Here is a 103,016-nt window from a genome sequence, read left to right as displayed (position 1 = left end):
GTATAAGGGTTGCGAAGTGATGATCCAGACTTGCCTCAATTCGCAAGCTACTATAGCAAAAAAAAGACTCTCAAAATCCCTAGAAAGACAGGCTCATAAGCCTGAATGCCCAAACACACCAGGAAGGTCTCTATTTATCCTATTACTCCCCCCCACTAGGTAGAGGACTGAATATACCCCCTATTCGCCTTTCTCCCCCCCCATCAAGCTTGAAAATTTCACTTCCCCTGGCACCAAAATCTGATTCCCCCCATCTTCCTGGGGGGGATGATCCCATGATAGGTCAGGGCCTTAGATTATCATCACTATCCTCTTTGTATATCTTCATTCTTTTTTTTCAATCTTTGTCAATCTATTTCTTATTTTCAGATTATTTGAACCTTTGTCAATTCTAATTACATTTCAGTTTTGAACATGTTAAAAGACTCTATCAACTGTTGCAAAGCATTGGCTTTGTGTAATTTCTGAGCTGTGTATGTGACAGTATAGAGTAGATCGTCAACAACCATTTTTAGCATGATGTCAAAAAATTCAAAGTGTAGTATTTTTTGTGAAAATTTAATCTATTGTCAGACATTTTGCGCAATTTTTAAACTCCTAGGTAAAGAATCCACCATTCCCCAGGGGGTCTTTGATTCACACTAAAGCGAAAAAGGAATAAAAATGGCATACAGATTACGGCTATTAATAAATAGATTAGATATTTAAAGATCTATAGGTTTGCAGAAAATCATACAATCAGGGAACATGATAAATTATTCAAGGAGTAGATATGAAAATAGAAGTAAATTTGTTTTAAATCATTCATGCATTGACAGTGGATGGAAAACAATATCATTTATCCAATGAAATTATTTTATTATTTTGACTGAAGGTTGTCATGGAGTTATTCGATTATGAATATAATTTTCATTCATATTCAAACCCACACATTTTTATCTTCTACTAGATATTAACATAGTAAAAATGATTTTTGGAAGAAATTAAAGAAATCTTTGGAAAGTTTGTGAACATTGTTGGTCAGGGCGAAGATAAAGATGTCAGACAATTTGCAAGATGCTCAACAACAACAACTGTTTACTTACCGTGAAGGATACCTTCACAAAAAAGAAGACGAGAAAACAGTATGTATTTAACGCTTAGTGTTTATTATAAGACACTTATTTCTTGATTCCAAAGTCAACTCCATGAAAAAGAAATTTTGCAACTCCGTAAAAATTTGTACCTGTTTTACATTATTTTTTACCATGGCTTTTACCCATTTAAGGACTGTTTTAACGTCTGTCCAGGCAAAAGCTAGAAATTGAGAGCTACCATATAGAACTACCTGGCCACTTATCGCGCTATTCAGTTCAAAAGGCCTAATTAACTGGACTCCAGGCTAACCCACTATATGCATTGGTTAATATTTAAAAATATTCAAAAATGATCTTGTTGCTTCAATTTCAATTGCATTTGTTTTACATTTGTTTTTTTCTTAATGATTGTATACTTTTACTTCCCATTTAGTGGCAAGAATATTGGGTTGCATTGCGTGGAAATTACTTATCATTCTTCATACACAAAGCTTCTACTGGTGAAATTATTGACCAGGTATTTACAAAATACAGCTATTTGAGACCATTTTGAATAAGCCTCCTCTTCTGCAATATCTCTGTCTCTGTTTATTTTCATTGATTAGATGTCAAAGGCTCTTTTTTTCCCATAGCAATTCCTCAGAGAATTTTCTTGAAGAGCTTTAGGCCAAAGGATCTATTATAATATCAGTTTTTCAACTTTTTCATCATTTCAGTATTGTGGATGTATCAAATTGAATCCAAAAGCCAAATGTATCACAGCTAAACGAAAGAATTATAGTTTCCCATTCTATTTGGTGACAGATAAAGCAAGATATTTATTCAAGGTAGAAGCTTTTTTTTCGAACGTAATTTTTCATGAATGGAATGATTTTTCGAACTGATTAACCTGCTTACAGTTACACTACCCATGCACTATAGCACCAGTATGTATCAACAAATGGCCGAGCTGGTCAATTGAATAGTAAATTGTAAAAAGAACAAAATTAATGTTGGGCCATTCCAAGAAATTGTCACCCACGATTAGACTATGCCCTATTGAAGCGTCTCTATTGGTGCTATCAAATGGTGCTTGGTCGTGGCGCTGCTAGGTCCCTACTGGACAGGGGGTATCCAGTCAAAAAAAGGCGTAACGTCACGTACACTTTCCTCAGGAATGACCGTTCTACATTTTAATTTCTTGACTGTATAATTGACAATAGGCTTTTTGCGATAACGATATTAGGTTACATGAATAAATCAAATATTAACATATAGACCTGATCTTCTCCACCTTTCAGACGAGCTCCAATTTGAATCGTCACCAATGGTTTAATGCAATAGAACAAGCTGCACAGGTTTGCATTTTCATCTTTTTTATTTCTCAAAACCACCTTTAAAGAGTTATTTTAAGTATAAACCCGTGTACAAGAAAAAAGAAAGGGTTCTGGAATAACGAGCGTCAAATGAAAATTCTAAAATGTTAGTAGTTGATGAATGATGGATTTTTACTCTCTTAAAAACTTAACTCTGATTCAATATCTTAAGATAAAAACAAGAAATCGACATACTGTACTTTTGCCCTATGTTGGGCTGAAATCATTGTTCTTTTTTAATAAAAGATATGTTAGAATCAAGTTTTTAAGATAGAACCGTGATTGAGGATAATCGAGAATTTTTGCCAGCACGAAATTCTAATGAAACGTCTTTTAAAAAGATATTTTACTATGCAGGCTTTGATAAAAATTTCTTAATCATTCTACAGGGTAAAGAGCCAATTGAACACACCTTCTTGCCTCCACAGCAGGACAAAGCACTACCACCCAAAATAGCACTGAACAAAGATGAAGTGGACAACAAACTTGTTGAAGATAAAGAATCATTGATACCTGATGAAAGTGAAGAAGAAAATGAAGAAGAGAAAGACGAAGGTTTTGAGGAGGAGCGAATCGCATCACCTTGCGTTCTTATCAACATACAACAGGTTCGAAAAGTATTCCAAAAATTGTATGGGTAATGTTTTATTTCGATTTTACTTGGGTCAAAAGCTAGTTCATTAGTTAGGGAATCGTGGTGTATATAGGTAGAGTATTCGGCTACTTTGCGCAAGTCGAGGCTCTTGTCAATCCCTGGTCAGGTTATAGATACCAGAAACGCCAAAGTTGTACTTGATGCCTCTCTCCCTAATGCTCAGCGATTTAAAAAAGAAGAAAGAAGGGTAAGTGGGGGCAACGTAGGGAGAAAAAGGCTTCCTTGCTATTATTTTGTCTTTTTTGAGCGTCATTATAATCAAGATAACTATTTTTGTTTGTTATTACAACTAGTTGGCTGTATGAATTCACTTCCAATTTCAAAGTAGCTTTTCATCCTTTGGTTGGAATCCTGCTACGTAAATACCAGGTCAAAATCCGTAATTTTTTTTCTCAAATATTTTAGGCGAATACCGATAAAATGCAAAGTTGTTTTTTGAATGGTTCACTCACTGCGCAAGAGAATCTTTCTTTCGAGGACGAAATTTCGGATGGTAAATATGTCATTTTTTTATTTTTCTCGAATGATTGCTGTTGAGTAGGTCATTTATTGTTAACTAGAAAACATCAATACAATAGCTCGAAGAATGGCAATAAAACAGATTTAACTTTCAGAGAATCAAAATACCCAGGTTTTACTTCTAAAGATGATTGACAAGAGGGACATTTTTAATAAACTAGTTTGCTGTTCAAGTACGGAAAAATTTCCGGGTTTTTTTCTCGATATTGTAATGAACAACCTCTCTGCTTTTCGCATTCTCAAAAAATTTATATCAATTGACGGATTTGTTCCATAAATATGGATTCAGAACGTTTCTCTTGTATAATCCGGTTAATCATGTAACCATGTGTATTCTTGAGAACGGCTGATTCAAGCAATGTCATTATTTTTCTTATGAAAGGTTTCGTGTGAACTTTTCAGTCTTTAAAGGGTACTGTATTACCTAGCGAAAATAACAAAAAAGTTGAAATTCTATGCTATCATGTTTTCTTATGTTGAAGTATTCAAGTCTGGCTGTTTTGTTATTCAGGGTTTATGCTTCTAAGGTCTCGCCTCCAGACGGCTGATTTACATTGAATTTTATACGCGAGCGTTTTTTTTTCATAGTGCTTGTTAATTTTCTTTCTTGATTTTTGACGAAGACGTTCTTACTCTTTTTTTACTTTCAAACGATAAATGCGCGTTTTGATCAGAATTTAATCTCCTTGTAAATTGACTCCACGCGCGCTCTCTTGTTATAAAGTCTCTCTTGTCGAGAAAGAAGCCGTAATATCTGTGAATATGAAGATTGAAATTAATATGTTTTTTATTCTTTTTGACTGTGTATAAAATAAGAAGATATATCTTGTTCGAAAACAGTGTGGTTCTGAAGGGTTTTTTTTCTTTTTACCGCGTCTGTTAGAAAGTGGTCAACCAGCGCTTTGAAGTTCTTTTTATTAAGCTGTGTTTTTTCCTTTCTTTCTTGATCATGCTTTGCTATTGAAAAAATGTAATTTTGAAATTTTGGTCTTGTCCCTTTTTCATTTCAATGTCAACATTTTTTAAAGCTGGTTTATATCATTTGTCACTGCTTCTAACCGTATCTCATTTTTATGTACTTTCTTACTCTCGTATGTAGGAAAGGCATATTTGGGAACAGCCCTTCTATTTAGCTTTCCTTTAAATATTATAGTTTAATGATTGTATATACATTGATCAAGTTCGTGGATTTTGTTGACAGTCCACTGGCTATTCCTGAGTCTCGCCTTCTCGCTTTTGCCAAGGTTTTTCATAGAAATAATAATTTACTAATTTACATGGTAGATGACCGAGATTGGATAAATGTGTTATTACCTGTGTCTAAGGGAATATTCAATGTGGTTTGACATCAGGACTGCATGTTTCGTATGTTTTATAAATTAGAAGGTTCGAAAATCTTTGGAATAAGAGAAATACTGTTTTGGTCACCATACTTTTTTACGATATTGAATTGTCGGGCTTTATTTCGTCACAAAGGTTTTAATTTTTTTAATTTTCCAATTTCGCGAACTCGAAAACAACCAATTTCCGTATGATAGGGTATTCTTTCAACCATTCTTTTTGGATATGGAGCATCCAGTTTGAAATAAAATTTTCTTGTGATCTCTTCTTTGTCCTTTACATTACTGAAACTTTTTTAATTACATCTCTCTTATAATACAAGGGGAGAGGTGTTATGTTGGGTTTTACATATTGTGAACAAAATGATTATTATGAATTAAACGAAAGAATATATTGGTAAAGAAGAAAAATGTGCGAAACACTATAACAATAAGTTTTTAATATTTTGATTGATATAAATATCGTTTTGATTCCTTTTCAATTTAAATATTATTTTTTACTGTAGACAGACTGATTGAAAGATATCGAGAGATTTACTGCAACGAAGAAACTTCTACCAAAATGATCTCACAGAAGAAAGGTATTGCTTGAATTACAGAAATTTTCAATGGCTTGTCTTTGTCTTAAGCCCATAGGTTCGGGTTACTCAGTTGGAAGAGCATTCGCCTTTCAAACTGGGGTTGGAAGTCGATCCTCGGTTGTCGCAAACTTAGCAAATAAATACACATTTTTTAAAGCAAGGTCTTTTAGACTCCGCGAAGCCTTGAAATGTTCAAAAATTTTCGGCCATCGAAGCCTTACGTTTTTAGAGAAAAACGTGCAAGTGTTCATTTGCTGCTATTAATACAAAGAAATTTTGAGAATCTGTTTTAACATTTCAGGAGATCATTTGGATGGAACTCCAAAAGCCGTGACGTCATACAACTATCCACAAATATCCAAAAACTTGTTACGCATCCAATCACAAGATCGAATTACAAGGCTGACCAAGTCTGCTGAATCTTTACGAGGTATGTTTGAATATACTTTAAGTCGAACCCACAACTTTATACCACTGGATAACTGCATTGTTACTAGATCTAAAATGCCATTATTTCAAAATCACTTTAAACAAATACTAAAAAAGACTGAAAATTAGATAAGTAAGTCTGCGACCGCGCTCGGAGGCGACCCGAAGGCTCCTCTTTCGATAGCTCTCTACCCGGAGGTAGGGGAGGGCACCACTATTTCTCCCTGTATAGCTCCGCTTACCCTTGATTATTCTCTTAATTGCTGAGCATCAAGTAGAGAGGCATCAAGTACCATTTTGGGAATCTTTGTTATGACCCGGCAGGGGGTTGAACCCATAACCTTGCGCACCGTAGCCGGATGCTCTACAACTGCACTATGGTCGCTAAAATGGCATACTTGGAGATTCTATGGACTAATAACCTCGCTACCTGGTCGCCCTATATACATTTCATCTCGTCTCTGATTATAACTCTTCCTTTTCGTTCCTACAGGATTAACATTGAACCAGTCGTCCATCGAAGCAAAACTCTCCACACAATCAACACAACAAAATCGAAGCTTACAATCTCGTAAAAGTTTATTTTCAAGGCATTTGATTGGTTCAGCACCTGAAGTTAAAAACATTACTAATCGACATTTTAACAACATAGCAGGTGGCCCTGGATCATAAGCTGGGTCAATTTAGAAGTATTATTCACTCGATTTAATCGACAAGCACCGTTTTGAACGTTCCTATCGTTCATTCGACCTGATAGGATTGCATTACAACATGACTACATGAAGAAAGTATTATTGTTCTATAGGTGGATATTGTAGGAAGCATGTGTGAAAATGTCAAAAGTACATCATCCTTTCTACCAAAAACACAAACGGAAAAAAAACGGAATTATACCATTTGTTGTCTATTGCTCGGCTATTAAAGATAGAAGTCCACTTGTTTATGGGTTTTTGTTAAATTATTTCTCACCCCCTTCCCTTGGTAAACGATGTCGAGTTATATTTATTTCCTGTTTTAACTGCCCACGATGGTTACAGAAGATAACCTTTAAGTTTTTTGTTGAGAGCAATTATTCCCATAAAAGTAATAACAAAGATACACTCTCCGCCGTTAATCTTTTTTCCTCTGCTTATATTAGCTGATGTTATTTTGGGATTGTTTCTCCATCACAACCCATAGTTCGTTTGCTCGTATTATTAGATGACGGCAACCTTTTTTTTCATCAAACATCTGAAAGGCGTGTCAAAGAAAATGTATGAATATATTTTAATTAATTTATATTTTAATTAATTTCTTTTTAACTATTTTTGTAAATAATACAAAATTTAATATCGAGAAAAGAAAATTAACCAAATTTGCTTTTTACAATACTTTAAGTTTCATGTTTCCAATCGTCAGTTGTAAACATGAGACTTAAAGTATTGTAAAAAGCAAATTTGGTTAATTTTCTTTTCTCGATATTATGCTCCTTCGGTAGAGCACTCTTTGAAGATACATTTAACTTTCTACATATACAAAATTTAATATATTTTTACTAAGAATTCCAAAAATGACCTCCTTCAGTCCCGGAAAAAAGGACTTGCACAGAATGTTGCCTAAAAAAGCAAAAAAATAACATGCTGTAACTGAGGCAGAGTAAAGCTAAAAGCTTGCTAGGGTTCCTGAAAATTTTAAACTTTCAGGACTGAAAACAACTAACTCAAGGGTTTCTGGAAAATCTACAACCTTCTGTCCGGCATTCTAGTGTACCTGGATTTATAATGTACCTCAGGCATGGGTTATGTTATAAATTTGTTTATATATTTTTAGTTACAGATGATATAGTTTTTTCTTGCATTTTGAATGGTATGATGAAATAGAAAATTTTGAAACAAAATGCCGTTGCAACTGAAGTCAATTCATTTTAAGCAAGATATTCATTGAGTTATCTTGAGTCCCTTGAGTTATCTTGAGTATTTAGTACTTTACAGACCGGTCTGTAAAATACACATCGACCAATATGCCAGAAGAATAGAGATTTTGACTTGAAATTTTCACTAGTGGTAGATACTGACCGTTTCATGTGCAAAATTTCAGTTTGGTCACTTGCGTGGTTAGTATTTTACAGACCGGTCCGTTTTTTACCTAAAATGACCATTTCCAGCATAACCGTTGGTCTGATTTGCCTGTAAGGCTGTATCATCAATATCTAAAACTTGTCAAAATTTCAAGTCAATAGTATTTTCCAATCCCTAGTTAGAGTCCAATGGCTTTGGGCTGGTTTTGTCAAAAAGGACAGTTTCAGGCCATAGTCTGGCAACATCAATGATGTCAGAATTTTCGCTAAGATGCCGATTCACATTTTTGTGCACAATTGCAGAATTTCAAGTCAATCGGATAAACATTTCAAAATTTATCAGAAATTTTCTTTTGTTTTAAGCGTATTGATTTTGTTTAAATTCTCGCCCATCCTTTGAAAATTTATTTCGCAAGATATTCCTTTCATCCCTCCCAATTTTCTTTCTCATTTGACATTTCTAACACCCTCTCCCATTTGGCTTATTCAAATCCAAACTTTAGTACTTGTGAGGAAGGCAAAATTTTGAAAGTTAAAAACACTTTTGTACGATTTATCTGATATTCTGATGGCAGATAGGTGGCCACCCATGCTAAAACTCTAAAAAGGAGCTAATTTTCCATCGAAGAGGAATGATAGCCTTTGATATGTGCCGCATCCCCAGTCGGGTTCAAATACACTTGAGCGTAAAGCTGAACAAATTTCAGTCGGACGCGCTAATCCCCGAAAACGAGGGCTGGGGTCCAGGCCTCCCGCTACAAAATCCTTGACGCGGTCTTACAAAATTCTGTAATCTAAACCTTCCAGATGTTGAAAATTTTCCCGACCTTCAGAGCTTTACCGTAGGGTATCAGCTATTTCTGCATCTGGTGCCAGAAAACTGTGCTGTAGTTCTCTTTCAAAAACTATGAAATATTGATTTACCATATCATACTGAATATAAGAACTTTAAAGGGATAATCAAACGGCTTGAGATATTTGGCATGTGATTTACTTCTATATTTGATATATTCTATAGTGATTTCCTATCCTGAACAAAGGCAACGAATATTCCTGGAGTAATTAACCTTTTGATTTTATGCTTACGTCAGTAAAAGCGTTTTTCCTTTTCTTTCAAAAATAAATGAAACAGAATTATTGGCCCAGCACTTTTTGAGATGACATAAAGAGTGAAAGTCGACAAAAGTTATGGCGGAACATCTGTAAAAATCGTGTCTTTTGATTTATTGTAATGTAATGACCGTGTAAACCAACCCATTTTTAAAAATTTCAATTGTGATATCTAGACTTTGGAAAATAGTTGACCAAAATATTTTGAGGTTTTACTCAGGAGCAAAGAAGGTTTCTGCAAGTCAAATTATTTCAACCTTTTAATTACCCCTTTTAACCTATTCGTACAGGGGGGGGGGGGGGGCTGGCTGTTTCTGTTCGGAAATCAAATTAATGCTAATAGCTCCTGAAATAATAGAGCTTTTGGCATGAAATTTTCTGTAAATTCCTAACTTTTATTTAGCTTCAAAAAAAAAACTTTTTGACACCTAAAATTTTTCACACTTTGAGCATGATGACATTTCTGACAGTAAGGTGTCACAAAAATTGACACATTTCCAATACAAATTTATTTTTTAAGTCAAATATATCGTTTATAAACCGTAATTTATTGAAAGCCTTTGTTAGAATACAATAGCTATTTTTAAGAACAAAGGAAATTTTCGTTTTTTTCTCAATTTGGGCATGATGAGTGACGTCATCATGAATTTTTTTCGTCGAAAGTTACCTTATGTGACAAGAATCTTGTATGGCAAATTTCATCTATAAAGACTCACTAGATCAACAGTTACAGGGTGGTACAGGAACAGCCCCCCCCCTAGTTTTAAACCACCCCTAAAAGAAATAGGGTTATAAGGCCTTATTTCAGACCAAACATTTTGATCTCACCCTTGAAATCGTGGCTATGATACTATCCCAATTATTAAGAAAGAAGAGACATGGTTACCTCAAAAAATGTTTTCAGATATCAACTTTAATTTATCTGTAGATATATATAATACGCTACAAAATTACAAATTATCTAAATATCTATAAACATGAATTTCTTTAGGGACCTCCCATCGCTATTGACCGTTTTGACAAGTAGACCGAGTAAGTCTGAATCGACGTATGTAGGTATGAAGATTTGTCTAAAGATTTTGACAGTGCTGCGATAAGTTCGGAATCTAAAAAAGTTGTGATAAAAAAACACTGTTTTTATGTTTGTAAAAAGTTTCAATGTGCCTAGTTAAAAAACTTAATTGGCAGAATTACACAAATCTTCTCTAGCTTTAGATGCAGTCTAGAAAGAAGGAATGCCGAATAGAAAAGGACTAAAAAGCTTTCTGTCACATGCCTTGATCAGAAAAAAATTCCTCGTTTACATACAGTGGAATTCGAACCTCTATTATTCGAATCTCTCTCTAATTCGAACACTAATTTTCAGTCCCCTTCAAGAAAACGCACCACTAAAATTATTTCTATGATTCGAATTTCTCTATAGTTCGAACAAATTATATTCCCATTCGATTTCGAATTAGCGAGAGTCAACTGGCGGGCAAAAAAACTCCTTTCATAGCCAGATAGGAGTGAAGGTGCATTTACTACTTACGCATCTACACTCTTCCACAATTTCCACTCTCCTCCGTTTACGTTTGTTCAACTTTGGACAGTTCAAAAACACTTTCTTCAATCGCATCTTGGATGGAGCGCAAACATGGCATAAGAATGTCGGGCGGCCGCCATTGATACGGTTTTCTGGAAGGGCACTCGGCAGATAATACGAGTTGCACTGTCCATAACAATAATTGTTTTTAATGTATTCTGTCTCGCACCCAGGGTACGATATCTCAGTCGTCATTTTACGAGTCTGGCACCATTCGTTATAACTCCGAAACTTACTTTGATCACAAAAGACACAATAAAACGTGCTAACCAAAAGTAGAAATACTTTTGTCAAAGTCATGATTCAATAATTGTTAAATCTACAAAGATTGGGTAAGTTTACCAAAACTCAATCCAGCTCAACCTTGGAGTAATGTCAATAACTGTTCAATACAATATTTATGGTTGAATTACAACACTGCAACAGTGACAAAATAATTTTTGTAACATAAACGCACGTGGTCGGATTAAAATCTAATCATTCAACGTCATATTATCCTTTGATCGGTTTGTGATCAAAAATCGTCCTCTTTATTGTTCCAAGTTACAAAAACTAAATTTCATTCCCGGTAGCAGTGCATTTAAGAAGCCTCAGATCCGCCTTCACCAATAATCTATGATAATTGTGATTAAAAGTTCACCATACACGGCTTTTATAAGGTCTTTGAACCCCCGTTTTACGAATTCGGCAATAATACTCTAACCCCCGTTTTGTTGTCGAGCCACTCTTCTGAAGTGTGCGGTGTCGCCTGGTTTGGTGAGGTTTTCAGGAACGCCTTCTTATATCTGGTGTATTTTCCAGTAAGTCATTTTATGTTTGATCGATTATGACAACCTTCAAATAAAGCGCCTATAAGATGAAAGAAAATCAATATTTCAGAAAAATAACCTTTTTTTATAAAAAAGGAAATTTTCAAATATTCTAGATAAGGAGACCTCCAAATTTCAGGGCGTTCTTTGCTTACAAACAGGAGTGTATCGCCGCCGGTGCTTGATAAAAGGAGCTTGCGTAGTATTATTGATGATGTGTATTTTGTCAGTTTTGATGGAAGTCATGGACGTTAAAAAGATTCTTTGTTAAGTAGCACATTCCCGTACCTATTTTGGCCCATAGCACCCTTTCCCCCGGAATTCAAAAGAGAAGTTGACAAATCTACCGGTGATACGTGAGCAAGAGGAGCTTGCACCCTGGACAGCACAAATAAGACGAATTTGACAATTTCAGCTCGTTAATTTTATAAGTCACAATCTAATAATTTATTTTGGAACGATTCCAAAATCGCTTATCCTCAAAAACATAAATAGAAAGATCGTGAAAAAGCGTTAAGCCACAAAGCTCCTCATAAAAATACATCCTTTATCACACGTTTCCCTCTCAAGAAGGTGTGAAGATCTTCCGATACCGCCAAAGTGAATCCATCTTTCCACACAAGATACTCAGAATATTGAAAAGATAAAGTAGTGAAAAATGATAATACAACCGCAAGTTACATCAAAATGTTTGATTGACAATCGAAAAGATATTTCTTTGATACAATTTGAATACCTGAGGTCATCCAAACAGGGTCAACGAACGTGTCAATATGAGACGTCCAAACAACATCGTTTTCACATTTTATGTACATTGAGCGTATTATGATACGTTGATAGATCATCTGATAGAAGCCCCCTGTTTTGGAAAATAATGATAAGCGATATGATCATTTTCGTTGATTGACAGCTATTACGTTGTAACGTATAAAGTTTCAATATCACGTATGATTGATAAAACTATGCTAGTGACACTACAAGAGAATTATACTACTAAGTACTCGAGTTGTCAAGACAAAGGATATCGAATCTAAAATTAAGTCAAATGGAATTTTGAAAATGATTAGGAAATCAAAGTTATTAACAGGAATGAATTTTTCCAGAAAAAAACCCATATTGAGGAGGCCCTTTTCCTTCCAGGGGGGAAGGGAGGTGAGCCTTGATTTGTGGCGAAATTGCATATAGGTAAAATGTGTCAAATATAACTAGAATTCCACGGGGGTATCTTTTTAAATGCTACAAAAATTCGGAATCCAGAGTGGTTTAGACCTTAAATTGCCTGGAATTCCAAGGGGTTATAGAATTTCCAGCCGAAGGGTTAAACCTCCTCAAACAGGGGGTATATGACACAGTGTTTTCTGGAAGACCCTAATTCGTTATTGTCGAAATTCCAAAATGAAAATTTAATTTTGACGAAAAAGTAATAAACTATTTTAACCTTGAAATGTATCTTTCCACCGTAGAACAGAACATCAAAAGCGTTGATTGATATCGGTACATCGCATCGGTACATCGCGGTACACACGGGCCTCCATACCATCTTTTGAGTTTGAAATTTTTGCCTGATACAATCTAAAAAATAAACAATGCAAGCTTTAAATAATGAATGTTATACAACATTAATACGCCGAATTTCTGTTCTCTCATCCGAGTTGTTATCTTCAGAAAATCCTTTGAAACCGTTTCAAGAAACTTCCCCTTTAAAAGCATGCCTCGAACTTTAAGTCGTTTTTTTAAGGTCATTTTTGAAATAATTTCGATGAATAGATCACGAAATATATTATATGTTTTGAATAATGATTTTCAATGAGCCACCAGAAGCACAAATCTGAAACAGAAAAATGGAGATGTGTCTTAAAAGTTCTCTCCAAAGAGATGATTTTCCGTGAAGGTTAGAGGATTATGCTTATCCGAGTAGATGTTTTTTTGGAACTTAAGACGCCAAGCTTTATATACATTGCAACAGTGGCTTTTGTGACTCCACGGAAGTATTAATCATATATTAGCTTATTATATCATCAGGTTCGCCACATCCTTAGAGTAGAGTGTCATAATGTTTTCAGGATTAAAGGTCTGTTGCTAAATTGGCCTGGCTTTCTCATTATCAAAATTATATTAGAAGGAAAAACGAAAGTGAAAGAGACTGACCGTTGTTAAAAATAATCAACAAAATGAATTTTCTGGAAAGTATTTGTCGCAACCACGGTATTCTGAATTCATTTCAGGAACCTCAGAATTTATATGTCCTTTAGAGCGCACCATGTTTGAAACGTAATAAATTACGTAATTTAGCAATAAGGTTTACTCTCACCATGAACAGTTAGGTTTTGATACAAAGAAACCTTCCTCCCTAACTATTCAAGCTGTTGAAAATATTACAATTAATTCTGTATGAAAGTTTCAAATTGAATGGTCAAGTTGTTCTTGATTGAAATAATCATCTAATGGTTCTCCAATATGAAAAAAACGAAATTTTCTACAATATAAGTAAGAAAGACAAAATAAGAAAAACGGGACTTCGAAAAGTATCAGATTCACATCAAAAGATATCAAATCCTAAAGTACAACAAAGATGCTAGCAGCCTTAGAAAATACTGCTGAAGCAATAGGAAGGTCACGCTTACACGGATGATATAGGATTAGCAATCACTGCTGATTTAGAAGACATACAATATCTAGTGAAAATGTTAGCAGCATGCGCAAAGGATTGTTATCAATTCAAAAGAGAAGGAACTTTGGTGACCATTTGGAAGAGATTGAAGATAAACGTCAAATAGAGAGAATATCAGTAATGCGAATACATTGTAGTTTGGTGTTTAGCGTATAAAGAAAGGCGACAAAGCTGGCAGAACTATTATGGCTTACTGGGGAGCAGCCACCATCAAATGAGTTATTCAAGACCTAGGTTTGATTCATTCTAAAAATTGGCAGCTTGGAGGTATGGTGGTGACAGCACTAATGGATACAGCTGTGGTGTGAGAAAAAGAGATCAACTCTTTATACTTCATGTGTGGTCATTCATTAAGTATACAGTAGAATGTGTTTGCTCCAAAACAAAGTTCAAAAGTGCTTCCTTCAACTTCAATGCACCGGGTCCTTGGGCATTGGATGAAGACAATAGTTTCATCTATGGTGATTTGTATAATAAAGTGCCTTTCGACGTGTGTTTAACACCTAAAGATCCTGTATCCAACTTTGGAAGCAAGGGAGAAACAGGAAGCTCGCATATTGGAGGCCCAAAATGGCTTCCTGGTCCAGAGGATGTTAGTCAAGACTTGAAATGACATTTAAATGTAATTTCAAGACTTTGATTTGTTAATGAACTGATGTAAACTTATTGAAGAAAATGGTAATTTTTCAAGTTTAAACGTATATGCCACAAACATACCTCTTGAACTTTTTGTACTTCTTTTTAAAATTGATGGCAAGATAAAAAGAGAATTTTCAAAACTCATCCTTAATCGTGAAACATTAATTGTTTTTATTAATCAATAAAAATACCAACCAAACCATTTTTTTCCCAACAACCCTTTGCTTATTAAGTTTTGGGTATTTTTCCACCCACCCCACTTATTAACCCCCGTTTATTAGGGACCTGAGAGAAAATATCTTATTTTCATTCTTACGTCAACCCTTTTCTAGGCACAAAAAAATTGAGATTCAAAAACAAATCAACTAACAAACAACACTAAGCCAATGGCAAACACCTTAAAAGACCAATAATCACCTACCTCTTTCCAGAGCCACTATCCAGCTTAAAAGACCAATAATCACCTACCTCTTTACAGAGCCACTATCCACCTTAAAAGACCAATAATCACCTACCTCTTTACAGAGCCACTATCCACCTTAAAAGACCAATAATCACCTACCTCTTTACAGAGCCACTATCCAGCTATAAGTCTTTCCTTGCATCATCAAAACCGAAATACTGATTACTCAGATTAAAATATCATCAAAGATAACCAATACTTTAATTTCAATTCAGTGGTAAAATGATCATTTTCCTACAACTTTCTTAAAACAAAACACGTCATAGATTGTAGCCCGTCTTTATATTATCTTGAGAAGTATATTCGACAAAGGCCAAAAAGGATTAGCTGAAAATTACCAACAAAAGAGTTATAGCATTGACTTCACCATATAAGCCCCATTTTCTAAAAGCTCATCACAAAAATTTGTACTCGGGAGAAAAAACAACTTATTTAACACTAAACAAACCATTAAAAATAAGCCATGTCTGATAAAAGTCAGCAACGCAGTCTCCAAGCGCATTAGAAGTTGTCCTCTATTGTCTTGGATGTTTAGCGATCGAACAAAAGTAAAAAAACGAAACTGCTCGAGCCCTACCACTTAAAGATTAAACTTTTAAAATCGAACCGAGATAAAGGTTTGATTGTTGATTGTGTTTCATAGAAGATCATGGTTAAATAAAAGACTCAGCTCTCAAGGGTTAAGTTGCTGACATTTCCTAAAACAAAAGAACTAGACTCCCCCTCACGAGTGACGCCAGGCTCTCCATAGCATGGTGAATTAACATTTTGTGTTTTGGTCTGGGTGCTTGCTACCTTGAACCTCCTTTTTGTTTTTTGTTTCCCTCATAAACAAATGCAAGGCTAGCCAGGATGGGGATGCGACATCCTATTTTTCTAATCTAATAGTGTGAGAAAAGGTTATACACCTTATTACACGTTTTGTTATTCCTGTTAGCTTAAACATAGCAGAAAAACACCCTGGGGGTGTTTTTCCACTGACGGCTTAAGCTAACTGGATTAAAATGTAACTTTTTCATAAAAGGATGAATAGCCCATATCTATCTATCTATATATTTCAGTAATTAACAACATAAATGTTTGTTCTCCCTACATATAAAAGCATTAACAAAAATAAGATAAATGAAATTGGTTTAATAATGAAAAATGTTTGTATGTTTATTCAATAATAAATATGTTAAAAATTCTAAAAAAAAATCTAAGTATGTTTGGTTATAAACAAACTATTCATATAATTTTTGGATGAAAAGAGATGGCTGCACGTTAATTTTTTCTTTTCAGAAGAATATTGTATTTCCCAAAGCAACACAGGAGAAAAATCGTTGAATCGTTTGTATTTTTCACGCATCGATTTTCTAATTTACTAGTACATGGTCGAGGGTATGTATGAGAGAACAAATAAGCGAGGATAGAGGGATCAGAAAATACAAAAGATTTGCTGTGGAAGATGAAATTACTTTTTACAAAAGAAAACATAAACGTGTAACCATCTCTTTTCATCGATAACTTATATGAATAGTTTTAGGCTATTCAGCGTTTTATTACACGTTCCGTTAATCCAGCTAGCTTAAAAAAGCCGCCAGTGGAAAAACACCCCGGGTGTATTCACACTGAAAAGTTCAAGCTAATGGCCTTAATGTGTCCAAATCATAAAAATGTTTTGTTGATAGAATGATGAAAGTCTAGAAAAGAAAATAATTTTTACCACTTCTTGCTGATGCACATGAAGCGTTCAAGCGAAAGTAATAATTTCCTTTGCTTTTTTGAGGTAGGATTGAAGCAGCTTGAAATGTTGAAAATGAACTTAAATTACCAAATGGTTCAAAATACAAAAAATTCATGTTGATATACACTTCAAAAATTGCCTTTTCACTGATCAAAGTATTAATTTACCATCAAACACAAAATCATGTTTTTGGCTAGAAGTTTGCTTGAAATACGATCACACGATCGTGCAAAGTTAGATAATAAGAGACAAAGGAGAAGATCGTGCAATTCTTTGTTCCCATTTTTTCAAACAACTTTCAAGCAACAGTGTGAATACACCCTTCATTTTTTATTCTTTCGACATTGATTCTTTCTACATTGATTCGATTGACACATGCACGAAAAGGTTTCAACACTTGGTTGTTGGAGGCTAATATTTTCTTTGAAAAAATGGCATCTGATACTTAGGATATAATTATACTCCTTCCTAAAATCTTTCTTTGTATTTTCATATTTTGTGGCATTTTATTCTTTTCTAGAATAATCCTTAAGTTACACTGAAAAGTAAGAATTATTACTCATTGCATCACTAACTATAGAGCATTATGTTATATATTTTATTAAACTTTTCTTCACAAGTATATATTTCTTTATAAACGTCACCAGAGGGAAACCCACTATTAATGCAATATATATTTTATACTTAATATTTGAAATTTGGCCAAAAAATTGGGAACCTCACGAAAGTTTCTTGAGCAACAGCTTCTTCCTTTTAAATCATCAGCTTATTCACAAACAAATCTAATTCAAGTTTTCCATAGTTTTCAACTTCACATTCCCAAAATGTGGGAGAGCTTCAAGTCGGAAAGTTCTCCCTGATAATCAAATTTTTTTAAATCAGAAAATTGGGAAATCAGAGAAATTTTACCGCAAAATCCGAGATCAATAATAATGAATTAATATTACATATTAAGACGCCCCCGTCTTTTACTATTGTCTAATTCCTGATCTCGGAACGTGAAAAATGCCCGTCCGCCCAATATCTACCTATCAGCTTAAATTAACTTTAATTGTCCTTTGACTTTCAAAAAATAGTATTTAAAAATTATGAATTTATAATAATTACAAAAACCAAAAAGTTTGATACTTCTTCATAGTGAAATATTCAATAAATTCCTAGTTTCAATTTTCAGTGGGCGTTTTTCTAGGGCTTCGTTTATCGCGCAATTTTTGCGTCACACATACTTTCTCGGCCGCTCGTAATAATTATGCATTGCCAAATTTGGTTCTCCATTGTCAAGACAGGATCGATGGTGACGTCACCTAAGCATAAAAAAGAAAGGATTCCGTCAGGTTTATGCATATATTAATTTGCGAGATATTCTATTCTCCGCGCGAGCGCATTTTTCGTAGACTAGTCGGAATACTTTCTTTTACTCGCGGGATTGATGGTAACTTTTCATCTTCGTTTTTTTTTTAATGAAGCACAACCGAAAAAAATGAAACTTCAAAAAGTTGCGTATTTCCAGTGAGTAAACGATTCTGACATTTAACAAAATTGATGATGATGATTTTTTTTCGGTCAGGCAAATGTCTCGTATTGGGAGTTCTAGTCTTGACCCCTAGGGTTGGTGTAATTTAAGATGCACGATCTAACGATTTACGATGCACGATTTGCGATCCGTGCATAAAATATGTTAATTCATGCGTAATCATGCTAATCATGATAAAATATTTAGGCAATGTACAAACTTTTATTCGCTGAAACTCAATTATTTTTAAAAACATCATTTATGTAAGATTATACAAATTATTCTCTTTTCAATTTAAATTCAGTTATAGATCAAAAGAAAGTGAAGGCCACGTGCATTCACCTTCTGTACTCTCTCTTTTTCATAGCTTGAATCAATATAGGGGAATTGTTTACCGAAAGAAAATTCTTTCTCATAATAGAGCACCCGTTTTTTACTTCGTACATTATGGTCCGCAAAACACATTGTTAGCCAATATATTCTTTTATTTGCTTTAAGAAAGAAATTTATTATAATATTCGATTATGATTGTTAAAACTGAGGAGAGCAAAAATATTTCTTGTGCATTGTTTATTTTCACTCTCTGTCTATTGTAAGATGTTCACAAGGTAGCTTCATTATCAACATTATTATGCAAGTTATTTTTTTTCATAATTTTACGGTCGTAATTATTCGTAGTTCCATTGCTTGCTTATTTCTTTTTTGTTGCATGAATTTACCGTGGAAAACAAAAGCAGGAAAAGATTATGCCATTGTTTTAGAATTATGTTATATAATTTAAGTTTTATGATAATTATTCGGAATAATCAGCATACTTTATGCATGGATCGTGCATCGTGAATCGTAAATCGTTAGATCGTGCATCTTAAATTACACCAACCCTGACCCCTAAGCCTACGCGAGATTGAAGCGATTGGGTAACGAGACAAAACTCCAAAAAAGCTGGTGTTTTGAAGCGTATTCCGTGCGATCGAAATATCGCTGTTTGTGACGGACTGACTGTACACATACAGTCAGACAGTAATATAAAAAACACCAATTTGGTGCCTCACCAGCAGAGGGTTGGTATGTATCATATTCATTGTACCTACCACCACACACTTAATAAAATATGGTTTGGTTACATTATTTCATACACAACAACAACAAAAATAGTGACAACAGTGACAGTGACAGTGACAGAATCTTGCAGAGTCTTGAGAAGGATACCCGACCCACCACACTGTCTATAAAAATGGTTCGCAGCTTTTGCGCCATTTTAATTTTTTTATTTTCCGAAGGAATATTGTAAACCAATCAAAATTGTCGATGTAATCAATTCTCAGAATTTGAAAAGTACGAAACATGAACTGGGCATCAAACTAAAAACAACTTTGGATGCTGGTTTACCAAGAAACTGAAGGAAGTAGTGTCTTAGCTAGCTCGGGGAAAATTGTTCATTGGGGAAAAACCAACACACATTTTTATCATGCATTTATTTTATTTTCGGCTGGAAAAGATAAGGTGTAAATTTTAAAGAGGTTTAGGAGAGAATTCCTTCCATAATTTTCCTACCAACGACAAGAGCAGGAGATTTCAATTTGAAGCTAAACACAGCAAAAATCGAAGGTAATATTCCTTTATCTTTTGCAAAAAAGATTGACAATGTTTATCCCTATTCATTTTTATTTTTATGGTAGGTTAATTGTTTAAAGAAAATTTTTTGTTTTCCTATCATTTACTTCCAGACGATCTCAATCGAACGGAATCGACGATCGAACCAGTCGAACCAAATCGAACGCAATCGACCAATTGAAATTCGATTGTCGAACGCAATCGAATCTCAATCGAATATTACCACAATTTTCAGATTCGATTGATATTCGATTGCGTTCGATTGCGTTTGATCGTCGATTCATTGACCCCCGGATTGTTCATCGCATAATTTCTACGGGAAATCGAAAGTAATTTCATTCTGCTTGGGATGTTTGAAGGCTTGGATGTTGGGAAGCTGCAAGAATAAAGCCAGACGATCTCAATCGAACGGAATCGATGATCGAACCAGTCGAACAACAATCGAACCAATCGAATATTACCCAGAATTTTGATGTTCGATTGAGATTCGATTGCCTTCGACAATCGAATTTGAATTGGTCGATTGCGTTCGATTTGGTTCGATTGGTTCGATTGTCGATTCCGTTCGATTGAGATCGTCTGGTTACTTTGGTGATATTCTTCATTAGTGGATATATTTTGGTCAACAACATCATGTGCAGTTTTGTTGTAATTTCTGTGCAGTTTTGTAAATTTTTTGCACACTTTTGTGATTTTTCGAGCTGCTCATAGTTCAGTAGTTTTGTAAAGGACCCTCCCGGCACTGCAGAAACTTCTGGAGTTTTCAAGAGCAGCTAAAAAACACTATTTTTATCTCCGCTCTTCCAGTGCTTCCGGAGCAAAAGATTTTTAACAATTTTGAAAAAACCGTTTAAACATGGTTACAAACAATATTTGTCCCCAGGTTACGGTCAGGGAAATCCCTCAATTGCGGTAGTAATTACTTACTGCAATTGCGGTATAAACATCACTTTTAAATTTTTCATGTACCGAAATTGCAGTATACTCAAGAAACAGAATTCAAGACTCAATGAGAAAACAGGCAATTTTTGTACATAATTGATCATATCTTTTTAACGCACAGACAAAATATTTTTTCCGTAGATCAGATTCTTTTGATATAGAAAAGCTTTCTTTGCGTACAATTTTTTACAGTCAATGTTTATTTATCTTTGTCGACCAGCACTATATGTAGCTGTTATAAGCCTTTGTAGGCTAATCACGATTGAAAACTACCGCAATTGCAGTATACCGCAATTGAGGGATTTCCCTGACTGGGTGATGGACACTTTGGTCAAATAAAATACTCTTCTTCTTTGAGGATAATGGTTCAGCCATTAAAGGGGAATTAACGTTTCAAAATTGTCAACAAATAAATTACAGATTCAAATAGAGCTCATTGAGACAATTTCAAATATATGGTTTATAGGGCTTTATTACTCTTCTACATCCGGAATAAGAGTTGTTTGAAAATTCCCTTGCGTTGCTATGGATACGAAAAATGTGACGTAGCACACGCCCTGTGTTTCTCTTTTTTATAAGGGAAGAGTGGTGAATGATGATTTAAAATGCAGTTTTTAAGTTTCTTTTTACCGTTAGAAAGTTCACTGCACCTTTGGAATACTAACTAGACTCTCCTAATATTTTTTCTTCAACGTTTTGCTATACCCCAGCCGGCACACAACGTTTTCAAAACGTTTTTTTAAGGTTTAAATTACGTTGTGAAAAAACGCGTTGCCAAAAAACGTTTTAAAAACGTTTTTTCAACGTTGTAGAGAAAACGCGTTATTTCATAACGTTTATAAAACGTTGTTGAAACCGAGGGGTAAATTACTCGAAAAAATCTCGTACACTTCTTAGAAAAATCACAAAAAAAAAAAATATCAAAAAAAATCAAAAAAAACAAAAAAAATCAAAAAATCACAAAAAAATCAAAAAAATAAAAAAAAAAACAATCACAAAAAACAAAAAACAAAAAAATCAAAAAAATCACAAAAAAAATCACAAAAAATCAAAAAAAAATCACAAAAAAATCAAAAAAATCACAAAAAAATCACAAAAAATCACAAAAAATCAAAAAATCATCAAAAAAATCACAGAAAAAAATCAAAAAATTCAAAAAAAAATCACAAAAAAACAAAAAAAAATCAAAAAAATCACAAAAAATCACAAAAAAATCAAAAAATCACAAAAAAACAAAAAAAAAATCAAAAAAATCACAAAAATCAAAAAAATCAAAAAAATCATCAAAAAAAATCACAAAAATCACAAAAAAAAAAATCAAAAATACAAAAACTCACAAAAATAACAAAAAACAAAAAATCAAAAAAAATCACAAAAAAATCAAAAAATCACAAAAAACAAAAAAATCAAAAAATCAAAACAAAAAAAAAAAAAAAAAATAAAAAACAAAAAAATCAAAAAATCACAAAAAAACCAAAAAAAAAAAAAAAAAAAATAAAAAAAAAAAAATCAAAAAACAAAAAAATCACAAAAAAAAAAAAAAAAATCAAAAAATCAAAAAAAATCACAAAAAAATAAAAAATCACAAAAAAATCACAAAAAAAAAAAAAAAAAAAAAAAAAAAAAATCAAAAAAAAAAAAAAAGAAAAATCAAAAAAATCACAAAAAAAAATCACAAAAAAAAAAAATCAAAAAAATCAAAAAATCACAAAAAAATCACAAAAAAATCAAAAAATCACAGAAAAAATCAAAAAATCACAAAAAAATCAAAAATCAAAAATCATTTCGTGCGCTTTTTTCGAAGTGATTTACCCCTCGGTTGAAACGTTATAATCCAAACGTTTTTCAAAGGTTTTGCTAACAACGTTTAATAAACGTTTTTTCTAAACTTGATTTAAACGTGATTTTGATCAACGTTTTTTAAACGTCTATAAAACGTTTTTTTGAGACGAAAGTGTACAGTAGTGCCCAAGATTTATTTTTGAAATATATAAATATAACCTCATTGACTCTCAGCTTTTATCCCGAGAAAATTTCTGAGACTTTTACCTACCTGCTCTGAGATAGGAAAGATATTCTATATATCTTTTTCTCTATTACTTTATTGACTTCTTTTTAAGCGTTAAATATATTTTAATAAAACGCCCACTCCCTGTTTGAATACCTCGTAAGATCGCCCACCCGTAGATTCTCTCTGTCACGCCCTTTCCAAATTACAAAACCACGCACCCGCTCCCCGTCCCATCCACTCGCCGCCCCCATCGTCCGCCGAATTAACAATGGAATGGCTTCTTTTCTGGACAGCTTTCGAACGTTCGAACGTTCAAACGTTCGAATTCGAAATAACTTGTAGTTCAAAACAAAAATTAAACAAAGTAAAGGTTCTGTAAAAGTTGGATGTTTCATGCACGAAGACTGGAAGAAGCTGGGTTCTCTTACAAAAATCAACTAGATAATGTAAGTAGTTTACATTAAACTGACGAAAGCAGCCGGCGAGGCGACCTTTTTTTTCGATGTGTTCTGAGAGCATGTTTCAGCTAGAAATTTTGATCTGTTCTGGTCAGATCTTCGAAAATTAATCAGCTAGAAATATGATCTGTTCTAACGAGACAGGGGTGTAATCAAAGTCATCTAACTGTCATCTAACGTGTTCTTGTTGTCTAGGTAACCCTAGAAATTTTCAGAACACATCTTTCGGGGAGAAAAACAAATATCTTACAAGTTTATCTTGGCAAACAGTTTTTCCTAGATTTTAGAACACATCAAACCATAAAGTAGTGATAAGTTTAGGGAGACAAAAAGTGCGGTAAAGGTTTCCTAGAAATTAGAACACATCGTTTGTATAAAAAATTGAAAGGTCATAACATTTGGTCTCCTAGAAAATAAGAACACATATTTCTAAAAAATCTCTCCGCCGGCTGCTTCTGAACTGAAAATGCTTTTGATATTTAAGTTAATTCTTAGAGGCTTTATCGGTGTAGCTTATTTCAGGTTTCAATTTCTGATGATATTTATTTTTGAGAGCAAACCCTGGAAAAATTACATTATCTTCAGTAAACTTTATGTTAAAACTTTTTATTTTAACTTCTCTTCCCTCAGATTCAAGCTGGAGTGTATTATCGGTTTCCTTATTGCGACTATCGTCAGCTGACTTTGTGTGGTCACCAGCAGAAAGTACCGAAAATATGCTAGTAAAGGTAGGTGAAATGTAACAAGACTTTAATAATATCTTTCCAAAACTATACTAATTTCTTGCGAATACCCCTCTCACTGAGTGAGCTTGGTACTTTAAACTACTGAAATTTGACTTGAAAACACCCCTGTCTCAACGACATAATTTAGCAAGTCCGTGGTAGAATACATTTCGTGGAAACATAAAGTTTGGCCATGAAATTTAAGAAGTTTTTTCTTTATCCTTCTGGAGCATTCTTTTTCCCGTGGAAAGAAAAGATAGTTTTCAACGTCACAACCGCAGCTAAAAAATCTTTTAAACAATCAAATTTACTATTTGTCTGTTATTTTGTCAGGATGCAAATGTGTGAAGGAGACCAAAGAAATCGCAATCAAGATATCGTTTTTAACACTTCGAATAACAATCATACTGGAAACGTTTGGAATGATTATCACAAAGATGCCAGAAAGGAAGGACGGAAGAGAAAGAACATCAAATTTTTGATTTCATTACGTTTAATTTATACTGATTGTAGATTTTCATACCCAGAAAATTGTATAGAAAAGAGCATTCAAAGAAAATTCAAATGTGTGTACGGTCTTTATCATAATAGTGCAATGAATAGGAGTTATTTTGGCAAAGAACGTCTTAGAGACGTGTTCAAACTAATCTAAAATAACTTTTAAAGACGTTTTTAAGTCGTCTCAGAAACGTACCATACCGAAATTAATAAAATTAAGACGTCCCGGAAACGTCCTAGAGACGTCCATAATTCGTTCCAAAAAGACGTCCTTCAAGTAGCTAGAAGAAAACGTTGAAACAACGTTTTTTAAACGTCTTGCAAAAACGTAATCTATAAACGTTTGAAAAACGTTTTTTTGACGTTGTGAAAAAACGTTGTAAAATGCGACAAATACAACCTGAAAAAAACGTTTTCCAAACGTTGTGAAAAACGTTTTTTAAACGTTTTTTAAACGTTTTTTTGCCGGCTGGGACTACTCTTAAAAAGATTAATTTCTTATGTTTTTTATCTCTTTTACAACCAAATAGAGTGTAGCAGTAAGAATAGTTGGAGCGCATGTGATGTCATCTTTGATGTTTCGAAAAAAAATCTCAGGGTTAATTCCAAACGTTAGTTCCCCTTTAATGAAATTGAATTTGTCACATTAGCTATATTCGAAAGCATCGCTGGTTGAAATATCGAAACTACCATGATTCAACTGATTTTTTAAAAATATGCGCGTGCACAGTTAGTGGAAGTGGGAAAAGCACAGGAACGTTCCGGAGTTCCGTTGCAGACCAATCGCCAAAAAGCGTGCTCGGGAACATGTGAAGTGCTCCGGAATCTGGAAATATCTGATTTTTTCCTTTTAATTACAAGTGACGTAAATGAGCACTCAGCCGATTTTCATCATTTTCCCTGACCGATTAAGAAAAAAAGCGAATCTTCCTGGGAAAAGTGTTGACTGTTCCTGAAAGACCATCCTTTTAGCTGCATTTTGCAAAAAGAATTAGGGTTGTATCATTTTTTTTCTAAAAGTTATCTCGAAAGTTCTAGACCAACCATTTCAATAAAAACACAAAAGTTTTGCCAGAAGAATCCACTGTTTGTCGCCTTATTTGTTTACATGTGGCACTGCAACGGCTTATTTGATCCACAACCCACTCAAATTGCGTTGAAATAGCATTATTCTTTGGTTTAGCCCCCACAATTTATCACAATGACTTACAAGATGATGCTACTTTTGCCCTCAAAATATGAATGTGGAACTTTTAAGCAAAATACACGGAGCAGCCAGTGAAGAGCAAATCAGTGACGGGGCTGAGAAACACCTGAAAAAAAAGGTTTACCAGGGAACAATGCACAGATTCATATTTTCAATTACCTATATCTTTTGATCAAATCAACTTAATCAAATATATCATAACATATCCAAAGTGTAGAAGGGAGATGATGAGGAGTCAAAAGGAGAAAACCGTGAATTTTTAATAATCAAGGGGGATGTAACGTGCAAATCTGCAGTTTTCAGGACTCAGGTTCAGGCTTCAAGCCAATAAATTATACCCACTACCAGCACTTTTCTTACGAAACATAGCGAAAACATACTTTCTTTAGAAAAATACTTTCCTTATGTTTTAGCCAAGTCATAAAAAACCAAGAAATTAGGGATGAAAAGGGTCTACAGGCGAAAACATTTTCAAAAAGGGCAGCATTATCTCAAACTTCTATAGTGCGTCAATCATGATTTTTTATGAAACTTAAACAATGGACACAGTGGCCTTAATATTCTTTTTCTGGATTAATAATAAGGTAAATTTGATTAGGTTGAAAATGAGAAAGTCTTTTTAAATCTGACAAAAGATAAGAATTATCATTCGAACTTTCATATATCCAAAAATGTCAGGAAAGTAGACAAATGCAGTAGGACGTTTGTGGTAAAAGAAATCAATTTGAGGGTAAGAAGGCAAGTACTGTGACACATACCAAGGACATTAATTTCTTCATAAAATTGATACTTCAAATTAGATACATACAGAAAGAACAATAACACTCAGGTAACTTAATGCATGTCCCAGAATTGCATTAATTTTTCCGCCCCAGTTCCAGTCCCTAAACCATAAGAAACTACACATTTTTGGAAGCGTATTTGGATGTAGAATACCGTATTCGGTGTAACTTAAATTCTTTCTCAGTATAATTAGAGATCTGAAGAAAACCTGATTATGACGTCATGATTGATTACGTCATAAATACAAAAAATTGAATATCTCGAGAAATATAAATCAAAACTTTATGAAATTTGGACCAGTGATAAAGTACTTTGAGATGTTTCAGAAAGTTTTGAAAGTATTTCCCAAAATTAATGACGTCAGCAGAAATTGCAAGAGTTCGAATTTTTGCGATAAAATGCTGACATCAGCAAATTTTCAAATTTTTAAAAAAACATTCTCCTCCTCTTGATGAGTTCTATCATTGGTCCAAATTTCATAAAGCTTTGATTATTAGTTCTTGAGATATTCAACTTTTTAAAATTATGACGTCATAGATAATGACGTCATAATCACGTTTTCTTAAAAAAACTCAAATTCTGCTGAGAAAGAATTTAAGTTACACCGAATACGGTATTCTACATCCAAATACGCTTCCAAAAATGTATAGTTTGTTATGGTTTAGGGATTGGAACTGGGGTGGAAAAATTAATGCATTTTTGGGACATGCATTAAGTTACCCGAGCATGAATAAAGTTTTCGTCAAGATTCAAATCTGTTTATTATAATTGCAAGTTCTTCCAAACACCAAAATATTTTCTGATTCCACATGTGGTAGATAGTAGCTCGTCAGAAAGCCTAAAAATTAAATAAATGAAATTATCACAAGCTTCTTAAAAGTGAGGACAGAATGAAAAAAGAGTGGGGTAACCTTTTAAAGAATCATTCGTACCAGGGGGTTCATAAAAGATAATGTCATTTTTTAAATCAATTGACGCCACTTCCAACCAATTTTAGTGCTGTTTTCAAGCTACAGAGGAGGCACATACAAACCAAATACTTAGAGAGCAAATTTAGTACAAAAATGTAGGAATCTTACCATTTGTTGTCTGTCAGTGTAGCAGACCAATAATAAATTGATTCCATATGCTTCGATGGTAGATGCATCGAGATCAAACCTGATAGAAATATATGAATTGTATTAAGCTTTACCCAAGGCAACAACTTCCCACCTACACTGGAACTTTCTCCATTGAAATAAGAATAAAGGATTATCAAAATCACTATCCTGTCATTTTAAGAAGCTATATATTTCAAATAAGATTCAGACACTCTGCTCTGCACACTTTTCTATCGAACATGTATGTGTTGTCACTTATATAGATAGATAGATAGATAGGTAGATGAACACATCTGTGTATATAAAAGTAATCTGAAATTCAAGAAATGCCTTCTAATTGGTAAAAATGACTTGGCATTTTATTAAATAGAATGTATAATTGATCATATAATTTTGTACATGACCGAACATGAGAAAATGAAAAAACTTACAGCAATAATAAGCTCCAAATAATTTCAAAATAATTCTTACCCAAAAAGTATTGATAAACTGCTAAGACAAGGATAAAATCCTTGCAAATAGACTTTGAATAACGTATGACGTGATGGGTCCGTCGTTAGTTTAGGTTAAAGTGGAGTTGTAACTTCTTACATCCATAGCCTAGGAAGGAAAAGTTTTTTATATTATTAGTATTACTGACTTTTTTCTATTCATTTTATCCTTGATAACCAAAAAAGGACAGTACCTTCACATATTCAATGGATAAGGAGGCCCTTTAGTTAATGTTTTATCTCAAAGTGGCTTAAGGGGTCGCCAGCGGTTAGTGAATGGGCTTTTTTGGTTGCGTGAACGCATGAAAATTGAAAAACAAATATGTCAATGCGGGAACTAAAAACTTGCGTCAAAGTGAAAATTTACTTTTTGATTTGATCTGAGCTATTTTTAAGTGAATACATGAATTGTGTGAATTTCCTTGGATTTCTAATGTTTCCTTGATTTTTCCTGAAAAATGTCTTAATTTTCTGAAAAATCGGGTTTGCGTGAAACTCGGGGAAAACTTGAGTGATGTGAATTTTGAGAAAAAAATTGCGTGCTTGCGTGAATTGAATTAAATCTCATTTCCCTTTGCTTGGTCTCCTTGCAATATACAAAACATAGTTTACATAAAGATTAAGAAACGTTGTATTTCTTTTCAATACTTAAAGTTTCTTGCTTTCGCATTCATCAGTTGATTAGAAATAACTATCAAAACAAAATTCCACGTTTATTTAAAAAAATTCAATACAGCGTCTTCATATAAAAAAATTGACGTCAATCTTTAGAATCGAAGTTTTCAAGTAGGTGTTTGTTTATGTGCAGGCATTTTGAGATAAGTTCAGATCTAGAGTTCAGTAAATTGTCTTTACGCAAAGAGATTTCAAATTTTTCGTTCAAACAAAGGTCACATTTCAGGCTGCTTCTGTTGAACGGTTTGCACTTTCTTACAATTCGCCATGTAACTTTAGGGTTGGTCTGGTTACATCGGTCTCGCAGAAACAACCTTCAAAAAGCGATATGCGAACCACAAGAAATCGTTCAACCACGCCAAATACGAAAATGAAACCGAGCTCTCGAACGAATTTTGGCGGCATTGTCAGTACATACTTGTCAGCTCACAACTTTTGTACCCCCTCCTAGTTCTTAAGGCTCCCAGTGTACCCAAATTTTATGCATCCACTCATAATTTTTTTCAAAATTCACGGAAATCCTATTTTTCAGAAAATTGGGAAATTTTTCATGAAAAATCAGGGAAGCATCTCAAAAAAAGTTTGTTATAGTGTTTTATAGCTATCAATTGGTACTTAAAGGGTTAATGGTTTATTGAGTAGTCTTCACCTAGGTTCAATACACTCTAAATGTTATTAATTTGTTTCCAGGTGCTCACAACCAAAGACTACAATGGAGAGCGAGTTGCATACAAGTGCTGTAGACCTGATATCGTCAATACATGGTCGTCAACGCAGAGCTGAGCGAAATATTGAAGAGAAAGATCTAAAATCAGCTGTAAAAAATGGAACTGCAGAAAGACAAATCAGAAATTTGAGATATGGTACAGTCATCAGATGGAAAATAACTTTTGCTGATATCGTTTACATTACTGATGAAAGCAAAACAACTGAAGTCACCAGTTGGGTGTTGCCGCTTCCGTTAGATGATGTTGTTATTCAGCCAAGAGAACAGAATCAACACGATGCTGCTAAAAGACGCATTGCAACGGAGCCAACGATTATCACATCACATTCAGTTTTTGTTGTTGATTGTAGTGGATCAATGAAAAATGCAGATGTTGTTGCACACCGTTGTAGATTGAATTCTGTACGTTATTCTATTGCTACAGAATTCATTGCCAAGCGTCTGGATAACACTGCTCATGGAGTTACTAGATTTGACGTTGTGACCATTATCGAAATGCGTAATGAAGCAGAAATTGTTTTTTTCAAAGAACCGATGAGCTGGGTGCTATACAACAAAATTGTTGATCGAGCAAAATCAAACACTGCAAGTGGTCATGGCAACTATTTACCAGCTTTGAGAGAAGCTGAACAAGCCTTGCTTCATGGTGACCACAAAGATCTGGCTTTGTTTTTGTTTTTCCTAACTGACGGAAGGCCAAGTGATAGTCATCCGTCACAAGGAAGAAGAGTTTCACGTCTTGATATCATCATGAAAGCTGCTGAAATAGGGAATCACTTCAAGAACCGGTTGAATTTTGGCATGGTTGGATACGGTAACCAAAATGAGAGCATGTTTGTCCTGGAGAGTATGGCAGAACGATTGTCACTCGAAGGATGCACTGGAAAGTTTGAGCGTTCTGACCTCAAAAAACTGAATTCTCTATCAACGTCACTTGCTGACATGTCAAGCACATTGACAAACACCCGAACCTTGCTAACAACCGCTAGGAGTAGCCGTCGCAAAGAAAAGGATTACACTCTTACCAAGTTTAACAAAAACTTCATTTCACCTGGAAAAGATTGGGAATTGAGGTCGAGCAAAGATCACGAATTGACACGATATGAGTTCGTCAGGTCTGGAAAAGGATTTCGCTGGTTAGAAAGGCCTTTATTGAATGAATCAGCTGTTGGAATTTCGTTCAACAATCAACCATTTGGTAAAGGTGCTGAACGTATCGTTTATCAGCTATGCGAGGTCAACAAGTATGGTAGGAAAGTTGGTGAAAATTTAGTTGCAAAAGATGATAAATTTGAGGGTAGTTATGAATATCTCCAGTACCATGAATCCTTTTGTAAAACGCAAAAAATTGCACAATACCTGGCCAAGAAGTTCAACGATTTTCTAGACCGATCTCCTTATGTTGGGAAGAATGTCGCCCGTATCACTTTTCTGAACTGTTCGGTGTACACTTTCTACGATCCCAACAGTGATGTAGAATATAATTATTTGGCAGAAAAAGAGCTAGATCACACACACTACACAAAGTGGAACAACAATGCAGGGGGTGTACATGGCATGAAACAAAAGCGAGTTGTTTCACAAATTATTGAGGAGGAAGAGGAAGAAGAAGAAGAAGAATCAGGACCTGTGACGACAAAGTTTGAAGAGGTCGATTCTGCTGATGAAGAGGATCATTATGGCGGGTTAAAAGAATCCAAAGTTCCGTCATATCTTGGCGTGAAAGAATTCGATATTGTTGATGAAGAGGTACCGCAAGCGTTCACTCATTTCACTTATATGTGGAGCAAGAGAGAGAAGATGGTGTGTGACCTTCAAGGTGTTCTGGATCAAAAGAATCGATTGTTCGAGTTTACAGATCCTGCTATTCATTATAGGTCCAGCAGTGGAAGGCGATATGTTTATGGAAGAACAGACAAAGGAAGAAAAGGCATGTCCGATTTTTTCAAAACACACAAATGTAACAACGTATGTAAAGCTCTGAACTTATCTCCAGAGCAAAGAGACATTCCCTGAAAAACAATTGTAGGTCCCAATCCTTCATATCCTCAGTCCAGAAACTTATTTAGGTTGAATTAGAAATAACATTTCTTAATCAATCTAGATTTTAATTAAACTTGGATATATGCTAACTTAGCGGCTCCAAATTGATTCCACGTTAGTTAATATTTTACTATACTTTCTGTTACATAGGTATATAATTTGTTTTGTTATATAATATGTTATGAAGCTTGTCTACCAGTAGATACCATTGTCTGTATGGTACTAGTCTAGATCTCTACTTTCTCCAAGTGCACTTCTTCTTTAAGCTCCTTGCTGGAAGAATGGGAATGACTCCTCCTTTTTCATGTGATTTTGAGGATATATGCTCTCAAACAAAGACTATTGAGCCTTGAACTCGAATTTATCAACCTTAATTCCCGTGTCGTCGATTTCCATAAGACCCTATAACAAGCTTCTTGCAAACTAGTTTTTTTGACTATGTTGTACATATTTTATGTTTTAGAGTAATTTATAAATGAATAGTGAATAGAGTCTTTTAATTGTTGTACATTTTTATCTAATTTGAAGATTTTGTTGATATTAGAACAGGGATGCTCAGTATTGAATCTTCGCCTTGGTCTTGAAATCGCACATGAATACACTTGATACTTTTTGATTTTTGGTATCCACATTCTTATGGGCAAAGAAAATTGAACAGAATTTGTAACAGAAAATCTTCATAATTAATGTCAATTTTATGATTTTTATGACTATGATTTTTTCAAGAACTTAATTTAGATTTTAATTTTTGTACTGTTTACCCTAGGAACTGTTTGTAGATATTTTTTTCCTGATGTATATATTTTTCGATGTTTGTATCACCTTCTGTTCTGTTATGTTATGTAGAGAAATGAAAATAATTCACAGTAGGCTCTGCGCTAATTCGAACTCGAACGGCGAATCTTTTGTTCGAATTATAGAGATATTCGTATTAGTATTTTAAGAGGGTTTCTTTTTGAAGGGAACTGGAAACCAGTTCAAATTATAGAAAGATTCGAATGATAGAAGTTCAAATAAGCGAAAGTTTTATGTATATTTTCATGTAAATAAGTAAACGTCCGTTTCTTTTGCTTATTTTTTATTAATTGAGTACGCCTATAATTTCTATATGAAATAGCTTAGCGTAATTATAATGCTTTTTGAAGTAGATGTAGCTAAGGAATCTAAAACTATGATATATCCTGACAGAGTATTTCAAAATTTTTATTGTTTATGAAATTTTAACATGTATGTTTTTATTTTGTTCTTATTATTTTAGAGTAAGTGAAATTAAGGGAAATCTCTTTCTAAACACAATTTTCCAAGATAATCAATAATTTCCATTTAACGCACAAACGCACGCACGCAAAAGTACACAAATAATCTTTTTTATTTAGTTTTTAATGACATAATTAAAGATCGGTAAGCGTCCTTTTTGCATGGTCCTCATTAACAATGATATTATACTAAGTCGAGAAATTCTTGTTAGAACTCAGTACCATCAAGCCCTTTTGACATCAAACACCTGATGTTAATAAAAGTAGTAAAGATATTAGAGTTAGCAAAATTTGAGGATGTGTTTAATAAAGGATAGACTCGAAACTCATTATTGTTCTTCTATGCATTTTTCATTTTATATCCGTATATATTTTTGAAGAGCATTTATCATTTTACAGAATTTCTTATGACTACACACACTCACGCTTTTTTTAAAGAATAGTGCTTATAAGAATATCAACTTAATGGCAAGAACATCTTAAGAATACCTTGAGGGTGAGATTTAGCGAATTGAAAAGATTATCGGGTAGGCAAATCAAAAGGAAGCTATTTTCTTACAGGGATGAGTTGTTGCGTTTATTTTAGGTTTTATGAGATAAACTTCATGAAAAAAAGTGTATAAATTTAAAGAATTTCTCACCCTCAGATTCGGAAAATTTCTAACAATACTTCCCTCTCAGCCAAAAAAACACTATTCTCATAAAAAAGCGTGTAATTTGAAAATTAATCGAATAGTATTATTTCAAAGGGAAAGAACTCTTATGAGTCAAAAATCTTTATATTTTTCACGAAAATTGTTTTTCCAAGAAAAATTCACTTAATTCGCAAAACCTTGAAAATGTTGTTACTTTCTATTCTGTTCCCCTTTCTACTTTTTGTTTTTTATCAAGATACTTGAACGATTGTGTTTTCTTTTGCGTAGGTTTTATCAGCAAAACTAGAAGCCTCTTTTGCTAGGCCACAATCTGTGCAAAAATTCTAATGAGGTGATTACAAACGTAAAGCTTTCATTTTTCATTACTTTAATGGGATAAACTTTCGCGGGAATTAAATTTCGCGGATTTCGCGGATTTGGGTGTCATCCGCGAAAATCGGCGAAATTAAGTCCCAATGGAAATTTGGAAGGGCCTCATCCGCGAAATATTTCTAAACAAAACTCAAAATATGTCAAATAAACTACTTTTTAAATGTTCAAAGACATCAAAGAAGCGCAAATAATGTGTACTCTCGGGTACCTAATAGCCGGGGGGGTTGGAATAAGCGGGGGTTGGAAAAAATCTCAAAATTAATAAGCGGGGGGGGGGGGTTGGAATAAAAATGTCCGGGGTGGAAAATGTTTGAAAAGGAGGCTAATACAGCAGAATTAAGACAAAAAGGGAACTTTCAAAAACATTTTCCCAAAAATTAATAAGCGGGGAGGGGGGGGGTTGGAATAAGAATGTCCTGGGTGGAAAATTTTCGAAAAATTAATTAGCGGGGGGGATGGCTATTAGGTACCCGAGAGTATTTCAACAACAAACATGCATGATTTGACAGTAAAAGTCACAAAATCGTGAAAATATTGCCACCCAATAGTGTCATCCGCAAAATTAAGTCCCCGCGAAGGCCCAACCGCGAAATTTAGTCCCATTAAAGTATAATTGTCGTAATAAAAACTCCCCTAAATTGCGTTAGAAGATATTTCCTTCGCAGAGAATTTTCAATTTTCAGGTTAGTCTCTCTAGTGCAGTGCAATATTAAAAGAAATTTTTTCTCTTCTGTGTTATTTTTCAGGAAAAGATATATCAAAAAGCAAAAAAAGGAAAGTATGGAGTCATTTGAGCCCTACGTTGGTAGATTGGTTCAGCAACCACACCCAGAAGATACTTTGATGGTGCTATGGCTTGCAGTATCGGAACCACTCAACACTGAAAAACAAAAACTAATGGCTTATTCGCTTTACACCGCTTACCTCACTTCCTTTAGAGTGCATTCATTATACGTTGCTGTATGATTTGTTGGTCGCTCGTTCAATTCGTGCCTGCGTATTAGTGCATCTTTGGAGGAATTCAAGAGCAATGATATGATGACTTCAGGTAAGACAATTGCAGTATATAAATAAAGGGGATGAGCTGGAGTTTTTACAAGATACTTCACTAATTGGTCATTTGAAGTGATAGAGATGACGCGTTCTTTAGAAAAAGTAACAAAATTGTTTTATTACTGGTTAACGACCAAGCAAATCAAATAAGAGCTTGTAAAAACTCCAGCTTGTCCCAAATAAAGAGACAATCCAATGAAGAATCCAAGCTATGCTTTGAGTCAAACGATTTACTTGGTGATTATTTAAGTGCTACTACTACTAGTGTTATATTGGTAGATTTATTTATAAGAACGCTTACGTCTTCTTTCACGGGAATTAAACCTTTCTAAAAAACCTTCTTTCCCACTAATGCAAGAATGATGTAATCATAAGCTGCTCACGGCTGAATTATGATTCACATGTGAGATCACTTGTCCTTCTAATTAACAAGGTAATTAACATTACTCAACTTAAATACCATCGTGTAATTATCCTCCTAAAGCTATTATCGAAACGTTTAATTACTCACCTGTAAAGTATACCACTCACTCTAAGCCTACTCCATGCCAACTTTAAAACTTTCTTCGCAATATTTTTCATCAAATCCTTGTATCACCTTATACGGCGAACTCTTTGATCTTTTTGCTGATCCAGCAGATCTAGAAGCATATATTTAAAGATCTGTTTTAAAGTTCGATCCGTTGATCTTATGATTGAATTGGATAAGATATTGTCTGAGAACTTGTATAAATTTACAGAAACAATAAGTTTGAGTGTATCTTCAAACGCTGGCTTATTCTACTGACATCGTCGGCGTTTACCAGATATGAGAGAAATGTTATTTTTCGGGAGGTCAAGTCGGAGTTGTGTTAAAGACTATACATAATACGATAAGAATAGTATATTAAATTCGTCCCTGTCTCGTTAGCAGTAGCGTGGTGACAGGGGAGACTTCTTTACATAGCCATAGAAAGAGAAAAAATACCCAGAAATTTTAGACATATCATTTTTATACAAAGATATATGACTTTTAAAAAGGGAGGGGGGGGGCAAAGCTCAACTTTCGAAAATTACTTCCCTAGTATTCGTTGACCCACCACGCTCGAGCTCATTAGCTTCAGTGTCTTTATTTACTTAGTGACAATACAAATGAGGAGTAATTGATAGAATATCATTAAATGATTTCACTACACAATGGGAAAACTAACGAGATTCCTTCTTCATCCAGGAAGGAAGAGCATGAATGTGTTTAGAAGATAACACACGACCACACTATATGTTTGTATCAATTGCACGTTCCCCCATTTGTTAACGGATTTTTCCGATTTCTTTCGTCATCTTTTCTTTTCAGTTGATCTGATAGTGAACTTCTTGGATTTTCGGAAACGCCTTCAGTCGAGGGAAATGATGAAGTATGTATTATGTGTGGACATTATAAAGTGTTGAAGATGTTGGACTTTGTGAAAAAGGGGCGGAAGAAAGCACTTGCTAATTCTTTTTACAAGAAGATATTACGAAAAGAACTCGATTTCAAATCATAGCTGTGTATATGTAGAGTGGTTTCTAGTTCCTTTGATTACATTGTTCGGGAATTTAATGTAGCCCGTGCCATGTGTGTTCATACCATTTTGAGAAGTCACGGTATGAGATATCGAAACTGAATTTTGATGTAAAGTGTTGATATGTTAAATCTACTTTACTGCTAGTTAGATACCTCTAAGTATTAGAGGGGCGGACTTGTGGGCGTTTCCTCCAGGAAATGATGATAAGGCGAGATAGCCAAGAAATTGAAAAGGGGCGGACCTTTAAACTTTGTTATTTTCTTATAAAAGCACTGGATGTAGTTTTACTGAGTATCAATCTTTGTAAAGTTGCCAGCACTGTATTTGTTGATGATTTTTGGGAACATTTTCAGCCAAAATGATCCCTCCTTGAATTTAGATTTTAGTTAGTGAGATATTCGAGTTAAAACGATTATTTTGAAGTGACAAAAATATTGAGACATAATGAAGGAGAATAAGCAAGAGATGTCAAAATGGTTACCAAATTTAGTTTGTTAACAAATTTTATCTGCTAGAGATGTTTCGTTGAGTGACTGATAACAGCATGACCTTTTCCTTGAAAAGTTACCCTTCCTTTCCCATGTAATGATTGAGGGTACACTATATTCATTTTTATCGTTTCAATATATCAACTGTGAGAGATAATTGATGTAGCAGAGATAAGCTATTGGAGACTTATAAATATTTCAGATGCTCAAGAAAAAATGAAACGATAAAGCAGTTTGAGAAGTAAATTTCAACCGAAAGCAATATTAAGAACTGAATTCAGGAAGAAGGTTTATTTGTAATGCAGTTTAGAGGCTGGTATCAGTATTCTGTGCCATTTACTTTGCCGCTCTGTTTTATCCGAATTCTTTGTTCACTCTAGCCATGAATTTATATTTACGGAAGTTCAACCATAGAATGCTATTTATCTATCATCTTGAACTCGGATGACATTTTTGTAAGCTATCACTCGGCTTGATAGCATTAAAGAATTGTTGCGATTTCAAATATGTTTGACGCTACCTCTCTAATTCTGATAATAGGATTTTTCACATAGTATATATTATATGAAATCAATTATTACAGAAAAGCCTGACTTAGAGAGATAGAGCTATGTTACTTTCTTTTAATATTCAACTTTGGCTTCTACTGTCTGCAAAATCGATTTGCAAGTATGTAATAAGTTTTATTTAGCTGGTGACCGATAGTTGTAGGATATTATGTGCATGAGCCGCATTAGATGGTTTTAAATTCATGGAGAGAACAGTGTTTAGAAATAATGAAATATCGAGATAGCTTAGTATTTTAAACTTTTATCGGGATGGTAGGTCAAGCTATAATTATGTAGCCTTTAGTATCGCTGATTATTAAAACTCTTGATGTGATGTTTTCAGGTCTTTTCGTAATCTGGCACTCGATGTAGAAATTTTCTTCCGACACGCTAAAGCTCTGAAGGTCGGGAAAATTTTCAACATCTGGAAGAAATACATTACGGAATTTTGCCTGACCACGTAATTTTTTAGAAAAATGGGCCCGAGTGCAATTTGGACAGGGAAGGTGTCATGGCCGACAAAATTTGAGTCAGAAAAAACTTCAAAAGGTTTCACGAAATAAATTCAAATACAAAACTTTTTGGAGAAGGAATCATGCAAAATATTATCATTCTTTTCACAAGGAGGGTATGTAGAAATACTCAAATAAGTATTTTTCCTTCTTTAAACTGATCACAGAAGCAAAAACAAAATAGAAATAACATTGTACACAAAAAAGCCTAGAGAAAAGTCATAATCATCATCTATAATAACACTAAAAGAAAAACCAAAGCTATTGAAAATGAATACTAACCCTCAATGAACACTTTTGTGAAGTTTGATAAAGATTTTATCCAAAAAACTTCAGTTCTGGAACACTGAAGCCGGTTTGTCGGTTGTCGGCCGGTGGACAACAGTTATATTTGGAGGACGGTCTAAGATAGATAATAACATGAAAGTTACTGATAAAAGCCTGAGCCCATAGGAACATACCTGCTTTAGTTTCTTTGGTCTTTGAATGGTATAAAATTTGAGAAAGTGCAGAAAAAATCAGCCATCAAAACAAACAAAAACAAAAGTTATGATTATCAACTTTTCTGTGGTAGAAACACATTTTTTGGGTTGGTGCACATACAGAAATTACACTGGATACTAAAACTAATATTCAGGGAGTGATAAGTACAGTTAAACTACAAAAAATCCATCAAAAGAAACCACAAACAACCATACAGCACATATTTTTTGAAAATTACATCAGCCATGTTGTTTATAATTTTTGCCGACATACTCATGACGTGGTAACTAACGACAGTGATTTGACGGTCTTTTTGAGGCGCCAGATCTCAAAAAAACAATTTTTGAGCGTTCAGCACGGCCCCGAAAATGAGGGCTAAACTTATGTCGGCACATCAATGGACGACTACTATTTCTCTCTGATGGTATATTGGCCCGCTCCTTTAGAGCTTTAGCGTGGGCGGCCGCCAATACGCCATCGGAATATCAGATAAGTCTTTTCGCATTCTTACACAATCCCGGTCATAATATTTGAGAAAAAAGGGGAATTCCCACGAAATCTTTTATCCACAAACGATTTAGAAGCGCTCTAACTTAGGCTGGAATAGTAGAGTTTTAACTCTGAGTTTTAACAATAGACTTAAGACTTCCAGAAGATCCAAAAGTTCAAGAATGGTCCAATAGGGCTCAGAATATAGCCTGGGAGTCTAACAATCTCACCCAAATTGAAATATTCGATTAAATTTAACAAATAACCCAAAAGCGACTTTCTCGCCCGAACTTAAAATTGCTAAAAACAAGGAATTAACCAAACTTCTCAATATATTTTGACCAACATTGCAGGTTCTACTGAGAAAAAGTCAACATACATCCTGATAGCAGAATACCAACATGGTTATTGAGTTATTGGTGGCTATTGTGATACTTGTTCTCGGATTAAAACTGACGGGACCTTGGCCTGCATTAAAGCAATTGTCGAAACGTTGGCATGCATTCGTCAGTGATACGATGCGTGTCAAATACAACGAATCAGTTCTTGAACACAAGAGGAAATTATTTGACAAAATGGCCAATATTATGAATTTGAATGATATCAAGCTTCTGGAGATCGGAGTTGGAAGTGGAGCTAATTTCGAGTTTTTACCATCAGAGATGAAAATCCAACTTATTGCTGTTGAGCCGAACGAGTACGCTAAACCTTACCTGGAGGAGAATTTGCAGAATTATCCACACGTTGACTTATGTGAATACGCGGTATGTCCAGCGGAAAATATGAAGGGGATTGAATCAGAATCTGTAGATTGCGTCTTATCAACAATCGTACTCTGCTCTGTTAACGATCAAGTTCAAGTTTTGAAAGAGATTCGAAGAGTATTGAAACCAGGTGGACATTTTTTCTTTATGGAGCACGTGTTTGCGAAGGATGGTTTCTATATGCCCTACTTTCAGCGTTGTTTGAACCCACTGAATAAAGTTCTGTATGACGGTTGTAACGTGACGAGGAACAGTCTTGATGTCATCAAAAAAGCCGGTTTCACTGATGTGTACTCTGAAACTTTTAATGCTAATTTGTTCAACATCTTCGCTATGTTTCGACCTCATATCACTGGCTATGCTGTAAAGTAAGTTTATATTAAGCCTGACCACAATTTTGACCAAAATTGATGATTTTACAGATTTCTTTTGTCAGGATTTACAACCAAATATTTCGAAACTTCGGAAGTGTTTCGCGTAAGGAAACTAAAGCTCCTTTGACGAATGATGATTGGTGCATTAAAAGTGTAAAGTTTAGATTTTATTGTAGACGAATAGAAGACTTGCTAAAGCTTTAATTTTGGATAATTTGTAATGATTTTAATTGGACAAAAAGGACTTAAAATTTATACATACTCTGGACTGGGCTCTCTGTTGGGGCTCGATGTAAAAACTGTGCCCTAAGTAAGCAATGACTAATATCAATTCCCATCGAGTTTCAGTAAGCTATTTTGGCTGAAAAATTCCACCAAGTTTGTGCGAAGGGGTCTAGTAATTGTAAGCAATTACTTATGTGACAACAAAACGTTTGTTTCTCTAAATTTTCCAAAATAAAATGATTTTCTAGCTCAAGTTGAACATTTTGAGACCATCAATACTTCAGATACTTGAGGCTCAACGGCTCGTAGATTTTTAGATCATTGTACTCCCATAGAATTGTTCTTGGTAGAGTTTCATTGCTTAAAATGATTTTAGAATTATTTTATAATCCACTCCGCTGTAAATTTTCCAAATTATATTTATTTCATGCGTATACATTATATATTTGTGTAACAAAATTTTCAGATATAATATAATCAAATAATATTTACCCATTTAATCAATCAATTAATCAAGATTTGATTTGAATTTTTGACTTAACCGTTTCCTGCTTCTTTAGGGGAGGGGGTAGGGTCAATTTCTTGTCACCTGCCTGTATCGTACGTACTTAACAGACAGGCTCAAAATTCCGAAGCTTTCTGAAGTCTTTTGAAACTAAATATCAGTCAAATCGAACAAGCGAATCGGTCAAGACGCGATTTTAGCTTTATTTATATTCTGGTCTGTTAAATACTAGTCAAACAGGTGGCTGAACCAAAAATTTTGCAAATTATCTCCATTTATCGATGCCATATTTTGATAGAAGAACGCGGACTATTTTTAGTCACGTGACTGTAATGCTTATATTGATGTTCTATGTACCAGTGTTTAAGATTGCAAGACTTTACACTTTGTCATTGAGATTTTAAGGTTGAGCTCAAGCCCTCCCCCTTGAAGGTGCTTCCTGCTTCTACTAGATAAGTTTAACGAAATTTCAGGAAATACGACACGATAAATTTCCCCATAAGAAGATTTTCAGGCATTTGACTTTACAACTATAACAACAATTTCTTTGCCGAAGTTAATATAGTCACACGGTTTGTTTGAGATTTTGGATCTATTGTTATAGAACAATAGAAATTTAAGCATATTTTCAGTGCGCAGGGGGTCCCACCAGATAATAGCGGATTGGCTTTATATATAATAAGACATAAAACTAACCATGAATATTATATTATATAAGTTTAAAAACACCTAAAGAAGTTCGTCGTTTTCCATTTCATCACGCACTGCTGACTTTTTCTTGTGTGATACGCAGAAGCTTCGAAATTGTGAGCACGTTTGACACATCCGATGGAAATCGTACGGTCCTCTGATCGCCTGTAAAATTGATCAAAAACTATTTACTCTTGTCTCCCGAATAAACGGGGGGGGGGTCCAAATAAGCAGGGGTAGGAAAATTTTCTAAATTCTAATAAGCGGGGATGGAATGAGAGGGGGGAGTAATTTGAAGACATAATTTTTTTTAACTGATATTTCAACAACAAAAATAAAACTTTAACAAATGAACACGTAGAATAAAAACAAAAAGGAAAATTTTAACAATTTTAAGGTCTATCTACACTGTAATAAAATATTGAATTATTCGAATTTAATTAGAGGGGGGGGGTCTTAATAAGAGCGGGGGGATGGATTTTTTTTCTCTTAACAATTAGTGGGGGGACGTCTATTCGGGAGACAAGAGTAAATTGTGAAGATCTTCCATTTCGCAGTAAAGAAACTAACTTTTGCATCAGTCTAAATTTTCAAAGAAGTCTTAAGAAAATTTACTTAGGAAACGAGGGAAAAACTTCATTGGCCTAAGTTGAAACCTTAGTTGAAGAATATGTAGCCTAGGCCAAATTATGTGTTTATCTTGAAGATCTTTCCCAAATCAAGCCCCTATCTCATCGTTTTATAATTTGAGGCTCACTGGCAAACATACAGAAATTAAGCAAAAAGTTAAATGTATCAATGTTCGAGTTTGTAGGAAAGCTCTCTTTTCAAGTGTCAAACCTTTAAATAAAATTCTCAGTTAAAATTAAGGCATTACGCGAGATCATGTCTTATAGAAACATGTTTACTCGTGTGGTATTGAAAGACCACCAAAGTGACGGGCGTTCCTAAAATGATTTCCTCACCCTTTTTCCATGTAACCACATGTTGTTTCCACCAGCAGTCAACATTTGAACGTTCTCGAAATTCAGCATTAAAATACAAACAACGATACTGAGAGCGAAAATGTGCTTGCTGGACATGGCTTGTTCGCAATTGTATGGAATTATATCTTTAGCTTGGTTAGAACTTTTTTGAAGTGTGAGCTAGAATATTTTCAAAATATGAAGAGTCTTTTTTGTTGGCTCAGAATTTATACACCTATGGTTGAGCTTGATGAAATAATTTCTTCTTTTTTAGAGTTGGAGAAGAGATCAACGGTGAAGTGTCCAATCCAAATGTGGCTTTTGCTGAAAGTCATGTAAGTCTCTCCCTCGCGGAGCTTGTTTTCTTTTAGTTTCAGGGGACGGACCAAGTTTAGCTTTTTATGGCAAAATTAGGTAAATTAGCGAAAAATATCAAACTAAGTTAAAATAAAATTGAAGATATTGATTTTTAAAATAAAAATTCCCAAGAGAGACGTTAGATAAAAACAAAATTTGTAATGGATAATTTTCTTTGAACAAAAATATCATACGTTTAAACTATTACAAATTTTTCTGTCTGTCGGGCAAAAAGTGTTTCTGTCTAAGAGAATTTCAATGGGATCTAAAATCCTTTTCCATTTCGACCATCTTCCTTCCATGGAAATAGTTCCTTTGTCAAGGTCAGACTCTGGCTTTTAAAAAGTAAAAACAAGAAACTTGAAACAGTCATTTAAGTTTCTTGGTCAAAACCAAAAAGAAATTTTTTTTGTTGGATTTTAAAATCCGTTTTTACCCACCATGTAATCAAGTATCAAGTTTTAAATTTGTTCTACTGACATTTCTCGGCTGAAAAAAATAAGGTTTCTCCAATTTGTGCCCATGTAGGACTGCTAAGGATTTTCTATATTTTAGGCCTTAAAACTACTCTGTATTATTATAGCTCCTAATAAAAAACTTCCTCGTATACAATTTAATAAATTAAACAAGTGTTTTTTCGACTTCAAGGATGCAAAGATTTTATTGCCACTCAGATGCAATGTTTGGCATGAATTTGTTGGGCGTACAGTAATCTAAAGTTAGGTGCAATAGATCTATGCGTCACCGTTTCCTTAAAGTCTATAAATAGCATTAGGGAAGTAAAAGGGGTAAACTAATTCTACTTTGAATCATCAGCTCAAACTTGTCAAAATCTTCCTGCTAAATTATTTTCTCACGTTATTTTTATCCCACGTTAAAATCCTACAACTTCCTTGAGATTATACCATGTTTTTAAAGTTTAAAGTTTGTTAAAATTTCAAGGGTGGAGTTCATTGAATATGATTAGCCTTCTCCAAGATTTTTACATATTTTGAGCTTTAATTTAATATCGAATGATTTTCATAATTTCACCGAGTACTTAACTCGTTTAAATCTCCAGCTATGTTTCCCAAGGAGTACTTAAAATATCTTTGCAGGAACTATAAGCATCTACAAGCAGAAAAAGCCTGGGGGGGTTTTCTTTCTCCGTAAAAGGGTAACTTCTATCGTATTTTGCACTTCTCCTTGTTTGTCAGAAAATGTCAGCTAGATGAAGTAGGGGGACGGTAAAGGAAAACCACTTGACATATTTCATGTTGTTTAGAAAAGCTATAAGAAGGGGACGAAATATTGACTGAAAAAACATCAGTACTATCAAAACATAGCGTTTTTTCTATAAAAGATTTTTTTAATGTTAAAAAATAATGATGGAGGTTGTAAGCGGTCATACGATGTCCACTCCTTATCACAATACGAAAAAAAACGTTTCAAAAATAAACCGTTATAAAAACAATGTTTCCCGCCAATTATTTTGTCACAAGATTGTGTGTCAATTTGTCGTTTGATTGGCTGATTAAGGAACTGGGGACGAGTCCTGATTGGCTATTTCGATTCGAAGAGAAAATAAACACTCAAGGGGTTTGTTGATTATGCATATTACGTATGAAAAAAATTCTATACCTTTTTCTAATGGCCACTTGAATAATTAAGAAAAGATTCGCAATCGATGCGTACAGTAAGAGAATTTCGAATTTTTTGAAAGAACGCAATTTGAGTCCTAAAAGATAAAATTTCATTGACTGTTTGAAAATTATATCACAAACAAAAAAGTAGTAAAAGGATTTGGTCAATAAATTATCTTTGAGAGAGACTTTTTAATAAACATTTTGTGTACATAAAAGCTTAACAGACCATCATCATCTTAAAGTGGAGTGATTCTATGAGAAGGATTTACACGATTTGAAGTAGTTTATTTTTCATGTCGTTGGATTGGTCCGTTCGCGTGTTTCACACATTCTATATCGTCGTGAATCTTGATACACAAAGAGGAGAATTTATAACTGACTTTTGGTTTGACTAAATCTAAACAAATACGCGTGCCGAAGGAGAACGGAAAATTGGAGTGGAATGCAATAGTAGAAAGCCACTTTATTAACATCACTTTTATATCGACTGAATCGACTGATAGAGGATTTGGAAATTTTGATAGCTGTGACCATTCTATCCAACAAATATTAGAAAAATATAGAATTTGAAAATACTTGTGATATCTGTAGCACGTCATTCTTGCGCACGTGGGACGTGGAGTAGGTTAATTTCAAGCCGTCGTTGATTTATTTTTTGTTTAATTTTTTGTGGATATGATCTCATCCTGGATAATGATGCTGAGTTTAACGATCTCGTTTTTGATTTTCACACCAATCTACGGACGTCCCCAAAAATACAAAAAGGTATTACTGAAACAATCTTTCTACCTACCCAAAAATTCATCTTATGAGGCATAGATTCTCGAGCTAAATCTTAAGCTCGGTTTATTGGCAAAAAGACTGGTGATCTTCGCCATGGTTGTCAATTGATTGAAATTTAGTATCTATGAAAACTTTGTTTGTGAACTTTTAGAATTGGATTTGAGAGATGAATATTGTTCGATAAACATTATTCCTTGGAAAATGAAATTTACTAGAATAAGGCGTATCTCTAAAGTAAATTTTGCTCTTTAAAATCGAATTTAAAAGGTATATTTTCATTGTTTAGAACACCAGACGAGAGTCAAGCCATCACGGTATGCAAACCCATCTACAGACAACCTGTCCTTCACATCCACCATTGAAGGATATCGACCACAAACGTTGCATGCAGGTGTATGATAGTTGTGGACGCGATATGGATTGTGGGATAGGAATGAAATGTTGTTTTGATGGTTGTGTTTACATGTGCACTGAACCAATCGTCAAGAAAACTAAAAGTAGGAATTTTGTGCCCAACCCTTATCTTAAAACCTAATCCACATATCAACTTTAATCAACTTTAAAGAGCCTGTGCTGGAATTTACCAGGGTTTGAATGACGTCAAATACACCCCCTTCTCGCAGACCCACTGGAAAGGGCCACTGGAAAAATTGGCCAAAATATCGTCTTCGGTGGAAAATTACCCTCCGATTTTTTTCCCACTGATAATAACCAAATGAACTAATCCTCACAAAAATATTATGTTTTTTTCCCACCCTACTGAATTTTCTTACTTGAAAACAAAGGAATTGAAATCCCCAGCCATAAAAAGATATCGGAATATCAATCCCCATCGAGCTTCAGTCAGTTATTTTTATCCCAACTTGCTTGCAGATTTCACTGAAGATTGGTGCCTGTGCACCATGAATCTCTGAGTTTGAAACAAAGATATTGTGTCAAAATGCTAAACATTTCTACCGGGTCTGTGAGAAGGGGGTGTTCAAATAGGATTCGCAGACAGATGTAGACTTTTTTCGAACGTTATTTTACCCTGGTAAACATGAATACATGTTGTCCCTTGTTATTGTGGAATAAGGGTTGATGGGTGTATAGTACCCAGATGATACAATAGGCCCTGCGTTGTTATAACGTTATTTGAACATTGTTTTGACATTCTGTACTTGCCCTATTCTGCTTGTTTTTTCTTATTTAAGCCTACCCACCTTGTTATTCAGTTTTCTCTGGAAAAGTTTTAGATTATGAACATCCTTTGACTAAATTTCTAGGGATATATTTTGAATTTCTCCTTTAAAGCCATAAAATAATATTAATATTACAATGGAGCAATGTGATCGATTTTCTCGGTAAATTTTGCGTACTTGCCCTGTGCTTGCAATCTTAATTATTACCATACTCTAGTTTTTGATAGAGAAATCTAAAATAGCAAGACTACTCAGTTCCTTCGGAATTTCCGGGTCGGTAAATGAACATTTGATGTGGATAAGAAAGGATATGGAAATCCACTGTTTTAAATGCACCACCAACTTTAAAGTGTCTTCAAACTGTTGATCACAAAAGTGTAATTTGGTCCCAGAACCAAGGGAATTGATATATGTAATGAATTTACGCGAGAAAGATGCTCATGATAGATGATCAATTTAGCTTTCAGATTGATGCTTTATCCTTTTAGGTTTAAGCATTTGAATTCTTGAAATCTTAGATTTAAAACTTTTTTCAACAAGGATTTTAAAAAGGATAAATTTAATAGAACATCTTACTCAATGACGCACGTGGGTTTCTAAAGTAGGAGGCGGAGGGATTTTTAAATAAAAAAATGCTGACTTCATGAATGAAATTCGAAATGACATTTCTCTAAGAGAGGATTTTTCCTCTCTCTCTTTGCTTTATCAATGGTCTTATACGTATTTTCTGTGAATGAAAGTCAACGGTTATCAACAGTGATTTGATGTTATGTTATCCAATACACTATCTCTCTTTCTCTCCTTATCAACTTGCTTTCATTCATAATACCAGATATTTCTACTCTAATTTTCATGTTGTGATAACAAGAGCCGTTAAAGTTGATATTTGGTAGCAAAGTAAAATGTAGACATTATAGTCTTCAGATAAGAGAAAAAAGCTTTTATCTTCTCTTAAAGCCTGTGAAGCTCATTTCTAAATAGCCCCCATCTACTTTCCAATATAAATGAATATTGCGTTATTTCAATACAATTTTAGAAATTGAGCCTTTAAGAAATACTATTACATCAGTCAAAGGGAAGAAATACCTATGAACTGGTTATAAACTCTTTAAATTTGAAGATTATCGATCATAAAATCTTATCATTTTTTCAATCTCTGTAGCAATCAACAAGATGAATACACCATTACCTCCAAAAGTATCAGGTTCGTGATTTTCGACTTTATTGATTTATATCAAAATCACCTGGCCTGGAGCTTTTTCTAACTTTTCTTAGATATCATCACATAATTTATAATACCAGGGGGAGTAGGGTATTCGAATCTCTGAAGACCGAACCTTAGAGAGACTAATTTTTTTGTAAAAAAGTTGTTACTCTTAGTCAGAGTTTCTCTGCGAAAAATTTCCTAAGAGATATTTTTGAATTTTATGGTTTCAATACCCTTAATAACCGAAAAGGGGATAATCATCCCAACCCTTATAGGGACTATTGTTACTTTTTTGTAGTACAAAAACTTGGCATGTCAAAAATCTGACTCTCATCGTCCACACATACCCAACATCTATTTTATTGTTTCCATGTACCCCCTACTCCCGTTTGTAAAATACAAGCTTACCTGATGAGAATAGTTACCCAATGTTCAAACACTACTCCTAATTAAATTTTCACGGACTTGGATTATCTGTTTGTATGAAAACATTTATTTTTCTACAGGTAACAGCTGGCAAATTGAGAGTAATACACGGCTAGAGAAAAAAGTCACATGCTCGACTAGCAATTTCACAGACCACGAACCAATTCCATGTCGGAAGGGCTATATGTGTGATATACAACGACATGAGGATGAAAGGAATTCGATCCCAAATCGAGGCTTTTGCATCAAGAATCCCTTCAAAGGTAAAGTATACTTCTGCATGAGAATTATCAAATCATTATCAACATAACTCAAGATCACGATCAAGATCATAGACTCAGACACCAGAGCCTTAGGTCGGTCTTTAACTTTTTCTTTTGATTCACTCAACAAATACCATAAACACCACAGCTTAGCTTTCTCTGAAATTAAACTGTGGAGACAAACTGCAAGACTTTTATCGCGCATGTCTGATAGAGAGCAAGATAGAGAGCACATACCACCATTAGCTAAAGTAGATCGATTCCTAAAACTATATAAAAATATGTGTGCTATGCGCCGAGATTATCCTCTTTCAATGAATCTTTTTTACGTTTCTTATTGTGATTGTTTGGTACGACTTTCATCCAAGATCTTGGATGATTGCCATGGTTAAGTTTGTTCTCCCTGAGTGCATGTTGAATGAAATCGCAGTTTCTCTTCACAGGATGATGTATGTGATATTTTCATGTTTCTTTCTTTCTTTTTCAGAAGTCGATCCGTTTAAGCCAATGGTAGTGTGGGACGATGTAGACACAGGTACGTTGTCCGTCATTCTCATAGAATACCAAACCTCCGCTGATATTCTACATTTTGCCTCCGGAACTAGTATTACTCTCGACAATGCTAAGCTTTACCAACGTGTAAAAGAAGGAATTTCTAATTCAGAGTAGGCCCAGAAAAGGCCCTATATCATCAACCACTTTGAATTCTCGAACATCTCAACAAGAACTTCCTTTCATCAGAATATCTTCTTTTATTCTTAGGGTGCTATTATCGAGGTCGAAAGCTGAAGGATGGAGAATATTTCTTCAATAAATGTAATTTCTGGTAAGTTTTTTTTTAACTTTTCTTTATTGTCCACGTTCATACTTTCATTTGAGAATCAAGAATCTTTCCCTGGTCTTATACAATTCATGAAATCGCCACCTGTTTACGTGTGGCGTGATTGGGGCTTTATTTTGCGTGGAGGCGTGATTCCATAATTTTCCGGCGCGATGTGTGATAGGGCAAGAGTTTGATGCGTGATTTGGCTATTTTTAGCAATTTTTTTGCACGATCGTGATGAGACCAAAATTTGGCGTGATGACTCTCACCCCGCTGACAGGACCTCATTTTGTTCGCAGAGATAATTTTAGTAGATGAATTTCATGCATGGGGAATGTGATAGGGCGCCTTAAGTATAAACTTCTAAGCTATATTTCCGCTTGATTTTTATTTCAGCTTTTGCTCGAACACTATTATCAATTGTCAAACAGCACCTTGTCATTCAACCAAACGAACCAAGCTGTCTCGATTACCCATCTCTTATAACGACGAGTCAATGAATTATATATAAATGAGCGAGATTAAACTGACACATTTTTATTCTAATAAATTAGAAAAACGAAAATTGATGATGTCAGCAAAATGGAGTTAGTTATGGGAGTGAAATGGTATGAAATTTCAAAGCGAAAATGGTGTTCACCTTGCACCTTTATCACTGCGTTCCAAAACTTTATGAAATTGAAATGAAGAACAGAACCTCCATAAGACGTGCACCAAATTAAAACTCAGTAAGAAATATTCATCAAGAATGAATGAAAGAAGACAACGTTGGTGGTATTAACCATTACCATTCAATCAGAGAGAACAACATTGTGTACTAATAGCAAGTTAACAATCTACCGTAGAGAAAGATCACGATAAAGATTGCATTTGTTCTGTGTTCCGAGGAGCTTTTGAATTTTGCTTGGAAATCTGAAAAAGATTACCACTGTAAAAATGAGCTATTGAGAAATTTTTGTATTTATGTATAAAAAGAAATTTTTTAAATCTAAGAAATCTGTAGTAAAATGATATTAAATTATTTATTTGTTGACCCCTTTGTTGCACTCCCTTCTCACAGATCCACCTTGGGGCCCCTTCCCACTGGAAAAACCGCCAAAAACATCGCCCCCGGGTGGAAAATTATACTCCAATTTTTGTCCCCACTGAAAATAATCAAATAAAGCAATCCTCGTTTCAAGATAATTTGCTATTTTTCCAACCCCCACTGAACTTTCTGACTTAAAAGATATGGAAATATCAATCCCAATCGAGCTTTTTTCTGCTATTTTTATCCCGAATGGCTGAAAAGATCCTACCGGGTCTGTGAGAAGGGGGAAGGTAAAAATTTTCCATCCTTCTACACGATATCGCTACTCCAACTGATAGAGATTACAAGAGATTACTGGTATTCTTCTTAAATTTTGATCATATATCCATTGTCATGCCATTGCCATGGACAAACTTCTGAATACGTTATTACCTGCACACGGAATGCTATTGACTTTACTCTGAGTCACCCGGGGGGGGTTCCTTAGGCAAAAATGGATGATGGGTAAGTATGTGCGGACGGTAAGGGTCTGTTTCTTCACCTTTCAAAGTCTCTCTAAGAGTCGGAAAATTCAGGATTTTTAGAAATTTTTTTGATTTCCAGAGAAAAAATTGTAATAAAGTCTCTCTAAGGGTATGACTTTTTTCAAAAATCAAAAAAAAAATTGTAAAAAAGTCTCTCTAAGGGTCGCCTTTTCAGCAAAAATCAGTCTCTCTAAGGGTCGGTTTTCGGAGGTCCCGTCTGCACATACCTCTCATTCGCCAACTCTGGCTGATTGAAATACATGAGTCTGTATATCTTTTGAGTGATGTATTTGTTATGTTTCTGGTTCATGGTATTCTCTATGCTGTTTTGGTTGTATTTTGGGTCATTTATATTTCAAATTGTGTGAAATAAAGTTATGTCTTTTGAGTGTTTTGGTTTTTGTAATTGACTCAACCCGGACACTTAGTAATCCACATTTTTAGAAAAAAGATATTTGATGTATGTTACTGATTATTCATTCATCTCAAAGAAAGGGAGCCAAGAAAATGCTTTTGAAAAAAAATCTATCTAAAGTCTATTCACGATAAGTGTGCACTCTTTTTTCATTTACTTATAACTTTTGAAAGAATTCTTCAATCTTTATAAATTTGGTATCATTGGAGAGATATTAGTTAGTGGAACAATTTGAAATAAAAAAATCTTTAAAATAATTCTAAAAATGAAGATGAAAATGAAGAAGAAAAAAATGAAGATCTTGTAGAAAAGTGCTATAACTATCATTTTTACTGAAGTGAAACTTTGATTATCGAACGTCATCACTGTGAAAAAATTTCTCAAAAATAATCATTCAGTCAAAAGATATCAAACAAAGTTATAAGCTAATTGACGTCTAAAAACGCGGGGTCAACCACTTATTAACTTTGTATCATAACTTTGTATTGAATAAATATTTTAGTGAAATTTTTTCACAGTGATGACCTCCAAAGATCAAAAAATCCCTCCAGTGAAAATGAAAGTTATAGCACTTTTCTACAAGATCTTCATTTTTTTCTTCTTCATTTTCATCTTCATTTTTAGAATTATTTTGAAGATTTTTTTATTTCAAATTGTTTCACTCACAAATATCTCTCCAACGATACCAAATTTATAAAGATTGAAGAATTCCTTCGAAAGTTATCGGTAAAAGAAAAAAGAGTGCACACTTATCGTGAATAGACTTTAATTATTGCTTGTTTCCAAACTTTCCCTATAAAGCATTAAAAGCCTTATTATTCAGCATTATAGTCTTTATAAGCATCTGTAACGGCGGGTGGCACTTAGCGAAAGCTACACGTTTTTTTTTTTTATAAGGAACACGTTTATAAGGAACTCGAGGCTGAAAGTAGTCCAAAAAATAAGGAATTGTTAAGGGACTGCTCAGGCTAAGAATAAGAAAACAAGTTCTAAGGAACAGTAAAAGTTAGAGTTTTCACTTGAACTAGCTATGTAAATAAGGAACTCAAAAGGAACTTTGAGGCTGAAATTTTCTGTAAAAATAAGGAACTCCAGGCTCAGAGCAAAGTTAAGGTTCCTTATATAAAAAAAAACGTGTATGGCTTGTTTAATAATTTCTCACACACTATTCAAAAATAGAGTGTAGAGTTTCCACCGCAACAGACATAATCAAACCTTTGAATAGGTCATTCTCTCGTTTTTCTAATCATGATCGGATGACTGTATTTGAAATCTAGAATATTCTAATGTAAAACAAACTGGTATTTCTCAGAATGCGAAAATATACACAAAATAAAATCATAAACAACAAACACTCAAACTCATTTTTGCTTTATACAAGTAAAAAGTTGCATACAGTTCCTCGTTTATCAAAAAGTTGATTTAATATTAATCTACTTATAAAAGGTATGTCTATTTTTATTTTTTAAGAGTTGTGAACTGTTATTTCTAGTATGCATCAAAATATGAGCAACTACCTTAGCCAAAACTTAAGCCAAAACTTAGTCGGCCTTAATTTTAGTCAACCTTAATCATTAGTCGGCCCTAATTTTAGTCACCTCGTCAAAATTTAGTTACTAAGGGCCGACTAATAATTAAGACCGACTATAAAAATTTGGACCATTTCTAAATTTACAAGCAGATGGAAAATAGGAGAAAGCTTAAAATACTGGGAAATAAGGAAAGCTTAATTATAAACTTTTAATTTTGGCCCAAATTTTTAGTTGGCCCAAATTTTAGTCAGCCCAAATTTTTAGTCGATTCAAATTTTAGTCACCAAACCAAAATTTAGTCACTTAGGGCCGACTAAGTGTTGGCCGATAAGGTACTCGGGGTTAAAAAGTTTTAATGGGTATTCAGGAATTCAGGGAAAGTAGGACGGAAGCACCAACAAGAGCCATATATATATTAGAAATTTGAGACTTTGTAAAATTAAAAGTATTTGTAATATTTCTTGCTCTAAATTATTTGCTCCTGGGGTCGATGGCTCCTGCTCCTGCCATGTTTAGTAATATTTTGCAATAGAATCCCGCCCAGAGAGGTACATGGGTAAAAAGGGGTATGGAGATGTGCCGCTGGTTAGGGTACCTTTTTTAATCTCTATGAGTCCCTAAGGTCGCAAAAACACAAAAAATACAAAAATCAGTCCCTCGTAGGGTACCTTTTTAGAGAATTTTAGAAAAGTCTTGATTTAATTTATGAATGTCACTCGATTTGGGGTCCTTTTTTCTCAAATGTTGGAATAATCTTCCAAAAAAAACTTGTCCCCCGTAGGGTCCATTTTTTTAGCTTTAGCGGGTGACCACCGTCGGTTGGCAAGGGTAGTACCCTTCCCTGGGTATAATCCCCTAGGGCGTAGAGGTTGTCAAAGGAAAGTATAAATCCCGCAGGAACACTCGATTAAAGAACGACCGTACGTGTGGCTCAATAAAATCAGACCCTTACAGCGCAGAAAAAAAATTTAGCAAAATATGAGTAAATTTGTGCGAAAAATCGATCCCTACCGTGCATTTTCTTGAAATATTTTGACTGTTTTTAGGCAAAATATGGTCATATTTCCAAATCTTACACTCTTAGGGTGCAATTTTTCTCATAATTGATAATTTTGACCTTTTACAGTGTACTTTGGGAAGTTTGGAAAAAGTTCCCTCAAGGAACGCACGTACGTAGGCCATTTACCTTGAGTGCACCCCCCCCCCGGGATAAGTGCAATGAAAAACTTGTTGGTACCATTTTAGAGACAATCATTCCAGAATGTTGAGATGTGACCATCCATCATGCAAAAGGAAAAAACGGACATACCAAGAGCAAAGAGACCTTGACCAGCATAAAGCAATGACCACCAAACACAGTAATAGTACTAGCTCTTTATTGGCTTTACACCTTCCGGAAGCTTGTGAATTTTGTTCGGCAAGATGTAAAAGCAAGCAGACTTTGTCAAGGCATATGGAAAAAGTACATTCGGTCACGTTTAAACAAACCACCGAAGCAGCGAGAAAATCTTCAGAAGACCTTCTTAGTTACTATTACAATGAAGTAATACCCTCAAGCCATGATAGAAAAGAATCCAAACAAAAAGCAAATGCTATCCTTAGAGAATTACTGAGCAAAGTTACCCAAACAAATGAAGGCGTCATTTATCGGGGTTCACTCGAAAAAGCAGGCAGCGCATCAACAAAAACAAAAGTTGGAGTTGCGAACGAGTTTGATTTTGACTTGCATTTGAATATTGGTAGTTTCTCTCTAGACGACTCACCATACCTTCGCTACAGATTTACACCGGTAATATTTTCGTTTCTTGAAATTCTTCCAAATTAATGATCACACCTATAAGCTTGTATATAAATTCATTGAATTACAACTATTGTTCTAGATCTCTATGATATTTATCGTTGATACCATCGGAAGAGCATGGAATCATTAACACAAAAAATAGTGTAGTATACAGGGACTATACTACTTTAACATGAAGGTCTAAAATCTGTAAAAAAAACTTTTCCCGCCTGAAGTACAGTATTTTACGTTCACTTTTTTTATCGTTCCGGCTGTTACTCTTGCTTTTGTATAAGCTCTTAATAAACTTTTAAAAAAATTTTAATCTTCCAACTCGTACCACATCTTACAATAGTTTACAGGAGTGCTAACATTTTTCACTTGTGTATATTCCAGGCTTTTGGTGACGATACAAAAAGTTTGAACGTGACAAAGGGTGTGAAGATAATACAGGAGCCCTTACCACCTGGCTTTATTCAAATCGAGTCAATTTCAGCACCTGATAGATTAAAAGTTGGAGAACATCTTTCTCCAAGAAGAATACACGAAGACCTGCACAAGAGATTAAAAGAACACATATCTAATATTGAAGGTAGGAAGGGATTTTTTGATTGAGATAATCTTTGATTGATTGAGAACCGGAGGGAACTCAATTTAAAAATGGTGCTATACGCATATGTGTATCATAGATACTGTATCTTATATAAAACACTAGAGAGTCTTTTTTTTACCTTGTTTGAAGCAAAACAAGACGACTAGAAGTCGAAAATTTCGCCTTAAATAAGACAAGAAAAGAACATTGAAATCCTTGGAGAACAATACACATAACTAAAACTTGAAGGGAAATGCGGAAAATTAATAAGATAAACCTATTTTGAGTGCGTTAAGAGCGAAAGGTAAGGTAAAATTTTACGTCATTTCCGGTCGAAAATATCCAATATTTTGAATTCGAAAAGACAAAATTCAAGATTCCAACCAATCCGTACGAAAGTTTTCTTTCATTCTAGCCGAAAATCTGCTTTCGTTTTTCAATGAGCAGAGAAATACAGGTTGGTACAGGGGCAAAAACGGGTAACTTGAGTCTCGATCTTATGAATCTAAAAATGATATTTCCAAGTATTCGTAATTCCTAAATTTCGATAGTTCATAGTTCATAGAAAATAGCTAGCAATTTACAAAACTACAAGTATTGTGCAAATTTGGCTTTTTTTCACATCCGGTGGATTTCCGGCTTCCAAAATAATAAAAATTTGTTTTCAGTTTTTCGTTTACATAAATGTCACATTTCGAGTAATCAAACCATACAAAGTTTACATACCAAATCGTTTTTTTTTTTCCAACAGGAACAAATCACCAGACATTTCGAAGATTGAGGTCAAGTCTGGATACGTACGTCGAAGAAGTCACAGTGGAATCATGGAAATCACGATAAGAATTGTTATTTTTGTAAATATCAATGGTCGGTTGGTGGCTGAGCGCGACAGTTGATTTACTATAGGAATGCTGAAAATCATAAAATTTTATGTTTCCGATGAGCAAATACAGCATATTGTGAAAATCGGATGAAACGATAATATGATACAATGACTTTATGCACATATTATGCAGTATCGATGTTGGCGATTGTATCGAATGTTGGTGATTAAAATAAAAATTTTCGAAGCCATTCGACTCTTTGTTAAAAAAGACTGAAAATGACGACCATTTAGGATATTTTGAGATTCAATGAATTCAAGCTGCATTAGGATAAGCAATTACATCGATTGTAATAATTCCAAAATAGAAATATATATCCACTTATACCACTATTCAACGTTTCAATAATTATCCTTAGGATATCAACCAAAATGCATACATATATAGATGAATCGGATCAGGTCGGGTTAGCGTGGTACATGGGCACCAAGCCTATCAGTGAGAGTGACTGATACGCTTGGCGCCCAAAGATAAATTTACTGACCGAAAGTAAACCCCGCCTAATTCTCCACCCAGTTTCACTGATACGCTTCACACCCAAAACGCGTTAGGACCTAGACCCTTCACTGATACACTTCGCACCCAAAACGCGTTAGAACCACACCCTTCCACTGATACGCTTCGCACCCAAAACGCGTTAGGACCTAGACCCTTCACTGATACGCTTCGCACCCAAAACATCTTAGAACCACACCCTTCCACTGATACGCTTCGCACCCAAAACGCGTTAGAACCTAGACCCTTCACTGATACGCTTCGCACCCAAAACACCATAGAACCACACCCTTCCACTGATACGCTTCACACCCAAAACGCGTTAGAACCTAGACCCTTCACTGATACGCTTCGCACCCAAAACACCATAGAACCACACCCTTCCACTGATACGCTTCGCACTCAAAACACCATAAAACCACACCCTTCCACTGATACGCTTCGCACCCAAAACGTATTAGAACCTAGACCCTTCACTGATACGCTTCGCACCCAAACCACCATAAAACCACACCCTTCCACTGATACGCTTCGCACTCAAAACACCATAAAACCACACCCTTCCACTGATACGCTTCGCACCCAAAACGTATTAGAACCTAGACCCTTCACTGATACGCTTCGCACCCAAAACACCATAGAACCACACCCTTCCACTGATACGCTTCGCACCCAAAACACCATAAAACCACACCCTTCCACTGATACGCTTCGCACCCAAAACGCGTTAGAACCTAGATCCTTCACTGATACGCTTCTCACCAAAAACACCATAGAACCACACCCTTCCACTGATACGCTTTGCACCCAAAACGCGGTAGAACCTAGACCCTTCACTGATACGCTTCGCACCCAAAACACCATAGAACCACACCCTTCCACTGATACGCTTCGAACCCAAAACACCATAGAACCACACCCTTCCACTGATGCGCTTCGCACCCAAAACACCATAAAACCACAGCCTTCCACTGATACGCTTCGCACCCAAAACGCGTTAGAACCTAGATCCTTCACTGATACGCTTCTCACCAAAAACACCATAGAACCACACCCTTCCACTGATACGCTTCGCACCCAAAACGCGGTAGAACCTAGACCCTTCACTGATATGCTTCGCACCCAAAACACCATAGAACCACACCCTTCCACTGATACGCTTCGCACCCAAAACACCATAGAACCACACCCTTCCACTGATGCGCTTCGCACCCAAAACACCATAAAACCATACCCTTCCACTGATACGCTTCGCACCCAAAACGCGTTAAAACCTAGACCCTTCACTGATACACTTCGCACCCAAAACACCATAGAACCACACCCTTCCACTGATACGCTTTACACCCAAAACGCGTTAGAACCTAGACCCTTCACTGATACACTTCTCACCCAAAACACCATAGAACCACACCCTTCCACTGATACGCTTCGCACCCAAAACGCGTTAGAACCTAGACCCTTCACTGATACGCGTCGCACCCAAAACATCTTAAAACCACACCCTTCCACTGATACGCTTCGCACCCAAAACGCGTTAGAACTTAGACTTTTCACTGATACGCTTCGCACCCAAAACACCATAAAACCACACCTCATCACTGATACGCTTCACACCCAAAACGCGTTAGAACCTAGACCCTTCACTGATACGCTTCGCACCCAAAACACCTTAGAACCACACCCTTCCACTGATACGCTTTACACCCAAAACGCGTTAGAACCTAGACCCTTCACTGATACACTTCTCACCCAAAACACCATAGAACCACACCCTTCCACTGATACGCTTCGCACCCAAAACGCGTTAGAACCTAGACCCTTCACTGATACGCGTCGCACCCAAAACATCTTAAAACCACACCCTTCCACTGATACGCTTCGCACCCAAAACGCGTTAGAACTTAGACTTTTCACTGATACGCTTCGCACCCAAAACACCATAAAACCACACCTCATCACTGATACGCTTCACACCCAAAACGCGTTAGAACCTAGACCCTTCACTGATACGCTTCGCACCCAAAACACCTTAGAACCACACCCTTCCACTGATACGCTTCACACCAAAAACGCGTTAGAACATAGACCCTTCCATTAATACGCTTCGCACCCAAAACACCTTAGAACCACACCCTTCCACTGATACGCTTCGCACCCAAAACGCGTTAGAACCTAGACCCTTCACTGATACGCTTCGCACCCAAAACACCTTAGAACCACACCCTTCCACTGATACGCTTCACACCCAAAACGCCTTCAAACCACCCTCTTCCACTGGTACGCTTAACACTCAAAATAAAATATCGAACCAAGATCTGCCCTCTGAGAAATAATTTTTTGCACCGAAAATGAAATAGAGCCCTGACGTTCTCATTTTTTCTCAAATAGAACCGTACCTCTTCACTTTTCTCTGATGTACCCTATCACAATAGTGCCCAGACCATCGGTATTAGCCCTACAGTGATTTTGGACTTCTCATCTGATCTGAGACAAAATTCAGTTTTCAAATGCTAACAAATGTGTCATGGGAGTGATTTACAGTTATAATAGTTTCAAAAGTAAAGCCTTTTTATAAGAACAATTCTATAAAAATACAAGGCTGAAATTTTACCTATTTGAATGCTCAGCTTAGGCTGACCAATAATTACAGTGTCGTAAGAACCGCTCTCATCCGTGAATTTTGCAGAGTATCTCGTTACGCCTATGCTAAGGATTACTGCTTTCATATGTTATTTTACTAATGTACACGGTTGTTTAGTAGCATCATGGAATTATTATTGACACTGGATTAACAACTGACTGATTTTTACTGGTATCTCATGTTCAAGCCTTGTTCGCAGTAATGACATTATTGTTCACCCTCCTTCAGCCATTAAAATGATATTTCATAGCATTTTCATTGCACTTCTCATCAAAATACACTTATCCAATTCCCAAATGAGACTTTAAGCTTTCCTGCGAGACTCAAACTCATCTAATTAATTGCTAGTTATACGTCGTTATGACGTTTTAAAATGCGAGAAAGATGCAAAACATGCTATTTATAAGAAATCGACACCAGAATTTTTTAAACTTCAACCTCAAAAAATCTACCGTGCCACCACGTGCCACCAAAAGATTTTCATACCACAGTGGAGCTTTGGCACTCACGTCTAATGTATGTCAATCTCAGCTCTTCTCGGATAAATATTGGAAAGTTATTCCCAATTTAAAATTTTGTGTCTTTATAAGCATTTGATTTGATTTTACTCGTCCTATGATTTTTTTCTCACACCAGATTTCATAAATGTATCCGCTTGGTATTCTAGCATTTATTTTTCAACTTTTTGCTAGCAAAAGTATGAATAGAAAAAGTTAGAGACCATTTAAGAAATAAGAGTATTAATCATTTTTCAAAATCAGAGTCCTTCGAGCCTTCCTTTGCGGACAAATCCAGTACATCGATTGTTTTCTGAAACAATAGAAAGACAATACTTGGCTCTCCACCGTTTCATTCTATGTTTATCCAGAGTCTGTATGATAAATCCAAGGTAGCAAAACTACTCAAACACTTTGTGTTGGGTGATTTTTTTAACCTACGCGGAGCGCTTAATAACTACTTGTTGTATAAAAAAGGAAATTTCCTAGATTCATTAGGGATAAGAGAGCTTTCAAAATGGGTAATCAGGTCAATTAGCTCAGGTAAATTTTTTTGATGATGATAAAACGAGATAACGTCAAGATAAGAATGCTACTGGGACACCATTTAAGCGGAACTAGAATACTGAAAAACGCGCGCAAAATTAGGAGATGTTTGCCCAACTTCCTTATACGTAAAGCTATGAATGCCATCCTTGGTCGCTGTAGGCTCCCTGTGGGGGCAAATATCCGTCGAAAAAACACGTCAAAATAATGGTTTCAATAACGTCACTATCGATAAACACCGTTAGAATGTTAGAATGGTTATCTGCATCACCAGTCAAAATTTTGCACGTGTTCGTGAACGATTGTGTTTTTGGACGAATTTTGTAACTTAAATATCATTAAATTATTGTTTTGCCGATATCTCGAATTAGGATTATTTTGAGTTTTTGGCACAGCACTTCTTGGAATCCTCTCGTCAAAACGCTTCTTCTCAGCTGTACCTGACTTTCTAAAAACGATGGAAACTGGTGGGCATCGCACCTGATAAGGTTTTGGACATTCCTTAACAAACCTCAGAAAATCTCAGCACCAACCAGAAAGAATTAGCTTTTGATATTCGGCAGTTATGTTACCCTAGTGACCTTCTGTGATCTGAGTGAAAAACATTTTTAAAAATAATAAAATCTGAGTGTAAAAACCCAAAAAGTCTTCTTTTTTTTCAATTGTAAAATCAACGAAAAATCTGTATCACTCAGATCAGACCTTTCTATGAGGGGAAGCTGTGTTGATAATTTCAAGTCAATCGGACCATCCAATCCCGAGATATTTCCGCCACAAGATCAAAAACCCCCGGTTTTGCTATTTTGCGTAAACTAGCTTTAATAAAACTATTTATTGCTGTTGTTTGATTCTAAAATAAACATCCTAAAGTACCGGCTCTGACTATAAGATACAAAGCCGACCTTACGGTACCGACTATATTATAGACTAGATCCTAACATCTCTCTTAATACAATGAATAATACCATCAATAGTTTAAACGTTCACATCATGTTTCAAACTGTTTTTGCTTGCGAACCTCGCGTCTACTTCTAGTTGTGTATCTCATCTCATCACTGTCTTTTACGCTTTCCTGTTTAAAATCACTCATCTCCATATTGTAAGGTACTGTTCCGTCTGACTCGCGGCCAGAGTCTGTTAAATCATACTAAATAGTGTCTGATGCAGAACCTTCTGAAAGCTCATTTTCCTTGGGATTGGGGTTTGAGGGGCCCTGGTGGGGAGCTAGGGGCAAGGGGACCCTTTCTCTAGGTAGGTGACTAGGTGTTGGCCTGATGATTGTAAACCTTTCTCAGTTGATTTATTTTCTCAATATTTTGCCGTTAACGTTTATCGTGTATGATCTTGGGGCCACTCAATCTAGGACCGTTCCTTTTACTGACCATTGTTTTATTTTAGCGTCTTGTATTGCCACTTTACTACCTGTAACAAAAAGTTCTAGTTTTGTAATTTGTAATTTCATATCGTATGATAACTTTTCTCGGATAATCTTTGTTAAGATTCCTCTGATGCATCTCAGGTCTGGACTCATGAATTTTGGGTAAGTTGTCTGTCAACTGTCGACCCATAAGAAGTTGTTTTGGTGATAGTCTACACTGTAAGGGCGAGTTTCTAAGGATAAGTAGCCCCATTAGAATGTCTTGGTTGGATCTAATACACTTTTTCGTTCTTTTGACACTCTTTATCATGGATTCTACTAACCAAGTCAGATGTTGCGGAAGATAAGACGTAAACCTCGGCCACAATGAATAGTAATCCGCAACAATTAAATAGTTCTCTCCTCCAAAATAGAATATATCGCTACCCACTTGTTGCCATGCTCTATCCAGTATGCCTTGATGCAATGATGGACTCTTTGGTTTTGATGACAGTAATCGTGCACAAGTTCTACATTGTTTCACGATTGATTTAACGTCCCTAACCATGCCGGGCCAAAAAACACTCTGTCTTGATCGTCGTTTTTGCTCGCCCTTTTCTATCCCGTTGTGTCCAGCGTGTATTCTAGTCAGAATTTCCAGTTGCAGTTTTTTCGGTATAACTATTCTATCTCTTAACATCAACAAATTGTTCAAGGTTCAATATTGTCAAATTAGTTCTATGCTCTCAGTATGGTGAACACTGGTTGCGATTTATTAGCCAACCATTATGAATGTGATATTGAACTTCTTCTAATAATTTTTCTTCTTTAGTTTCTTTGGAAATTTTAGTAAGTATTTCGTTGGAGGCTGGTAAGGTAGGTATAACGTTATTCACGTGAATGTTAATTTCTTGTTCGTAAATAATATCACTTTCTGCTGGTTGTGAGCATGGTGCTCGCGAGAACGCATCTGCATCTATAAAGGTCTTTGCCTAGTACGTATGATGCTGTAAAATTAAATTTCAACATTCTCATTCTTTGAATCCTGGGTGATAGTTCAGAAATAAGTTTAGTGTTCAAAATAGGAATGAGGGGCTTATGGTTGCTTTCTAAATTGAAATGTTGTATTCCTTGTAGGACGTTAGGATGTTATCTATTGCGTAGTAGGATATCTATTTCGACTTTGCCAAGACCTTCGATACAGCTCCACACCGCAGATTACTCAAGAAACTCGACGCATATGGTATCAAAGGATACACGTTAGACTGGATCAAATCCTTTTGTCGGATCGATATCAGTATGTCAAGGTAACTGGTAAACTATCCAAGGAAGGTAAAGTACTCAGCGGTGTCCCACAAGTGTTCTTGGTCCATTAATTTTTGTGTTATATATCAACGATCTACCTGAGGTTACAAGCTCTGATATGTACCTCTTTGCAGACGACACTAAGCTTGTTGAGGAGATAAATAGTGCTGAAGATGCCATTCACTTGCAACATGATATCGACGCAATGGAAAGATGGTCAAAGGACTGACCACTCAGATTCCACCCAGATAAATGACACGTGCTAACACTGGGAAAATTTTGGAACATCAAACATGCCATCCATACAACATAGACGGGTTAATCTGGAGCACGTGGATCAAGAAAAAAATCTCGGAGTGATATCGTCGGGGAACTGAATTTGAAGAACACATCTTTGGTAAAATCAAGAAAGCTAGCTCAATCGTTGGTCTGATCAGCAGAAGTTTGACTTTCTTTCACCAGAAATGCTCCCACTCTTTTTATAGCGTTCGTCCGACCTCGTCTTGAGTACGCTCAAACCGTTTGGTCTCCACGACTCATCAAACAATCGATGCCATCGAGAGTGTTCAGCAACGGACCACGAGACTGGTTAGCGGGTACAAGAACAAATCTTACGAATACCGTCTCCGTAAGATTAACCTTCCGACACTGAAAATCAGACTTAAAATTTGCAATATGGTTGTTGAAGTATATAAAACCTCTTCACGTTTATGATAAATCATTGGCCTGTCAAAATTTTGTCCTTCGCGAACGCCCGAAACGTCAGCACGATTACGAACTACAAAGAAACTTTGCAAATGATGGTGTCAGAAGGTATCAAACAAATACGTTATTCTACAGAAGTATTGACATATGGAATGGTCTTGGAGATGATGTTGTAGCTGCAACATCTGTCGCCAACAATGCTGGACAAAGGTCTGTAGACTTCTGCATATTTGCAAAATACTTCAATATCGATCAAAAACAATTCCCAAGAGTTCTGGGTGCTTTCCAAACCCATTCAAAGTCTTTGAAAGTCATCCACTGCAGTCTAACCCACAAGGGCCAACCACAAGTGCACACCACAATGCTTAATTACTGGCTTACACCAGTATCAAACGCTGATTTTTTGCTGTGATTCACTCAAAAGCAATTCAAAGCAATGCAACGACTTCAAGGTGTTTTTCTTAACTTCCCTCCCCTTTCAGACACATTGAAGAGTCATTTGCTCTATTTTCATTTTTTTCACTGAAATTCCATATTGTCTACAACCTTTTGTCCAGCATTGAACTTCAAAAAAAAATGCTCACAGAATGGGAAAAGATCTCCATAAATTGTAAAATGTTAAGCATGATTGTTTCATAGAGGTCGAATAGAGCTGGGAAATATATTTAATGTAAATAAATAAATTGTAAATATAAGTTTATTCTCGTCATTCCCAGTAGCAGCTAATATCTCTAACTTCTGGGACAGTAGTTTTTCTCACTTCCGGATAAACATCTTGAAGCACAATCAACAGGCTTCCAATCGATTTATGTTTCTGGCATAGTATTACACTTATTCCGTTGATTAGATTCCCATCTGTCCCCAGGACTTCCCATAACACTTTTTTAACCTCGATTAAACGTTTTGTGTGATCTTCAGTCCATAGAAAGTCATTCTTCACACTAAGCAATCCTTGAAGTGTTCAGCTGATTTAGACAATCTTGGACAAAAACGAGATAGTTGTTGTGCCATTCCTAGGAAGCGTCTAAGCTCTGTAACATTTTAAGGGTTGGGGAAAACGTTTATTGATTCTACACGTTCATTTAGTGGCTTTATCCTTCTGATAATATAGCAAATTCCAAAGATTCTACTCTGTCCTTGCTAAATTCACATTTGTCAGCATTTAAAGTAACTCTGTTGTCCTTCATTTGTCCTAAATTTTTCTCAATCTACTATCATGATCATGATTTCATCTACTATTGGATGATACCAGTATGTTGGTTGTTCTACTTTTTCGATAACTCCCATCTGCAGCATGCGATCAATCTCCATTCGCAATGGTTCCAGTAACGGAATTTGAACTTTTCTCGGTGCAGATAATGTGGAATCCTTTCACTTGCCCTAGACCCCCACAATCTCTTTAAATAATTTTACAAAGTCATTCTCACTGTTTATAATTTTACTTTTGTTCTACTTTTGGTCTTCCACCAAGTTGATTCCTGATATGATTGTAACAAAGCTTCAATTCCTGGTTGTCCAAGTAGTGGAGTGGGTACTTGTTCACAGACATATATCACTTCAAACGTTGACTTTTGCCCAACTCAGGCTCGTAACAAAACACCCGTGTCATTTAAATCTATGCTTATCTGGTCCAGGTAACTATCGATCATGTTTACTCAAATCTTTCAGCTGGATTCTGAATAAAGGTAGATGTTTTTTTTTCCAATAAATCAAACGTCTGCGGCATTGTCGATCTTCATTTTGATTTTGATCAAAGTAACTCTAGTTACTTTGATTTTAGAATTTGTCTTCTCTATCTTCATTGCGACTTGATATCTGTTCTGATTGCAGTTAGTTGATCTTGTCACTTCCCTCAAGAAAAAAGCTCCTATCTAGCTTTCCTCCCATTGGATATATAATTAGTCTGTATTGATACTATCCATATTCCAGGTTTTATTTGATGGTCCTTTACAGACTGAACTTTTAGAGAAATGGTTAGAACCTTCACATCGAAAACTTTTCTTTTCCCTCGCTAGGCGATACACTCAGTGGAAGAGTGTGCTTCTATTGCGTTTTGGGTGTGAGACGTATCAGTGGAAGGGTATGGTTTTAAGGCGTTTTGGATGTGAAGCGTATCAGTGAAGGGTCTAGGTTCTAACCCGTTTTGGGTGCGAAGCATATCAGTGGAAGGGTGTGGTTCGAAGGTGTTTTGGGTGCGAAGCGTATCAGTGGAAGGGTGTGGTTCTAAGATAATTTGGGTGCGACGCGTATCAGTGAAGGGTCTAGGTTCTAACGCGTTTTGGGTGCGAAGCGTAACAGTGGAAGGGTGTGGTTCTAAGGTGTTTTGGGTGCGAAGCGTATCAGTGGAAGGGTGTGGTTCTAAAGTGTTTTGGGTGCGAAGCGCATCAGTGGAAGGGTGTGGTTCTACGGTGTCTTGGGTGCGAAGCGTATCAGTGAAGGGTCTAGGTTCTAATGCGTTTTGGGTGTGAAGCGTATCAGTGGAAGGGTGTGGTTTTATGGTGTTTTGGGTGCGAAGCGTATCAGTGAAGGGTCTAGGTTCTAACGCGTTTTGGGTGCGAAGCGTATCAGTGGAAGGGTGTGGTTCTAAGGTGTTTTGGGTGCGAAGCGTATCAGTGGAAGGGTGTGGTTCTATGGTGTTTTGGGTGCGAAGCGTATCAGTGAAGGGTCTAGGTTCTAACGCGTTTTGGGTGCGAAGCGTATCAGTGGAAGGGTGTGGTTCTAAGGTGTTTTGGGTGCGAAGCGTATCAGTGGAAGGGTGTGGTTCTATGGTGTTTTGGGTGCAAAGCGTATCAGTGAAGGGTCTAGGTTCTAACGCGTTTTGGGTGCGAAGCGTATCAGTGGAAGGGTGTGGTTCTAAGGTGTTTTGGGTGCGAAGCATATCAGTGGAAGGGTGTGGTTCTATGGTGTTTTGGGTGCGAAGCGTGTCAGTGGAAGGGTGTGGTTCTAAGATGTTTTGGGTGCAACGCGTATCAGTGAAGGGTATAGGTTCTAACGCATTTTGGGTGCGAAGCGTATCAGTGGAAGGGTGTGGTTCTAAGATGTTTTGGGTGCGAAGCGTATCAGTGAAGGGTCTAGTTCCTAACGCGTTTTGGGTGCGAAGCGTATCAGTGGAAGGGTGTGGTTCTAACGCGTTTTGGGTGCGAAGCGTATCAGTGGAAGGGTGTGGTTCTATGGTGTTTTGGGTGCGAAACGTATCAGTGAAGGGTCTAGGTTCTAACGCGTTTTGGGTGCGAAGCGTATCAGTGGAAGGGTGTGGTTCTAAGATGTTTTGGGTGCGAAGCGTATCAGTGAAGGGTCTAGGTCCTAACGCGTTTTGGGTGCGAAGCGTATCAGTGGAAGGGTGTGGTTCTAACGCGTTTTGGGTGCGAAGCGTATCAGTGAAGGGTCTAGGTCCTAACGCGTTTTGGGTGTGAAGCGTATCAGTGGAAGGGTGTGGTTCTAAGGTGTTTTGGGTGCGAAGCGTATCAGTGAAGGGTCTAGGTTCTAACGCGTTTTGGGTGCGAAGCGTATCAGTGGAAGGGTGTGGTTCTAAGGTGTTTTGGGTGCGAAGCGTATTAATGGAAGGGTCTATGTTCTAACGCGTTTTTGGTGTGAAGCGTATCAGTGGAAGGGTGTGGTTCTAAGGTGTTTTGGGTGCGAAGCGTATCAGTGAAGGGTCTAGGTTCTAAAACGCGTTTTGGGTGTGAAGCGTATCAGTGATGAGGTGTGGTTTTATGGTGTTTTGGGTGCGAAGCGTATCAGTGAAAAGTCTAAGTTCTAACGCGTTTTGGGTGCGAAGCGTATCAGTGGAAGGGTGTGGTTTTAAGATGTTTTGGGTGCGACGCGTATCAGTGAAGGGTCTAGGTTCTAACGCGTTTTGGGTGCGAAGCGTATCAGTGGAAGGGTGGGTTCTATGGTGTTGGGTGAGAAGTGTATCAGTGAAGGGTCTAGGTTCTAACGGCGCGTTTTGGGTGTAAAGCGTATCAGTGGAAGGGTGTGGTTCTAAGATGTTTTGGGTGCGAAGCGTATCAGTGAAGGGTCTAGGTCCTAACGCGTTTTGGGTGCGAAGCGTATCAGTGGAAGGGTGTGGTTCTAACGCGTTTTGGGTGCGAAGCGTATCAGTGAAGGGTCTAGGTCCTAACGCGTTTTGGGTGTGAAGCGTATCAGTGAAACTGGGTGGAGAATTAGGCGGGGTTTACTTTCGGTCAGTAAATTTATCTTTGGGCGCCAAGCGTATCAGTCACTCTCACTGATAGGCTTGGTGCCCATGTACCACGCTAACCCGACCTGATCCGATGAATCAATTCACTTGCAATGCACTTCCATATTTTTTCATTCCATATTTTTCCATATTGTCTATTTTTTAACTCTGTGACAGTCTTTTTGATTTTTGAGTAGGCAAATGAATAACAAAAAGAATACAAGAAAATAATAAAACAATTAACAAAAGCCTATTAAAAAAATGGTAGAAATATTACTTTGTTTTGGATATAACAATTTAAAAAATCTAATAATTATGAAAAACAGAAGAAAAATGATAAATATAAAAAGGAATAAATAAATAATATAAAAATAGGAATAAATAATATAAAAATAGGAATAAATAATACAATTAATAAAATAATACATTAAATGCCATATCCATAGGTATGTAAGTTTCCTGACGAGATAGTAATCAAAAATGAATTAATGAATGAATGAGGCATCTTTAAACTAACTTAACTAAAAACCCTAACTTTAAACCTTTGTCTATAGATTTTTTTCTACCATAGACCATCCATAAAAGACACTCACATATATTTGACCAATTTCTCACACTCTCCCCAACTTCATCTGCAAATGTCAAATTCAACAGAGCAACAGAGCCCTCCTTTTGGTTAATGCAGAAAAAAAGCCTTTCTCCCCAAAGAATAAATGTCTTTTAAGTATAGTCTTTAAACGTCAGAAAACTTACATAATAATGGACGGGGTGGTGGGATGACCTTAATTGCATACTTCCAACAGAGTTAAAGCTTCAATCCTTAATTACAAAGTTCATTTTTTCCAGAATCAAACATGTACTGATATCATATTAACAGATTTTCGATAACATCATTGCTTTAAAGAGTATTCCTAGTTTACTCAGTCTATCACAAAAAATTTCCTTTGATCAATTCATAAAAAAGCACCTATGACAACAAAAGCAAATGTATCTGAATCGTTGGCTAATTTTCTGATGATTAATTTTAAGTTAGGTAGAATTTGCTATAGGAGAAAAGGGATACTATACCCTTTTTATTTGAGATAATTTTTTTTACTTCCTGCAATTTTGACCACTCAAAACTAATCATCAGAAAGTTGAGATCATCCACCACCCCCAGTTTTCAACCCCCCCCCCTTGTCCCGCCGGGAATGGCCTCTGACGGGTATTCTAAGCTAACAAAGTCAGCGATAATTTGATTCCATCATGATCGGATAAGTTCACACATTTACGAATAACTTCAATGGGGGGGGTTTCAGGGGGTACCCGATTCCGCAATTCCGTCAATTTTTTCTCCAATTTCCGTCACACCGTCTTAAATTGAACCAAAATTCCGTCACCGAAAATTCCTTTGAAATTCAATATTTTTGTCGAAAATTCCGCAAATTTTGAATATCTTTCACTAATTCCGAAATTCCGCAAATTTTTTTGCTAAATTCCGTTTTTCCGCACTAAAATTGTCTAATTTTCCGTCTCCGTCAGAGGACCCAATTTCCGTAATTCCGTCTAAATTTTCGCCAAATTCCGCCACTCCGTCCGAAAAAAGGGCCGATTCCGCTCCTCCGCCAACCATGAAACCCCCCCCCTTCAATACCATACTCGTGCACCAATTCCTTATGTGTCCAAATTTGATCAAGCATTTTCCCATCGATATGTGTTGGAAAGTTCGGAACTAAATCATAATCTTGGAGAATGTCAGCCAACAATTGATCATGCTCCATTTCAAAGCCGTCCATGTTAAAGTCTCCTAAAAATGATATCAATTGTGTATCTTTCAATAAATTGAGCAAGATTGTAACAGAACACATCACGTTGAATTCTTGAACTTTTATAGAGAACCAAAACACAAAATTCCTTTTCAGTAAATTCAGCTTTTCTAAATTTTACAAGAGAAAAGCATGATGAATGATCATACTCATCAATGTCAATAAAAGAAGGAGAATGACAGACAGTAACACTGTTGAATTTATGATGGTCAATATTATGACTAAGAATATAATAAGGAAGCTTTTCATGAATATTTTGTTTGTCTTCCTCAGAATGCTCATAACTCATCTGTGTCTCTGTCAGACATAACAAATCATTTTTCATACAAAAATCGGTCCTTTTGAATATCAACTGCATGTCGTTTTAAAGATCTTACATTCAATAGGCAAACATTTAAATTAGAACTGCACCTCATAATATCTGCAACTATTTCAACTTTGTTCTGACGCAATCGTGTGTATTCTTCACTAACTTTATTACTACAGACAAAAGCACTACGTCGATATTGACCAGTAAAGTACAAACCATTTAAATTTTTCACTCTGCTCATTGCAACATACATTTGACCAGCATTGAACTTTCTTTGCCTTGCAAGGTCAAAACTAACGACTACTGAATCCAAAGTCAATCCTTGAACTTTGTGCACTGTCATAAGCTAGCTTAAGAGGAAATTGTGTCCGAGAAATGATAGGTGAAGTGTATGGGTTTTTTTTATCAAAGGGAAAATTTACCTCACTCTTTTCAATGGGAACAGTTTCAGTGGCCTTAGCATATTGGGTCTTTACTTTGAGCTTTTATTCCAGCCGTCTTATCGTCTAGTTTAACATAAATTAGCTCTGCTTTATTGTTTCTGAATTTTACGTCAGTGACGGTTCCAAGTTGACCATTGATCAACCTATCCTCTATATCAATATTACTAATTAGCATTACTCTTGCCCCTATTTTCAAATCAAATAGAACTGATAAGCCACCTGTATCGTTAAGTGGCAGGTTTTTAACCTTGGTAATTTGAGATTCAGTAAAATCCCTTGGATAAACGTCTATAGCTTCTACATTTATTGTTTCCGAGGGCAGAGTATCTAATCTTTGAATATTGTGAAGATGGACTGAAGCATTTTCTGCAAACAAATGCAATGATTCTATTGGATAATCAGGATGTTCTCGTGTTATCAGTCTAGATTTCATACTTTCATCATTACTATTCAATTCACCTAATCTTACATTGTTCAAGAGATCAATGAAGTCAGAGTCATCCTTTTGACGCATAATCTCATCTAATTCAGCTAGTTTGAATAGGTGCCATAATTTGAATGCACCAATAATAGGTCCCTCAGTTGAAAATACTGGACTTTGAAAAATTGGAGGTAATTGAAAGAGGGTCTCCACAAACAATGATACTTTTTCCCTGCAAATGGTGTGTTGTCATTTACTCCAAAAATTTCACACAATCTTGTATGGATGTTTAAAAGCTGTTGCGACGAAATCATAGATATTTCATCAATTATTATCAACTTTACATGATGTAATTTATTTCTAATGACAGTCCTTTGTTTGTCAGCCATATTTCTGAATTTTCCAACTGGAATACTCAATCCTGTGTGTACTGTGGTGCCAGATATATGATAGCTGCTATACCAGTTGGGGCCAATTTAATAATACGTGGCTTCTCTAGCTCATCACTTTTATATGCTAGGACTTTTGACAAACAATTGTAAATACATTTAATTAAGTGAGATTTTCCTACGCCCGCACCACCTGTTAAAAATATTCTCAATGGTTCTAGTAGTACAGGATTATTGGACTTGGAATTTTGCACATACATTTTTCCCCAATTTAGTACTATATCAAAAATATCTCTTTGCTTAGAATTTAAAGATCTTATATGGGTATTGATTTGGTCATCAGTTTGCAAGCCATGAACTGTTTGAGTAAATGGTGCAAAATTTTGTTCGATATCATGACTTTCATCATCATTTTCACTGTCTGATGAGTTGCTCATTAGGTCTTGTACTTCATCATTTTCTTGTTGAGCAAAGGCATCTTGATTATGCATAAGGTCATTGCGATAGTTTTGAAGTACTAAATCAACAAGATGACCATCAGGTTCAAAAATTGCTTGTTCTCGTTACAACACTGCATTGACTTCATCTAAATTGAGCTTCAACACAATGAGCCATCAAGTTTCAAATCATTCTCTTCTGATCTAAATGGGTAAAACAACATTAGAATATGGTGGGAAAATTTTTCTGGATGTTTGTTTTTGTTAGGAGTGTAGTATCTCAAAACTTTTGGAACTTTACGAAGCTTAAGTTTTTCCTTACTGTTGAGTAATTTGGCTGATTTTGGAGTGTTTGGGGTTCTTGATGATTCACTGCACTTGTTGAATCATCTAGTACAGTAGGCTGCCAATCATTTTCATCATTTGTATTTTTTTTGTGTCTAATGTATAGTTTGCACAGAATGTGGCATAACACATAGTATTGAATTGCCCTGTGTTTGGGCGGTCAATATATCTGTTTAACATATTTCGTTTGAAAAGATCATCAGAATCCTCAGGCAATTCCTCAATTTCTTCTTTTGACTTGAAAATTCTGTACCTTTGATCAGGTAAGTTAGTGTTACAAAATGAAATAGCAGGAAAGCATTTCTAAGCCACAGTTCAGGCATTGTTAAGTAAACTGCTCCTTGATTGAGCATTCTCTATTAGAGGTGTAAACTTTGGCAATTTTAGACATTTTCTCAAACTGACTGTCATTTGAATCTTTGGCCTGTTTAATGCTTCTTGCATTGCAGTTGAACACTTATCTTCACTTTTGAAAAATAGGCACACGTATGTAACTGCCTTGTATGCATTAAAACTGGCTGAATAACGATATTGGCCTCCCATGCTAGGAGGCCTTCTGCAAAATAATTTGTTGACAAAACAAGAATAGGGGTCACGTTTTAGAAACAAATGCTGATCTTTGTCTGGTGAGATTGATAAGTAATTATTCATACGTTTCATATTTAACCCTAAAGAATCCCAAATTGTATCAATAGATCCAATTTCAATATAATCAGCTTATCAGGATCCAGAATGTTTTCTCTTTTTAGGATGCAATTTGTATCTATATACTCTTGAACAGTTTGGATAACATTATTTCTAGCAACCAAAATATCATGTTTTTCAGTTTCAGGTAACCCTCAGGAAGTGGTTCAGACAAAATAGTACGCTTGCAGAAAGTTTCCAAATTGAAATCGGCATTCATTTTTGCGATATTTACTACACGTTCTTGAATGGGAGTGTATTTGATACTTAGTGACTAAATCCATAATTCGGACTTTCTTCCCTATCAGGAAATTAGCAGAAATAACACTATCTATGTGTTCAATATACTTTCTTTTCCATCTTCAAGTTTTGGGACATCTTTAGCCCAAGCAAACAATGATCATGTGGACTACCCCTGAAAGTAAATTCTACTCTGAGAGCATAGTATGTATTTTTCCAAGTGGCCATCCATTATACTCTTTGAAAAACAACTCTTTTCTATATTGATATTGACGCACAAGCACAATAGGATTGCTATTAAGTAGGGCACATCTAGATTGGTAATCAAGAAGTTCATGATCAGTATCAGCATCCCCGCTTAATTGTCCTTAATGGTAACAAATTCCTCCCACCGTAAATCTGCACAGAGAGAGTCATAAAGTATGTTGGGACACCAAGTTGTTTAACCATTGCAAGAACATCAGATAACATATGTTGCCAGTATGCAGGGGTTCCTTTTATAGTACTCATAAATGTATGCATTATCAGATGCTACACAATTTTGAATTGTATCATTAAAATTATTTGCTAATAGTCCCGCAGTCAAGTTGGAATTTGAAATTCTCATTGCGATATTGATCTTACTTCTAAGGTTAAGCTGTAGTAAAGTTTGTGAGCAAAAAAAATGTAATCTGAATCCGAAGCAAACTTTTGAGTGTAATTTAAAAGACCGCTGATTTAAAGTACTTGTTGGCGACAATTTTATATCTCGCTCTACGTTATAACCAAATCCCAGTAGGAAAAAGATGAGGATGGGCTAGCTCTTCACAGAACTCATGACTTGTGTTAATGAATTGGGGGTTTGACCTTCACCTGGAGTATAAAATGCATTTTCATCATCTAAAATAATATTTGGCACTTCTGATACAATAACTGTTTCACATGTTGGTGTCCGATACGCACTGAGTGGATCATCAGAATCAAATTCTTCTCTAATTGCTCTCCAAAAGGCTTAATTAAAGTAACTGTTGTATCATCTACAAATCTTATATCATTGGAAGAAGCGCTTGATACAGAACCATTATTTGATAAAACCCTTTCAACATATTCATCATTAGTTACTTGGTCGATGATTGACATATCAATATGTATATCATGATACAAAGGATTATTATTCACTAAAAAGTCCAAAATTTCAAAAACTTTTTGTCGTCTTACTTGCTGCGAAATAACAGGGTTTTTGTAGGATATCTTTCTTTTTAATTCAACATTTATTACCCCACTACTATAACTTCCTCTAGGAAGTACTTTGCATACACCTGGTGTTCAATGGAACATTGCATATTGCACCTTGTAATTTAGGGAATTCTCCTTTACGCATTATCATGACTTTAGAAAATAAAATCTTTGAGCCACTAAAATTCTTTCCAGTTTTCGTATATCATTTAGATTCTCTGGGAGATCAAAAATTTGAAGCTTGTTAGTAACAGACTGACATGGGATTTCTCCTTTGTTAATTTTCTATGACAGGTTGTGCATACGTAGAAAATACCATCGAACGAGGTTACAGGATTAAAATTTTCTATTTCTTCAAAGTTGATTAATGAGTACTTTTGTTCATCAAAACCAAACACAGATTTTTTAAACATACTGCGGTTACACATCACACAGATGTAAGAAGGACCCTCTGTTTTTTCTGCCTGAAGTTTTGACCCTTTTTCCTGAATTAAGTTTCTTGTTGTTAATGTAAGTGGATTTTGCAGCCTTGCGCTTATTTTCTTTTTCGTGTTCATGTTTTCTGATCCTTTTATAATTTGCGAAAAGATTTTGCAGCCTTGCGCCTATTTTCTTTTTCGTGTTCATGTTTTCTGATCCTTTATATAATTCGCGAAAAGATTTTGCAGCCTTGCGCCTATTTTCTTTTTCGTGTTCATGTTTTTCTGATCCTTATATAATTCGCGAAAGATTTTGCAGCCTTGCGCCTATTTTCTTTTCGTGTTCATGTTTTTCTGATCCTTTATTTAATTCACGTGAAGATTTGCAGCTTTGCGCTTCTTTTCTTTTTGGTGTTCGTGTTTTTCGCTACCTCTAAGTTCTTCAAACCTTCTTTTGCGGGACGCTTTTTTTTGCCAACATAATACCTCTTTTGAAATCACTTTTTTGGTATTTTCGTATGAGTGAAAATTGGTTTTCAAATAAATGACATTAAACAAATTTGCCTTATACTCAGATCTTATGTAATTCTTTATTTCAGTAATATTTTCAAACTGCAAAAGTACTGACGTACCGATTTCACCAGGAACTTGATGGCCCTTTACATCTCTACTATGGGAATCAAATACAAAATATTTTCATTGTAATGGAGCACACCTAAACAATTTCCAGCTATTACTAAGACTGCACCAGAATGCTGAACAACAGTTCTTCATTGACAAAATTAACTGAAATACCTTCGTTCTCAAAATATCCTTCAACGATGTTGAAATCTAGTGAACAGATACTATTTCCAACTGCAAAACTTTCTGGAATTCTTCAATTAATGGTGATTGTCTAGTGATGCCAGATTTTTAAAATTTAGATCCCTTGATTCAAAACAATCCCAAATCATGAGTCTTCCAAAGTGATAATTTTCTGAGCTGTGCATAGCAAATGGCAAAAAAAACAATTGGATGAACATGTATACCAGCAGTCTCGCCAAACTTTGAATTTCCTTGATGAAATGAACCTTGAATACTTTTTATCTCTTCCTGTGGTGACCTGGATTAAGTTCTACATCACCTGACAATAGTAATGTATGGTTCGCTTTAAAAGTAATAAGAACTGGCTCTGGTAAATTATACCCTGCATTATTTGGATACTGAACAAACATTCCATTCTTCGAAAAATGCAAAAGGTCAAGAGGTGTTTGAATTTCAACTATTTCGTAAGACTTAGGGATTGCAAAAAATAAAAGTGTAAAAAGTGCTATGAATCTAACGGGTTTCAATAATCGAGAAAAAGTGTTTTTAGAAAATTTGGAGCCGATAAAAATGGACTTAGAAATTGACTTCACATTTCTCTGAGCTGTGTAGGCAAAGCCTCCTATCAACGCACGGTATGCTTCAATGGCATCATTTCAAAACTAAAAAACTATATCTAAATCTCTCTGAGACTCAAATATTTTAAGGTATCTAAATAATATTTGTAAAAGCTGACAATGCAGCTTGGTATTGTAATCACTGACAATGCAAGTGAGTTTCTTTAAAGCTGGTCGATACGTACACAGCTGATGCCTCAACAGAATTCAGTGGCCCGTAGTGCATGAACCTGAAGGGAAAAAAGGCCTCAATCAGATTTAGTGGCCCGTAGTGCATAAATCCGAAGGGCAAAAAAAAAGCAAAAAAGAAAAAAAATGCCACAATCAAATTCAGTGCAGTTAATGAATGAATATGAAGGGGCCAAAACAGGCTTTGAACAGTTCTGAGGAGCGAGCTGCTATGCAAATATGAAAGTAAATACTTACTATTTCTTCTTTATTCTTTTATTTAAAGTAATTTGATTAAGTGATCTCACGTTAACAGCTGTGGTCACAACACGACTGGACTGGTTTGGACTGGCAGTATACTGACTGGCAGCCTTAGCTACCATATTTGGCACATTTGATAAAAAAAAACTACCCGGATGTGGGATTGTGAGCATTGATTGGCTAAACAGATTGTTTTGATCACGTGCTCACGGAAAACAGAACGCCCGACAAAAAACGCCCACACGCCATTATTTCGCCCGAAAAATTTTCTCGCCATGCACGCACACACACAGAAAGGCTATCGTAATACTTTCGCTAGGCGAAATTAATGATTCGCCATCTTGAATGAAGTGACGTCACAATTTAGTTTGCGAGATCCTTGAAATTTGCAGCGTCAAAAAGTTTCAACAGTGAAATCCAATGTTTGTACTGTGAGCTACCGTGGTCTACTTTCAGCAAAGCTCATGGCGCATTATTTTGCTTCACCCGCCGTTGCAGTGTTTTATATAAGATAGATGTGATGTGTGATGTGTAAATTTGGGCGATAATTAGACGGGGACCAAACGGTGCATTTTGTTGAGATCTTTTTGTCCATTCTAAGGCATAAAATGATCAGATTTTCCAAAATTATGTTTTTCTCACTTTTTACATCCTTAGAGTTTACGCACTCTAAAGAACGCACCTATGGTCGCTTACCTTTAGTAAGGGTTAACATCAAAAGGCATACATATTGTTCCGGAGACCGGTAGAAATTAAAAAAAAAATCAATTTTTGTAAATAATAACATTCAGTCTATGGATTCACCATGAATTCAATATAGAGACTCTGGATAAACATCGAATGAAGAATCCACCCAACCTGCTGAGAAATTTGTAAAAAAGTAAAGTGTCCACATACTTTTGAGATAGACTTTTTAAATTATTAATTTCGCCTAGGTAATTACTCTTGTCTCCCGAATAGACGTCCCCCGCTCTTATCAAGATCTCGGGTAACTTAATGCATGTCCCAGAATTGCATTAATTTTTCCGCCCCAGTTCCAGTCCCTAAACCATAACAAACTATACATTTTTAGAAGCGTATTTGGATGTAGAATACCGTATTTGGTGTAACGTAAATTTGTTCTCAGTATAATTAGAGATTAGGCAACATTTTAGACTTTAAGTCTTGTTTGGTGAATATTTTGGCTAGATAAAAAACTGGGCCAGCAAAAGTTTTCCTCAACTAAAATATACCAAAAATCATTACCTTTACAGTGATTAAAGTTTGCATTTGATTTTTCAGAAGTGACCCTTGGAAGGGAAGTACACGGTCCAGCAATAACATTGACGTTTCAAAAAAAAGGAGCTCACACAATTGACATTGATTTGTCACCATCCTTATTCACAAAAGAATTGAAAGTTGATAGTGAAGTTTGGGGAAGAAGTTTTCTCCAGAAGAATTCTGTTGTTTTAGCAACCGTTCGAAATGAACCTGTTCTACTGGTCCCAAAGAAAGAAAATTGCTGGTTGATTTCTTATGAGAAAATCATGAAAGAAATGTTCAATATGATTGATAGCTCCGGAACCTGTCGCAAGATTTGTCATAAGATTCTGAAATATGACGTCATGAAATGGAAATCAGAGAAGAGCTTTCCAGGAATATCGACCGTTTTATTCAAAGTTTGTATTTTCATTCGCATTTTTAATTTTGTATACCAGTTTAGAGTCATATTCGCTACCATCTCAAATTGAGATCTCTATAAAATAATCCTATAAGAAGCTTTCATCTGACGTTTCCAGACCATCTAAAAAGAACGAAAAAGAACTGTTAAAACCGACAAAAAGAACGACAAACCCTAACCCTAACCCTATCAACAGAACGACATATTTCGTCATCCACAACCCCGACCGAAACTGACTGTACCACCCCTACGGATTCATTCCTTTTTGTTTATCGCAGTAGTTAACTGCATGTGGTTTAAAAAAACGATAAATTTGGGGTGAAATGGAAACATTAGATGAACTAATAGATGAACTAACTCTAAGGAAAGAGCGAAAAGTAAAATGTATAATTGTGCCACTGGACAGGGTAATTTTTGTCGATCTTTGATTTCTTTACTGAGTTCAAGAAAAAGCCTGAATCAAAAATCAGTTTATCATAGGGAATCCTTTTGTGATAATTTTTTAAACCCTCGGAAGTGGTCAACTTCTATAACCTATATTCAAACCTATATCAAACATTTTTTCCAGCACCACCTCTTATGGTTCAATGACCAACATCCAGACGATGAATATTGGTCAACTAGAAATTTAGCAAGGTGCTTCAAAGCCATGTTGGAAGATTTAGAAAGAAAGATTCGAAATGGAAGGATTCCGAATTATTTTGACTCAAAATCTAATTTATTAGAAGGAAAAGATCCTTCTATGTTGAGAGATTTTGAAAATCTTCTTCATGAAAGAGCACGGGAACTTTAAAATTGCACTCTTTTTGTATTTTTAAAATGGAATGAATATAATCGCACTTTCTGCATATACATCATTTATACCTTAAGAAAAGAAATTTAGGCGAGAAGAATTTTCGCAAAGGAGCCCATTCGCCAATTTTGGTGCAATTTGGCGGAATTAATTTTGGCGATTTAATAAAATTTCTAAATTTGGCGAGAATTAATTTTGGCGAACGACCCATTTTTGTTCAATATTTCAGCTGAAAAAAAGAGGAAAAAAAGGGTTTTCAGGAGGAATAGATACTAAAATGAAAGAAAATTAAATTTGGCGGGAATTTATTTTGGCAGATGACCTATAAATTTAAATTTCTTTCCTCAAGGTATAACACGTTAACTCGTACACTAGATTTAGAATTTTTTACTTAAAATTTTCACTGCTCAATTTTTTAATTTTCACTGTACTGTAACGTATTTTTTTCTAGACTGTTTTTCTAGAATGTCAATACCATGTCAATGATTGAACACACAGTATTTCGCCCGGATTATCGAGTTATTTCCACAAGAAGGACTGGTATCAAACCTGGCTACTTTTCCTTATTAATATTCGAAAAAAGGCGAATAATTTCAGTTCATATTTGCCCCTTGAGTTGTCTTAGATAGTCCACAAAATCATAAATCATTTAAAACTTTATAATATCCTGCGTGAAGCTCTGGGAAAACATCCCGCAAACAAAGGGAAAAACGAAAAAACTCAAAAAGTTGGTAAATAATTCATCGTCGCACTCAGATGGCATCCAATCCGTTATGCGGAAACAATACACGTGGGGTTTAGAATAAGCGGGTGGGTGGAAAAATTCTCAAAACTAAATAAGCAGGAGGGAATTAGAATCAAAATGTCCTGAGTGGAATATTCTTTGAAAAAGAGGCAAATACAAATACAAATGGAGAGTTTTCGAAAATTTTATTAGTTGGGGGACGCTTATTAGGTACCCGAGAGAACTGTAATTACGGCTATATTTATTCAAAAGATCACTCAAATATCAAACATGGCAAAATCGCACAAAAGTCTGATAAATTGTGTTGTGGTAATAGTGCTGCGGTAAAGCTACTTTAAAAAAAACTAAACCAAGCTGTCGCATAATTAGCCTATACTAGACGTCACCCGCGTTTTTTTAATCAATTAACCAACATTCCACTTCATTCCACTCCAAACATTCGACTTTTTCGAATGTTTGGAGCCCGCGTTTTCGGACTCTAAACATTCGATTTTTGACGTCCCTTTTAGCTTTTAATGCTCCTTAGGGCGAAAAAATCGAATTTGCGTCAAAGCATTTGAAAGATTCTATTTTTCAAAGATCGTCAAAGTGAAACTCATCAAAAAACGAAATGAAAAAACCTGGTCTTTGGTGAGATACTCGCTGGCGCATAATAATCCGAGAAGAATTTCCAGGAGGTCTAAAGAAGTGTTTTTTTCATTTTTCCAGGAGGTACTCTTAGGTGCCAAATAAACGGGGGGGGGGTTCGAATAAACGGGGGGACCTAATTGCCGGGAGGGGGTTGGAAATTGTACTTCTGAAATCCCAAAAATAAGGTAAATATAGGCTAAAATCAGGCTATTAAGAGCAAAATAAGGAGCCTTTTCTCTTTGACAGCTGAAAATATTCTTAAGAATTTATAAACCAGGGAGTCCTTATAAGGTCCAGGGGGCGTTTATTTGGCACCTGAGAGTAAAAAGTTATTCTTGAACTTCCAGGGGTGAACAACCAACTGATTTTAGTTCGTCGGCCCTCACTTTCAAACATGAAAATAATTTTTTCCAAGGGTTCTTTTGCAAATTTTGCTTTTTTCCAGGGGGTATCTACACTTCTCCAAGAAATTTGTTTTCACTTGAAAAGGTTCGTCCATCCCCCTGTATGGAAACTTTATGGAACAGCTAAATCAGTGAAAGAGTTTTCAAGAGAGCTTTTTTAGGCGACAAGCTTTGTTTTCCCACGAATTATTCGGAACTTTTCATTTATAGTAGAAATGAAAAAAAAACGGGAAGTTGAATTTTTGTAAACAAAGCAGATTCTTGTTTCCCGATCGAGAAGAAGTTTCCAAATAGGGAAGTTTTTAATTGGGAATGGGGAAAGTAGAATTAAGAAGCGATTACTCGGTGGATTTCTTAACTACCCGGTAAAAGGTATTTATTTACCCTCTTTTACAATAGGCATCAGTTATTTACCTTCCATGACCATTTCCGGAGTGCGCAGAGGTCACATTCCGGAAACTCTATACATTTCGGGAAGTTTTTCACCTTCCCGTTCGGGAAATATTTCCCGTTAAGGCAATAGTTGCCATTTCTATGTAGTGGTTCCGACTGCTTAAGATTTGGATCTAGCTTGACGAGCTCAATCTCAATGTTGGTCAAAATTTCCTAAGGGCAAATTTCTCACAAGCTCTCGAACAATCCCCAAATGCTTTCTCTATTTGAAATAATAGGAGAATTGAACGATTGAAGGGAAGAAGAACTTTAAACTGAACTCACCGCAACATTTGGAGGTGTCCATTGGTATACGGAATTGTTCATCATCCGTACAACTGCTACACGAGCGTGGTACCCCTCCACATCGGTAGCAAGGCTAAAGTTGAAAAGATTAAAGAATCTGCAAAGTTTCCCTTGTTTAGGAGGGAAATTTGCTCTTATTAGGGGTGATTTTGAATGTCCAGGGAGTCCAAAGGGTGAGTTCTGCTGTCCGAGGTTGCGGGTCATAATTCACAATGTCCGGGGGGTAAATTCCCAAAAAATGTTATATCCTCCAACCCCCGTTTTCCAATTTTTTCTGGAAGAGCCCATTGGCATAACTCATCCAAAGATCATCGGATACATTACCCGCACAAGTTGGGATTGAAGATTGCGCTCACCAGTGTTCATCTGTGTGAGCATGAACAAAGAAAGAAAGAAAGGCTCGAAACATTCGCAAAAATGACATTTTATGCTTCAGGTACGTATTGCATGCCAAATCCAAGTTGAATTTGGATCTTAACCTACGAATACCGTAAGAATGCTTTACGATGATTTTGCCGAAATATATTTTTTACCAATCTAAAAAAAGGCCAATACCAATGTACCGATGTTCCGATATCCGCCCCCAGGATACACGTTTTTTTTTAAGAAACTAGTTTTACCAAGCAGCCTCAATGTTTCTTAAGAAATCGGCCTTTTGAGCCCTAAATGTTTCTTACATGTTTCTAAACTTTTTGACATAATCAGCCTCATGGAAGGTTGGATTGGAAGGTTCTTTAAAAAAACCGAATTAAAAAATGTTTTTTCTCATTCTCAGCCTCAGCATGTTTCTTAGATGTTTCTTAGTTTTTAGGCATTCTGAGCCTCATGTTTCTTAAAAGTGTGTTTCTTAAAAAAAACAACGTGTATATCACTCCTTTTGTGCAGAATGTAGAAAGGATTTCTAAAAAGGACCAAAGGACAATCAAGGACAATATGATAGTATGATATGATGGCCTTTTCTATGTCAAAAATACATAAAAAATTAAAATGATCAAAATAAAAGAATCGGTAAAGGTACTCTAATGTATGTAATGTAGTTATAACTTTAAATAATGTTTTTCGTGCATTACCTAATCTTTTAAGAAATCCATCTGTTACAAGTAACAAAAATCTAGCCAAGGCCAATCTCTTCTACAATCAAAAAGTAATATAAAGTTTTCACTCAGTGACGAGGTTGAAAAGGGTTAAGACAGTATTGCGAGAGAAAATCATGTGACTCCTTAGATCTTATATATAGTTTGGGTCTTTGAGCTCTAGTTTTAGTTATTGATTTTCTTTCCAGAGCCATTTATTTTATTCCATGGAAAATCAATAATGCCAGATTAAGGTGGCCATCCACTGGAAATTGAAAAATCGACCTTTTAACTTTAAATGTTGATTACTCAATAACTAAAAATGATATGGGCTTGAAACTTCCAGGTATTGTTATTTATGACCTAAAGTTAATATTAAAAAAAAAAATTTAAAAAAAAAATTGAAAGACGGGGGTTTGGTACGACTTTTCAGAAAAATCAAAATAATCTTGTGTCAACGTTTTAGAGAAAACTACAAATACTTGGTTAATGATTTTTGGTATGTAGAGGCACTTTAGGACAAAGAATGGAATGAGCGAAATTTTTTTTTGAAAAAGCCAAAATCTGGGGGTAAAAGCCAAAAAAACAGTTTTTTCAAAATATGAGATCAGGTATTAGTGAAATCTGAAAAATCCTTCGCTCATTCCACAGCCCTCATAGATGTGCAAATACCCTGAAAAAATCAGACCAATCGGACAACTAGATCCTGAGATTTTTCCGCCACAGTGATTGGGAACCCCCAGATTTGCGTTTTGAGAAATCGTGCTTTTAAAAATTAAATTGCGGTTAAATGAAAAGATTATAGTTTTCAATAGGGATTTTTTTATGATTTGAGCCTATAAGGGAGTTTTCTAGATTATTTCAAAGGAAATAAGGATTTAAAACTATTTACAGTGAAAATTTTGGCCAATTTGAGTGACATTTTGATCATTTCCAGAAAACCGCAAAACTTTGAAAAAAGACCGCAAAACTCATTTTCACCGAAAACCACCCCGAAATGTAAATAACAATGCCCACATTCATTGTAAGACTATTTTGGGCTATTCTTATCAGCAGGGATTAAAAACTAAATCAATTAAGTTAAAATATTCATTCAAAAAGCTCTGGAACTGAAGACTCATTATCGTGTTACAGGGCACTTTCACTTTCACTTTCATGCCATCGCTGAAAGCATAATGAAAATGCCAAAATCTAATCCCACACAGTTGAAAAAGTAATTTGAAGATGATTGTGTTGCTTTCTAAGAGATTCCTGGCAATAAAACATTAAAATAGCACCCAAAAAAGAACAAACAAGCAAACAAAAGTTCTACATACCTTTGGCGCACTACACAACAACCGACCGTGCTCTTAATCAAAAGAAATCACAAGTTACATCATGATTAAATATTCCTTAGAGTTTTACAAACCTCCTTGTATAATAAGAGAACCATAAAACATCATTTACAGCAACAAATGTGGATGAAACACTCAGCAAAAGTCAGTGAGCTTCATCCTCCAAAATTGTCCAAAAACCATCTTTAAAATTCGAGGGCGGTCATTGTTTACAAAGTTTGAAAACTGAATATGGGTACACAAAGCGACTTCAAACCTTCTAGAAATGTTTCTAGCGACTTGAAGACGACCCGTAAAGATTTTCAAGCCGTTTGAGCAGCTAGAGAAGGTAGCATTGCTGTTTTACTAACGGGCGGGAAACAGGGCGTCCGTGGGCGAAGCATTAAAAGCTTAAAGGTAGGTATTATAAAACCTAAAATTTTCTGCTTATTCTTTACTTTTATGAATTGAAATTTTCAGAGGTTGTTCCAGAGAAGTTATACTTGACTTTAAGCCAAAAAAAAAAAAATCCACCAAAAAAGTATCACTATTTTCAAACTCAGTGGATGGCCACCTTAACGAGTCTAATGCACTAATGTATTCGTTAAGTCTATGGTTTTATTTTCTAAGAAAAATTACAAATTTGTTATATTTACAAACAAAAGGGTGATTTATAATTATATTTTTACAAACACGACCAGAGTTGACATAGCCTGGATATCCAAGCTCAAAATTTTAGAAAAAAACAAGATTTACCTCATCATACAAAGTTCTAAACAAACCCATGATTCCAAAACTTTCCTAACAAACCCAGGACAGCAAAAGAGAATTTAATAATAAGCAGTCTTCTCTTCATACAAGATCTAAAATCATTTAAAACATCCAAAGATTACACCAGAGTCCATAAAAAAGTTTGCATGCAGTATCATGACAAGCCACGTTTTCTTGGAAAATGAACTGTTTTCTTGGAAAATGAACTGTTTTCTTCTTTTTCATGTTGTTACCCTGTTTTTGTTTCAGAATTGCACCGCGCCATGTAAATCAGTCTTTACGGCTTTAGCGAAGTGAGCGCAAGCAAGCGGAATGCATTCTCATACGAGAATGCAAAACGCTCTAGGAAGACCAGGCTGTAAACCAGAACATATCAAAAACTAGACTGTGAAATAGTTTACAGCCTGGATATCCAGGCTAGAGTTGACAGTATCCTTCCAAAATATCAGGGTATTTTTCTCATTGGAGGCAAATTTGTTGGGAATTTCAGTGGGTACGTAAGGGCCCAAAGAGTTTTGTGTTTTACAAAGATACTAATTTTGAAAGTGAACTCTGAAGAAAGGGAAGCATAGATGCAGGTTGGCGGCTCAGGATTGACATGTGTATACTTCATCTTTCAGCAGTGTTTTTATGTTATAAAACTGTGCTGCATTAGGTTTTTATCTACAAAAATTAAATCGCTTTCCCTGGTTCATGTTTTCAAGTTTCCATTCCACCATTCTCAAGTCTTTTGACCTCAGCTCTGCGATCCCGAAGACGGTCAGCGAAACGGTTCAACATTTCGGGATCTTTCCCTTCCAATAAATTGGTTTTGTCTTTGTCGTCAAAATAATTGGGGATTTTTCCATCGCGCATCCTACCCTCTAAATCTTCAAGCATGTCATTGTAGCAAATGGGTAAATTCTTTGATGACCAATATTCATCATCTGGATGTTGGTCATTATACCACAAAAGGTGGTGCTAAAATCGAATATGTAGAAATGAGTTATGAGCTGAAGATGAATAAAGCAATCTTCTATCTTTCCCATATGCAAGAGATAACGTTGTCTTTAAGATTTACGAAGGATTTCGAACAAGGAATCGAATCTAACGTTTTCTTTGTTTTAGGAAAATGTTACTTTTAATAAAGTGATCAAACGGGTCGCGCAACATACGGGGTCGCTCAAATGTGCAAATTGCTCAAATGTGCAAAAGTTCAAGAATATATTAAGATTAATGCTGAGCCTCAAAATTTTGTTAACTTTTTTTTTGTTAAACAGGATTTTTCAAATTTTTATCTGTACTATAAATCAGGTTAGAAGTGGGGGGTTTTAAGGGGGTACCCGATTCCGCAATTCCGCCATCTTTTCACCAATTGCCGTCTAAAAGAGGACCTAGATTCTTTCACCGAAATTCCTTTGAAAAAACTTTTTGTCAAAAATTCCGCGAATTTCGACTACCTTATTGGTATTATATTTCGCGTGTTACAAAACTTCACGGGTACTTAATTTCGCATTTTTTTAGGCCAAATTTCGTCAAATTTAATACCGTTTGAATTTTTCCAAAATACAAAATCGCGAAATTAAATACATGCGAAAAAATTTCAAAATAGGTCGAAAATCGAAATTACTTATTTGTTACACTTCTTTACTATTTTTTTGCCACTAGTTTTGTTACTTACTATTTTTGGTATGTTTACACCCAATACGTTGTGTTTCAAGCGAAATCAGTCATTTTTTTCTTTATTCCAACTTTTTGAAAATGCCCAATTTAGTGAATCGCGAAATCTCCAATACACGCGAAAATTTCCAAAAACTGGCATTCATGAAATTTAGTACACGCGAAAAAGGTTTCCCCGTAAAAATTTCGCAAATCGCGAAATTTGGCAACACGCGAAATATAATACCAATAAGGTATTTTTTGCTAGTCCCCAGATTCCGGAAATTTCTTTTGCTAAATTTCGTTTTTCCGCACAAAAACTGTCCAATTTTTCGTACCGATAGAGAGCCCAATTTCCGAAATTCAGTCTGAATTTTCGTCAAATTTTCGTCAAATTCCGCCACTCCGTTCGAAAAACGTCAACCATGAAACCCCACCCCACCCTTAGACATATTTATACATCGAACTCTTTTTTGAAAATGGAAAGAACTTCACATTATGCCATATTTATGCTCATTAGGCCAAGAGCCGTCGTTTGCCATGGTTAGATTATCTAAAAAACTTTTACTGTACGAGATAGTGGGAAATAGTTGGTTAATTTGAGCGCTTGAGCCTTAGCAACCCGGTTGCCTATAAAAAGTGTACTCATCAAATGCCGTTTGAGAGAACAAATAACTACAAACCTTTATTGGGTTGGTAGACATTCCTTCAAATTGTTCTTTGGATTTCCAATTTAAAACATCAGCTTTCAATGTTTTGTGACATTCTTTGCGACATGTGCCAGGACCATCAACACTGTTGAACATTTTCTTCATGATTTTTTCATGTGAAATCAACCAACAGTCTTCCTTTTTCGGAACAAGCAGCACAGGTACTTCTTTCAACTTGTCAACCAAGTCAACTCCTCTAGGATTATCTTTAAAGAAACTCCGCCCCCATACTCCCTCATCAACTTTGATGTCGTTGGTGAATAGAGATGGTGAGAGGTCGATGTCGATGTGGTGGTCGCCTGGCTTGTGATATGTCAATGTGATCGCAGGACCATGAGGATTTCTTTGGATGCTCACATCTAAAATAGGATTTAAATTGCTTTATTTATTTCTTCATCATAGTAAGTATATGGTAGATTTCATAATTTAGTGTCATTGAAGCGGGGGGGGGGCCCGGGGGGGGGGGGGGGTACTTAGGCAAATGGAGGGTACGGTATGTGCCGCCCTTAAGGGTACCTTTTTTGGACTTCCAAAGTCCCGCTAAGGGTCGGAAAAAATCAGAAAATCAAATTTCAGTCCCACTAAGGGTCGAAAAATGGGAAAATTTTTACCCCCTGAAAGATCGAAATTTGGTCAAAATTGGTCAAATTTGTCCCGCTAAGGGTCGCAAAATTCCCAAAATTTTCCTTTGTTTTCTCCTTTTTAGTCCCGGTAAGGGTCCAAAGTTCGAAAGTCGGGCGGCACCCCCCCGTCAGCTCGCAACCCTAGTACCCCCCCCCCGGGGGGGGGCACTCATATGGTCCGACCTACGGCATGTGCCGCCCTTAAGGGTAGGTTTTTGAGACCCTGGGTGGAAATACACTGTAGTAAGGGTGTACTTTTGATAAAATGCACTACAAGGGTTTTCTTTTAGCTGAATACACTGTAAGGGTGTGTTTGGGACTGCTGAGTTGCAAGCCTGACAGTAAAAATCTGATATATCTTTATAGCTTTGACTCGCACCCAATTTGATTTGTTTTGAACATTGTGTTGACATCTCAGGCTCATTTTCAGATAGTCTACACAATAGACAGCTCCAGGCTTTTAGGCCTTACTCTTTGTCTATAGGCACTGCTATAGGCGGCCACTAGTAGCCCCCACCGGGAATTGCTTATTAATAGGTTTAATAATAGACAACTTTCACAAAAGATGTTTATCAATAAAGATTTCAAATAAAGGAATGTTTAAAACACAGCTGATTGGCTTAGGTTTCGAAACTCTCTATTGTATCATTAAAACCTCAGTGCGCATGCGATTTATCCAAAGAATTTCAATATTCAAAACAAGAGCAGTGCTCATATCCCGAAGAGTAGGAGTTTTACGCTCGAAACGAAGGAAGATATGACCCCGGTGGGGGGGGCAGTGGGTTTACCAACCGACGGTATGTGCGGCGAAAAAATTGGCTTTTAGAATTGCACCCTTACAGTGCAGAAAATAATCGGTGAAATTCATACCCTTACAGTGCATTTTTTCAAATTTTAAACTCTTTTAGAGCAAAAAAAATCAACATTTTTGAGCAAAAATTTGCAATTTTTCCCAGATTTGCTGAAATTTCCACCCTTACAGTGCTTTTATCAAAAGTCCACCCTTACAGTGCATTTCTGATATTTTGAAAAACATACCCTTAACCGCCGCACATACCCGTCGGTTAATTTGCCTGACTGCCCCCCCCCCCGGGATATGACGTAGCCTAATTTTCAGGTTGCTTCAGCAAAATAAGATAAGAAAACAAACTACACTATAAGGGTCAGAAACGTTCGGTAAAATCATGGACATGTAAAATGCACTGTATAGGTCCGATTAGAAAAGCCCAATTTTTGGCGGCTCATGTCATCATATAGAAATCGAGTGCCCCCGCCTGTGCATTGAAGATGGGGGGGGGGTCAAAAGTTGCGTTCAGGAGTTGCACCTAAAAATTAAGTTTGTCGGGAGCTTTCTCGTGAAGCTTGAAAAATAAAACACACCTTTAACCTTTGAGATTTCTATTTGTTCTTTAAGCTTTTTGAACAAATCTTCGTGAATAAGCCTTGGTACTAAATGATCGCCCTGTTTCAATCTGTCGGGAGCTGAAGTTGATGTGATTTGAACATAGCCATGATGTAAAAGTCTACCATCAGTAGTAGATACAATTTTCTGCTCTTTCATGCTTTTAACGTTGGGATCAATACCTGTCTATAAATAACAAGGGTTGTGTAGATATTTTAAGTAAAACCGTTATTTATTTTATTCTTGAATGAATTCCGAGGGAGTACTAGGTTTGCGAGATGACGGGTGTATGCCCGAGCCGAAATCTTGAATTTCGAAAATATTGTCTAATTACTGAGGGTGAGCATTATTCCTATTTTTCTATTGTTCTAAACAATAGGCCTATTGCCGTTCTAACTCCGAAATCTCACCCTGATATTTTTATAGAAGTTATTCTTATAAGAAAAGCGTGTATTACATTACCCTTGTAGTTAGTGTGTAGCCGATGTTCGACTTGTCCAATTCAATATCTTTGATGTTTAAGTGAAGATCAAAGTCAAATTCATCTGCTTTGTTGACTTTTGTGTTGGTCGCTGCACTTCCTGCTTTTTCCAGGGGTCCATTATATAAATTCTCTTTGTCTTTATTGACACCTTTAAGTAAAGGTTTGAGAATTTCATCTCTGATCAAATTTCTTGATTTTATTCGATCTTCTTTAGTTGGTTGAACTGTCTTGTAATACTCGTGCAGTTTCGATTGGGCTTCCACAAGAGTTGGAGAGTTCTGTTGTTTGTTTGGTTCATGGTTTTGACCAAAAGGGACAATTTTCGGTACATTTTGTTTGTATTCTTTAAATTCACTCATATCGGGTGTAGTCACCTGACGTACGGTTGCTTTACTCAAATTTTTTGATGAAGCTTTTTCTTTGTTTTTTGGATTGATTGTAGGTTTAGCATCGGGTCCATGTTTATCTTTGTGATGTTGTTGTATGGCTTGATCACTGGTGAACCTTTTTGAACAACTATTACAAATTTGGATCTTCACACCGGAGTTGTTTGGGAGATGTTTCTTGGTTTCATTTTGATGTTTCTCAAGATCATCTTTACCACGAAATTGTGTATGTTTGCTGAAACAAGCTTCGTAACCACAAACAAACTTTCTTTGATGGTTAGAATCTAAGTGTCCGCGATAACAACCAGAAACTTTCTGCGGACAGTATCCACAATCTCGTGGCATTTCGTACTTTTATGAACGTAATCTGAATTAACCTAAAAAGTCCAAAAGGTTTTTTTTACAAGGCAAGATAATGACGTAAATATTTTAAATAAGATAAATTTTAAAATAACAGTTGTTTTGATTTTTGAAATTTCGTAAACTGGTGCTCAGCATATATGCTAAGCATAATGCGTACTAGGTGCTTAGCGTCATAATTGGCGTCAACTTAACTAAATTATGACGTCACTACCGAAATGATAACCCAGGTTTAATTTCACTTTAATTTTTTAATCAAACTTGCCTTTATTTTTTCGAGTTATTCAAAATATTTTTTGACTCGGGATGAAATTCACTCAAAAGAGTCCTCACTGAGGTCGCATTTCCAAACTATAATGATCATCATCAAATCCTTAAGACTCGTTATCTTAGCTTGGCTTAAAATCTTAAAATGATTGAAATAAGATTAAATTCTCTATTCAATCAATTGATATCCCATTCCCAAGATAATTGAATAGGTTTTTGAAATTGAAATATAAAGTACCATACAATTCACAAAAATGTTTTTTGCACAGAATGGGCTCTTCCAGAAAAAAATTGTACATGGGGGGTGGAGGATATTTTGTCCAGGGGGTAGCAAAAAATCATCAAAATTTGCCTTCTCCGGGGGGTAAATTTGCTCTGTCCGGGCGTAATTTGGGGTGTCCAGGGGGTCAGCAGATGCTTGTCCGGGGGTAAAACCTATTGTCCGGGGGGCCAAAAGTCACCCTGTTCGGGGGGTAAATCACTAAAAATTGTTATATCATCCACCCCCCGTGTACAATTGTTTTCTGGAAGAGCTCAATGTAGAAGGGCCAACCCTTAAGATACGTAGCGTCTATGTGACTGTTTTTTTTGAGAGGGACCCACGAATAGAGCCTGGTAAAACATTGGCCAACAAACTGACGTTCTTCATCAGAAAAAAACTCCTAAACGCCAAAATGAGTTTATAAAAGTTGACGATTTTCAAAAGTTGACCATTGGGATAACGTATGAAATTATGAACAAAAACAAGTCTTGTATTCAAACATATAAAGAAATATGTGCATTTGAAATCAAACTACATTCAACTAAACAACTAAACTAAACACTGGCCTAATAGGAGAGTTTCACAGTGGAACTGTGGAATTCAACGAACTTTGTTCAGAAATTAGGACTACTTGCAGACGTAAAAGTTTTATTTCGGAATATACGAAATTCAACTGAAACATTAGTCGAATTTGGTAAATTCTGGATTTTCGACGAAAAAATTGATTTCGCTGGCGAGATTATTTCAGATTGGGACTTATTTCCACGGATGACAACCAAATCTGCGAGATCCGCAAAATTTAATCCTCGCAAAAATAATCGTTTAGGACGACGGCAATTGGGGGAGAAAGCAGTGGGAGCAGTACATTTAAATTCAGCGCTTTTTTATACCAATCAGCAGTTTTCAGCCAAAAATAGAAAAAATGCCTAAAACCTTTCATAAAGTAAAGTTTTACAAACATTTCTTAGTTTTATTAGCAGGCGCCAAAATCTCAACTTTAGAAAATTGCCTCCCCACTTTGCCCCAATTTTCGTCGAACCACCGTGATAGTGGGCGGAATTGAGTACCCCCTGAAGCCTATCCCAAATTTTAATTAAATTACATTCACTTAAAGTATGAACTAAAGCTTGTTTAGCTTGCCATTTTTGTATCATCGGTTTCTAGGTCATCATTTAGGTCTTTTTTTGTATCAATGCTTTCAATTCTAACGAATATATACCATTGAAAATATAATTTAGACCACTGTAGAGCTACCTTTTTTGGGAATTTGAAAAAATATGGACATTTTTGAGAAAATTTTGAAATTTTGTTCCCATACATAGGGTCCATTTTTCTGAAGTTCAGCGGCACATCCCTGTCGGTCGGCAAGGTTAGTATCCCCGGGAGCATCCAGTTATTTTTCCCTTAAAGTTCTTACATCGAAGGTTACAGCCTCTAGATGGTAGCTCGTTGGAGTCGAAAAACCCCATAACCTTCTAAGACCTATCATAATATATAACTTTCCATGCAATAATCTCATGTGAAAAATAATTGTATATCTTAAATCAAAAAGCTTTAAAGTTAGCTCTATTAATAGCAAAAATGTTTCTAGAATAAAGGGTTTATTATTTCTTCTTCATTTTTCATATACATTTTCAAATATTTTAGAATAATTTTTCTCAAAAATCATAGTGCTCTAAATTTTCTTTACAGCGGTGTATAATTTGTTGTTTTTGAAGCATGCATTTAAGAACTGGCAAACACAACAAGCCTTAGTGTACCACTTAAAAGCTTTTTGGTCCAGCACGCAGCAGAATGGACCTTTAAAAAGCAACTGATTGAAAATATTTTGTCTTTGTCGGGGCCTGTGCGCGCAATAAATTAACAAGTCCAGGCTAAACCAACCGCCGATCTAGAATTTTTGCCCCGCCTATCCACGCGATGTTTGACCTATGTTTTGGATTGAATTGGTAGTAGAGTCAAATTTCCCGGTTAGATTAAAGGGTTGTTTCAGGTAGGGTTAGGGCTAGGGTTGGGGTTGGGGATGGGAGATAACCCCTGGTTAGGGTTTTAGCCCACGGGTAGAGTTTGGAGTAAATACCATGTTTATAAGGAACTTTGAACTCCTTAATGCAGTTTTGACTCGATGGCCGAGTGGTTAAGGCGCTGGCGTTCTAATCATTGGTGCTTTGTATATAGTGGGTTCGAATCCCATCAGCGGCAAAAGTTTCGAAATTTCGGGAAATGCATCAAAAACATTCAAAACTTAGCAATACAAAGAAAGTGTCAAAGAATAGAAGCTCAGAGTGGAGGATGGAGAGAAAATTTCTTTGCGTCACTTAAGGAACCCGGTACGAACGACTTTCGGTTATTGCCACGTCAGCTGGACCTTCACGCCGCTCCGGCTTCTTGTTTTAATAAAAGCAAATTTCTTGTGTTGTGGTATGAATCGTGATTTAGTGGCTTGGAGAGAAAAAATTCATGATGCAGCAAAGCAACAAAACAACATTGTTCCATATTTTTCTATCCTCTTTGACCGGAGAAAGCTTCCATTAAAGTATCAAATGTAAACCAGAGCACTTACCACCCTAATAACAAAATAATGAGCTTCTCCGTAGAGTACAAGTAATAAAAGTTCTCGGAAGAATCAATCATGTTTCATCATGAATCCTTTTTTATAGAAAGAACAATTAAATTATCTTTATCGCTACTCGTCTGTTAAGTATTCTTCGCGGCGCTTTTAGCATCAAGTCGTTCTTCTTATCATGTTCTTATTTAAAGTTTAAAACATTGAGCTGTTAAAGTCTTTTCACGATAAGTGTGCACTCTTTTTTCATTTACCTATAACTTTTGAGGGAATTCTTCAATCTTTATAAATTTGGTATCATCGGAAAGATATTAGTGAGTGGAACAATTTGAAATAAAAAAAATTTTAAAAAAAATTCTAAAAATGAAGATGAAAATGAAGAAGAAAAAATTTTCACTGGAGAGATTCTTTGATCTTAGGAGGTGTCATCACTGTGAAAAAATTTCATTAAAATATTTATTCAATATAAAGTTATGATATAAAGTTGATAAGTGATTGACCCCAAAAAACAGCAAAAAACAGCGTTTTTAGACGTCAATCAGCTTATAACTTTCTTTGATATCTTTTGACTGAATGATTATTTTTGAAATATTTTTTCACAGTGATAACGTTCGATGATCAAGGATTTACTTCAGTGAAAATGATAGTTATAGCACTTTTCTACTAGATCTGCATTTTTTTCTTTTTCATTTTCATTTCATTTTTAGAATTTTTTTAAATATTTTTTTATTTCAAATTGTTCCACTCACTAATATCTTTCCGATGATACCAAATTTATAAAGATGAAAGAATTCCTTTAAAATTATATGTAAAAGGAAAAAGAGTGCACACTTATCGTGAATAGACTTTAGATCCAGTTTCTACCAGTAAAATTTGCTGTGCTTATGACCAGATTCAGCCATTGCATTCATTAGCTTTGTTCTTAAATTGTTCCTATTTTATCAAAAAAAAAGTGTATTGCATTGACATTTATTAACTTTAGTAGACATGAATCAATTACCAAAATACTGTATGTTCGGTTTTCTTGATAGAATGTTTGACTCTTTAACTATTCTGTGTATGGTTTGCGGTGACCAGAGGGCAACGATAAAACGATATCAAGGAATTCATACTGTGGTTGCGCACGATAAAAGGGATGAATATTTTGAAAGCTATCTCATTTTTCCTAAAAAAACCAATAAATTTTGACTGAGGTGTGACTGTTCTTATCCGCGTAGCGGGTTTCGTTTCTTCGCAATATTGAGAGTTTTATTGGGACTAACGCTTTTAGTTCTTGTTCGGACCATAAGGGGATAATGGTATAAGTTTAAAAGTGATTTCTGCTTTAAACATTTTGAAATAAACCTTTAGGTCTGAAAATAACAACTTTTGAACAGTATATTTGTTAGTGAATCTGTCTGGACGTATTTAGGGTTGAAGCTTTAATAAGAATTAGCTTCAAACTTGTTTCGTTGATTGACTTTTGACTTTCCAAGAACATTTAGCTCAAAACACATATTAAAATACATATTCAGGAGTAGTCTTGATATCCAAGGTGAAAACTTAAAAAAAAAATTACCTCAGTTATACATTGTATCATACAGCTTGGTGTAAATAGAAAATGAAAGTGCAAACCCTTGTTTGCAAGAAATTCCCTGTTCACCCAGGGCAGCCAAACAGAAATTTATAAAAGTCTCACAAACCGACTAGAAGACCTTCCCACTGGAATTGTCCCCGGTGGAAATTATACTCAAATTTTTGTCTACGCTGAAAATAGTCAAATAAGTAAATCCCCACTACAAATTATCGAGCTACTTTTCTATCTTCACTCAATTTTCTGGCTAGAAAACAATGGAATTCAAATCCCCACCCTTAAAAAATATGGGAGGATCAATCCCCATCGAGTTTTGGTCCGTTATTTTTACCACGACCCCCACTGGCTGATAAAATCCCACTGGGTCAGTGAGAAGGGGGTGTTATAACCACTTTAAGAGAATATCCAAAAACTACACTTTAGTCCATGTAAAAATCCCACCATCACAACTCATCTCTGTTTCTCCTGGTTTACTGCCTGGATATCCAGTCTAAGTCAGGAGATAAGTACATACTTCCTTGCCTAATCAAATCCTCTTAAAGGCTTTATTTTTACATACAAAGTGTTCCCGTTTCATATTAGGACAGTGTCTTGCTATTGTTAAATTATGCTTATATAAGCAAAAAAATGTTTTCTTTTCCTTTTTCTGACCCATCTTGCTCCACATCTGTGTCAATCCAATGTGAAAAAGCTTGGGTGAATTAAAATTGATGAGTAAGCAAACGTTATCACTCTTATTTAAAAACAAAACCTTTAAATTTATGTAACATATGAAAGGAGGTAAACCATTTCACATAACATTCTCCCCTTCTCCTCTCACAATTTTAGTTTATTTTTTGATTAATTTGCATTTCTTTTAGTCGTCATGTCTATTCATGTCTGTATTTGATTCTCAGAAAAATGAGAAAGGTTGTGAACAACAATATGTATTTAAAGAGTAGAGGATTGATATCATAATATCTTTTCAAAGTTGTTTTTGATGTGGTAAGCAGGACAGATATGTTGGATCAAGCATTTACATACATATTTGACTTAAATTATTTAGAAAACATTTATTAATTTCGCATAGCGAAAGTATTACGATAGTCTTTCTGTGTGTGTGTGTGGCGAGAAAATTTTTTGGGCGCAAATTATGGCGTGGGCGTTTGGCTGCGGGCGTACTACGGCCAATATTCTAGGAAAATGTTATATCGGATGGCCAAAAGTCACCTCACCTTCTTTTCTTTTCTTTCCTATCTCTTATCCTATTTTTCTCTTTTCTGACTGTCTGAGTTTCTGAGACTTAGTTCCTCATTTCTGACTGAGTTTTCATACCTGTCAATCATTTGTCCATCAATTTCGACCTGACTAATTTTCGCACCGCGTGGATTCGAACCACCACCAAAGAAAGACCTTCAGTTCGGAAGCCAGCGCTCTATCCGTTGAGCCATCGCCGCACAGCAAAACCACGCAATTCATAAACAATATTATACCGAAACTGGCAAAAGACGGGGGTAATATTATTATAATATGGGTAACAGTACCCCTTTTTTAAACCTACTGAAATTCGAGCCGTACTAGCAACCCTGCGGGCTCAAGGCGCGTAGTATGCACCGGCACAGTGACAAGCCGTTACTAGCAACTCTGACCCTACCTAACCCCCGGAAAAAGTGATATCAGCGATCCGTGGATAAAAAAATAAAATTAAAAAACGAAAGTGACTATTGGCCATCCGATATAAGAGCATCCAATATTCTAAAGGTGGACTCACTCACAAAGATAAAAAACAGCGCTTTTCTTGATAATTAAAATACTCTAGTGCAATACGTTTTAACAAGCTTTGTAAACTTCTCTTCATCATGAGAACTTTTTAATAATGGCTGCTTGATTCACATGCTTTTGAAAACTTGTGCTGCTGTATAAATTTTTATCATTTTTCTGGTCTTTTGTAGAGTATTTAAAGAGGTTTATTATTCGTTTACTACTAAGTATTTTATGTTTGTGTAGTTAGTGATATGCACCAATCGTTGATTATGCTCAGTAATACAAAAAGAGTTAATTTTACATAAAACACATAACCCTCTTCTTCAAAAAAACTACAAACGCACAGGTATGATATTTGTTTCCTTTTTTTTGATTATGGAAGTTTGATGACAGTTTTTTATCTGATGAAGTTTGATTGTTGTTCGATGAGTTTGGATTAAGTTTCAGCTTTTTCCCTGATGCCAGGCGATGATGTCAACGACCTATCAAACCAATTTTGAAACCGAATCATCAAATTCATCACGAAATCAAATAATAGGTGTTCGTTATCGAACCTTATCGAACAGTAATTGACTTTACCGGAAAATCTTCAGTTTGATGTTTGATTATAGCTATCGCAGTTCGGTGTTAAGTTCGATCAGTCAGCTCAATCAAACACATGGTTCGGTAATCGAACAGTTCATGACATCGCCTGCCGATGGGATGATACGTGAAAAAGGGTAACTTGATATGGAGGCAACATGCATCGCCTCAAAGAATGACTGGCTGGTCTTAAAATACAACTACGCAAGCTCCGCTCGCAGCTCTATTCCATTTTTGTTTTGATTTATTTTGTATTTTAATGACCAGCTGGGTCTTTCATTGGGCTATGCATGTTAGCCTCCAATGATGCAAGTTACCCTTTCCGGTAGATTGGCCTCTCTTTAAAGGGACATTAAATAGTAAAATGTAAACATTGCGCAAACCCCGTGTCATTAAGAGAAACAATTAAAAATCAGTGTCCAAAACAAACTTGTATATAAAACAATTGAACAATCAAAATTGCAATATTTGGTTGATTTTTATGTTGACATGATACTTGTTTTGATTTTGTATCCGTTGCATACAGTTGTTAGTCCTTTTAGGTTTGTGGGGTGTCTGCTATAAACTGTCAGAGTGTAAAAAGCAGGGCAACAAGGTACGTCTTCTCTACTTGGACGTTGGCGACGCATGGGACTGCTGCATATCTGGTCTGTATTTTCGCTAACTGAAATCGAAAAGAGAAATCGCCTTTCCTAAATACGTTCTTAACAAATCAACTTTGGAGGTTCTTGAAATGGTGGCCGAATTGCCGTCCCATGTTTTGTCGATAGTCCCAAGCAGCAGGTGACGGTAATAAATCAAACTAATGAGCTTCATCAAACTTCACCGATCTGATACCCCTTTTCTAATCAGGATTTTCATTTTGAATCATTAAAAACTCCGTGGTACGTTGTTTGTATGAGATTCCCATTTCCGCACGCGGCATCTTTCCCCTATATCTATTTTGCGATATTCTGGCAAGAGATTGGGGGGGTTTTTTTTAAGTGAGTGAGGAGTTTATAAAGGAGTCTGTTGTGATTTTCTAGAGGGCCATTATTGATTACGTATAATATGTTCTTTTCTGTTTTTAGCACTTACTACTTTCACTGGTGTGTATACATTTATTTTATGATTTTGAAAGATTTTCGGTCAACCTAGAAATGATTAATATTAAAGGTCTCTATTCTGCTCTATTATAGCATCAGAAAATAATTAAAGATTGAAAATATTGCATCACTTTCAGTAGGTTAGTCCATTTGTATCTGGTGGAAAAATTTGAGTGAAGGTGTGGGTAAATAAATCCCCATATTCTATCTTGACCGAAGTCTTATCCTTAGTTACGAGCTTTTCTTAATATATTTTTATATGGATTATTTTCACTTTCTCCAAGCCACTAAATCACGATTCAAAATAAATACCTAAACAACACAAAAATTTGATTTTATTCAAACAAAGCTTTTCGAGTCTTAACTGCTCTCATCAGGTAAATGAAATTTCTAGGTTTGAAAAAATGTATTACATATCATACAAAAAGTTGATTCTAGAATAAAAGGCTAATTAAAAGGGTCTATTAAACGTAAAAACAATAAAAGATTTCAAAGGGGCAATAAATCGTAAACCCCAATATGGATTATTGCGTTGAGATTTTGGAAAATCTCAAGTGTATTATTTCTTTAAAGTTGGCTTAGTTTTCCCCGCCTTTCTAGTTTCAGAAGCTGAGCTTAGTTTAGGTATCTTTTTTTTTTATGATTTTGTTGGACGAAAACAAAACAAAAATCTAAAAAAGAAATAGGTTATACCTAAACTAGCGGAGCTCAACTACAAATGATTTTTGCCTTTAATGGCCTCTTAATGTCCATGGGGGTTCATTGATGCTTGTCTGAAGGTTGGATCTGCTGTTTTGGGGTCAAAAGTCACAGGTAATTTCCAAAAATTTTTTACCTCAAACCCCTCCCCCTCACAATATTCTGCAATGTTCAAATTTGTTCTGAAAAGCCCAATGATTTTGATGGTGTGCGACAGATTTTATGACTAATGTACCGTTTTCTCCAATTTTAGAAAAAACTGTTTATAGGAAAGAAGTTGATATAACTTTGTGCAAGTGAAATCCAAGTGTCATTGTTCTTCTTCATTTCAAAAATTTAAAATTTATAAACGTATATTGCAGTTCTCTGATTTATTCTGAATATAAAGATCTTTATTCGCTTATAAAAAGGAATTTTTAGTCGCATTTAAAAAAAAATCTTTTTGTTTTTAATGGATTGAGATTTTTCATAAGAAAACAGGGTACGACCTGTGTGTACAAACAATGTGTTATTTTTGTAACGCTTCATTCAAAATCCATTCTCTGCCGGCGTCACGTTTCACGTTTTCGTCGTTGATGTTCTAATATTATGGAAATTTTCGACTTAAGTCGTCTTGTTCAATTAATTTTGGACTTTTGGGTTTCAGGATACTTGTTTTATTACTGTCTTCGAGAATCCCCCGGGGGGGGGGGGGGGGCAGCTGGGCAAAAGGACGACGGGTATGTGCGGGGTCCTAAGGGTACCTTTTTCAATATGTAAAATGCACTGTAAAGGGTCGGAAAACTAGAGATGCATGTAAGCGGTAGAAATTTCAGAAAACTTCTTGAAAATTCTAGAATTTTGACCAAAAAGCTAAATTTTGACATTTTTGAACGAAGGGATCGAAAATTTTGGGGGAAAATGCACTTAAGGGTATGATTTTCACTGATTTTTGCTGCACTGTAAGGGTACAATTTTAAAAGCCAATTTTTGGCCCGCACATACCGTCAGTCCGCAAACCCAGTGCCCCCCCCCGGGGCTCATCCTCGTCATGCTTAGTTTCAATCTTATCTATTTGTTTTTTGATAAAAGGGGGCTGACCCATTGGACCCCTCGGGATAAAAATTTTCTCTGAAATAGGCTGACATATCTAAATAAATTGGCCCCGGCGAGCCGTTTGAAGTGGAGGGGCCAAATTTATGAAAAGGTTGCTGCCAACCATGGTTGGGCGACAAAGAATTTTATTTATACTTTTCCACCTTTTAAACACAATACTTTAATGGGATAAAATTTCGCGGGAATTAAATTTCGCGGTTGGGCCTATCCGCGAAATTCAAAAGTTTCGCGGGACTTAATTTCGCGGTTGGCACTATTGGGTGACAANAATTTCGTTGGGATTAAGTTTCGCGGATAGCACTACTAGGTGGCAATATTTTCACGATTTTGTATCTTTATACTGTCAAATCATGCATATTGGTTGTTGAAATACACATTATTTGCGCCTCTTTGAGGCAAGTAACCATTCAAAAAGTATTTATTTGACATATTTTGAGTTTTGATTATAAATATTTCACGGATGAGGCCCTTCCAAATTTCCATTGGGATTTAATTTCGCGGATGTTCGCAGATGACACCCAAATCCGCGAAATTTAATCTCTGCGAAAGTTAATCTCATTTAAGTACACGGTGTTATGCTTTTTGCTTAACCTTTCCAGCGCGCAACTATTTAAATTTTCACGCTGTCAGCGCGCAACATTTTTTCAGAAAATAGACATGCTCAGTTATTTGATCATAACTCAAGAACTAGGAATCTTTAGAAAAAAAGTAAGGTATTCCTGAAAAGCTACTTAAATTCTACAACTTTTAGACCAAGTACCAATCCAAATAAAATATTCCAACAAAAATGGTAGCATCACGTAAACCACAGTTTTTTTTCACGTTTTGCGGTAATGTCACTTTTTTTGCATTTTTCACTTCTAGAGCAAAAAAAAGTGGGGGGAAGTTAATTAAAAAATCTGTCTTTGGCTATTTATCAATCTATACATCATTTTGAAGTAATATACCAAAAATCAGCATCCAGAAAAATCTGTATGTGTCACACCAGCCTCCCAAATAACGGTCACTTTTGCCAAAAATTACGATTTTCGGCTAAAAAAAATCCAATATATACAATTTTGAAGTATTTTGATGATAATGTGTTTCCAGAAGCAGCTACAACACTCAAAATGGTGTAAAGTATTCCCCAACTATCTAAACAACACTTTCAGTCAGTATTCTTAGCTCCTGAAGCTTTTGAAGGGTATCGGCTACTACCGTGAAACTAGATGGCATAGTCGGCGACAGTTGCAAAGTTTCCAAAAACCGTAAGCCTTTTGAGGCAAACTCATTGCTATCAAATCTGGTCTCTTTTGCCCATAAGGAATGCTAAATGTCATCATAATAATTCCATGTGGCTGTTATGTGGTTCCTGCAATCATTTTGATCCATATAAGCTGTAATCAGGACATCGTTATGAGCCAAGAATTTCGGGGATCGATCGACCGTTGCTGGTGGAGCGGAAGAAGAAGTATTGCCAATTCAACATAACTCCAGGCTTTTCAAATTCTTTGGTGCTCCTTTGAAATAAATGAGGTGTAGAAAACACTTTTGCCATTGAATTTGTCCACTTTCCATGCTCCAACCTGAATAAAAAGTAAAAAAGTACTGTAAGTTTGGGTCGACTCCGATGGTTTTGTCGAGAAAAGTGGTCAAAATGACCAAATAAATGGAATTTTTTATGCTAAAAACAAAACACAAAATATAAGATACTTACTGGGTTTTGCCATTATAAAACAATTGTTTCCATGAAGAAAAGTGGCTCAACCAGTCAAAAAATCCAAGAACTTTAGCAGTAAGTTTGAAAAAACCCATTTCTTGGTCGCCATCTTGATTCAGTGTTTTTCTACCTTTTCTCCGAAATCTGCTGCCTCACCACGTGATCAAAACATTACATCACCATATATCAAAAGAAAGCTTAGAACCTCTACTTTCCGTTTTTCTTTACTTCTACGGCTAGCAAAGAAGCCAATGGGAGAAATATAGCTTAGAAGATCACTATGTCAAAAAGACGACTATACTCGTCCGCCGGAACGTATGCTCGACGACTATACTCGTCCGCCGGGCTGAAAAGGTTAAGATATTTAAAAAAATAATAATATTTTCTTTTATAAGCATTGTACTTGTAAGCATATCTAGGCTCAGATATGGGAAAAATTAAGCACACGGTAAGCATTACGTGAGCCTACAAATAATGTTTTTGTTCCTGATTTTGGCTTCTTTTGGCCAATTTTTTCAGATTTTCAGTATTTCCCAAATTTTTGCTTTGGATATACAGTATGTGGCCCCCAAAACGGCGATCAAATTTGAAATTTCTCTCAAATCTAGAGGAAAAGAGATTTTACCAAAACTTTTGCTGCATGAAAACCTTTAACATCTCTACTTTATTTCCTGGAAGTTCTTTTGCAAAATTTTTAATTTCAACAATATTTTTCAATCGCTTATTAAAGATAGGTAGCTTTTTTCTAATGGCCCCCAGAACGGAGGTTTGAAATTTTAGCGATTTCTCGAGATATCTTTAAGATATGAATACAAAATTTTGACCATAGCTTTGAAATATGATTTAGAGGGTTTTGGGCATAAATTTATTTGATAAAATTTTTACAGTATACCCCTGGTTGTCAAAATGCAGGTTTGGGGCCCCCAAAACGGAGGTGTAGTTAAAATCGAATTATTAAGCCCAGGGGTAATAGGGGAAAAAACTATGAACATATTTGTGTTTCCCCTTAAATTTACGACCCGATGGATGTAAAATTTATGATTTTTATGAAATATTTCAAGATTTTCGATAGTGCAAAGTCCAAAACTGAAAATTTAGAAATTTTCAAAATGACAATTTTGATTTAACAAACATCTTAATCAAGTTTTTGAAAACAAAATCTCTTTTGAAATAGTTCCATTTCATGTATGGAATAAGCTGTGAAAATTTTAGAAGAAAATCTTAACTGAAACTGAAAATATTAAGCTTCAAAGATATTTTTCTCCTATGTTTTGCAAAAAA

The 103,016-nt window shown here is 35.6% G+C and overlaps 4 protein-coding genes and 2 long non-coding RNA genes across 8 annotated transcripts; 3 read left to right on the top strand and 3 right to left on the bottom strand.

Annotated features, from left to right (window-relative positions):
* Positions 1-953: 953 nt before the first annotated feature.
* LOC136820799 (uncharacterized) lies at positions 954-7,332 on the top strand. Its single transcript, XM_067077025.1, has 9 exons — positions 954-1,124; positions 1,510-1,593; positions 1,793-1,903; positions 2,357-2,413; positions 2,821-3,039; positions 3,492-3,579; positions 5,452-5,526; positions 5,828-5,956; positions 6,449-7,332. Exons 1-9 carry the CDS (start codon positions 1,038-1,040, stop codon positions 6,625-6,627), a joined length of 1,029 nt encoding a protein of 342 aa, XP_066933126.1. The 5' UTR covers positions 954-1,037; the 3' UTR covers positions 6,628-7,332.
* A 3,671-nt stretch (positions 7,333-11,003) lies between these two features.
* On the bottom strand, positions 11,004-13,081 carry LOC136820807 (uncharacterized). Its single transcript, XR_010848642.1, has 3 exons — positions 12,954-13,081; positions 12,252-12,374; positions 11,004-11,555 (listed from the first exon to the last, which is right to left on the bottom strand). It is a non-coding gene; the product is annotated as an uncharacterized lncRNA (long non-coding RNA).
* Positions 13,082-19,996: 6,915 nt separating this feature from the next.
* Positions 19,997-33,888, top strand: LOC136820793 (uncharacterized). Its single transcript, XM_067077019.1, has 2 exons — positions 19,997-20,135; positions 29,722-33,888. The coding sequence occupies exon 2, from the start codon at positions 29,744-29,746 to the stop codon at positions 31,772-31,774; it is 2,031 nt and encodes a 676-aa protein (XP_066933120.1). The 5' UTR covers positions 19,997-20,135; positions 29,722-29,743; the 3' UTR covers positions 31,775-33,888.
* LOC136820814 (uncharacterized) lies at positions 27,202-28,515 on the bottom strand. Its single transcript, XR_010848644.1, has 3 exons — positions 28,337-28,515; positions 27,845-27,923; positions 27,202-27,603 (listed from the first exon to the last, which is right to left on the bottom strand). It is a non-coding gene; the product is annotated as an uncharacterized lncRNA (long non-coding RNA).
* A 941-nt stretch (positions 33,889-34,829) lies between the features above and the next one.
* Positions 34,830-50,401, top strand: LOC136820805 (WAP four-disulfide core domain protein 1-like). Of its 2 annotated transcripts, XM_067077038.1 has the most exons (8): positions 34,830-35,133; positions 43,000-45,472; positions 45,777-45,987; positions 47,834-47,875; positions 48,385-48,567; positions 49,055-49,102; positions 49,330-49,393; positions 49,787-50,401. In XM_067077038.1, the coding sequence occupies exons 2-8, from the start codon at positions 45,383-45,385 to the stop codon at positions 49,899-49,901; spliced, it is 753 nt and encodes a 250-aa protein (XP_066933139.1). In that variant the 5' UTR covers positions 34,830-35,133; positions 43,000-45,382; the 3' UTR covers positions 49,902-50,401. The 2 variants fall into 2 exon arrangements, with proteins under 2 accessions (XP_066933139.1, XP_066933140.1); XM_067077039.1 differs by lacking the exons at positions 34,830-35,133; positions 48,385-48,567.
* Positions 40,967-90,183, bottom strand: LOC136820803 (cyclic GMP-AMP synthase-like). Of its 2 annotated transcripts, none has more exons than XM_067077037.1 (4): positions 89,397-90,183; positions 88,913-89,120; positions 86,883-87,268; positions 40,967-41,925 (listed from the first exon to the last, which is right to left on the bottom strand). In XM_067077037.1, exons 1-4 carry the CDS (start codon positions 90,147-90,149, stop codon positions 41,800-41,802), a joined length of 1,473 nt encoding a protein of 490 aa, XP_066933138.1. In that variant the 5' UTR covers positions 90,150-90,183; the 3' UTR covers positions 40,967-41,799. The 2 variants fall into 2 exon arrangements, with proteins under 2 accessions (XP_066933138.1, XP_066933137.1); XM_067077036.1 differs by lacking the exon at positions 40,967-41,925 and adding an exon at positions 84,391-85,521.
* Positions 90,184-103,016: the final 12,833 nt, after the last annotated feature.

This window comes from Clytia hemisphaerica, unplaced genomic scaffold, assembly GCF_902728285.1.
Source record: "Clytia hemisphaerica strain Z4C2 unplaced genomic scaffold, Clytia hemisphaerica genome assembly, whole genome shotgun sequence".
NCBI classification, from domain to species: domain Eukaryota; kingdom Metazoa; phylum Cnidaria; class Hydrozoa; order Leptothecata; family Clytiidae; genus Clytia; species Clytia hemisphaerica.
The sequence above is the reverse complement of the archived record's forward strand: the minus strand, read 5'-3'. Positions and strand labels throughout refer to the sequence as shown.

Coding starts and splice junctions, on each gene's coding strand:
- LOC136820799 (XM_067077025.1), top strand. CDS start 1,038: ATGTCAGACAATTTGCAAGATGCTCAACAACAACAACTGTTTACTTAC. Junction 2,414..2,820: donor CAATAGAACAAGCTGCACAG/GTTTGCATTTTC, acceptor ATCATTCTACAG/GGTAAAGAGCCAATTGAACA. Junction 5,957..6,448: donor GTCTGCTGAATCTTTACGAG/GTATGTTTGAAT, acceptor TCGTTCCTACAG/GATTAACATTGAACCAGTCG.
- LOC136820793 (XM_067077019.1), top strand. CDS start 29,744: ATGGAGAGCGAGTTGCATACAAGTGCTGTAGACCTGATATCGTCAATA.
- LOC136820805 (XM_067077038.1), top strand. CDS start 45,383: ATGATCTCATCCTGGATAATGATGCTGAGTTTAACGATCTCGTTTTTG. Junction 45,473..45,776: donor GTCCCCAAAAATACAAAAAG/GTATTACTGAAA, acceptor TTCATTGTTTAG/AACACCAGACGAGAGTCAAG. Junction 49,103..49,329: donor GTGGGACGATGTAGACACAG/GTACGTTGTCCG, acceptor TTTTATTCTTAG/GGTGCTATTATCGAGGTCGA.
- LOC136820803 (XM_067077036.1), bottom strand. CDS start 90,149: ATGCCACGAGATTGTGGATACTGTCCGCAGAAAGTTTCTGGTTGTTAT. Junction 87,269..88,912: donor AGAAATCTCAAAGGTTAAAG/GTGTGTTTTATT, acceptor ATCCTATTTTAG/ATGTGAGCATCCAAAGAAAT. Junction 85,522..86,882: donor TGTCTACCAACCCAATAAAG/GTTTGTAGTTAT, acceptor ATTCGATTTTAG/CACCACCTTTTGTGGTATAA.